The sequence below is a fragment of the Dreissena polymorpha genome, chromosome 11 (genome assembly GCF_020536995.1).
Source record: "Dreissena polymorpha isolate Duluth1 chromosome 11, UMN_Dpol_1.0, whole genome shotgun sequence".
In the NCBI taxonomy this organism is placed as follows: Eukaryota; Metazoa; Mollusca; class Bivalvia; order Myida; family Dreissenidae; genus Dreissena; species Dreissena polymorpha.
In genome coordinates this window covers 61,404,020-61,548,198 of record NC_068365.1, presented here as the reverse complement: position 1 = coordinate 61,548,198, position 144,179 = coordinate 61,404,020, and the positions used below count along the sequence as shown (strand labels likewise).

General features: G+C 36.8%; 3 protein-coding genes and 1 pseudogene across 5 annotated transcripts; 1 reads left to right on the top strand and 3 right to left on the bottom strand.

The window, feature by feature from the left end:
• LOC127850372 (uncharacterized) overlaps positions 1-7,046 on the bottom strand; it is a 30,752-nt pseudogene extending 23,706 nt beyond the window's left edge.
• A 9,514-nt stretch (positions 7,047-16,560) lies between these two features.
• On the bottom strand, positions 16,561-18,570 carry LOC127849884 (uncharacterized). Its single transcript, XM_052382635.1, has 4 exons — positions 18,498-18,570; positions 17,963-18,076; positions 17,542-17,700; positions 16,561-16,884 (listed from the first exon to the last, which is right to left on the bottom strand). The coding sequence occupies exons 1-4, from the start codon at positions 18,568-18,570 to the stop codon at positions 16,748-16,750; spliced, it is 483 nt and encodes a 160-aa protein (XP_052238595.1). The 3' UTR covers positions 16,561-16,747.
• A 4,707-nt stretch (positions 18,571-23,277) lies between these two features.
• Positions 23,278-60,951, bottom strand: LOC127850504 (T-complex protein 1 subunit theta-like). The gene is made up of 13 exons (XM_052383593.1): positions 60,838-60,951; positions 49,222-49,312; positions 48,536-48,747; positions 44,609-44,678; positions 40,475-40,603; positions 39,741-39,802; positions 37,095-37,232; positions 35,830-35,901; positions 29,867-30,040; positions 29,422-29,509; positions 28,724-29,004; positions 26,231-26,422; positions 23,278-24,799 (listed from the first exon to the last, which is right to left on the bottom strand). The coding sequence occupies exons 1-13, from the start codon at positions 60,895-60,897 to the stop codon at positions 24,728-24,730; spliced, it is 1,641 nt and encodes a 546-aa protein (XP_052239553.1). The 5' UTR covers positions 60,898-60,951; the 3' UTR covers positions 23,278-24,727.
• A 2,620-nt stretch (positions 60,952-63,571) lies between these two features.
• Positions 63,572-131,274, top strand: LOC127850194 (macoilin-like). Of its 3 annotated transcripts, XM_052383034.1 has the most exons (14): positions 63,573-63,787; positions 66,859-67,000; positions 69,197-69,323; positions 77,512-77,641; positions 88,651-88,717; positions 92,627-92,723; positions 97,302-97,758; positions 99,507-99,665; positions 103,544-103,723; positions 105,429-105,564; positions 112,164-112,338; positions 113,576-113,730; positions 115,533-115,564; positions 128,262-131,274. In XM_052383034.1, exons 1-13 carry the CDS (start codon positions 63,705-63,707, stop codon positions 115,557-115,559), a joined length of 1,935 nt encoding a protein of 644 aa, XP_052238994.1. In that variant the 5' UTR covers positions 63,573-63,704; the 3' UTR covers positions 115,560-115,564; positions 128,262-131,274. The 3 variants fall into 3 exon arrangements, with proteins under 3 accessions (XP_052238992.1, XP_052238994.1, XP_052238993.1); XM_052383032.1 differs by lacking the exon at positions 115,533-115,564 and having other exon boundaries at positions 63,572-63,787; XM_052383033.1 differs by lacking the exon at positions 115,533-115,564 and having other exon boundaries at positions 105,429-105,552.
• Positions 131,275-144,179: the final 12,905 nt, after the last annotated feature.

The following is a 144,179-nucleotide window of genomic DNA, read 5'->3' as shown; positions in this document are numbered from 1 at the left end:
GTATTCACGCCGCGAAAAAGTGGCTTTTTTTGGGGCCAGTGGAACCCCTGCGTTTATATCTTGGCTTGCACATAGCCCGGATGAAAATTCGACTGGTTTCCGGTAATTTATTGATGAAACACCCTTCTCGCGCAAGACCGGTATCCAGTCAGGGTTTTTTTTTACTAAGAAAGTGACGCCGATGATCGGCGTCTTCCCCTACCAGAATTTTTCCCCTAAAAATACAATTTCCCCTCCAAAAATATAATTTTTCACCAAAATATAATATTTTACCCTCAAAAAGATGTTTTTTTCTTTTGGGAAGTCGACACTTATCCAAGTTGTACCATGTACAACGATCTCGCTCTCTCTCTCTCTCTCCCGACGAACGCTCAAATCTGGGAATCCCAGTGGTTCTATATAAAGCTCTTAAATTACGTCATGGAAACCGGGCAACTAATCGTATTAATCATGTGACTATTTTACTGGATTCCGGTCTTGCGCGAGAAGGGTGTTTCGTCAATTAATTACCGGAAACCAGTCGAATTTTCATCCGGGTTATGTGAAAGCCAAATATAAACGTTTAAAACAGAAAAAAGTATCACAATTGGCATTCATACACCAACAAAATAAAACGTTCGGACTCAGAAAATATTAATTGCGTTGACGCATTTTTTAAGAATGAATCATCAAAAACCGTTGAAACCCAGCAGGATTCGAAAGGTACATGTAATCAACATCGATTAATACTGTCGGATTATTGTGAAAGTGAAAGTAGACAATCTGCTGCCGCACCTTTCCCTTCCAATACTGTAGCAGATCTAGATCGTCAACCCATTCATCATGAAATTGAAATCATAATATTGACATCGTTCCCCGGCCCCAGTTGAAAACATTTCCCATTATTAGATCTACACCTGCAACTTTATTTAGGACTTTGACTTTAATATCATACTTGTTCATGTGTTTAAGAACAAAAAGGTCAGAGACATGCCTCTTTTTCTAAAAAAAACCCCCTGAAGTTTGTAGGTGAGTTATAGACATTGAAATGAACAGGGTTTTTTTTTCCCCCAAATATGTTTCTTTCTCGCTCCATTTTCCCCTTTTACCCAGCGTCCAGCGTCTTCCCCTTTTTCTAAAAAAACCCCTGCCAGTAAAATAGTCACATGATTATTACGATTAGTTTCCCAGTTTACATGACATAATTTAAGAGCTATATTTAGAATAACTGGGATTCCCAGATTTTTTGTGTTCGTCTGGAGAGAGAGAAAGATCGTTGTACATGGTGCAAATTGGATAATTGTCGAATGCTCAAATGAAAAATAAACATTTCTTAGAGAGAAAATATTATATTTCGGTGAAAAATTATATTTTTGGTGGGGAAATTGTATTTTGAGGGGAAAAATTCTGGTAGGGGAAGACACCGAATATCGGCGTCACTTTCTTAGTAAAAAAAACCCTGGTTGATCATGTATCTACGGACATAAGTCCACAGGTATGTAATGAACATCAAAGAAATGATAATTAACTCATTTAAAAAAACTAATCAATCATTTGGGTTATAAATAATCAAAATAATACATCTGTACAGTAACTGTGAAAAGAACTTCAATTCTTGGTAAGGAAATATATAATATGAGATTTAAAATTATATAAATTACTTCCCTTGAAAATAATTGTCTGTAACAAATCTTTATTTTTAGTAGCAAATAATTAAAAGCCACTACCGTGACTGTAGATTCACCACTCAAAATGAGCAGCTCCATGAGATACACATGCATGCCAAATATATAAAGTGGCTATGTTCAATATTGAATAATTAATTCCCTTTAAAGCTTATTACTTCCCTTAAATTTGTATTTTTTACCGTAGACCGTAAAGGATGACCTAGCTTGACCTTTTACCACAATGTGTTTGTCAGAAACACAATGCCGCCCTACTGCGCCGCTTTGATTTTTTTAACAAAAATATATACGTGGGCAGTTCAGATAACTATGCAGAGCTCCAGATAAGGTTTTGTGAAATTCTTAAATTACTACCAGATTTTCAAAAAGAATTCTTAACTCTGAAATTTTATTCTTAATGTTACTACTAAGTTTTGGAAAATAATTCTTATTTTTTCTAAATGACCTAAAAATAAATAATAATGGTTATTTTCATGCAAAAAAAATCAAAATAAACATACTAGCAACTTTATTTATACGAGTTCAACAGTGTCTTGTCAGTATTATACAATTTTATTTTTCAAATACCTTCATATGCCCAAACTGTGCTTAGATTGCATGCCTTAGATGAATTTTTACATATTTCACAATTAAAACGGGACTCCCCTTCAATCGTTTCAACGATTAGCCACGGGACTTATCCCTTCCACTCGTTCAATGTTTTTTTTGTGTTTAAGTTTTGACCCGTCGTGTCGCGTTTTTGTTTATCTTTTCCGACTGTGTCGGCAACTGAACATACAACATCGTATACGATCTTTTCTATAATGTCTTTCTAAACATTTAACTCTTTCCTTGACAGCCATTTAGCCAATATAAGCCTCTCCAGTTACCACAAGACATAGCTGCGTGCTGACCAGTGGCTGATAGCCATCTTACCAATATCAGTACCCCATCTTTACAGGCATTATTGGAAAAACGCTGTGTTTTATGACCCTCATTGCTTTTAAACCTGATATTCTCATAAAATTGAAATATTATTGAAAAATACACAATATGAAAGTTTAAGCTAATAAAATTTCCTTTCCTGTGGTGTAAACTGTATGTTTATACCTTAATTTATTGGTCAGTTATAGTCATGCAAAGTTGACCGTTGTGTGTTTTACTGCATTTAAATGCAAATCTCTTTCCAGCTCATATAGAAACTTTGCGAAGTTGGTGTGTTGAATCAAACACAAATAATTATATTTTGGAATATTATTTTTTTTTCTTACTTTCCAAACTACAATTCTTCTTTCTTGAAGATTTTTTTTATTTTATAAATTCATTCTGCAAGCCTCAAAATTCATGTAAATTCTTATAAATAACTATAGAAAAACACAGAGTTTCTCAAACAACTTCATGCATTTTCAAAATAAATTGTATTATTTCTTATAAAATTCGTACGATACTTGGTATTTCTATTACATTAATTCACCAAATGATTTATAAACATTTATAGATACTGGTAACAATTTAATTGGATGTTGCATAATGTGCCATGAATATTCATATAATTAATTTGCATTTTGCATTTTATTACCGATCGAAATCCGGCAATGTCGGCGTCTTCAATAAGTCTTCAGTTCGTGTATTTATTTGCAAAATTCCAAGTTTATTATCAAATACTCCAGTTTATCTGATCGCCGACATATAACTTTATAACCCAGAAGTCGCCAACAAACCCGTGTATTTGTGTACCAAATTACAAAACGCCGAGGTAACATGGCACGCGCGCCAATGTCATCTGAAGACTACTGCTGCGTCCGGTAAACATGTTTATTCAAAGTGTCTAGAACCCGTGTTTCTTATCCCTAAATGTTAGATTAGCATGTGCGCTATTAATTATTATTGGTCAGTTTCAAAGGCATATTGAAGACCGCCGACTGCGTCTTTGTTTTATTGCCCAATCAAGCACCGATAATCCAATATCCTGTGTATTACGAAACACAAACTTTAGATAAGCACGTGTCGTTTGTAAAAACATTTTAGTGTACATGCCATTTAACATATCGATGTAATTCTCGTACATGATCTCGGAAACAAACATTTACGATATACTGGAATCAAACAACAATAAGAATGAAATCGATTTACACCCAAATGATATTATATACCTATGGGACGTGATTATTTTTGCGACATTTTTAACGAGTTATTAATACATTTTCGGAAAATGTCCAAATTAATATGGTTCGAGAATAGCAGTTATTTTAGGACATTACAAAATGCCTGAAGCGCGCACATCCCGGAACGTGATTTACGCATGTCAAATGGTAAAACCCTTGTCTTGATTGGTCGCCAATTGCATCATAACTTTAAATAGCAACATTACCGGATGTTTACTCGACAGTTTAGAATCAAAGCACTGAAAGTACTGGTGGATTATTGACATGAAATCTCACAACGTGGCCCTGATTCAAAAGGAAACTAAGTTCATTTAGAAAAACATTCAAGTTTCTGAACCCTGTCTTCGCCACTGCGATGTTTAGTGTGTTACTAGTCTCGGACCAGCTGGTGAAAAATTCGCGGGAAAGATTCATGCGCATTCGTTGCATTTATCCCTAGAGAGGAACAAATGTTAGATAGACTGAACGTTAAAAAATAATTGGGTTTGTCATTTTGTTACTACATATCCTGAAAAAGAAAAGCTTAGCAAGACATTGTGTACATGTTAACCCCCGCACTATTTGACAACCTATTCACCGTTAAATAACGGAAATAGCCGATATGATCGGCTATTTCCGTGCATTTTCATATCGGCTATTTCCGTGCATTTTCAATGCGCATGTACTAACATTTTCACAACACCCAATCAAATTTCGTTAACAGAGAGTTAAGTTCTGCGGCGTAGACAGAAGTGCTCCGAAGTTTGCAGTAATATGCAAATTAGGCTGAAGATTTGCGTCAATAATCCAAAAATGATGAACGCAGGTGTATATGCATTTCTGTTACACTTAAACGTCATTTTAAGCATTTAAATAGCAAATTAAATCGTGACGCGTAAAAACGCGTATATATCAGGTAATAGATAGGGTAGTAGAAATGCGTAGATAACAGGGAATCGATACAGGCGTAGATAAGCGTATTTGACAGGGAATCGATAGGGTCGTAGAAACGCGTACCTGTCAAGGAAAGGGTTAACTTCGGCTCACTTTGCGTACAATATGTTAAAAGCGTGTTTTTGGACGCTTTGCAGTTTTTATAGGACGGTCTCTGGGCGCCGCCATTGTTTTTTGACAGATAGACTGTATACGCCGCTTTTATTGGAAAAAATGCGCTTTGTTAAACAAACCCGATAACCATTCTATATAAGCACCGCAAAGATCTTTAATACGCGAAAAGAACTCAATAAAAATCGATACGAACCGATGTAAAAATAATATTCGTAACTTTAATTTGTAATTCTTAATGGTACGACAAGATTTTAAAATAAATGCGTAACGGACTTGAAAATAATTCGTAATTACGTAAATACGACCCTTATCTGGAGCTCTGCTATGCCCATTTAAAGCTTATTACTTCCCTTGACTTTGTTTTTTCGACCCTTGACCTTGAAAGATGATGTTCACCTTGAAATTTTACCACTCAAAATGTGAAGCTCCTTGAGATTCACATGTATGCCAAATATCAAGTTGCTATCTTCAATATTTAAAAAGTTATGGCCAATGTTAAAGTTTTTTTTCAGACGGACAGACACACTGACTGACGGACAGTTCAACTGCTATATGCCACCTTACCGAAAGCAAAAAAAATTTCCCCTTCTTAACACATCCACACTAGGACTTGGTACATAATAAAACAATTTTTATTATTGACATAATGATATACCTAGGTCTCCGAAGATGAATAAATGGCGAGTATCGCACCATGTAGTCAACAACTGGGGATGTCATGGTTGTAATCCAACGGTTTGCCCGTCCGCAATCAAAATAGGGCTGTGTGAAAAGTACTGGAATAGTGATATCCAGATCTTGCTGACCCGGCTGTGGCGGGCCAAAAAATGGAATTGCAGTGAATTCCTCTCTTGTAAACTTGCCAGTCTGGTTTGAGAATTTGATTCCAACGCCATAGGTGTACTTTCTCAGGGAGTCTTTGTACCCATGGTTGTCTGGCCACCAAAACATCGGTTTTTGCTGCAGGCGATCATCAGGGTCAAATTCATATCGAGTGTAAGGCGCGTATTTGTATGTTTCTGATGTGTAGTTGGTTACTCGACCTGCTGCATAATCTTGTACATCTATGGTTCTGTTTGTAGGTTCACGCAGCCAGTTAGTAGGCTCATTGTAATCGTCAGCACGCCAGGCTCTGGGGCCAAACAGTGGCAGCGTCATGTTGAAATCAACAGTCGTTGTACCAGTTGGGATATGAGCAGTTATTGTCGAACAGCAGCGAAGAGCCGTTGATAAACCCTTGACTTGCTGACACATCGGCTGCTGTGGACATGTACAGGTACATCAGACCCGGCTGGTGCTGGAAGTCACCTGACGTATTCATTCTTTGGTAAATAAAACTGAAAAAGAACGCTCTGTTCAGCGCCATGTTGTGCATGTGCATTAGCATGGATCTGTTGCTAAAAAATTTGGTGTTTAACAATTTTGTATATATTGGCACGTGGCTCACCGCTTCCCTTGGTAGCTCGAGATCCGACCGTGACTTTGAACGGCAGTTTTCCGCTGTGACTGATGTCATTTTGTCCATGATCATATCAAAATTGTCTTTTGCCATCCATGAAAACGGCCCCCGCACCCACGACTGTCAGTGCCACTAGGGCCCAAAAGCCCACAGTCACTATCCTGACAGCAAGCGACATTTTTTTCACCTGTATATGTGGATTTCAAACCATATTACCCAAGTTAAAAGCAGAAATCACTCAAACTTTCATTTCAGTCTTCGCTCTTTCAAATGGCGGACAAATGTGTTCAATTATTCAAACTATGTACGACGCTTCCTGAAGGTTCACGACAGGTAATTATTTACCTGTACGCAGGTGACAATTTCAGGTAACACTTTTGATATTGTATCGATAATCCAACAAAATGATACAACTGCATTTGTTCAACTAGTCCAAGTATTTTATAAAACGTATTTAAAATGTTAACCAACGAGTTTACATAGTAATTTCAACATATGTGAATCCAATATTTGTCAACATATTTCCCGTGGGGCGCCCCTGATTATGTTTACTACAATCGATTCGGAGCCAGGTATATTTGTTTTTACGCAGATTCTGAATAAATGTACACACTTGTCAAGCACTTATATTTTTGATATATAAATATTATTAATTTCAGAATATTGTCCTTAGAGTTAAGATATACACGTTCGTTTGTTTTAATAACTGAGTCATTTGTTTACAAACGTTTTTTGAAGATTACTCATTCAGGTGACGAAAAGGGGACCCACCTCTTAAATCGCAGCTACTTCCCTTTTGGTTTCATTTGTAATTTCGAATGTTAATTCGCTTTAATAAAATCAACAAGGTGCCTGTACCACGTGACTTTTTTGATAATTTCTTCATTAATTCAAAACCATTAAAAAAAAACAAAGACGAGAGCCCGGTCATTGTCAAAATACACAACTGTGTTAAGTTTGCGCAAAATTACAGGCACCTTGATCAAAGCGCTGAAGGCACTAAAGTTGTTCGCTTCGCAACTCATTTTTAGCTCGGCTGTTTTCGGAGAAAACCCGAGGTATTGTCATAGCCAGCTCGTCGTCCGCCGTCCGCCGAGCTAAAACCTTGACATTCTCCTCTAACATCAAAGTGCTTCCACCTACAACTTTGAAACTTCATATGTAGATGCACCTTGATGAGTTCTACACGCCAAACCCATTTTTGGGTCGCAAGGTCAAAGGTCAAGGTCACTGTGACCTAAAAAAAAATATAATAAAAATAAATGATATAATGAGAACAAGTTTGTGTAAAATAAAATTTGCAATCACCATCATATTAAAGGAATATTGTCGGAATATCGAATACCTATCACACTAAGAATAAAATTTTATGATTGAAATTCTCTTTACAAAACTTATTTTTTGACGCCATAATCAATTTTAAATATGCAATAAGACAATTGATGACAATAAATAAATAAAAATCTGCGAGCAGTACGTTTTACTCACGAATGAGGTACCTGGATAGTCATAAAGGCAGCGCTGTTGGCCTGTATTTTGTTGTTGATGCATAACGTTTTACCCTAGTAATGCTCATTGCATTGTCGACCTGAAATGGCTTGAAGTCACCCGGGGTTGACTATAAGCCGATTCTTGTCACCCTATGGTGACCTCGAGCCGATTCACGTCACACTGGGGCGACTCAAGCCAACCAGGTGACTAGAATCGGCTTGAAGTCATTCCAGGGTGACATGAATCGGCTTCTAGTCACCCCGGGTGACTTCAAGCCATTTCAGGTCGACAATGACCAAATGAGACCTAGTAATTCACGGTATCAACCAGCCTCTGACCTTAACATCGGTATAGAAAACTAATGCGCTTTTGGCGTAGCTGTCTTACACCAACCAGGTGACTAGAATCGACTTGAAGTCATTCTAGGGTGACATGAATCGGCTTCTAGTCACCCCTGGTGACTTCAAGCCATTTCAGGTCGACAATGACCAAATGAGACCTAGTAATTCACGATATCAACCAGCCTCTGACCTTAACATCGGTATAGAAAACTAATGCGCTTTTGGCGTTGCTGTCTTACACAGCTTTTCACCTGAAATGACCTCTACATAACGCCAGCAATCACGAATGAATACATTCGAATATTTTATAAAATTAGGCTGCTTCGAGAGAAATCCCCTGAAAATTGGCTGCGTCACTGTGTCTGAGCACAGCGTTAAGGATGTTACACTGTTCACTGGACTACGCTCTGCATGTTCAAACGACACATATACACAAATTTGCAATTACGCGTTAAAATCCATCTCGCAAAATCTCGGGGTCTGTACTCGGTCACTAAATCGTCAGGGGAAGACATAATTAACTATCGATAAACACAGTTAAGCTTTAAAGATTTGGAAAAAAACACTTCAGAAATAGTATAGTGTCACGTTACGAGGAAATTCGTTTTGTTATGATAACTAAACGAATTTCCTCTTAACGTGACACTATAGATAACATCTAACCACGAATGTTTGCCGTACTCGGTCATCACGTCTGGAAAATGTTCCTAAACGCCTGAGCATGCAACTCTTAATTGCCAGTTTGCTGTATTTGCTATTTAGAATTCAAATTTATATCGACAACAATTGTGCAAAAATATGCTATTTACAAGTCGCAATGAGATTAAAAAAGACCCGCGTTATGCGAAAATGGGTCTTATGCCATGTGCGCCAATCGTATGTATAGCCGACTCAGCCTGCGCGTCTATCAGTCTGGTCAGGAGATACATAATAAGACCATAACACATTGAGCGATTTTATAGCAAATTAAAGAAAAGTGCGTGTTAACTATTAACATACGATATATTTCGATGGTTGAGTAATAAACTCGTTATAAGCCATCTGATGACACATATGATGTGAACTACCGTAGCATAATTTGTATCTACTATAACACTTATATGTGTGGTTTAACTATAATAACACACATGTCATGCGGAGAATATGCGACTAACAACTGAAAACACACACACATACACAATAGGTTATTTTTTGTTTTCAATTTAATTATTTAGAAACGTTAATTTCAAACATTTATTCGGTTTTAGCATTTTTTCGTTGTCTATAGTATACCTGTAGTTATTGGTGAACTCATGTTCAACGTTTTTTTATAATTGGGAAGTGTGATCTATATGGTGTGGGCTGGAGTGTCGTTACGCACCAAGACATATTTGGTGATAATCCACGGCAATCTTAAGGCTGTTAGATATCAGCAGGAAGTTTTGCTCCCAGCTGCAATGCCGCACCTACGGGCCGGCGAACGCGGCATGGTTTTGTTGCAGGACGGAGCACCTGCTCATACACCACGCGCGATGCAGGCGTTACTACAACAACAGAACGTTCGTCTGCTTCCTTTCCCTCCAAAGTCACCCGATCCAAATATAATCAAGCACCTTTGGGACGGGGGGGGGGGGGGGGGGGGGGGGGAGTACGCAGAAGACCAGTGGCACCACTCACTCTACGTGCATTAGAACATACCCTTGTGGAAGAGTGGCGTAATATACCTCAACGTTTAATTATTAAATGCGCTGCTTACATAAACAATAGATGTGTACAAGTTGTAAGAGCCATGGGAGGACACAATACGTATTAGCCACTCAAATGTGTGATAGTCGTGCTTTTCACATTGTTATTATTTTACATTTTATGAGTTTGCGAATTTAACTTTTTAAGTGACGTTTTTAATTTGTTAAGTTTTATATTTTGTTGTTTTTCAATTTCAATTAAATTTCCAGGAATTATCAGATACGTGTTGAATTATTCTTGGTCAACACAATCCGTTCAAAAATAAGGGAGCTATAGTGATATGATTACGTGATGCGTTATAAAAGTTTCCAAGTGTAGTGCTAGTTTTGTTTAAGTGCTAAACTTCACTTTACTAAAATGGACAATAAATGATTGTAAGCTATCAAAGGGCATCGACCGGATTTTATTTATTAATTCCCACAAATATTAAATTACAGTTTAAGAATATTCATTCAATTGTATTAAAGGGACCTTTTCACAGATTGAAATTTTTCATTAAATGCTTTATATTGATATATGTAAACATTGGATCTTAAAAGATCCAGTAAAAGAAAAATTAAAGAAAGAAGAAAAAATAAACCCTCAACCGGGATCGAACCACTGACCCCTGGAGTAAAAGTCTAATACTTAGACCACTCAACCATCCATGCTCATATAATGAGTGATGCATTTTATACTTTATATAAGCAATTCTTGTAGTGCCACAACATACAAGGACAAACAACAGAAATCTCCAAATTATTCAATCGTTTCGCGTTGCAACGCTTAGTAATATTCAGGTTTTTAAATCGTCAAATGATGCCTAAAATGGATATTTTATAGCATGGTAAATGTTCAGTATCATTGTTTCCTATCAAATATCACAACTACAATGAACATTTGCGAATCTGAATCAATTTTTTTTATTTTGTCAATTTAGCAAAACGTGAAAACATCCCTTTAACAAATACTTACTTATAATGTAAGGGGTTTTACAGATCTTTTTTATCACATGCTATACCCTGTTTCCAATGTAATACAACCATTACATATTTTTGTGTATATTGCACATGTGTAATACAACATTTAAAGCGTTTTCATTGGCTTAGTTTTCATTTATTGACCAATCGCATTTTGCTATTTTGCTTTGTAAAAGCAGAGGCATTCCAAGAAGTCAGGAAATGTAAACAATATTCGAGATTCATCTTTATGTTTGCGTAAATATTTATTTCGTTTGCTCATTTAAAAGCATGTGATAAAAAGATCTGACACTCGTTGTCACATCATACCATATTTTATTAAACTCGTCCAAGAAATTCGTTAGTAAGCTCGCCAAAGGCTCGCTTACTAACAAAATTCATGAACTCGTTTAATAAAATATGGTATGATATGACAACTCGTGCCAGATCCTATATATATATATATAACATTATGGATAGCAAATTTGGATTTCTCCCCGTCTGTGGACAATTGATACCATCACTGGCAAGATAACTTAGAAGTTTCTCTTGTGGGACGGTGTCAACTGCCTTCGAGAAATCGAGAATGATTATGTCTATTTGATTCACATTGTCGTGGTTTTTAGAAGATCATGAATGATTTTTATTAGTTGCGTTTCGCAACAATAGTCAGATCTGATTACTTGGTTAAGTGAAGTGAGTCATAATTGAAACTGTAAGTGTGCACTGTAACCTTGACGTGACCGACTGTAACCTTGACGTGACCGACTGTAACCTTGACGTGACCGACTGTAACCTTGACGTGACCGACGTGGTTGTTTCTCAGGACACATAGTATTGCAATGATTATGTGTGCCAATATATTCAAATCCCATGACTGGCCATAGTGCACAACAAAGTTCAACATCCGCGCAGAGCTTTGACTGGAACTAGCATAGCTGGATCAAATCCCCGCCTTGATGATCAATCACGTGATGATAGCATTGCCACGTGGTACAACAATTTTACCGTTGTTATTTGTACTTTTTTTTAATTTAGGTAATTATTTCTTTATCATGAACCTAAACCTACACACTATTTTCAAAATATAAAAGAAAATGATACTGCTTTTCATAATACAATACTTAAGCCAAAAAATAAAATCCTACCATATCTGGTAGGATTTTTTTGTGATGGCAGAGATTGTATGTGAGAGCAAGGAACGACAACGCTGCGTGGAGATCGAACAAAGTTATTGACCCAATGTCTTGCACGACGGTTACATTACATTCACACGAGAGCAAGGAACGACAACTCTGCATGGAGATTGTTATTGACCGGAAACAAACATGTACTTTGCCCACAGGCCAAATAAGGGATATGCACAGCCAAAGTCCAGCGTGACATTGACCCACTGCGAAATGTTCATTACAGACGACATGTCCTCTGGATATGCAGATCATTTTTGGCATTTAAAGTTAAGGTCAGGTAGAAACGTTTCACTTCATCAATGCAAAAGCTATGTGGTTACTTTGTCCAAAGACATATTAAAGGATCTGTCAAATGGACCGAGAACAACTATGTGTATTTTGTAATTCCAATTGTCACTCAAATTTTTCGTATCTTACTTCCGTCCACATTTTCTTCACATCTTCAATTAATTTAAAATCAGCTTCTGTTTAGTTTGGTTTTCAAGTTCGTCGTATACGTTCCTTAGTCTGATACATTCCAACTCCATTTCCTTCAAAGTTTCAATTAATTTATCTTGTTTGTCCAACTTTCTGTACACCCTACACATACACTGCAAACACTCCTTTATTATAAAAACATGTGGGACCGTTTTAATGGTACTCTCGGACAAAGCATGCGCCTGATTGGCCGTTCGTAGGCAAGCTTGTAAGCGATTGCGTTTTTCTTGTACCTCTGCGAGATTCACTAGTCTTTTCATGTAGAATAAACTTTTATCGTCCACTGTTTTCGTTATTGCGACACATTTCCCGAACGCCACTTCGGCATCTTGCCATTTTTCTTGATTGGAGTATATCTTTCCTCTCGTATTATATATCAATGACAACGCATCCATGTGTTGGACGGGATGTTTCTCAAGTATTTCAAAGGATTCATCCACCTTATCATGAGCCTCATCAAATCTTCTTAAGAGTGTTAAAGCTTTCTGCTACGTGTCTAAGAGAATACACGATCGAAAAATGAGCCGCGTTTGAGCGCCTCTTGACGTCGAGACCTCTTAGGAAGTATTCAAGCCCGGTCAATGTATCGCCTCGCTGGTCATGCAATAGACCTATCTTGTCGAGTTCGAGGCCAACATTAGGGTGGATTTTCCGTGCAGCTGTTCGATGCGCTTGTAGAAACTGTTGTGGTATTTTCTACCAATACAAATTGTCCTAGAGAAAAAAAGAAATAAATTAACTGGAACACGAAATTGAAAACAACAAAAATGCTTTGTGTATTTTGCGCAAAGACTGAATTTTAGTGGTTACACATTGTGTCATTGTATCACACTTCTTTTGTACTCAACGTGGATGCAGACAATGGGATTCACTTTGCGGCTGCATGTTTATGCTATATGTGACATTTTGTTAGTGTTCTTATTTATTCAATACATACCCACAAATACATATGACGCTCCAGTAAGACTCAGTGTGTACAGCATCACACTGGCATAGTTCTTGCCACGTGTTGCTGAAATGGCTAGGGACTTTTTGTAATACCTGAAAATATATACTATGTTCAACCATGATTTATATTAAACGAGACCAGTAACCAGTAAAGCAGTTGACGATGCAACAAATTATACAAATACATTATGTAAACTAAGCACTCCATATTTGAAGACGGTTTTTTCTTAGTATGACACAAAACTTGCGTGATGCTTTCCACAATGTTTCCTTGCTTGTGCATGTTCCGGCCTATTTTCTGATTCAGCGTTGCAAGTTTTAAGCTCGGTCCCTCCTTTTGCAGAACGCTGAGTGCTGCTTCATACTTCTCCAGACCTTTTTGAAATGCACCCTGATAACATCATCATAATTTGTAAACACATTTCCAGGCGCAAAGGCAGTTTCTTTTAAATCAATTTTTAAGATAGTGTCTGTAAGCTTTTCAAAACAACATCCATGCTCTTAGCATTGGTTTAGAAACCGCGATTTTAATTTTCATATGGCTTTTCTTTCGTTTAAAAACAACAAAACAAAAACATCAACAATAATTGCATGTTAATATGCACTCATGCACAAAAAACTCGCCACATTTATCCACGCAACTTTGACTCAGTTTCCATGATGCCTATCGCAAGATTTACACTTGCTTTGTCTATGTCCCGTTTGTACAAATCTGCGAGTTTCAAACAAGCGTCGAAGAAAAGCCGACTGTCCTCTGAAATAAAGAAGTTTTCCATACTTGTCCAAATGGGAAAGTTGAACGCCGTGTTAACCATCACAGAGGATTGGGTTGATTCACTACTTTACTTCACAAGAATGGTGATCATACAATGCATTTTTGTATTTCAAGCACTGCGTTCATTTAAGAAAAACCTAATGAAAACAATACAATAAAGAAATACTTGGAACGGAAACTGTTGAACTGGTAACTAGTACCATAAAACAAATCTTTAGAAATAAGGCAAGGAATAGTTGTTTTGTCTCGTTTTTGATTAAAAAATAAACATGATCTTTAACAAAATGCAACATAAACTACACTCAATATGGTATTTCAACTTTTGCTTTTTATCATTGCCCATCCATTTGCAACATTGAAAAAAGTATTATTGCTTGAGAAGTTTCCGATAATTGTCCTAATGGGATAGTTGAACGCCGTGTTAACCATCGCAAAGGATTGGGTTGATTTAAGAGTGTTATGTTTCGAGAAATTCGTGCTCATTTTTAGATCTAAATGTGTAACCGCTCCAATTAACACCAGAGAGCTGTTCCCAACTGGTGACGGTCGATGCAGACTAAGATCAAGTGATGATAATAACTTCAATGTCCCAATAACTCGAACAAAGATGGCTGATAGATCAATAGTAGTTATTGAACCCAAGTGGTGGAATGCTCTTCCAAATTACTTGAAATGAACACAGAGCGAATTTCGGTTTAAAACTAAACTTAAAACGCATTTGTTTTGCGTTTTCTGTGACAAATGAGCTTTTTTAGTTATAGAACTGTGTACAACGCAATTGAACATTGTCAAAAAATTGTTGCACTATATAAGTGTATTTGTATTGGATTTACAAATTAACTTCACACAAATGCTGATCATAAAATGCAAAACACAAATTAAAATTTCAAGCGCTGCGTTTAATTATTAAAAAAAACTAACACAACAGTACAATAAAGAACTGATTGGAAAGGAAACTGCTGAAGCGGTAATTCTCCACATTCTAATGAAAATAAGCTATAAATAACAAATACGTTGTTGTTTTTCTCATTTATGGATAAAAATAAACATGAGCATGCGCTAAAAGCAATATAAACTACACTCAATGTTGCATTTTAAACACCGCTTGCTTTTTTTCATCGCCCATCCATTTGAAGCATTGAAAAAGTATTACCATGATGGCTTGGGAAGATTTCTGTAAATGGAAGTATAAACAATATAAACAAGAGGACCTGAACGACCCAAAGTCGCTCACCTGAGATAACAAGATATTATTGGGACAAATCTTCTGACCAAGTTTCATGAAGATCGGAAAATAAATGTGGCCTCTAGAGTGTTAACAAGGTTTTACTATAGCCATATAAGGAAAAATGCTCCGCCCCCTGGCAGTCATGTTTTTCAAGCAAACGTTTCCAATTTCGAACTCATCCAAGATATCATTGAGAACAATCTTCTGACAAAATTTCATAAAGATTGGACAATAAATGTGCCTTCTAGAGAGTAAACAAGGCAAATGTTTACGCCGCACAACGCACAACGGACGACGGACAAAAGGCGATCACAAAAGCTCACCATGAGCACGTTGTGCTCAGGTGAGCTAAAAACGAGTTCAACATTTATATAGATGCTTTATGTAAACACTGTTTACTCAATATAATTAGCCTATATCCTATACAGTATCATGCGTACTGTATAGAGGATATATGTGTTTGTTTTCAGGGTATTAACGTGAACTTATTTCCTAAGAAAAGGTTAACAAAATAAATATCTTGAAAATCCGAGTCCGAGTAAAAATGTATACTTTTCATATGTGTTTTCGTAGAGAGGGTGACTTAAGTCTTCTCTTTTTATAAGTCTTCTCTTTGTATTTCGCAATGTCAACGTAATTGAATTGAACAGATTTTGGAAAACACAATGTCTGATAATTTAATGCTGATCGCAGAACCGGATTAAAAATTCTCAGTACTTTAAAATAAAACTACGCTTTATCAACTTAACCAGCTCCTTTTGGTGGGCTTTATCAATACCATCCAGAAAGTTTTGGCGGGCTTTATCAATACCATCCAGACAGTTTTGGCGGGCTTTATCAATACCATCCACACAGTTTTAGCGGGCTTTGTCAATACCATCCAGAAAGTTTTGGCGGGCTTTATCAATACAATCCATTTTTGCTAGTATAGACAACATGGCCCACGACGACTGAGAAAAACAAAAAATAAGTGATAATTAACAGGAAAGGCATTAAATGATTTTAATGTTTTCGAATTCGTAATTGAGGGTTAAAGAGTAATTTTGACTTGCAACTGTTTAATTAGCATGTACTCTTATTTGTCTTTACTTCTTGATGATGATTTGCTATGATAGCTAGTGAAACAATCAGCATACATTAATTAAATGAGAGATCAATAATTTATCATTTAGAATTTAATAAACTTCGATTTCGCACTCAACCACACTGATATGTCTATTTAATAAGCACCTTACTTGCCAAATAGATCTGTATGAGTTCAGTACACGACTCCGCCATCTCTATAAAGAAATGATAGGTGTCCTCCTGGGTATTATGGACTTAGTGTAGCAACTTGCTCAAGTTAACCTGTTCTACTGAGAACGCTTCCAAAGCTTTGACGAAATCGGCGCCTCCCATGTTCCTCGAAATTTCCTTCATCACCGCTGAATAAATTTCGCAGTATCGTGTCCGAACACCTGCATTTTGTGAGAAAAGTAAAAGTTGAATAATCAAATTGAATGTACACAAATACACGCGTTTTGCGAATAAATCCACCATAAAAGTCTCAGAAAACAATGTGCTTAAAGGGGCCGTCCAACAGATAAAGCGTCGTATCGCCGCGAAACGATATTTTGGGAAACTACGAGGATTGCTTATATAGCTAAAAATACATCTGCTCTATACATGAGGGTAAATGGTCGAGAGTTGTCAAGGCGGGAGGCTTTTTACTCCAGGAATCCAGGGGTTAGTGGTTCGAGCCCTGTTGAGGTTTACTTTTTTTACTTTTTAAATTGTATTCTTGTTTTTTACTGGAGATTTTTTGTTCAAATGTTAAAATTTATCAATATAAAACTTTTAAAGCATTTCATGACAAGCTTCAATATATGCCAAAATCTGCTGGACGGCCCCTTTAAAGCTAAAAAATAATACGGAAAGCCTAGGATGATTGATATTGTTAACGAGAGTTGCTACAAACTGAAGCGTAGTTGAATATGTGGTTTAAAAAGGTAAACGCAATCAAAAACGTTTTCAAATGAAAAGTAGGAATTTAGATACACCCGGTTAAAATAACAAATAATTTATGATTATAACTTGGGACGTCATCACATGATATTTATATGCATTTGTTGTACCGGGCAGGTCTTTGATTACTATTTCCGCTTTCACAATCTCTCGTATAATGCCTTGGATGTCAAATCGTTTGCGGTCTGCATCGAAGTTGAGCATATGTCTGATTCTGATTGGCCTTATTGCTTTCCACTTTGCCATTGCACAGGAACCATAGTCTGAAACTGTTGAAGCATCTTGATATTGTTAAATAAAATTTAAAAAACAAGCAGTTAATATTGATAGCTGCCCCGCGACGTACAGAATATTTAGAAATAACTACACACCCAACAAGCCTATCTGCACATAGTCTGAACTCGATGTTGCCAATTTAGCTGTCACCCGACTGCATGCACCTTAATTTGAAATGGTTAGTATTACTAAGCTTAACTCTAGCAAATGGGGTTTATTCTATGAAGAACACAGCCATGAAGAACACAGCCCTACCTAACATTTTCGCTGCCTGGTCTCCAGTGAACGTTCCAGGGATGTAGTTCAATGCAGCGAGGTGCTGTCGGAGATTTTCATACAAGCGGAGAACGAAGTGCTTGTAGATCCGATCTAAATATTACAACAATTTTCAAATAGTAGTTTTATGTATGGAACTCTTGTAGCACAATCGAATTCTTTACCGTTTTGAAGCGCTTGCACGGGTAGTTCATTAACATACATCGGACAATCAAACACCTTCCAACTTAATTGTTGACTTTCTGTACCAGATTCAGTACACAGAGTTTAAACATATCTACTTTTAAACTGCCTGTACTTGATTCAGTACATATAATCCCAACATACCAACTTGTAAACGGCATTTACCAGATTCAGTACACAGAGTCTCAACATGCCTAGGTGTAGACTGCCTATCACAGGATTCAGTATACAGACATACCAACTTTTAGACTGCCTGTACAGAATTCACTAAACAGACATGCCTACTTGTAGTCTGCCGGTAACACATTAAGTACGCAGAGTCTCAACATACCTACTTGTAGACTGCCTGTACCAGATTCATTACAAAAAGTCTCAAGTCGACTCTCTAGCAAGAGGTCAACCATATCTTCGACAGTTATAAGATCTTTTTCGGCGTAAGCTGCATAAGCCAGCTTTTCACCCTGACTTGACCTTTGTAAGTGTCCAATAAAATTCAAATAAAATTTCCCGCGGCTAGGTACGAATGAATACACTTCATTTATTCCATTGGCTGATTTGAGTATACCACCAGAACATTGGAAACATATCCGCGTCTTTGTACCACTGTTTTACTGTATGAAACAATTTTATCTCTAATGAAAAGGCTTAATAGATAGAACAGTTTTACACTCAATTCTCGACATCAATACAGTTTGTGCGTACACCTTTTATTTTCAGAGTATTACCAGCGCAAAAGCGTTTATACTTAAAAGGCTATGTTCTCATATTTAGTACTTACTTCCATATTCCTGTCAACATGTTAACATGTAAAAGTATAAAGAGCAGTGGAAGCGAGGCCTCACTTTAAAGAATTGCATTTCAACCCGCGAGGTTTCGGGTCAAGTCGCGGACATTCAGAGTTTATATACAGGTCATCACCGGAGTTCGCGGTCAGTAAAATAATCGTTATATAATAAAGACGCTATCCGTGAACTAGGTGACCTGGAATTTTCTTTAGACCAGAAATATGTTAAAAGAAGATATTCAGCAATATAATTATGGTATGTCAATAATAGATTCTTAATGTGTTTTCAACAATACAATGATAAATATTATTTTTAATAAATTTAACAATAATTATTCCACCATATTGCCTAATGTACTAAAGTGATATTATGAGCATGTAACAGTTTATAGGTGTCTATCGCAACCGTTGATTATTTTTGATGTTTCTACTTCATATACACTTATAGTAATTAATGCAGCATCAACATACTAAAACAATATACCAGAAAGAGAAAAATAATGCATTTGAATATTAACCGTACTTTCGTTTGACAACTGATCATGCGTTTACGAGTTGAACCTAAATTTAGTTTTAGTGCAGATTTGTTCATACGACACAAAGACACAATATTGTTTTACGGATCATTTCGGCTTACAGGACTGGGTGGGTCACGTAAGAATAACGAATATAAAATATATTTTTATAAACAACTGGTAGCAAGGTGAGTTGCAGATAATTGATCAGTAACCACATTTTAACTAACTATTTTGACCTGTTAATTCTTTTCAGCTCAATTCAACAGTGCAAAATGCCCATAATATCACTTTAAGCATGAGCACGATGATTCTCGATACTGTTAATAATCGAATCAAATAGCAATGCCCGACAGACCACTAAAACAGGTTTGTTCTCGTGTGGCCGGTTGACTCATATGTTTAAATTTCACTTCCATTCTTCTTTTGGTTTTCTGTTTTGTATCTATAGGTTTATGACCAGCAATATGTTATAATGTAAAATAAGCCGCGAAAACTCCCCGTAACATCCCGTACTGCGTGTGATGCAGCTAAGAACTGCACAGAAAAAGACATTCGCTATCCTTGATCTCATTCATTAAACTATTTACGCCGTATATCTTTTTTAAAGATATTTCTTGTTTCTCTTGTTCAAGAGCCCCTGCTATGACGATAATAAGTTATCTAAGGCCTTCACTTAGGTCTAGAATGGCATTTTCGAACATGTCCAATGAAACGGTTGGGGCAACAGCTTTGAAGAGTGTTTTTGAATCATCTCGAGAAAGTGGCTTCAACTCATAGGCGAAATACGACGCGCGTAAAGATGGAAAATCAACCCGCGTGGTCGATGTTATCACAACTTTGGTGTGGTCACATTTTTTTAGTTAATTCGGAGCAAAGATGCAGAAACGTGTCACCATGACGACCCTCTATCACATCGATCCTCTGCATTGTCAAACACTAGCACACAATCTGACAGGTTATTTATTAAATCGATGAGATGCACTATCCAGGATCTTTCACTAGAGATTGGAAGTGGTTGAGAATGTAATGAAGCACAAACGACGCTGTTAATATCTTCAACATGGTGAACTGTTTTCAGGTTTATGATTTGATTATATTCCACGATCGGTCTTAATATTCGTGGATGAAACTTGATTTTCCGACAGCTCTTAATCCAAATAATCCAAGCAGTTTATAATGTGGCAAATGATCCCTAAAAGTTCTGATCTCTTCCTTTCGTCCTACAAATTCTAATGCCTGAAAGTCAGTATCCATTTGAACGTGTAAGTTGTTTACCAAAGAACTACCAAAGAACTAGGAAGTTCAATCTATAAAATGAGGATGGCCTCCCTATGTTATTGTCATCTTTCGAAAGATCGTTAGTTGACACATTGCTAGGAAGTTAAATATAGGAAAGGGAGATAACTATTTTAGAATACTGTTGTGAACTTTACGGGTACGAGGCAAATATAGATCGCATAAGTGCTATACCCCTGATATTCGTTATAAAAAATACGGATACATCTCGGTATAAAATACAGCCGACCAGGCTTTTTCTGAATTCTCGAATTTGCAAATGATAGATATCTATGCATATTGTAAAAAGAACTGTATTCGATACGGAAATTTCTTTGATCTTTGTTCGACATTTGTATTTCAATACCTGAACAGTATACTTTTTCACTGGTAAGAAAAAAAATTTGGTTAGAGGAACATGTATTTGCATTCTATGAACAGTTGCTTGATCTTATAACATGCATCATGATGGCGATATTCTTAACATAAATAATTAATAAACTTAACGAAAAAGGAAGCTATTTTAGAGATAAAATTGTTGATTTAAACACTTTTTTTAAACAAAAAGACAGATTAAAACCATCACGGAAACATGCATGAATTTTATGCATAACGATTAACGAAGGTCTCAAAAATCAGTGAAAACTTCATTAATAAAATGAATCGACATTTAAGCAAAAAAAAAATTCTTACCTTTGATCCATCTCTATCATGTTATGCATCCGTTACGAAAGTAGAGATAGATTGATTAACAATTGTTGTAATAAAACAAGAGATGTGTTTGTCAGAAACACAATGCCCCCTAATGCGCCGCTTTTTTGTTGACCTTTGACCTTGAAGGATGACCTTCACCTTTCACCGCTCAAAATGTGCAGCTCCATGAGATACAAATGCATGCTAAATATGAAGTTTCTATGTTCAATATTTCAAAAGTTATTGCAAAACTTCACTGTAGGTTAAAGTTTTTTTTACCTTTGACCTTGAAGGATAACCTTGACCTTTCACCACTCAAAATGTGCAGCTCCATGAGATACACATGCATGCCAAATATAAAGTTGATATGTTCAATATTTCAAGTTATTTCAAAACTTTACTGTAAGGTTGAAGTTTTGGGGCAGAATGACAGACCGAAAGACAGACAGGCAAAAAACAATATACCCCCGATTTATCGATCCGGGGGCATAAAAACAACAACACCTATATATAAAACAAAATGGTATGTATTTACTCCTTTTGACAAAGACTTGAAATGTATTTTTTAAATCTATTTAAAGGGGCCGTCCAACATATTTTGGCATGTATTAAAGCTGGTCATTAACTGCTTTATATTGATAAGTTCATTTGAACTAAAAAATCTCCAGTAAAAAATAAGAATACAATTTAAAAAAGAAGAAAAAACGTTAACCTTCACAGGGCTCGAACCACTGACCCCTAGAGTCATGGAAGCTTGGAGTAAAATGTCTACCGTCTTTACCACTCGACCATCCACGCTAACGTTACAAAAGATGGTATTTTTCGCTATATAAGCAATCCTCGTAGTTTCCCAAAATATGGAATCGCGTCGAACGACGCTTTAATCTGTTGGACATTCCCTTTAATGTAGATGTTTGGATGTATCCAGAATCAGTAAATGCAAGTGTATTTATTCCGATATTTAAAAATAGACTGATTTATATTTACATAGATTTGTGGCTAAATGATTTAAATGTAAAACGTTCATTAACTCTATAAAAAGAATTGAAAAATCGATTTGAACTAACTGATTACCTTAACATAATCCAAAACTTTAATTTAAGAAAATACATATCAAAATTAAGACTTTCGTCCCACATGTTAAAAATTGAATCTGGGAGACATAGAAAATTCCAAAAAACGAACGCAAATGTATTATATGTAACTCAGGTGATATTGAAGAATACCATTTTGTAATTGTATGTCCTCTTTATACCGATATAAGAAAAATGTATATTCACAAATTCTATAACCTAGTATGCATAAATTTATTCTTTTGTTAACAAACACTAAAGCCAAAGTCCTAAATAAACTCGCAATATATTGTAAAAATGCTTTTAAAATGAGAACTGATAAATTGAATGCAAACGTTGAGTGATATGATGGCCTATGTGCATTTTTAACACCTTTTTATGTACTATTTTAATCACTTTCGCATTACTAGGCATGTTTTTATTGCTTATATATTGTCAGTTGTAACGCTGAACTGGAAATGTTCAAGTTATATGAATAAACTTTCTGTTCTGTTCAATATAACAAGATATAGTTACAACTATTTCAAGTTGTCTGCAATAAACTACGTACAAATTCCGTATTGTACAAAATGAAAATAGTCAATAATTATCTATGTAGCTTTAGCCAACAAAGCGAAGAGACTGTCGTCATCTTTTCTGGAACATATACTAGAACTTAATTTCATACGACAGTATGGGGTATATTCTATTGTTTATAGCTGCCCGTAACCACCGTCTGGTTAGTGCATTGTTTCAAAACGAGAGAATAGCAATAGAACAAGCAATGCATTGTTGATTTCATGGTTTTATTCAGACAGTGTTAGCACATTATTTATTTTTTATAAAGTTATAAATAAAGAAGAAACGCAGAGATGAAAACAATTTTATAAAGCACACAAACCATAATAGCAGCAACACTCTTCAGAACAGTCGATCATAACAACATAATTATACACGTAAGTAACCACATTTAAAGGTATACCAATGTATATGATGAACGGAATAAATAAGAACGGAAATGCTTTCATTTGATGCTACATAGAACATTCGGCTCAGGATAAAATAGGCATTGTCATAAGCACTAATTATTATTTAAAATGAAATTAATTGAATACTGTCTTCAACACTTTCACACTCAACATGATTTGTTCAATCCAGATTTATCATCTTAATATCTGGTTCAGTTATCACAGAAGCATCAAATTATTACTTATGGTGATAAAAGGTAAACATAAAATGTACTGTACCTTATTGCAGAGGGGATTGTTTGGGCATTGGAACTCAATGAGAATGAGATACAAAATCTGCTCCTAACATTGCAATTGTCAGATAATGAACATTACATTAGAGATGTTGAGTATGAATACACCAACACCTATTCTGAACACATTCAGGAATTCATTGGTAAGTCAATGAATGCCCAATGCCAACACTTTGAATAACTATTTGCATCAATACAATACTTTGACAGGTCTAGTATTAAGGTTGGCATTTAACAAAAATTGAAAATATATAGTCTTTAAAACAATAGCTGTGGTAAAATGAATTACATGCTTTTCACTAATTTCATTTTACAGTATTAATTCTTGAGTTACAATGCTATGACGTTAAATTTTATTTACACTTAAATGTATTATGAATATTGCTTGGCCAAGTGTGAGGTTGAGCGCTCTATAACCGGTTTAAACCCCCAATGCTTTGCATTGACCGTTCCAAGGCGGTGACCCAAGCTTTATTCATATTTTGTGTTTATGTTGGTTTGTATTGTGCTGTATTGTGCTGTTTTGTACTGTTTGGGCAATCGGTCACTTGCCTTAAATAAAGGACCAACTAATTGTTTTTAATGAGAATTCAATACTGCTCCAGCAGCTGGAGTTTCACTTCTTTATATTGATTACAATTTTCCATATAATCGAAAAGCTTTCATCGTTTAACAATACAGTTGTAAACTGATTTACCATTAGCATTACCATATACTGCGATGAAGGCCAGAAATGAATGTACATCATTCTACATGAAATTAATGATTGAATCTCAGAGCTCTCATAATAATTTAGCCACAAAGCATTAAGCCTTGAATAAATCAAATATTCCTGTCCCAATGGCAGAGTTGTGACCCACTTAGACAAACTCATGCCCGCCGACAGATCAGCTGTTAACTCTGTGATCGAAGATGAAACCCGTCGCCTGCTGTGCTATTTAACAGAAAACCACGCTTCAGTTTATTGTCATGGCAACCCTAGTCGTCATCGTCGTCCTGAGGTCCTGGCGCCTTCCCCTTTGGACCTCCTGCCATCTTGGCCATAATTATCTGAAAAACAGGCAACATGTAGTTGTGAATAATGTGAATAAAAGGTAAGCGTTTCTAGGTAACCACATAAAAAGAGGTTAGGTTGGGAACTGTTGACTCTGTTGCAACACATCTTGAACTTTTACTACATCGAGTTTGAGATAATCAAGTTCAGCACTAGTAAAATTCCACCCTTGAAATATTGTTACAATCTGTGAAAACAGGCCTTAATGCAAGTGCCTAAAGTGGATTAAGGGATGACATTTTCCGTCTGAACTGGATTTTTACTAAGAAGAGACTTGTTTCAAACGCAAAAATACAATTTTTTTGATATTTTTTTTAAATACATGCAGTTAGCCCAGTTCTCACAAGTTCCTTTCAGCCTTCCCCTGGCCCCTACCTGGTCCACTTTGAGTACGGTGCATGCAGCGGTGGTGGCAAACTTGATGCCCATGAAAACAGGCCTTAATGCAAGTGCCTAAAGTGGATTAAGGGATGACATTTTCCGTCTGAACTGGATTTTTACTAAGAAGAGACTTGTTTCAAACGCAAAAATTAGGGCTGTCACGATTCACCGGTATACCGGTATATCGCGGTGCATGTCGTGAAAAAAATCGCACCGCGGTACGGCGTTGCCGCACCGGTTTTTTTTTTAAATATTATTATATTAGCACATATATAAATACATTACATAATTATTTTGATATAGATTTGAAAACTGTAGAAGCGATTCAAAAGGGCTAAATAAATAATCCGTTAATATCCAGGTCAAGCAAGCGCTTCCACTGGTAGATGTTTAACTTTCACGTTTAAAATACGGCGATGTATGGGTCCGTACCTGTCTTGGAATTTGGGTTAGATTTCCTTTGCAAATAAGTTCATAATTATCCAAAAGATGTTTACTCTATTTCTTATTTTCTTTCTTTTGAATATCGATCGTTCAAAGCATGGCTCTTCCAAATCATGTTATCTTAAGATTATGAATAAGTCGAGGAAGAGTCAGAACGCTACGGATTTTCAATACTGACTCCGCATTTTAAACATGCCCTTGAAAAGTTCGATTTACACGGGTCGTAGTCACAGCTATTGTAATTTGTAAACAACATGGCGGACATTTTAGAAAAAGACGCGAATAACAATAACAATAACAATGACTACTTCTATCAAGTTTATTACAGTTTCTTTTACAGTTTCTAGTCATACTATGATACCAGTGTTTTCTAATTATTGAGTTTAATAAAGTTTGTAAACTGTTTTCTTTACAGATACATATTCTGTAAAATATCGCGGTACGTACCGCGATACAGTGTTGCCGTACCACGATATACCGCGGTACGCTCACGGCGTATCGTGACAGCCCTAGCAAAAATACAATTTTTTTGATATTTTTTTTAAATACATGCAGTTAGCCCAGTTCTCACAAGTTCCTTTCAGCCTTCCCCTGGCCCCTACCTGGTCCACTTTGAGTACGGTGCATGCAGCGGTGGTGGCAAACTTGATGCCCCAGAACTTGGCGAGGTACAGGTCGAGTATTCCAGCCTCCTGGGCGTCTCTCACCCCCGCGCCCGCAGCCTCAATGTCCACCCCCACGGTCTTCTTGCCCTCCTGGTGGGCCGCATACAGAAGGGAGAGAACCTCCGTAGCCTGCAACAAAGAAAGGTAATGCAGGTTAGGTTACATTGCACTGATTTCAGTATGGGGCAATGTGCACATTTAGATTTTAAAGGGATCTTTTCACGCTTTGGTAAATTGACAAAATTGAAAAAAGTTGTTTCAGATTCGCACATTTTCGTTTTAGTTATGATATTTGTGAGGAAACAGTAATACTGAACATTTACCATGCTCTAATATAGCCATTATATGCATCTTTTGATGATTTTAAAACCTAAAAATTATAAAGCGTTGCAACGCGAAACGATTGAATAATTTGGAGAGTCCTGTTTTTGCCGTTAAATTTTGTGAAACTACGAAGATTGCTTATATAATGTATAAAATACGTCAAGAATGTGTACACGGCGGAATAGCTCAGTAGGTTAAAGCGTTTTTACTTCAGGACTCTGGCAGGACTCCAGGGGTCACTGGTTCGAAACCTGCTCCGGGCAATGTTCTTTTCCTTTTTTTAAAATTTAATTCTTGATTTTTTACTGGAGCTTTTACGATCCAATGTTTACATTTATCAATATAAAGCATTTAATGAATAAGTTAAAAAATGCCAAAATCTGTGAAAAGGCCCCTTTAAGATGTCTATACATTTAGATCAGGAATTTAGAGAAGCCGGCTACATTGCATTTATTTTTATAAAGTACATGTACTTATCAGTGTGGATTTATATTTAAACAAGAGATGTGTTTGTCAGAAACACAATGCCCCCTATTGCGCCGCTTTAAAATAAAATTTCAATATATCATTTGGCAGGTTTAGAAATTATCTCCTTTTTAAAGCTTATTTCTTCCCTTGGATTGTATTTTTTACTTTTGACTTTGAAGGATGACCTTGACCTTTCACCACTCAAAATGTGCAGTTCCATAAGATACACATGCATGCCAAATATCAAGTTGCTATCTTCAATATTGCAAACGTTATGGCCAATGTTAAAGTTTTCGGACGGACGAATGGACAGACAGTTCAAATGCTATACGCCACCCTTCCCGGGGCATAAAAAACTAAAGATTAGGCCTTTGAAGAAAATTTTGAAAAGATTGAACCTTGTAAATTGTCCACCATGTCTGGAAATGTGAGCATACAGTGTTATTATGTCACCTCATTTCATGCCTACCAACATGCTGAGAAATACCATCAGCTCTAGAATCGGGATCTATCTACAACTTATTTTAACAGAATCTCAATGTGTCAGAATTTAACTTACAATTTTTCCAAATTTTTGCTTTAAATAGCACAGCATATGATCATGAAGAAAGTTTTATGAATTCTTCATGTAGTATTATACCCAACTTTTCACAGACTCCGAGACGTTTGTTCCATTTTAACGATAACTCGGTGTTCCAAAGAGTTTTCATTACTGCATCTTTGCATAAATATTATACATTATTTTTGTACTAAATAAACTAGAGCTTGGTCACAGTTCTGACTTATATTCCCCACACCATATTGTCCACTGAGTTCAAGAACAGTTACTCAGGACAAACAAGAAACCGTCGGAGACGGGTGATGCTCCCCAAAGTTTTTTTTTGTCACAATATTGCGCTATATATTCAGATAAAAGGAAACGTCTTGAGAGCACAGTAGTTGGGGGGACAATAATTTTTTTATAGAAAATTTCAAAGGGCCATAACTCTGTGAAAAATTATCCGACCAGAACCGCTGATAATATGCACATCTCCTCTTGGTAGTGAAGCTTCCCATAAAGTTTCATTGAATTCCGGTCATTAGTTGCTGAGAAATAGCCCGGACAAAAATTGTGCACGGACGGACACACGGACGGACAGACGAAGCGGCGACTATATGCTCCCCCCAAAATAAATTTTGGGGGAGCATAAAAATGTACAACTGGGGACTGTCATAATGATATATATTTATCATTGTGTATATATATTCTAATTTTCCAATTAAGGACTTAAGAAATATGTAAGTAGTTTGCTCCACAAATTGGAACATTTCATGTGGACAGACTAACTAACTAACCAATTGAGTAGCTCCAATATAAACCCTTCTGGACACAGGCATATTAGAAGGCTTGTTTTGGGAAAACCGGGCTTAATGCATGTGGGCAAAGTGAGGTCCAAGATTAGCCTGTGAAGTAAACACAGGCTTATGAGAGCCAACACTTTCTTCATTAATAAAATTTGGTGTTTGAAATCCAGTTTAGGCAGAAAAAGTTGTCTATGGGACAACTATTTGCACATCCATTAAGCCTAGTTTTCCCAGGCTTAGTAAGAACTTAAACAACTACACAAAACACCTAATCACAAACAGAGTATCACAAACCTTGACTCCAGCGTTCTCGGCGATTGTCCTCGGTACCACTTCCAATGCCTCTGCAAACTTCTTGATGGCATACTGCTCCAGCCCAGGCGTGCTCTCTCCGATCGTCGTGATCTGCTTGGCCAGTTCTATCTCGGTCGCCCCTGCGCCCGGCACCATGCGGACATCACGGGTGAGAGCCTTGAAGGTGTTAACGCCGTCGTTGATCGCTCGCTCCATGTCGTCCATGATGTTGTCTGTGGAGCCTCGGATCATGATGGTGGTGATTGAACTCTCCTCCTTGTCTACAAGTAGTTTTAACCTTTTTATATAAGCTCCACTGCATTGAAAGCCTGAGGTTTATTGAAAGGTTTTCGAGTCTGTCTACTAGGTAGAATTAGTTCTTGATGTCTATTGAAGATATCTAAAGAATGTTCCCACAATGGTGATGGACCCTGTGACCTCCTGGTCCCTCCATTACACCACATTGACCTTCATAAGTTCTAAAATTGTACCCAGGCAGTGAAATTTGCTCTCAGCATTAATATAAATTTAACAAATAATATTTTTACAATGCTTGCAAACTATTCAACGTGAAAAATTTAAGTTGTTTTTTTAAATAATCATATGATAGAACTCTTTTAGGTATCTGAAATTTTTCCATGCAGCCATAGGACGAATATATCAACCATAAGGGGACCCTGAGCTTAAAAAAAACGCACCTTGTTTGAATACTATGACTGGAGTGTCTCCTACTTCATCAATGTAGACATTATCACAGTAGCCAGCTTCCTCAGGGGTAGGGGGTGTCTGAAATGGTGCAACAGTACAAAATATACAAGTCCCATTTTATATGATTCATAATAAGAACTTCTTTAATTTCACAAAATAGGAACACATGACCTTTGATTAATTTCCCAATGAACCCACGACATATGCAAATTAACTAATTAATATCCATGACAACACTACTTTTTCATCAACAAGTGAAATTCTGAATTTCCCGAAAAGTGAAATTTACTGTTTTTGACCCCAACATTATGTTTGACATATGATACTGAAAGTAAAACAAGATTCAAAGGCCAGCGAATAAAAGACAGTTGTGGCCCATTCACAGTTTAAACAATCACAGCTTTGATACATAATATAACTAGAAAGGCTACATACCACTCTGGGGAGTGGCGTGGCACCGACAGCCTTACACAGCCTGCGCAGGTCCCACTTGGACATGAGGCGCAGGATCAGTATTCCGTACTTGTTGCAGAAATGGACAGCCATCTCTCCCACCTTTCCACCAGACACAATCACAGTGCAACCAGTGTCGGATATGGACTTGATTTGCTGAAATGTAATACTAATATTTAGTCTACAATAAACTAGTGACCTGAAAATCAATAAGGGTCATCTGCCAGTCATGATCAATGTACCTATGAAGTTTCATGATCCTAGGTGTAAGCATTCTTGAGTTATCATCCGGAAACCATTTTACTGTTTTGAGTCACTGTGACCAGGACCTTTGACCTAGTGACCGGAAAATCAATAGGGGTCTTCTGCCGGTCATGATTAATGTACCTATGTAGTTGCATGATCCTAGGCGTAAGCATTCTGGAGTTATCATCTGGAAACCATTTTACTATTTCGAGTCACTGTGACCGTGACCTTTGAAGTAGTAACCTGAAAATCAATAGGGGTCATCTGCCAGTCATGATCAATGTACCTATGAAGTTTCATGATCCTAGGCCTAAGCATTCTTGAGTTATTATCCAGAATCCATCTGGTGGACGGACCGACCGACAAGTGCAAAACAATATATCCCCTCTTCTTCGAAGGGGGGCATAAGTATAATTATACAAATACATAAACAATGCGTGGACATCCATTAAAAGTACAAAACATATGGCCCTTGATTTGAGAAAACAGGGCTTCATGCATGAGTGTAAAGAGTCGTCACAGTTCGGCCTGTACAGTCTGCAAAGAAGTATCAGAGACAAAGCTTTCGGCCTGTACAGTCTGCAAAGGATTATCAGAGACAAAGATTTCGGCCTACAATCGCTTTTCATTTAATAGAGACCTTCAACAAAATAATAAGGGGTTGTTCCAGATTAGCCTGTGCAAACTGCACAGGTTTATCTGGGATGACACAATTATGCAAATGCATGAAAAGCAGTTTTCTCAGAATAAGGCTCAAGTACTAATATTCATTATAAAATAAATTATAATTGTACCAATACAAAACTTGTCGAAACACATTTAAAGTACAATACAAATTATTATTAACAAGACATTGCCAATCAATAAATGTCCCGGTGAGACTCCACCATTTTCAGCAATATTTCTAGTCTATTTGTTGCCAAAGCAACCAGAATAATTGACGTAAGAACAAAATGAAATGACGTGCATAATCTCCATATTGCCATCTAAATATGTTTCAAGTTTCACAAAAAAATAAGAGGAACTTTAAAATGTTATCGCAGGATCAACCATCTCCAGCAATAATTCTAGTCTATTTGTTGCCATAGCAACCAGAATTCTTGAAGTAGGAATAAAATGAAATGACGTGCATACTCTCCTTATTGCCATCTATCCATGTTTCAAGTTTCATGAAAAAATATGGAGGACTTTTGAAGTTATCGCAGGATCTAGAAAAGTGTGGCGGACTGACAGACTGACAGACAGACAGAGCGCAAACCATTAGTCCCCACAGGTTTCACTAGTGGGGGACAATAAATATGGCAAAAATATAAGTTATGAAATGTAACCTTCGCCCATTAAACAGTGTATAGGACAAATAAATCCTTAACAGATCAAGTGAGCAGACTTTTACACAAGAATTCTTAGCACAGCTGCTAATGCAGTGATAATTTTTCATGTGCGTTTTGCGTTATTTGCGCATTAAAATTACCAAAAGCGCATGCAACAAAAAATTTCAGCGTCTAAAAAAGCGCATTGATTCTCAAGAAAGACAAAATCTGAAAGATACTTGTCAATACTTAACACTGCCCGAATTTTTCTGCATTTTATCGGAACTCAAAAAATGATTTTTACTGCAACACCGGCTATATGTGTACTACATCATACTATGTCATTCGTATCTGTGTTTCATACTGGTTCTCTGTATTGTGCGTGAACGATAAGGTTAAATAAGACTACGTAGAACCATCGAAAACTCTTTCACTTTTTGAACTGTCAAAATGCCACCCAAAAAAATGTAAACCCTGCCAAGATCAATTTACTTTGAAGGCTGCATTTGGCATTGCCGAAAGTAATTAACATGTAGCATCATCCGAGAGGGTCAGCGAGGCAAGTACATCTACTATTTCAAACAAGTTTTTGCTTAAATGGCTCTATTCAAAGAATTGAACTCGGAACTCAGTGTTAATGTCATGTGTTTTTAGTTATAACAAACTAGGAACTCAGTGTTAATGTTATGTGTTTTTAGTTATAACAGTTACTTTTACAAATTAAAATGTTTATGAATTATTAAAAGTTTGTTGATGTTTCAAGTTTTTTTATTAATAATTTGAAAACCAAAAACGCTCATAGTTTTTGGAAAAAGCTCATTGTTTCAGCAAATGTGCACTTTAAAAACTCATTAGTTAAAAATGAAAAAATTATCACTGCTAATGTATAGTAACACGTTGTCAGTATTATATTAAACAATTTTGTATGTTATGGTCAAAACTGATCTGAAAGTGATTGGCTATGGTTCTTGCTATACGGGGTCCATTTTGTGATTGTCCTATTAACTTTCAAGTTTCTGAAAAAAACTAACAAACAAACTTTCTTATTATTTAAAGCAATTTTTTAGCCTTGCTCTGGTAAAACTTGCATGCATGTGTCGTCACAGATTAGCCTGTGCAGTCAAAACTGGCATGCAAGTGTTGTCACAGATTAGCCTGTGCAGTCAAAACTGGCATGCACGTGTCGTCACAGAGTAGCCTGTGCAGTCAAAACTGGCATGCATGTGTCGTCACAGATTAGCCTGTGCAGTCAAAACTTGCATGCATGTGTCGTCACAGATTAGCCTGTGCAGTCAAAACTGGCATGCATGTGTCGTCACAGATTAGCCTGTGCAGTAAAAACTGGCATGCATGTGTCATCACAGATTAGCCTGTGCAGTCAAAACTGGCATGCACATGTCGTCACAGATAAGCCTGTGCAGTCAAAACTGTACACATATACTGGCATGCACGTGTCGCCACAGATTAGCCCGTGCAGTCAAAACTGTACACCTATACTGGCATGCACGTGTCGGTCAAAACTGTACACCTATACTGGCATGCACGTGTCGTCACAGATTAGCCTGTGCAGTCAAAACTGTACGCCTATACTGGCATGCATGTGTCGTCACAGATAAGCCTGTGCAGTCAAAACTGTACACCTATACTGGCATGCATGTGTCGTCACAGATTAGCCTGTGCAGTCAAAACTGTACACCTATACTGGCATGCACATGTCGTCGCAGATCAGCCTGTGCAGTCAAAACTGTACACCTATACTGGAATGCATGTGTTGTCACAGATAAGCCTGTGCAGTCAAAACTGGTATGCACGTGTCGTCACAGATTAGCCTGTGCAGTCAAAACTTGCATGCATGTGTCATCACAGATTAGCCTGAGCAGTCAAAACTGGCATGCACCTGTCGTCACAGATTAGCCTGTGCAGTCAAAACTGGCATGCACGTGTCGTCACAGATAAGCCTGTGCAGTCAAAACTGTACACATATACTGGCATGCACGTGTCGTCACAGATTAGCCCGTGCAGTCAAAACTGTACACCTATACTGGCATGCACGTGTCGGTCAAAACGGTACACCTATACTGGCATGCACGTGTCGTCACAGATTAGCCTGTGCAGTCAAAACTGTACGCCTATACTGGCATGCATGTGTCGTCACAGATTAGCCTGTGCAGTCAAAACTGTACACCTATACTGGCATGCATGTGTCGTCACAGATTAGCCTGTGCAGTCAAAACTGTACACCTATACTGGCATGCACATGTCGTCGCAGATCAGCCTGTGCAGTCAAAACTGTACACCTATACTGGCATGCATGTGTTGTCACAGATAAGCCTGTGCAGTCAAAACTGGTATGCACGTGTCGTCACAGATTAGCCTGTGCAGTCAAAACTGGCATGCACGTGTCGTCACAGATTAGCCTGTGCAGTCAAAACTGGCATGCACGTGTCGTCACAGATTAGCCTGTGCAGTCAAAACTGGCATGCATTAGTCGTCACAGATTAGCCTGTGCAGTCAAAACTGGCATGCACGTGTCGTCACAGATTAGCCTGTGCAGTCAAAACTGGCATGCATGTGTCGTCACAGATGAGCCTGTGCAGTTAAAACTTGCATGCATGTGTCGTCACAGATTAGCCTGTGCAGTCAAAACTGTACACCTTTACTGGCATGCACGTGTTGTCACAGATTAGCCTGTGCAGTCAAAACTGGCATGCATGTATCTTAACAGCTACTCTGTGCAGTCAAAACTGGCATGCACGTGTTGTCACAGATTAGCCTGTGCAGTCAAAACTGGCATGCACGTGTCGTCACAGAGTAGCCTGTGCAGTCAAAACTGGCATGCATGTATCTTAACAGCTACTCTGTGCAGTCAAAACTGGCATGCACGTGTTGTCACAGATTAGCCTGTGCAGTCAAAACTGGCATGCACATGTCGTCACAGAGTAGCCTGTGCAGTCAAAACTGGCATGCATGTGTCGTCACAGATTAGCCTGTGCAGTCAAAACTGTACACCTATACTGGCATGCACGTGTCGTCACAGATCAGCCTGTGCAGTCAAAACTGTACATCTATACTGGCATGCAAGTGTCGTCACAGATTAGCCTGTGCAGTCAAAACTGTACATCTATACTGCCATGCACGTGTCGTCACAGATTAGCCTTTGCAGTCAAAACTGTACATCTATACTGGCATGCACATGTCGTCACAGATTAGCCTGTGCAGTCAAAACTGTACACATATACTGGCATGCACATGTCGTCACAGATTAGCCTGTGCAGTCAAAACTGTACATCTATACTGGCATGCACATGTCGTCACAGATTAGCCTGTGCAGTCAAAACTGTACACCTATACTGGCATGCAAGTGTCGTCACAGATGAGTCTGTGCAGTCAAAACTGTACACCTATACTGGCATGCACGTGTCCTCACAGATTAGCCTGTGCAGTCAAAACTGTACACCTATACTGGCATGCACGTGTCGTCACAGATGAGCCTGTGCAGTCAAAACTGTACACCTATACTGGCATGCATGTGTCGTCACAGATTAGCCTGTGCAGTCAAAACTGTACATTTATACTGGCATGCATGTGTCGTCACAGATGAGCCTGTGCAGTCAAAACTGTACATCTATACTGGCATGCATGTGTCGTCACAGATTAGCCTGTGCAGCCAAAACTGTACATTTATACTGGCATGCATGTGTCGTCACAGATGAGCCTGTGCAGCCAAAACTGTACACCTATACTGGCATGCATGTGTCGTCACAGATTAGCCTGTGCAGTCAAAACTGTACATCTATACTGGCATGCATGTGTCGTCACAGATGAGCCTGTGCAGCCAAAACTGGCATTCATGTGTCGTCACAGATTAGCCTGTGCAGTCAAAACTGTACACCTATACTGGCATGCACGTGTCGTCACAGATTAGCCTTTGCAGTCAAAACTGTACATCTATACTGGCATGCACGTGTCGTCACAGATTAGCCTGTGCAGTCAAAACTGTACACCTATACTGGCATGCACGTGTCCTCACAGATTAGCCTGTGCAGTCAAAATTGTACACCTATACTGGATTTTCGTTTTGTAAGACCTCCCTTAAATAACATAAAAGAAGAAAGTTTGGTCCCCGATAAGGCTGTGCAGAATCCACAGGATAATCAGTGATGACACTTTATCAAGCCCAGCATGCATGGAGGCCAGGCCATGTATGACGCTAGCCCTGTATGACTCTAGCCCTGAATGACTCAGCAATGTATGACTCTAACCCTGTATATCTCCAGCCCTGTATGACTCTAGCCCTGAATGACTCAGCAATGTATGACTCTAACCCTGTATATCTCTAGTCCTGTATGACTCTAACCCTGTATATCTCCAGCCCTGTATGACTCATACCTCTTCCACCAGATTCTCCTCCCCCTGACTAAAATTCATCAGCTCCTCTGCATTCTTGATCAACACTGTACCCTGTAAAGCAGCACAAAATACTTGTATAAATAATGTTCAATCTAACAGGTGTTTTCAAATGTTGAAAAGTTGAGAATTTTGACTTAAGAGTTAATAAATCCTATATTCTAACATATTTAAATAAGGAAAACATATACTTAATTATTCTTTCAGGATTCTTTAAGCTCCCTATTTATAATCAAAGGGAAATAATTCTGTGAAAAATCAGTGGACCAGAAGGATGTGCATTTACAACCTAAATCAATACATTATATCATCAAATTCTAATCACTTGTGTTTGAAATCTTGCCAGGAAACAAACCCTGTAACAGACAGAAAGACAGAAGAACAGACAGACAGATATTGAGTAGGAGTGAAACAATAATTGGGTACATTTGTTTTAGACCCAAACCATGGCCATCAAACACTAGAATTCAGACTGACAGAAAAAGCAGGAACTATATACTCCCCCCTTCAGAGAGCGTTAAAAGAAAACATTCTTTGTTTCAAATAAAAGTAAAATGCTTCAGGTTTAATTTTGGTTAGATTGTAAGTATTATTGTGTCAATCTACCAGGATTTTATTCTTAAATTATTGTAATGTTTTATTTAATGCCATTGAACATGGCACTCATATTCAACAGCATTAAAACTTGTATACCATGTGAGGAGGGCTGATGGTTTATATATGAGCATTGCTAGGAGAAAACAGGGCTAAATGCAAGGTTGTAGTCTTCTCCCTGATTAGCCATTGCAGTCTGAACAGGCCAATCAGGGTGAAAAAACGGGGCTAAATGCAAGGTTGTAGTCTTGTCCCTAATAAGCCATTGCAGTCTGAACAGGCCAATCAGGGACGATACTTTCCCACTAAACTGGACTCTTTTTCTTAAAACTTCCTTCATACGAAAAATTCCATTAAAGCCGAAAGTGTCTTGCCTGATTGGCCTCATATCACATAAAACCTTTCCCACTCAGAGGCAAAGTGAAAATGGCTATCTGCAAACAGCATAAAAACAGAACAGCCTGCAAGTAGCTCACAGTCTGTTCAGGTTTTTTGCTGTTTGCTGCTCATTAGTATCTAAGAATCAAGATAAAGCCCTAAAAACTTAAATCTAGTGAGAAATGTCTTAAAGTAAATATACATTTCTAAGGGACTACAAGTGTGTGAAAATACGTATCTCAGTGGGAAAGGGTTACAGCTTAGTGTGGTCCTACCTTGGTCTCTGTCTGCATGATATCTAGTGGACAGGAGTAGACGGCGATCTTACACTTGCTCATCTTGGTTACCTCCCCCTCCACGGCTCTACGGAACACCATGCCTTGGACGAGTGAAGACTGCAGGACACCAGCACCCTGAGCAAAGGATCGAAAACTGACGGTAGTCCGACGGGGCAAATAGCCTTTTAAAAAAGCTGGAACTAATGTTCCCACAATTTATCAATTATCTTTTTAAAAGGAATGAAAATTCTAGCTCATTAAAGTCCATTATGCATTGAGTCATATCAGCAGTGTTGTAATTTGTCTGATTTTTATGCCCTCGGATCAAATGAATGAATGAATGAGTAAAAAAGTTGTTAACAATTAGCACCAATCATTATTATACCTAAACAAAGTCAACGCATTCGATACAGCTTAACTCCATTGGCATTTTACAGCAATGCAACGTCACGTGTCAGTTAAGTACACTGTATAAAGTTCACCCCTTTGCGTAAAAATCTGGATTTACCTTGATTACAACTATCTATGCGTGGATTATGTTGGATTTTAATGTCTCATGCCTACGGTAATACAGTCTTATTTTTGTTAACACATTCGACATAATTATTTATTAGGTTCTTAAATTTGTCACTATTGACAAAATAGAGGAAAATTAATGCCTGACAAATAATAATCATTTCACAGTAATTCATTCCAGAAAAAAACCTTTTACATTAGTAATTCATTCAACAAGATCCAAAAAATACACAATCAAAGTCATGACATAGTTTTTAATGCATAATTTAAAATCTAATTGCATGAGTGAAAGTTGAAATATCCCAAAATACTGTAAATAAAATCTGGGGGCCGATCGGAAGCTCCTGCATTTTAGCTTATTTGAAACAAAGAAATCACTTCTCCTGAGCTTAAAGACAACTGTATTTTTAAGTGATTAAAAGCAGACAAAAAAGTTAGTTTGGCTAGAAAATATCACAATCTATTTCTTTAAAATTTCATGTTGATAAAATGTGATGGGAAAATCTCTAAGATAACACTAAACTTTCTAAACTACCGGTAAATACAAATATTAACAGTATAATATAGATCAATGAACATGTTATACGAATACAATTTCTGTCTTGTATTTGTAAGTAATTTGTTTGTACATCTTATCTTGTTATTTTCTAACGGTTTGATTTCCACGTCCGGTAATTTTTCACATGCCTAACATCCTCGGCATGAGACTTGAACGCCTTTTTCCCATTTGATTGATACTTGATCATTTTGAAACAGATATCACAATATGCGCTACCTGGAGTGTTTTAAAAAACACCAATCTCCCCATTTCTCTCCACGAGTTTCTTTCATGTAGCCATTCCCATCGCCACTTTTTTTTTACACCACTTTCAAGTTCTTTTGTGTTGTACCCCGGAGGCAAATACACGATTTGATCGTGTTTTTTATGGTTTCGGAAGTAAAGTTATTTTACATTGTCCGCCATATTTTTTTTAGAGATAAGACCGTTTCGTTTTCATTGGTTAACTGATTTATGTAAACCAATCAAAATGCTTTTTTGGAAACCGAGTCAGATTCACAATTTACTTCCAGTTATTCCATGCGGTAAACCATTTCATAGAGAAAGGAATCCTAAATTATCGGCCGATTTCGCCAGAATATTCCAATTATGACATTATGCTGCCTTCTGCAAGCGCGGAGTCTTTTGGCAAGTATCTGTACCCAATTCCTTTTGCATGAGAAATGTTATTGCGGCTTGTAGCCCTTACTGTTTCAGGGGTGTCAATTGGCCTAAATCTTAAATCCTGAAAATCACCCTAGAATTTGGGGGTCAGAGTCAAAAGAGTTTTAATTATTAATTAAATTATCTTTCCTTTGTAAACAAAATTCCAAAGGTCAATAATTTGTGTTGAAGATGACATTTTGTGACAAGAATGCTTAAAATAACCAAAACAATCCTCTGTTTTATATCAATATCAACAATTTTCCTTGAGGGCTTAAATCCTGAATTCAGGAATAATCCTGAAAATTGACACCTCTGTGTTTTGATGTTAAACTTCAGGTCCAATCAAAAGCAAAGTCACCCTTCCCCCGCCCCCTCCCAAATATCTCCTTCCTCGGATTTATACGATTTGGAAAAACGATCTGACTGAAGATCGAATTTATGGAAATCTGTAATATTACAGAAAACTTTCACCCCTGTAATTGTGAGTTGGTACTCCACATAAAATCAGTCAATGACACAGGGATGTTACATTACTACACTAATTGTGTGGGCTGTTCTTGAAACTATTGTACATGTATCCTATAAAGAAATTATCAGCTGATACAAAAGTTTCACGCTACAGGCTTGAAATGTATCAATGCTAATATGTAAATTTTCTGAATATGGATGTTTATTATTTAACCCTTACAGTGCGGGAACCGAGTTGTGAAGGCCTTTGCAAACAGTTTGGATCCAGATGAGATGCCACAGAACGTGGCGTCTCATCTGGATCCAAACTGTTTGCTATTCTGATAGTATTCTTTGAAAAAAAATCAAAGAAAATGCTAATTTTAGAAATTCAGCAGACGACATTTTAGCAGACGACAAATTTCCCAGCATGCAAAGGGTTATACAATACAATGGCATCAATATTTACTACTTACCAGGATTTTACTGACTCGGATGTTGTCTACATTAAAGCTGGACTTTTGTGACATAATTGAAACTAAAAAAGAAATAACAAATACATGTACATATGTCCTTTTCTGTAGTTTCATGCATTTTCATAGATTTGTTCATGCCCATATTTTGGAAAGCGTGACGATTTCTTATAAAACTTAAGTTATTAATGTTTGCAAAATAAATACACATCAATGCTGCTTTTTCCTTCATAACAGTTTGCATTTAGATTTTGTTTAGCAACTATAAAATTTTGGAAATAATTACATACATTTTAAATCTCTATGTAAGCTTTGTGTGAGATATAAAAATTGACAAAAATGCAAAACAAAATAAGAAGGAAGTTCAAGGCATTTTTGTAGATGCTCGCCCTTATTGTACTCAACCGACTTCTATTAATTCTAAGCCTTATTGTAAATTAGCACTTGTAGCAAATTCTTTTATTACTGTTTTACAACTAACGGGAATATAAACAACATAAAATTCCCGCCACCATTCTCACAATTCCTGCCACCATTCTCACAAAGTTAGAGAAACCAGCTGGGATTGCAAAACATTTGTTGTACATCGCTATATCAGTTTTAAGTAATTTTTATATTATGCCAGAATCCTTACAACAATTAACATCAATATTTTGTCTAAGTGTGTTTCTTATTAAATATTACTGAAATCTTCCTTAATTAGGAACTTGTACTCCACTACAGGTAGATATGCTTACCACAGGCGTCTGCGATCAGTTTAGCCAGGAAGTCCTCGTTTCCATACTGTTTGCTCATGACAGATGTTTTCAGGGCGCGAGCAACAGCAGTGCGTTCTCGAAGGTCTTTCTGGTTCTCACATACGAGATCTGAAATGGTAAATGATGGTAAATGATTGATAGGGTCATTGTCTCTCAGCTCTGCAATATGGGAAACCCAGTGTTCTCCAGAAGCACCGGCAGCAGGTGATTTCACCGGTTCACTTCCTACTATCTAGATGCTGGCTACTTTCCCCAAAATATCAAGTGAAATGGTGCAAATACACCAGTTTTATTGCTTAGTCGCCGGTTTCTTTCAAAATATAACTGGCTTCTGAATTTTTTCTGGAGAACACTGGAAACCGACAAAATCACAGAGAATGTTGAAAAAGACATTAATAACCAAAAGGGTTATTATTTTTATTTCAAAGAGCAATTACTCTGACATTTCTAGCCCTATTCTGCTAGTAATCAAACATGGTCTCAATTTTATGTCAACAAACATATGCAGGAAGTTTGGTAAAGGATTGATTAAGAGAGAACACATGGCATTAACTTATTGATCAATGAAAATTCAAATCCATGCTATTGAGCTTGAGCTTATTGTTTGGCAACAAAGAATTCCAGAAAGTTCTGGATGATTCTTTAAAAACTGTAGGAACTAGAGAGCGGAAATATTATTTTTTTCCTTTTGTTATAAAAAATAAACAAAACAAGCAAATTCCTTGAATTGATATCCCCTGCCAATATACTTCTGGACACAAATATTTCTGGACGGATGGACAACGCCAACGTGTATCATCCTCTTATCCATTTATATACTCATACCAAGTTTCAATGAAATCCCCCAAAGCCCTTCCAAGATATGGCTCTGGACACAAAAAAGCATTTTTTCAAGATACAAAGGGCCATAACTCCGTTATTAACAGATGGTGTACAATGCGTTTTGGCGTGCATCATCCTCTTATCCATATATATACTCATACCAAGTTTCAATGAAAGCCAATAAAGCACTTCCAAGATATGGCTCTGGACACAAAAGTGCCGGACGGACGGAAGGACAGACAATGCCAAAACAATATCCCTTTGCCTATGGCGGGGGATAATAAAAACTCAAAAGTGTCTAGTGCTAATTGGCTGGTATTTCAACTTGGTTTACATTTTTCATGTTCAGACAATTCCAGAAAATTTGGATGAAACACAAGCTGGATTATGTAAATGAGAATTTCACAATTTTGGTATAATAAAAGGGAAACAAATCTGAAATTGACTACTGTAAACAAACATTTGTGGAAAGTTTCGTTAAGATTTTGATGACAACTGTACAACACATATAGAGCTAAAACAATGGAAGTGCAACTAGCCAATCAGCTTTGGTTGTTGCCATTATACATTCCGTTAAGAAATAGATGTGAAACAAGGCTATTGTCAAGCAATATGGTCCCCTACCGGCTCCACCATTGTCAGAAATTCCACCATTTTCAGATTTTGTTTATTTTTTTTTGGTTGCCATAGCAACCACAATTTTTGACGTAGAAAGAAATGAAATGGCATGCATAATGTCCATATTGCCATCTATCCATGTTTCAAGTTTTCTGACAAAAATATGAAGAACTTTTAAAGTTATTGCAGGATCCAGAAAACAACCATTTTCAGCAGTATTTCTAGTCTATTTGTTGCCATAGCAACCAGAATTTTTGACGTAGGAACCAAATGAAACGACGTGCATAATGTCCATATTGCCATATATCCATGTTTCAAGTTTTATAAAAAATATAAAGAACTTTTAAAGTTATCGCAGGATCCAGAAAAGTGTGACAGACAGACTCACAGGCAGACGGACAGACACACAGAGCGCAAACCATAAGTCCCCTTCGGTGAAACGGTTAGGGGACAAAAAGATAACTATGCTTACTAAGAAGCATTTTTGAAAACTTTACATGTCTGTGGTCAAATGTTGAAAAAACACACACTAATATGCAGGGATCATATTTTCACGCAACATCAATCGGTCTGGATTTAAATGGGGAAAAAGTGTCCGAAAATTTATATCCGAAATCATGACAAATTACGTTAAAATATCAACCATTGATTTTGAGTTTTCTCATTTGGTTCTATCATTTGCTATTTCATTGTTGTTTCGTGTGCTATTTTATCTGACTTTTCATCGCTGTCAATATTATATTAATCTGTCATTCTGTGTGATTTGAAATCACGCATCTAAACTACCAGTCGTGGCTTTTCAACAACAAACAATAAAGTACACGAATTTTTCGATTCTAACACCTTTTTTACTAAAGATTTATACAATGTATATTATTTTTCTTGTGTACTATTTTATGTGAATGTCCGCCCATAAAAATAACTTTCGGCTGTTCTGTCGATCAGATCCGCGACTTTCATTCATTTATTGCCGGATTATTACGCTGGTTGAAAATGTATCGGCATGTTTTGTTTAGTTACAGAGCGTGCTTTCAGGTCTGCCCATCATTATTGCAGAATATCCGATTTTCTTCTTTGTTTCCTGTGAAACCATTATTATTTGTCAGACATTAATTTTCGTGTTTTTCGTCCTTCGACCGATGGACGAATTCAAGATCCTAACGAACAATCATGTCCCATATTTGAAACCAATAAGACTGAATAACCGTAGGCATGAGGCATTAAAATCAAGCGTAATCCACGCATATACACAGGGCTCGAAATTAACACTCGCAAAATGCGAGAAAAAAAGATTGCAGGGTAAGTTATAAGCCACTAGTATTTTTTGCAAGTAAAGAAATAGTGAGAAAAAAACGAGTTATATTGCTTAATGCGTTCGACGGCGTGAACGCTAAACTGTAGGTCCATGTGCGGAAGCGGGCACCTTGTTTGTAGACTGGTATACTTATAATACAGATACCCGGATGGTATTGATACAAAGAACATGAAACAGTCGACTATTCACACTCAAGTTAAATCCGGTTTTGACACAAAGGGGTGTACATTATACACAGACACCGGACATTTCCTGTAAAACGCAAATGCAATAAGGCTGTATCGAATGTGTCGACTTTGTTTAGGTATAATAGTGTTGATTAGCGCTAATTGTTAACAACTTTATTACCCATTGTGTGTATTGTGTTTTTCAGGGGTGTTGCAGATTATACAGCTAACACGCGGCGAATCCGGATTAAAGACAATACTGTTAAACGCAATTAAAATATGACGATGTGTGATCAACACCTGACTGAAATATATTCTGCGCTTTTATTACAAATTAATAAAGAACATATTGATTTGTGTTTGGTTGTTCGTGATTGTAATGGAAAAAGACTAATTGGCAATTGGCTTTGTTGTTTAAAACACTCGTTAACGGTTATTCATTCCCACTTATCCGCTAATCATAACAAAGAACATGTCAATGACATAAAATAATAAGGGACAGTTACTATCACCTGAAATAACAGACTTGTCAATTGGCATATGCCAAAGAAGGCCCACCTCCTGCAAGTGACTACCAAGTGTCACTCTTTCCCCAGCACAATGTTTTCGCAACCGCGTATTACATGTATTACAAACATTACAAACAAATCAGACGCTTTTTTCAAAACCAGAAATGGGCCAATTTAAGTGCTGACGAAATAGTCATTTTTTTTAAAGGACAAAATTTCGTGCTGACGAAAATAAATGGTTTCACAGTATATGAAAGTTTACTGTTTCATGCATGAAATGCACAATGTCCACGTGGATAACATCAAGGTTTTCATCGCCCAAGTAACTGTCAACAATAAGTGTGCTAGGTATAAGCCATTGAAATTATCGATTGATATTGACACGGGGTTATTCAAGCATGACTAATACACAACCGCGCGAATCTTCGCTGCTTGGGTTCATAGTCCGCCTTATCACACCTAATCGAGATAAGAATGTAAATAGGGTGTGTTAGCATGTGCACTGTGTAATCCATTTCATGACATTGGAATTTTAGCAAACAGAATCCGACCTACTGTTTGGGATTTTCAATCAGTCTTTCATGACCCCAATCGGTCTAGGACCGACAAAACCGCAAAAAATATGATCCCTGCTTATATGTCACAGTTCAATATGAATACTTGAATAAACAATACTTCATACCAGGCAGTATTTCCAATGCTTTCTTCATGGCCAGCTCATACCCTTCTGTAACTTCTGTCACCGACAAACCCTGGATGATACACATCAGATAGGCAAATGAACTTTGGATTATAAAATGAATAATACTTGAGTTAATTAATTGAGCCATGCTCTGTGAAAAGGGGATCTAATACATGTGCATATATTGTCGTCCAAGATTGCCTGTGAGACTAATCAGGGGCGACACTTTCTGCTTTTATGATGTTTTTCGCTTAACAAGAGGGCCATGATGGCCCTGAATTGCTCACCTGACTAACCAAATACAATCCAAACCCAGATTTCATCAAGATAAACATTCTGACCAAATTTCATAAAGATTGGATGAAAACTGTGACCTCTATTGTCTACACAAGGTTTTTCTAATATTTGACCTATTGACCTAGTTTTTGACCCCAGGTGACCCAAATACAATCCCAACCCAGATTTCATCTAGATAAACATTCCGATCAAATTTTATGAAGAATGGATGAAAACTGTGACCTGTATTGCCTACACAAGGTTTATCTATAATTTGACCTAGTTTTTGACCCCAGATGACCCAAATACAATCCCAACCCAGATTTCTTCAAGACAAACAATCTGACCAAATTTCATGAAGAATTGGATGAAAATTGTGACCTCTATTGTCTACACAAGGTTTTTCTATTATTTGACCCAGTGACCTAGTTTTTGACCCAAGATGACCCAAATACAATCCCAACCCAGATTTTATCAAGATAAACATTCTGACCAAATTTCATAAAGATTGGATGAAAACTGCGAACTCTATTGTCTTTACAAGGTTTTCTATAATTTGACCTAGTGACCTTGTTTTTGACCTAGTGACCTAGTTTTTGAACCCAGATGACTCAAATACAATCCCAACCCAGTTTTTATCAAGATAAACATTCTGACCAAATTTTATAAAGATTGGATGAAAACTGTGACCTCCACTGTCTACACAAACAATTTGTTGACAGTTTTTCTATTATTTGACCTAGTGACCTAGGTTTTGACCTCAGATGACCCAAATACAATTCCAACCCAGATTTCATCAAGATAAACAATCTGACCAAATTTCATAAAGATTGGATGAAAACTGCGACCTCTATTGTCTACACAAGGTTTTTCTTTTATTTGACCTAGTTTTTGACCCCAGATGACCCAAATACAATCCCAACCCAGATTCATCAAGATAAAGATTCTGACCAAATTTCATAAAGATTGGATGTAAACTGCGACCTCTATTGTCTAAACAAAGTTTTTCTATAATTTGACCTAGTTTTTGACTTAGTGACCTAGTTTTTGACCCCAGATGACCCAAATACAATCCCAACCCAGATTCCATCAAGATAAACATTCTGACCAAATTTCATAAAGACTGGATGAAAACTGCGACCTGTATTGTCTACACAAGGTTTTTCTATTATTTGACCTAGTTTTTGACCAAGTGATCTAGTTTTTGACCCAAGATGACCCAAATACAATTCTTACCCAGATTTCATCAAGATACACATTCTGACCAAATTTGATAAAGATTGGATGAAAACTGCGAACTCTATAGTCTACACAAGGTTTTTCAATTATTTGACCTAGTTTTAGACCTAGTGACCTAGTTTTCGACCCTAGATGACCCAAATACAATCCCAACCCAGATTTCATCAAGATAAACATTCTGACCATATTTCATAAAGATTGGATGAAAACTGTGACCTCTACTGTCTACACAAGCAAATTGTTGACCGTCGCACACACGCACGCACGCACATACGGACGCCTGACATCACACAGTCACATAAGCTCACCATGTCACTTCGTGACTGGTGAGCTAAAAACTGTCCCTTCTCAGCAAAATCCAGATTAGGCTGAACGTGTCATCCCTGATTAGTTGCTGCAGACTGCACAGGCTAATCTGGGACAAAACTTGTTGCACATGCATTAAACCTTCTGTTCACAGAGAGAGGCTCAATCAAACATCTCTCTTAATCATAACCTCTCAATGGCAAACAACAAGAAAGTACATAACTATCTGGTCAACTCAATTATTTTTTGACAAGCCTTAGTTGGACAAGCAAAACATTCCTTCAGAAACTAAAACAAAACCATCATACTCCAGGGGACAAAAATTCCACTCGTCCGAAAAAAAAGCTGATGTTGAAATATGTTTTTTTTCTGACAAGTAAGCAGGGCCCTCAATCTGTCAAATCCACGGCCGAAATTCGGCCGCATTCCCCCCCCCCTGAAAAGTATACTTTTTTCCCCTTTTTGGGGGAAAAATTCCCCCTAAAAAAAAATTATATTTTTTTTTAATTTTTTTTATAGATAGATGTCTCATGATTACCATATCTCAATTCTATTTTAATTTAATCTTACTAAATTATGAAATAAGCAATGAATATAGAGCAAACATGTACAAATGTAATAATTAGAGAGTAAGTTAAAAATCCCCCAAAAAGGGAAACGCCGCGAAAATTCCCCCTGCTATGGGTAGCGACCCGCTTCCCCTAAAATGGATTGAGGGCCCTGGTAAGACTCTTTTTCATTAAATAAAATAATTTTCTTAAAGCATATCTATTCCGAAACAGGGCCCTCATTTGGCACTTTTTACCGTTGAATATCTGCTGCTTCCCCCATGAAAAAAGTATACTTTTTCCCCTGTTTCAGCTAAAAATTCCCCCTCCAAAAAAAATAATAATATTTTTTTCTTTTTTTTCTTTTATACCTATGTTGCCAGCTGGTATCGTGCTACTAACCTTTGATTTAATGTATATTTATGTAAATCACATTAAATTATAGCAATTTTAGGTGTTGAATGGTTGGTGAAAAGATCTTCTAAAATTCCCCTTTTCGCCCAAAACGACGCAAAATTCCCCCTCGTGAGGGATGTGGGTGGCTTCCCCTGGCGGCAAGAGAGTGCCCTGCGAAAGTAGAAAGCGAATTAACCGGAAATTGTAATTGTAAATTTCATATAGCAGGTGCGCGTTGTTATGCGAGACTGTGTCCCGAGTAAATATTGGCTTTAAGGTGTAAATTTTTTCGCATCCATTTTGACAGGGAACCATCCGACTGCATTCACTGTAAGTATTGATTTTTAAAGCATTATTTAACCGCAAAATACGTTTTTATACCAGTCTGAATTTCGTCTGAAAAGTGTCTGACATACAAGCGTTCTTTAAAGGGGACGGGGGCGATATTCAAACGTCCGTTCTTTTGTGATCAGCTGGCATGAATAACTGAGTAAGCAGCATTTTAGCAGTGATATAGGAAACTTTATTAGTCATATCAGCCCTTTGCAATCTTTATTTCATACATATTCATACATATGCAGAACGAGTGCATGTGTTTGCAAGACGAGTGAAAATTTTAATACACTCATCCTCGTCCTGCATACACTCGTCCTGCAGGACGAGTTCAGTTTAGAAATATTTTTGTCCCCTGTACTCAAACCTAAGAAATGTCACACTCACGAGTTTTCCTTCATTTTTAACTTTTAAGGGTCCAATGGATGGGTATGGTTTACATTCATTTAATATATAAATTATAATTAAATGCCTGAAATCAGTATCTGATAAAACATTGCATTTAATATTAAAATGATAATACACTATTCTGAGAAAACTGGGGTTTATGCATGTGCCTGAAGAGTGGTCCCAAAGAAGCCTGTGCAGTCTGCAGTGGCTTATCAGGGACCACACTTTCTACTTTTATGGAATTTTTCTTTCAAGCAAGTCTCATCTTAGCAAAACTCCAGTTTATATGGAGTATGTGGTCCTTGATAAGCCTGTGCAGGCTGCGCAGCCTACTCTGGGAGGACACTTAAGTCATATAAATTAAGCATAGTTTTCCTACCACCCAGCTCTTACTAAACTGATAACCTACCACCCAGCTCTTACTAAACTGATAACCTACCATTCTAAGTAGCATCTCTGCGTGTTCAAGCAGTGCCCCGGCAAACACGAGTACGAAGTTAGTACCATCCCCAACCTCCAACTCCTGCTGGTGTGTAGCCAGTACGAGCATCTTTGCCGCCGGGTGCTGTACCTCCAGCTCACTCAAGATGGTTGCCGCGTCGTTGGTTACGAACAGCTTCTCAATGTGATTGATCACCATCTTGTTCTGGCCTGAACAAATGAATTCTCATAATGAATTTTTTAAAGCCAAAACAAAAGACTTCCTCGGTAACTACACAAAAGCCTCATACTCCAGACCCCAGGGAGAAACAGAACTGTCGTGGATCAAGGAAAACTGGGCTTAATGCATGTGCTTAATGTGTTTACACAGTCTAATCAGGAGAACATTTACTCCTTTTATCAAATTTTCTGTTTAAAGTAAGTCAATTCTAAACAAAAAATGTTATCCCTGATAAGCCTGTACAGACTGCCTTATGCACATGCATTTCCCAGAACGCGGCTCATACAAAAAATGAAACCTGGATACTTGAAACTGAAACAAATGATAGGGAAAATAATAACCAATACTAGTGAGCGTAATGAGTCCTGCCTGATTAGTTATGCTGACAACAACGGCTATTCTAGAATAACACAGCACATGCATTAATACACGTTTTGCCAGAGCAAAGCAAAAAAAGTACTTGCCATGAGGTCCAAATGCAGACCTGGTGGTCTTGGCCAACTCTTTGCAGGCCTCAATGTTCCTGTATACAGCCTCATCTAAACCGGAGAAGTGCTAAGAAAAAAAAGAACACTAGTGTTATAAAGGTAAGAACATTACTTGTAATTACAGGGGTTTTTCTGCCTATTTTGGGAAAAGGAGTCTGACCAAATTGGGATTTTTTTATCGACAAAATTGTCCATTTTGGAATTTTTGCTAAAGATGACACGGATCATTTTGGGAAAACATTGTGAATTTATCATGCTTAAGTAAGTCTGAGGTTTAACAAATAAATTTGTTTTTATTTATTATTTTGACCTTAAATGCAGGTAAGCATCAGATGAGTAAGTTTGGTTTGTGTGAATGTGCTGTGAAATGGGGAGCACAGCAGGTTCATGGTGCTGAATCCTCGCTCAACCACATTACAACTTGTGCTTGTTGGTATGATACACATCAGCTGGACGAGTTGAAAAATTAAAAAACATCTAATAACCATAAGTCATAAGACACTTCTTTTTTTTGGAAATAGGGATTTTTTAAAATAATTTCGGTTTGGGATCAGGTCCGTTTGCATTGGGAATGCCTCCGTTTTCCAGAGGCGCAGACAGTGCTGAAAAACCCCTGAGCTTAATTCTCTTTTTAAAGGATACCAAAGCATTAACTAGTCATGATCAATGTACCTATGAAGTTTCATGATCCTAGGCCTAAGCGTTCTTGAGTTATCATCCGGAAACCATCTGGTGGACGGATTGACTGACCGACGGACCGACTGACATGTGCAAAACAATATACCCCCTCTTCTTCGAAGGGGGGCATAAATATGGCAAATTGAAAGCATGTCTCAGACTAAACATCATTTGTAAAATGAATATTCAACAGCATATCATCGTTAATTATTTGCAGTCATCATCAGCCTTAGTTGCTTGTTATCGCAAATATTTATTAAGACAAGTAACTTAATTATTGCAAAATCATTGTAGTGATAACATTTTCTTTAAGGAAGTCTCAAAATGCAATCTTCAAGTATACTTCTCAGTGGGTTTTTTGGCCTAATTTGGAAAAGTATCTGTACTATACCAATTGGGAAAAATTGAGCAAAAAAACTGAAATCCGGAAACTTTGCGTCACTAAATCTTCAGATTGGGAATCATGGGTCTTTTCCATTGCTTTGTTTACATTGCACAAACCAAATCAAGTATTCAGTGACATGCCTGGCTTAAAATGTCCAGTTTCAGGGCTAATTATATTTGTTCATTTGCAGATAATGCTTATATGGGATGAAGTTGACAAATTTCTCTTCTTTTGGGAATTTTTCAGATTGCATAGGGAATTTTGTTGTGTTTCCTCAATAAAGAAAATTACCTTTTATGGTTCCTTTTAAAAAAGGAAAAAAATGATGCTTTTGCAATTAACATTTTTATTAACACAAGAATAAATCAGTGTATGTTCAGGTTTATATGGAAAAATCTGAAGCATCAGGGGTTTTTCAGCACTGTCTGCCGCCTCCGGAAAACAGAGGCGTTCCCAAAGCAATTTTTTTATATTTCTTTTGTGAAAGAAGTGTCTTATGACTTATGATTATTAGATTATTAATGTCCAGCTGATGTGTATCATACCAACAAGCACTGCTGTTGTTGAGCGAGGATTCAGCACCATGGACCTTCTGTGCTACCCATTACGCAGCACATTCACACAAACCAAACTTACTCATCTGATGCTTACCTGCATAAAAGGTCTAGATCTGAATGACAAAACATTGGAGGAGCTGTGTGATGCTTTCAAAAACAGAAAGGAGAAAAATTATGCTGTAACTTGTGTGACTAACCAGTGTTTGTTTTGGTAAAAAATATCTGCTAAGTTTTTGACTGTACAGTTCTTATCTCAGAGTGTAGCTGTAACTGAAAAACAAAACTGCAGTACTTGAATTAACGTTGATCATGCCCAATATTGCATGTGTTTATATAAAGAAGACATAATAACAAATAAAAACAAATTAATTTGTTAAACCACTGACTTATTTCAGTGATTTTTTTTGCTTTTTTTGTTACAGCCTGTGGCATTTGGATTGGGAAAATTAGCGCGATAAACCATGAAATTGGGAATAATAGCGCGATAAACCATGAAATTGGGAAACATTATAAATATGATTATAAGAACAGAATAAAAATTGATAAGTTCATGTTGACAGCATTTTTATATTATAAAGTGTTGCTTTCATGTCTTCTTACAAGGTTTAGTTAATATCCTTCCACAATAATCTATAGATTCTTCAATATATATGTACCATTATAATTTAATTATAATCTCTTTAAGAGTATGAATTTAATTCAGGATGTTTTTTAAAGTAGTTTAAAAACAATATGATATGGTAAAAACATTAACAAATATTAACAAACATGCTTAAGTGTTCTTGCTGTGTTAATGTTGTATTAAATGGAGCTAAAATAATACATTTCATTTGTTTACCTTTTAATATCTTGCACAATTGACATCGTCAGTGCAATGCCATTTCACCAAACTATACAGCGTGACAAACATAATAAAGCAGAATATGCATATGAATCTGATTATAAACAGATCCACTAACATATAAATCAAATCATGTTTGTCTCTTTCCATTTTCGAACGATACCCATCTTAAATGCTTTAACTTTGTAAGTAAACTAACTCCAATTTCCCAACACAGATTTCCGTGACGCACATTCACTGTGAAGATTTCTAATAAATATTTGTTGATGTTCATCTCAAACGTAGTATTTTGCGTTAATTGACACACACATTAAATTATCTCCTAATAACCATGTGATGTCCACTGTTAATTTAAGGGATATTTTTATATTTTCACTGCTCATCGCAAACGTCTCGTCTGCTTGCCGTCATCTTGGACGTGTGTAAAAACAGGCGTTAACAATCGGGATACATCGACTATCGACGGTATCCCCCGCAATATAGAACGTAAAATCGTATTCGGCTCCATTCGCGAACATTCGTAAGTCAGTTGTTATCCGGCGAAGACTTGACAGGCTCGATCGGCACTCGTTCTACGAAATTAACGCTAAAGGACATTGTAATCTTATTGGCTTTATTGGGAAAATTTTGTCATTTTTTGGGAAATTTTGGTCAGATTTTTGGGCAAAAACGTCATTTTTTGCAATTGGGAAGCAGCCGAATATCGGCGGTAATTTTGGGCAAAAAAATCACTGTATTTAAGCATGATAAATTCACAATGTATTTTTTCAATTTAAGTAAAAACACCAAGATTTTCTCCAAATCAAAAGGGACCCTGTCCCATTCCTAACATAATTGGGAAAGACACTGCAGGGGAGGGGGAGCAGGTATGATTAAATCAATGAAATTTAAGTGTGCTTTATCTCATATTTTTCTCACTCTTTCTCATTTTTTTTGCTTAAAAATCGTATGCATATCAACTAGGGCTGTCACGATACACCGTGAGCCTACCGCGGTATATCGTGGTACGGCAACACTGTATTGCGGTACATATTGCGATATTTTACAGAATATGTATCTGTGAAGAAAACAGCAGAATAACAAGTTTTACAAATTTTATTAAACTCAATAATCAGAAAACACCAGTCTTGGACGTAGCCCACTCGACCGTCGACCGAGTCTAGTGATTTTTGCGTCTGTCGAGTGAAAATTCCAAGCCGGTAGCCTGATCGGTAGAGTGCAGTTTTATGTGTCCGAACTTAGTAACATATCCGAAATAGATTCATATGGACGCTTATTGAAAACTGCATTTGTTATTTCCCTTGAGCACTCATTGATGAGACGCTTATGAAACAGTGTTGTAAGTCAATCAAATGGGTGGAGAACTTGCGGCGATAAATTTATTTTAATGTCTTTTCTGCGTTATTTTGAGGGCTCAACGCACAAACATCAACTGCAAAATGAGAATGAAGGTTGCAACAAAAATTATGAACAGTCAATGAAACGAAAATTCCAACTGTTATAGAAGAATAATCGGTCATGGCTTCGTTTTGATATCTCAAAGTATTGGGGAATTTGATTCTGAGCTAGCATAGCTAACTTGCTGGCTGGTAAGCGCATTTCATACATAAAGTAAGCAAACAACATGCAATTACTTATTAGTTATCATACACTAACTGACAAGTATAGTTTTAAAAAGATAAAATTAATCTGTCAAGGAACGAATTATGACATTAAATTCAAATGTGTTATCATACTGAATTTTAGATGCTGGTAATATCGGGGACAAAGCAGATGTGGCTTAGGCAATGGAACTACTGATACAAAAGTAGTTTTGAATGAAGAGGACTCAAAAGATAGGGCAGAAAAGTTACCTTCTTGTTCTACTTCTTATGTACAGGTATTATTGCTAGTTTGACATTGCATTTACTTTTTCAGATATGTGATTGGAAAATTCATATCATGTTATAACATACTTTTTTGTTTTCAGGCCGCCTTTAAGAGCATACCTGACATGTCAGACCTGGATGTTGTTGACTCAGACAATGACCATGATGGAATGGAGATGTCTGAAGACCTTTTGTTAATTTTTTTGTCAGACATTAACTGTGAATAAAACAGAATTTAGTGTTTGTCAGGGTTTTCCCCAGGCCATTTAAGCGCCCCTTGCCGGGGCGCTTGAATTTCGAAATCAGAGTACCCGGGGCGCTTGAAATTTTCCGATCAGTGTATTTTTTAGTAAAAGAAAGTGGACAGGGCTCAACATTAACCCAGGCTTTTTCCGCTCCATTTTGGGAATACGCCACACTGGAATTTTGGGAATTTCGCGTCGTGAAAACCCCCATTTTGGGAAAAAAATTATTCGCAAAAATGGCTCAATTGGGAAAAATTATCGCATGTAAATAGTGTTTCTTATATTTCAAAGAAGCCGTTAACTGGTAAATAACGACTATTTTGATAACTTATTATTAAAATTTTACAAAGTATTATGAACATGTGAGATAAGTGCAGGTTTTTTAATCTGAATTAGGGGAAAAGGCCTGGCCTTTTTTGAGGTGAAAAAAATCGTGCGAAGCGCCGGATTTTGAGGAAAATAAGGAAAGTCTTAAATAATCATTAACATATTTTACAGTTTTTAAAACAAATTCAAGGCAAAAGATAATTTAATTATGCAACACTTTCTATTTTCTACACCGGATTAGGTTAACTTATATATTTTAAGGTAAAAAAAAAAATTAAAATTTTTTTATTCTTTTTTTGGAATTGGGAATTTTTTTTTCAATTGGGAAAAAAACAACCAGATTTGCATTGGGAATGGGGCCGAATTTCGGACCCGTGGCATAGGGCGGAAAAAGCCAGTAACCTAAAAACCAACTTGCCCTGCCGGGCAAGTACTTAGAAAATCTACTTGCCCTGAACGTAAAGCCACTTGCCCAAACATGAAATATCACATTAACTGTAAACCTCATATATTTTTTAATAAAGATCAAAATGATACACCATAAAACCTTTTTTTATTTTTGCACATTTAACAAAATGATTACAGCAATTAAAGTCTAATTAAAGTCTTAATGTAAATTTGTGCCAATGTTTGATTATTAATGAAATCATTAGTCTCTCCTCCACGTCTTTGTCAGCAAGCACAGGTCCTCAACCATTCAAACTCACTTTTCCATTGTGGTAAAAAGTTGCGTTTTCGCTTCAATTCGTACTTTTTGGCCATTTAGGATGATTTTTCTATACATTTTTTATTGCACTTTGAAGACTTACAGTTACTTATAAAGCCCAAGCTAAATAAACTAGACATTTCTCTACTGCTTACAATACTGTAAACAACACGTGAACCGTAACAAAAATGTCAATTGACATAAAGCAAAAGATTGTTGAAAATGTATGTCGAATAATATGAAATATATATATACCGAAGCTATTTGTTGTTGTTTTTATATAGTTAAATAATGTTAGTAGTTTTCTACGTCACTGAAAACACTAACGATATTATTTGTAACTGAACAGTAATGAAAAAGATAAACATAATAGCATTTGAAAGCCGATGTTTGAAATCCCAAGCCATTTACGGCGTTTCTAAAAATAAGTTTGGAAATGCATGCGCAGCATGTGTAGTTAGTTCGGACTTCCCCAAACAACAATCGCCGAGGTAAATTCGTGCATTAGGCAAATCGTTCGTGATTATTTGTACCATTTAACCACAGAAACGCACATTTTTCTTTGTTCTTTTTTACACTTGCCCGTGCGGACAACTAGATTATAAAATAACTTGCCGGAACCAAACTTTTACTTGCCAGAGGCAATCGGACAACCGTTAATGTTGAGCCCTGGTGGAGATTGTCCAAAAAAAATCAAGGTTTCTCTATCAGTGTATCAATATTCCCTGTTTTAAAAGAGCACTCGGTACCTACTTTCACAAGTAATCGCCATAAACACCACATGGGGTAATGGATAATCCACTGATAAGAGAATAGCATGACGCGCCTATCGATTATTCTAGCAACATTACACAGTCATTTAAATGCTGACAAGGATGTATCTGGTAACTTTCAGTCGTCAAACTGTGAAGTTCATCGTCCAATCGGTAACGCGAATGCTTATGAGGGCGGGGTTAACTATCGACCATTATTTTTTATTGACGTCGGGCATGAAGTAAGAGTTAATCGCAGCTTGATTAGCAAGAAGTTGTACCATTTACGTAATATCAAACCGGTAATTAGTACAGTACAGTACATTAAAGACGGTTTCGGGCATCATCATCACACCTTTTTACTGTAAACAAGTGTTACCTATGACTCATAATTAATACGAGAAATTAATTGCAAGTGGTAAACAATTAATTATTATAGCGAGTAAGTTGTGCAAATGACTCCCGGTTACAATTATGTGATAACAATATAATTCCAGTACATGTATATTTCATCATGTCCATTTATAGAACTGATTCGCCTCGTTTTCTGACATTAATTCGACACGTAATGCGCTTTAACAAATGTGCGTTGAATTAATTACGCACACTTGTAAATGTTTCGTCCAATAATCGATAGTAAGAAGACTGATCATGGCAACCGGCCGTGATCCTCGTGGACAACGTGAATTTCATGCATCATTCCGTCAAAACATTTATTCGACTCGTAAAGTGTTTAAACAAATTATCGTTAAATTTATAATGCAACGTTAATATTTGGTGAAATCTCAAATGGGAATAATTAAATTTGTAATCCGAAACCCATTCCCGAAAGTCATTAACGCGTTTTTAATCCAAAACACACTTCCCAATGTAAATGTCACCGCAACGTTAAATATTTTTGCTTCAAATTAGCAGTGCAAATTTATTTTGTGTCGAATCTTTTTCTAAATTAAAAAGAGCGTGAAAATTATGCAGCATGTACAACGTCGCGTCATTTGCATACAAAAGCGTGCGTGTAATGAGCGCTTTAACAAGCACACCACAGGTCAGGGGATTGACACATATTCAGAGGCAATATTTCATAAAATCTATAAATAGTCACTTCAAAAATGGCAAGGTTTGTGTTAAAGAAATAATTGAGAGCTTTTATCGTAAATATTTACCAGAAAGCGATTGATAAAAACGGGATTATCGGGTAATAAATAGAAACTTGAAAAGTAGCAAGTATACAGTAATAGAGTCGGGTTGAAACGGATGTATTGGGCAATCGTTCGAGCCGGGATTTTACTATCTGTGTGGGAAAGTTTTTAAACAATTAAACAATAAAAAAAAAATTTTTTTTTAATGACTGGGGGATTTTTTTGAAGAGTCATAGCACACCAAATGACGTCTTTGACGCTGTTTTTTCTTGAGTTATAACTTACCACAGAACGTGAATTGACACGTTAAATTTAAAAAAATCAACATCGGGAGGGGACACCCCTAGCAGCCCCAGGGCGCATGACAAAAATCCTGTGGAAAGCACTGTTTGTTTAATCTTTATTGTTCTATGTTTCTTCAATGCAAACATAGTTACAAATGTAACAGAATTATAACTTTTTTCGGGCTAGTTAAAATTGATTCGGGCTAGTGAAATTTCCAAGCTGGTAGCCCGGCTGGGCTAATGCCTAAAAAAAATTAATGCCAAGACTGAAACACTGGTATCATAGTATGACTAGAAACTGTAATAAACTTGATAGAAGTAGTCATACTCTCTATCGAAAAAACACTCTTTTTCTAAAATGTCCGCCATGTTGTTTACATAAATCAAACGCTTCAAGGGCATGTTTAAAATGCGGAGTCAGCTGGCCCAGTATTGAAAATCCGTAGCGTTCTGACTTTTCCTCGACTTATTCAGAATCTTAACTTCTTAAGATAACATGATTCGGAAGTGCCATGCTTTGAACGATCGATATACTAAAGAAAGAAAATAAGAAATAGAATAAACATCTTTTTGATAAGTATGAACTTATTTGCAAAGGAAATCGGTCCCAAATTCCAAAAAGGTACGGACCCATACATCGCCGTATTTTAAACAGGAAAGTTTAACATCTACAAGTGGAAGAGCTTGCTTGACCTGGATGTGGAAGAGCTTGCTTGACCTGGATATTAACAGATTATTTATTTAGCCCTTTCGAATCGCTTCTACAGTTTTCAAAACGATATCTATATAAAAGTAATTATGTTATGTATTTATATCTGTGCTCATATAATAATATTTAAAAAAACGACATGCACCGCGTGACATCGTGACAGCCCTAATATCAACTGATAACACTAATTTTGAGACAAATCCAATCATGACAATATTTATTTTACACCATAGTCCATATAAACGGATTCCAGAGCCTTTGATAATTTTTGCTATGGCGGCTCTGGCAGTCCATATGCACCCCTTCATAAACATGGGTGCAGGTCAGCGCAGCGAATCCGTGCGCTTCACTAAACAGACGTCGTTCGAGAAAAATTGAGGAAAATAATGAATAAACTTCATAAACATGTTAAATTTACCTGAATGGCAACCTACGGATGTTATCCTTTGCATGCACCCTATAAAAACACGACGATGTTTCAACACACTTTTCTCGCTGACATGTTTATGTTTAAATTTGAAACAGTGTATTCTGTATCGAATACCACATCGTTATCGACTTTATAGGCTGTAGCACATAACCAGACGTGCAAAATATTGGTGTACTGTGACCTAACCAATATTGGGTCAATTTTCAAATATGGCGGATACAGCGTACAAAACAAAACCTAAGTCAATAAAATCAATTATTTCTTGCTTTCTAGTCCAAATTTTTGACGCTCTTAAATATTAAGCTACTTTTTATATGGGTAATATTTGGAGCGTACAAAGGGTGAAAGACCAATTATGTGGTGGGAATTTTTTGTTCTTTGTCTATATTGTTGCGCAAGGATTTTGTGCGCAACATTCAAGCCCCGATATAAGACACTTAATAACAACGGATTGCAACAATATTTACATACCTGTGTAGACAATTCATTTCTCGATAATGTTCCGTAAAAATTATGTAATGACACTTTGAATTTTGCACGCCTGAGCAATTTAAATCCAACCACTATTCAATTTTTCAATATCTCTCGATTCGCTCGCTGTGTAGATATAAAGCGATAACACGACCTCGATGTAAAGCATCTGGTTTAAAGTGGAAGAATAAACAGCGTAAAATACAGTTTGCGTTCGTCTGTTGTGGTGCAGCGCGTTACATAGTAAACCGATGTTATACTTTTCTGGATTAATTTAGCATTGTTTTTTTTTCTAAATTGATAATTAAAAAGTTCTGAAATAAATTACATCTTTTATTTTTATACTGTACCAGGGGACAAAAATATTTCTAAACTGCACTCGTCCTGCAGGACAAGTGCATTAACATTTTCACTCGTCCTGCAAACACATGCACTTGTCCTTAAAATATGGGTGAAATGAAGATTTCAAAGGGCTGATATGACTAATAAAGTTTCTTGTATCACTGCTAAATTGCTGCTTACTCAGTTGTTCATGCCAGCTGATCACAAAATAAATGTTAAGCAGTGAAATAAATTACTTTATTTATGAGGAACAAACAATAAATAATTGAAGACAATTTTGTGTTTGCCGTTTTTCTAATACTCGCGTGCTTTCCGTTTCGGACGTTTGAACATCGCTACCGCCAACTTTAACGAACGCTCGTATGTCAGACATTTTTCTGACGAAATTCAGACTGGTTTGAAACCGTAGATTCTACTTCGCGTTTAAATAATTCTTTAAAACTCAATACTTACAGTGAATGCATAGGTTGGTTCCCTGTCACCATGGACGCGCAAAGTTTACACCAAAAAGCCAATATTTACTGGGGACACAGTCTCGCATAACAACGCGCACCTGCTGTATGAAATTTACAATTACAATTTCCGGTTCATTCGCGATCTACTTTCGGAATAGATATGATTTAAGAAAATGATTTTATTTAATGAAAACAAGTCTTACTCGCCAGAAAATACATATTTTAACATCAGCTTTTTTCACTCGTCCTGTAGGACGAGAGCTTTAGGGAAATTCACTCGTCCTTTCGAGATTTTACTCGTCAATACGAGCGGACGAGTGGTATTTTTGTCCCCTGTGTACATAAATAATATTGATACAGATCGTACAGTATACTGTCCTTTGTAACGTAGAATGTAAGTACATAAAACAACACAGACAGAGGTGCGAAAAAGACATGCATAAACACTTCCTGAAACTTAGAACAGTGAATAGAAACTGCACCATATCTGTTTTGAACATATGCTTATTTAATCCACAAAGTTTAGCATACTAGATCTAGTTACGTAAAAGTCGGTGTTAAAAGCTCATGTTAAATAAAATTACGCGTACACGTTACACCGTAATGCCTTCTTCTGATTGGTTCATATTTAAATCAGTTTCATGACATGGCTACAGGTCAGTGATTGTTTTGCGATTTAAGCAGAAGTTTAACTGAAGAATTTATGCCTTTCTAACTTCAAATCGTCGATATTTGATGTAAAAATGAACTTCTGAATTAAAACTGAATGAGTTGGTAATGTTATTTTGCAATTTTACGCAAATTGATGAAAATTTAAACTTTCTGGTTTCCACCACAAAAAAGGTCCTTCAACGATGAGACGTTCCAAAGAATTTAGCCCATATAAAAAGTATCTCTAAATTCTTTGCGCGTCTTATAAATGAGACTACTTGCTTTCATGGTATCATTTGGATGAGTTTGTGGTTTAGATAGGTAAACTTTAATAAGTTCTTGCAGTTTCAGTGTTCCTTAACCCTTGCATTGTTGATAACATTTTTCACCCATGGACAAGAGCAGCCAATTGGGCTATAAAGCTTAAGACTTGAATTTTTGCAACTATTTTTCACCAGTGTTTACACTTTTCAATGAAGTCCACCATTCGTTATTCGTTGGCTAACCTTTGAAACCCTGTTTTAAATTAAGGTTTTGGTAACGACAAATTTATTTGTTCGTAAACAAATCAGCACTTCTGGAAGATTCCCTTATCTTGTAAGGAACAATCCAGAAGTATGCCGGATGTTGTAACTCACATGTCAGAATTAATTTGCCTGTCTTTGAGAAAAAGGATCAAATCAGTACATTATATACAACAAATAAGTGTTAACTAATTACTTGCGAAATAAAATAAACAATTCAACGGTTACCTTAGCACCCTCTTTTAACATTGAGGCAAAGCCCGGAGCTCGCGGAACGTGCATCGCCATGTTCGCTTCTGTGGTTTGTTTGATCGACTTAACAAAAAAAAGTTCAACAGGTTCCGTACGATGATTTTAGTTATATTTTGGAAACAGAGACAAATATTGATGGTGATAAGGGAATCTTTTGAAATAGTTTTTTAAGGTTTAAGTTTACGGCATTGTTAAACCTTCTATATTTGATTCACTGAAGATGAAGTGGATGGAGTGAAGGATTATTACCCCTTGCTATGCAGCATATGTGATCAGTACACCGCTTAGTATTTCTGAGTCCTCTGAGAGAACAGATTACATATTATTATTTTCATCTCAATAAATGAGTATTGGTCCTCACAGAATCTCGGTTTATAATGAGGTTAAACTGTGACAGTAAAAGGTGTCATTACACAGGTGTTTGATACACACTTTTACCAGAATGTGTGTGTCTGTGTGGTGGGATTTTCATGTAATGGATGACCAAAGAAATCTAGAATTATAAATATTATTACCATCCTTTCTCAAAGCTGTCTTAATATGTACTGACAACGCTTCTTAAATAAATGAATCCAAAAGCTCCCATCATATTCAACTAAACTGGAAAAAAAGCCAATTCATAACAGTCGGTTTGAAGACTCTCTCTATATATAGTTTTGCATCTACAAGAGTAAAATCACATTCAATACACATTAAACTGCAATAAAATACACATTAATAACACTTTGGTTTTATGTGTCCGGCGGTTAAACTGTTTGAAACAAAATATCACGTGCATCATCTTAGTGATATTCAGGAAATAAAATTGTAAATTTGGTAAAGTTCAATGAATGATATAATAATATAATTTATGGCGATTTATTTGAAATGTCATTCAAGCATTAACTTAACCACTAGGTTTTGGACACATTTAATGCATGCGACGCGACGTCTCAAAATATAATACATATGTGGCCAGGTAAGTGCTGTTTTATTTTCCAAATAACTTTTTAAAACAATTTTTCTTAAGAATTTCAACTACCGGTAGTGCATAAAAGACAGATTTTTATGCTGCGTATGGCAATGTGAAATACATCAGAATTACTTTATTTAATAAGCCTGTGTTCTTGTTTAAACAGTCCATGTATTCTGCACAACTACCGGTATGCGTCATTGCACCGATTTCAGACGTATTCAAGGATTTATTATTATACCTTAAGATATCTGTACAAACTGCAAGAAAACATGTCTTTTATGCACTTAAGATTTTTGCAAATGTATTCCATTAACTTGAGATATTTGCAAAAATAAAGTTCTTTACGGTGTGTTTACATTCTGTCTAGCGCGTGTGTAACCCCATGAAAACCCCATTGATCCTGCACCCTGAAAAAGCTATCCCTTAAATTTACTACCCGGAACAATAGATAACCCGTCTGTGTTCATCTTTGAACAAAAGCTCAGTCGGTCGTAAACTTCCCCATAATTAAATGAAAACCAATGCTCAAACATGATTTTATTCAGTATATGCTTAGTATACATGTACAATGTCATTTTCAATTGTTTGTAAAAAATCAGCACATTCGAATGGACTCACACTTAAGTGCATTCTCTATTTGGCGACTTTAACTCAATATGACAAAAACACCCACTAAAAAGGAACACATGCAAGATTTAATGGTAAATTTCGCAAACGGTTCCTGTTGAAACACTGTACATAGTCGAGACTGTATTCGTTTAAACACAGTCTTGTGCATAGTGGCAAGTATTTAGGCTTTAACAGAAGATCTTTTCCGGAAAGCCAACGACGGGGCAACTGCCAAGAATGGCCCAGTGTTACAAGACGCTAACAAATAATATAATTTCAGGCTTATTGTTTACGAACAAATAAATTTGTTGCTACCATACACCATTTATGAACTATGTCCTAAAGTGTGAAATTCAAATGCTGTACGCTTCGAAGTCCCGGGAACTGTACAAACATTTTCGTCTACTAGCTTCTTCTTCTTTGAGTATTGTACAAAATCCCTCTCTGGGACATTGTCGTACAAGAAAACAGAGCAAGATTCATGGTGGGTGCATTACAAGAAAGTTTTAAAACTATGTGCAACACTCATTGGTGGATTATTTTGGTACCATCCCTTCCTTGTACGATTCACGGCTGGGAGCCGACACAATGTGGTCTGGCAGTTGATTCCGCGGTCTTGTTGCTGATGGGATGAAGGAGTGTCTAAGGTAGTCAGCCCTGAAATATGGAAGCATGTACCTGATACTGGTGCATTCTATGTATGATTTAGATACAAGGATACAAGGATACAAACTTTTATTTCAAGTCGGTTAACAACAAATAACAGTATAACAGTATTAGATATTCGGAGGTAGTGATCAGAAGGAATTTCATTAAGTTTGTTAATAATCTGTAAAATATGGTGAATTAAGCGGTTTGTCTTCGTCTTTGGGCAAATTATTTTACAAACGGCATCTCTCACAGTCAGTGATCTTGCTCGTGGTGTTGGATTAAGAAATCCAAATCTGTTTTAAAATTATATTTCGCGGGGTTTGTCTGTTGCTCTGTCTATGGTAAAATTCATGAACACCCTTTGTAAACAACGTCGTAATTGCTACCAATCGATTAACAAAATTGTACAATACAATTAATCGAGGCAAGTATGTTTACCCACAATCCCTTGGAAACCGATTGTTCCCGATTATTTACGAGAAAACCCGATATTGACGTACAATACCGAACATATGTCATTCCATGCGCATGTCTGACAAGCAGACTTCCAGGTTTTCCGGAAAAATACTAAGCAAAATCAGACTGTTAGACTTCTAGTTACACTTTTTAATTGTGCATTTCCGAGAATATGAAGAGACCTCGAAATGCAGACTGTGCTAAATTACGTCGACCAATGAAACGAAACAAAATAACTGAAGGATTTTACGGGAGGTAGGAATACGGTGAATTTCAATATGGCAGCGACCTAAAATTAGTAATCCATCACTGATTAATTGCTGTATCTAATAGTAATATGCATTGTTTTGTAGACGGCAGAAGTCATTATTTGGTTCAAATGACCACACATTAATTTTTTCTATTTATACACATAAGGAACTCATTGAGATGCAACCAGAATCTTGTTAAAGCCATTATATTTGTTTTACAGTCACATTTTTTTTTCAATTAAAGCTACATTTTTACAAAAACATCACTGATTTTTTATCGATAATCAGGTGTAAATTGTTGGAAAAAAACCACGGCCAGAACAATGACACATTTTTTTATTTACTATCTTAAAGGTACCTAAAATTACCGTAAACCTAGGTTCGGCTTTTCACAATTATTGTGATCCCGCAAGTTTACAGCGTATGCGCATGCAAATGATGTGACTTCACAGAAAGAAACTGTAAAACTTGACAAAATGCCATTTCAACAAGTATTTTACATTTTGTGCAACAGGCAAATCCATTATCATTACCTGTTAGCATTATAAGGTTTTTTCCTCCAGGGCCCTCACAAATGCTAATTTAGTACAGCTCACGTGAAACAAACACATTCCGCGCTCCGCAGAGTTTGACACCATCTTTTGTTCACGGAGTCAACTCGGGATGGACCATCTGGTCGCCAAGTAGCAACGTCTGTCTGCCAAGGCACTCCGTGTCTTGCCTCTGCTACAAGCCGAGGCATGATGCCGAGGAATTTGTTGATGATATGACGCCAAGTCACTTGGCAGACAATCTCATTAACTATAATTAACAATGTACCTCGGATAGAAATTGACTCCAAGTTTCGCATCATAATGTTTATTAAATGGAGCGTTAGTACGTTGCGAAACAATTCAATACATAATACATTGACAATTAGAATTTAGATTTTGCATCATCTATCCAAATTATCTTTATCATCTGTTTCCTAATAAATGCAAGTGAAAGCAATCATATGTTGTACTGCATAATTGACCTTTTAATCATAATTCTAATTCTTTGCATGCATCTGTGTAATTACAGCTACATAATGCATAAATTGTGCTTTTCCAACTTATTACCAAATGCATTGTTTGAATAAGAAAAGAGTTGACCACAGTGCGAGTTTACTACCATTTGAGTTTACCAAAATGGGGTTGAAATGTTGACTGCTGACTGAGTTGACGTAGATATGAGTTGTAGAAGTCAAGCAAAATACACAGAGCTCATGTGTGATGTCATAGCAAGATTCCTGTTCAAATTGTAAACAAGTTTCACTTGAATTAGGTGCCCATTGGAATTGGGGCACTGCACAATATTTTTTAATTCTGACTTATTCAACCATTGAACCTTTTTTTCCCATTTTTATTCCTGCCCTGTACAGTTATTGATGTACATCTCAATATCAGGCTATTCCCTTTTAGATTTAACATGCTTATACCAGTCCCATTTGAGCAATAATTTAACAGACTTGAAATGACATGGTAACTTAAGGTCATACCCATAACTATCAAATGCCTGACAGTTCCTTTTATTTTAAACACAACAGCTTTTATATTGAGATTTACTTGATAACCTCTTTAAGTTTAACTTTTTTTATTAAATTTAAGTGTTTTGCTTTTTACAAAGGATCTTTAATGTTTGATTTTCATAGGTCATAGGTACAGTAATTTTGCTTTGAAAAAGGGAATCCTTCAAAAAGGAACGTGGTACAACAGTTCACTACAGGCCTTTTTCTGTCTATTTTGGGAAAAAGCACCTAGCAAAATTTGGGATTTTTGAATTGCGAAATCTTTCAAATTGGGACGAATTAATGACGAAAGCATTATTAGGGAAATTATTTTTCTTAATTTTTCTTGTTAAATCCAATGATTTCATACAAAGGTATTGCCCTAAAATGCTAAGGAAAGTATTAAAATATTGTTTTTTCATGCAACAGTCATTGTCCACAGCTAGCGTAAGTATGTGCATGATAAAAATACAGACTTTGTTAATGTTATGATTGAAGTTCAAATAAAATACATAGCTTGATGTGTCATTTAGGATTTTTTATGAATATTCACAGTCGAAGGACCTGCGTTCAACATATTATTATTCAAAATTCAAGAAGTCAAATGTCTGAAAGCAACCATTTTTTGAAACACAGTAACTTTGAAAGTAAAACCAGTCCACGTTTCTCTACCTCAGACCATTGATATCGATTCTAAACTAGTTTACAATAATTTAATAATATGTATACATGATTATCACTTCAGGGCCCTGTTTGACTGTTTTAACCGCTGAATATCGTCGTCTTCCCCCATGAAAAAAGTATACTTTTCCCCCTTTTTCAGCTAAAAATCCCCCCTCCAAATTTTTTTTTTTTTACTTTTATACCTATGTTGCCAGCTGGTATCGTGCTACTAACCTTTGATTAAATGGTTATTTATGTAAATCACATTAAAATATAGCAATTTTAGGTGTTGAATGGTTGGTGAAAAGTTCTTCTAAAATTCCTCTTTTCGCCCAAAACAACGCGAAATTCCCCCTCATGAGAGCTGTGGGTGGCTTCCCCGAGCGGCAAGAGAGGTCCCTGCACTTGTTATATACCGGGTTCATTACCTGATAATTTTGAATAATCAAGCACTTCAATATTTGAAGGCAAATTCTGATCGAAAATGTATCGTTAGAATTGCATAAACACAACCGGGCGCAAATTTGTCTGAAGTGTCAAGGTCGTGAAAATTGCATTATTGAACACTTGATACGATGGCGTTTTATGGGGTATTCCCATTGGCATGCTTAAACACGGCACACAGTTATTTAAAACACAGTACCTACCAAGAAACACATTTTTTGGCTTCGGTGGGAAATTCGGATTTATTGTTGAGAATTGGGAAAAAATATGCATATTTGGCATCGGGAATCTGTCCGACTATCAGACCGGTTAGATAGGCAGAAAAAGGTCGCCACTAGAAGTATTATATTGTTTCTTCAGACAATTAAACCGGCTTTTGTTATTAGTTTGATTTCTAACAATAGCTTGATTGAAGTTTGTACACAGGATTCCTATTGCAGTACCTTCCTGTACATGAAGTTTCTCATGGTATGGGCACTGGTCCTGATGGCGGACTTTATTCTTGAGTTCCGATTCGAGTACCTCTGGCCATTCTGGCTGCTAGTCCGGAGTGTGCATGACTCCTTCAAGTTTCAAGGCCTGGTATGCATTCACCTTTTACTAAGAAAGTATTGTATTGTTTAAACCTACAGAGTTTACTTGAGTCATGATTTGTGAATACCTGCATGGCTTTCCTTAGACCTGAAATCTCAAGAGTCAATGACTCTTGGGACCAAATTTTTAAGAGTCAAAATCCAATTTGTATGAGTCATAATAATAACGCAAGAGAGTCAATGATTTTTTGTACTTTAAGCAAATTACTTAGATATACATGTAATATAAAAAGCAACAAGTTAACAAATATCTAAACCTTTATTTCTGATATTCCAGTCAATAAAAGACACAATGTAAACATACTGTGAAACCATTATTTTTCGTCCGACATTAATTTTCGCCTTTTTCGTCCTTCGACCGATGGACGAATTCAAGATCCTAACGAACAATCATGTCCCATATTTGAAACAAATAAGACTGAATTACCGTAGGCATGAGGCATTTAAATCCAGTGTAATCCACGCATATACACAGGGCTCGAAATTAACACTCGCACACTCACATGCGAGAAAAAAAGATTGCAAGGTAAGTTATAAGCCGCTAGTATTATTTGCAAATAAAGAAATAGTGAAAAAAACGAGTTATATTGCTTAATGCGTTCAACGGCGTGAACGCTAAACCGTAGGTCAATTTTTTGAACGTCCGAATACCCATATGCGGAAGCGCGCACCTTGTTTGTTGACTGGTATACTTATAATACAGATACACAGATGGTATTGATACAAAGAACATGAAACAGTCGACTATTCACACTCAAGTTAAATCCGGTTTTGACACAAAGGGGTGTTCATTATACAGTGTACTGACAACTGACATTTCCTGTAAAACGCGAATGCAATAAGGCTGTATCGAATGCGTCGACTTCGTTTAGGTATAATAGTGTTGATTAGCGCTAATTGTTAACAACTTTATTACCCATTTTGTGTATTGTGTTTTTCGGGGGTGTTGCAGATTATACAGCCTACACGCGGCGAATCCGGATTAAAGACAATACTATTAAACGCAATTAAAATAAGACAATGTGTGATCAACACCTGACTGAAATATATTCTGCGCTTTGTTACAAATTATTAAAGAACATTTTGATTTCTGTTTGGTTGTTTGGTTTTAACTGCATCTACAATTTCAAATTAATGTACTTAAAATGATCAAATATTTACGATGCAAAACGCTTGAAACTTTTATGTAATATGACCAAAATAATTTGCTTACGCTAATTATAACCCATAATGTTCGCACCTTCTCTAATTGGCGCCGATAAAGGTAAGATTGTTATCAGTTTGACCGTGATAGTAATGGAAAAATACTAATTGGCAATTGGCTTCGTTGTTTAAAACACTCGTTAACGATTATTCAGTCCCACTTATCCGCTAATCATAACAAAGAACGTGTCAATGAAATAAAATAATAAGGGACAGTTAGTATCACCTAAAATAACAGACTTGTTAATTGGCATATGCCAAACAAGGCCCACCTCCTGCAAGTGACTACCAAGTGTCACCTCTCTTTCCCCAGCACGATTTTTTCGCAACCGCGTATTACATGTATTACAAACAAATCGGACGTTTTTTTTTGTTTTTTTCAAAACCAGAAATGGACGAATTTAAGAGCGGACGAAATAGTCATTTTTATGAAAAGGGCGAAATTTTGTGCCGATGAAAATAAATGGTTTCACAGTACATTGTGACCAACATTGTGAGCATAGTGTAATCAATATGAAAAGAACACTTGCACTGGTAGTGACAATTGTCCCAAATTGGAAATCCGGAAAATTAAGCAGAGATTCAGAGACACTAGGATAAAGGGAATAGAAGGCAGAGCCCCTCGAGCCCAAGTTTATTGTTATTTTTTATTTTCTTTCTATGTGCAACTTCTTGTGAGTACAATGCGAAATTTTTATCAATCGGACCATCGGTAACACCGCCTGTGTATTCATCGTTCTTTGTAGGGTCTGTGTTTAGGTTTCGAAAAATGCGTTTAGGCTTAAAAAAATGCTCATAATTTTTATCAAAGCGTTTATCGGGGGCATATGTCATCCTATGGAGACAGCTCTTGTTTATATTATAAATGACATTACTGTTGATGGCAAAGCATGAGCAGCCATTTGTAGTCACACAAATAATTTTTATTCAACTTGACTTACAAAATCATCCATGTACCCATTCCATTATTATTTGCTTGCAGGCTTTCTCCGTGGTATTTGTGAGCATCGCTGTGACATCGGACGTGATCTGCTACCTGTTCATACCTGTACAGTGGCTCTTCTTTGCCGCTAGCACATATGTATGGGTGCAATATGTTTGGCACACAGGTAACTGCTAGTTGGGCAGAGTATTCCACTGTAACTTCTAGGATGGCGGGTGTGATTCCTGTCTAGCCTCATAACTTGTGTGAGAATAAGTCAGGAAATTATTTCTACAGCCATTATACCACTACATTTTTAGCCAGGGGATTTTCTGCCTATTTTGGGAAAAGGAGTCTGACCAAATTGGGAATTTTTTATCGACAAAATTGTCCATTTTGGGAACTTTTGCTTCGATGAAACGCCTCATTTTGGGAAAACATTGTGAATTTATCAGGATGTATTAAGTCAGTGGTTTAACAAATAAATTTGTTTTTATTTGTTATTTTGTCTTCCTAATATAAACACATGCAACATTGGGCATGATCAATGTTTATTCAAGTACTGCAATTTTGTTTTTCAGTTACAGTTATACTCTGAGATAAGAATTGTACAGTCAAAAACTTATAGCAGATATTTTTTACCAAAACAAACACTGGTTAGTCATACAAGATACAGCATAATATTTCTCTGCTTTCTGTTTTTGAAAGCATCACACAGCTCCTCCAACGTTTTGTCATTCAGATCTAGACGTTTAATGCAGGTAAGCATCAGATGAGTAAGTTTGGTTTGTGTGAATGTGCTGTGTAATGAGGAGCACAGCAGGTTCATGGTGCTAAATCCTCGCTCAACCACAGCAGTGCTTGTTGGTATGATATACATCAGCTTGGCATTAATAATCTAATAATCATCAGTCATAAGACACTTTTTTCTAAAAAACAAAAAATAAATAATATTTTTTTTTTCTTTTCTTTCTTTGGAAATTGGGATTTTTTTTTAAATAATTTCGGTTTGGGATCAGGTCCGTTTGCTTTGGGAACGCCTCCGTTTTCCGGAGGCGCAAACAGTGCTGAAAAACCCCTGTTAGCTCACCTGATTGCTCAGGTGAGCTTTTGTGACCGGTCTTTGTCTGCCCGTCCCTCCGTTAACATTTGTTGGTAAACACTAGAGGCCACATTTATTGTCCGATCTTCATGAAACTTAATCAGAAGAAGGTCATGGTGGGTCAAAAACTAGGTCACTAGGTAAAAAAAAGAGCAAAAGCTTGTAAACACTGTAGAAGGCACATTAAATACCCAATCTTCATGTAACTTTGTCGAAATGTCTGTCTGAATGATATGTTGGTTGAGTTCAAAAGTGGTCCGTTGAAAAACATGGCCGCCAGTGGGCGGGACAGTTTTCCTTATGTGGCTATAGAGAAACCTTGTAAAATTATCTGGAAGTCACAATTTTTGCCAAATCATCATGAAAGTTGGTCAAAACATTGGTTGTATTGATTTCTCGGATGAGTTCGAAAATGGTCCAGATCAGTGAAAAAACATTGCCGCGAGTGGGCGGGGCATTTTTATGCCCCCCTTCGAAGAAGAGGGGGTATATTGCTTTGCTCATGTCGGTCTGTCGGTCTGTCTGTCGGTCTGTCCACCAGGTGGTTGTCAGACGATAACTCAAGAACGCTTGGGCCTAGGATCATGAAACTTCATAGGTACATTGATCATGACTCGCAGATGACCCCTATTGATTTTGAGGTCACAAGGTCAAAGGTCAAGGTCACGGTGACCCGAAATAGTAAAATGGTTTTTGAATGATAACTCAAGAACGCATACGCCTAGGATCATGAAACTTCATGGGTAGATTGATCATGACTTGCAGATGACCCCTATTGATTTTGAGGTCACTAGGTCAAAGGTCAAGGTCACGGTGACCCGAAATAGTAAAATGGTTTTTGAATGATAACTCAAGAACACATACGCCTAGGATCATGAAACTTCATGGGTAGATTGATCATGACTTGCAGATGACCCCTATTGATTTTGAGGTCACTAGGTCAAAAGTCAAGGTCATGGTGACCCGAAATAGTAAAATGGTTTCCGGATGATAACTCAATAATGCATACGCCTAGGATCCTGAAACTTCATGGGTAGATTGATCATAACTCGCAGATGACCCCTATTGATTTTGAGGTCACTAGGTCAAAGGTCAAGGTCACGGTGACCCGAAATGGTAAAATGATTTTCGGATGATAACTCGAGAACGCGTACGCCTAGGATCATGAAACTTCATAGGTAGATTGATCATGACTTGCAAATGACCCCTATTGATTTTGAGGTCACAAGGTCAAAGGTCAAGGTCACGGTGACCTGAAATAGTAAAATGATTTTCGATGATAACTCAAGTACGCTTTTGCCTAGGATCATGACACTTCATAGGTACATTGATCGTGACTCCCAGATGACCCCTATTGATTTTTAGGTCACTAGGTCAAAGGTCAAGGTCACAGTGACAAAAATCGTATACACACAATGGCTGCCACTATAACGGACAGCCCATATGGGGGGCATGCATGTTTTACAAACAGCCCTTGTTCTCTATATGTATAATAGTGAAAACATTTGAACACTCTAGAAGGCACTTTTTTTGCCCAATTTTCATGAAATTTGGTCAGAACATTTGTTTCCTTGATACGAGAGTTGAGTTTGAAAATGATTCCGGTCAGTTGAATAACATGGCTGTCGGGGGGGGCATTTTATATTTATATAGTAAAGAAAAAAGCTTGTGAACACTCTAGTATTTTTTGCCCAATCATCATGAAACTTGGTGAAAAGATTGGTTTTATATATATCTCAGATGAGTTTGCAAATTGTCTCGATGGGTCAATAAACATGGCTGCCAGGGGGGTGGGGCAGTTTTCCTTATGTGACTATATAGAGAGAAACCTTGTGATCGATCACTATAGATGTCACATATTTTGCCTAATCATTGTGAAACTTAGTCAATACATTGGTTTTATTGATTTCTTGGACAAGTTAGAAAATGGCTCAGATCGGTGAAACACACTTTTTAGCTCACCTGATTGCTCAGGTGAGGATTTAGGATTGGTCTTTGTCCGCTGTCCGTCCGTCCACATTTGGTTTGTAAACACTCTAGCATTCACATTTCTCAAGCATTCTTTATCAAAGTTGCTGAAAGATCTCAGTCAAGTTTGATGGTGAGCAAAATCACATAATTAATGCCATAATTATTGCCCTTAGATTGTCCAAATTTTCATTATATTATACAAAATCCTTGTAAGCAAAATTTGATGTTTGGTAAGGGGGGTCAACTCAAAATATAGGTCACCATTTCAAATCTTATAAAAACAAAAACACTCCCTACGCTAGAGTTTTGGTTCAATAATGATGAAACTTGACCAGGATGTTTGTCTGGTCAATATCTAGGTCAAGTTTGACATTAGGTAAAGATTGAATGAACGGACTCCTCTCAAGTGAGTGAACTAGGGCCATCTTGGCCCTCTTGTGATCAAATAGAGTAGATGTCAGTGAGTGGAAAAACTATTTGCATTTATTGCATGCACACTTTCGAAAGTGTGAGTAGGTTAACTGGTTGCTGTAACAAGACTGATATACTTTTTAAACCAAATAAAAACGCAAACAAATATTTAAGCTTTTTCTAGATTGAAAGCCTTAGATTATTTAGATGCTCTTGAGTCTGTGTCCTGGAATGTACCAGAAAATCTGAAGAATGCTGTGAGAGAGGATTGAAACCTCAACCTCCTTGTTTGTTACGATATATTTTGTTATATGGGTCGTCATTCCAAGGCTGAAATTTGGCTACTACTTATTTTTCCTTAGCGCCTTTTTCTGGGAAGACTGAGCTTAACCCTTTCCCACTTAGAAGCAAAGTGAAATGGCTATGTGCAAACAGCATAAAAGCAGAACAGCCTGAAAGTAACTGGCTGTCTGTTTAGGTTTAATGCTGTTTGCTGCCCATCAGTATCAAAGGTTTTGAAATGAAGCCATTAAAACTTGAATATAGTAAGAAAGGTTTTCAGTTAAATATAACTTTCCAAGGGATTACAAATGGGTGAAAATACTTTGCTTCTGAGTGGGAAAGGGATAGATACCAATGTCAGGATTCAATTTGGGTCTTGTGGGTCTTGTGAGGTCAATTTCACTGTTACATAAATATCAAATTGATTGCTGCTCAATATTTCAGTTTGCATGCAATTATTGCATTAGACTTAGTGCGGGGAACTTAAATGAAGAATTACGATTGGCTTCAATATAAGGCCGGTCAAAACAGAAAAATAGCTTCCGTACAATAAGTTTGGTTTGAAACATGGTGTTACATGGAAATTGTGTAAGAAAGTCAGCTGACCCATTTTGGGATAGCAATTGGGGTCAGCAAGACTATGGTCTAGGTCACTCTTACTTAAAAATCAATAGTTTGACTTTGGATAACAGTATTGCTTTATAATTTTCTGGATAGGTAGTGTACATGTAGACCTAGCTTGCATTGCATATGGGTCAGTTGGAAAAAGGTCAAGGTAAAGGATAGTTAAAGTAGAAAAACGGTTTCTGTTGATCTGTCAAGATAATTACTGCAAACCATAGTTAAAGTAGAAAAATGGTTTCTGTAGATCTGTCAAGATAATTACTGCAAACCAATTATGCAAAATGACTTGCGTATTGGTCTATCAGTTAATTCAAATAATAGCTCATAATAATGTAATAATCACTTAATGAATCACTGCTGGCTGATGCGTGTGTTATTATGTACAGTATTGGAATTTGTGATTGCTGTATATATATGGTATAAGGCCCAGTATATCCATTATAAGTCTGATGTCCAATAAAATATTAGCAGCTGTGGCTAGATGTTTCAGTACACACTGTTGTTTCTGTCAATGTGCGATTGGTTAACAGATACAAGCTGCAAGCACCTGTTGTATTGGAAATTTGTTGTGGTGACTAATTAAATGCCCAAGTTAGAAGTGTTTGCAACCAATGGGCGCTACTATGGTATGTAATAAATGGATTTGCATTCACAGATTTTTAGCAAGCCTGTTTTGGAGAAAACCGAGCTATTGGCATAGCCAGCTCGTTGTCCGCCTTCTGCCGTCCACCTTAGGCGTCCTGCTAAAACCCTAACATTGGCCATAACTTTTTAAATATTGAAGATATATAGCACCTTGATATTTGGCATGCATGTGTATCTCATGGAGCTGCACATTTTGAGTGGTAAAATTTCAAGGTGAACATCATCCTTCCAGGTCTAGTGTGCAAAAAACAAAGTCAGGGGAAGTCATAAGCTTTAAATGGACATAGTTATCTGACCTGCCCACGTATATATTTTTGTTAAATAAATCAAAGCAGCGCAGTAGGTGGCATTGTGTTTCTGACAAACACATTGTGGTAAAAGGTCAAGGTCAAGGACATCCTTTACGGTCTACGGTGAAAAATACAGATTTAAGGGAAGTAATAAGCTTTAAAAAGGGAGAAAATTATGCAATATTGAACATAGCCACTTTATATATTTAGCATGCATGTGTATCTCATGGAGCTGCACATTTTGAGTGGTGAATCTACAGTCACGGTAGTGGCTTTTAATTATTTGCTACGAAAAATAGAGATTTGTTACAGACAATTATTTTCAAGGGAAGTAATTTATATAATTCTAAATCTCATATTATATATTTCCTTACCAAGAATTGAAGTTCTTTTCACAGTTACTGTACAGATATATTATTTTGATTATTTCTAACTCAAATGATTGATTTGTCAATTTTTTTTTTAAATGATATAATTATAATTTCTTTGATGTTCTTAACATACCTGTGGACTTATGTCCATAGATTAGAAACATGATCAACTCTGGCTATGATCTCTTTAAAACCACAGGCCTTGGTTGTCAGTGATGTCTGACATGGTTGGATTGGACAAAATTCAAGGGAAGTAATAACCTTTAAAGGGAGATGATTTCTATACCTGCCAAATGATGAATAGAAATTTTATTTCAATGCGGCGCAGTAGGGGGCATTATGTTTCTGACAAACACATCTCTTGTTGGGTCACTAGCCTAGGTCAAAGGTCAAGGTCACTGTGACCTAAAAAAAATAAAAAAATTCTGGAAAGCTTTCGCAGCCGAGCGTGGCACACGTTATGCGGTGCTCTTGTTTTATATCTGCCACATCTTGTCGATGATTGCATGTTTGCAATCATGTATATGTACCTTGCTGTGTTTTTTTTCATTCATATTTGGGGCCAGTATTCTGCCCCCTCTTTACAAATGGAAAAGTATAAAGTTTTCTCAAATTGGATCTTAAAATTCCAAATTGAAGGATTAATTAATTTTTTTCGATCTAGACAATAAGGTAATCTCCCATCCAGCTTTATAAGTTTAACCTTAGTTAATATTATATTGAAAACACTTTTATTGTCAATTTTTGAAGAATTTTGGCTTTAAAAAATCCCAAACTACTTTCCCAATGTTAGTCAAAAAGATGTGCTTTTAACCAATCTGAAACAACCCAGCCCCATTCCCAAAAAGATGAAAAATAATACTGCCTTGGGAAATGAAGCCATATTGATCGGCTAGGTTATTGGGTTTTAAAGGGGCACAAGATTGTATCCATAGTTCAAATAACTGTTATAGCACTTTTTGGCCTTTATATACAATAAGTCATGTTACCATAGTCTGTTATGCCTGGGAAATTAAAATAGATGTCCTTGTAATATAAAAGCTTAAGCCCTCAAAATTAATATTTGCATTTAAAAATGGCAGCAGTTTTGACGGAATTAAGTGATGTTTAGGTTGCATTTTTTCCCCATGTAAGTTAGCTATGCAAATAAACTTACATTTGTTCATCAATTACCGTAGCTGTTACATTTGTTCATGACATAGCTGGTGTTCTATGTTTCCCATCATTTTCACATTCATTTGTTTTCATTACATAAGAACACACAAAGTGGCTGAAAACAACAAAAGCATCAAATGACATATCAATGTTTTTCCTCCATGTTTAGTTGATACCAGAAAACGGCACTATTCCCAATGCAACCATTTTTCCCAATTGAAAGATAAAAAATGCCACAAAATTCCCAATTCACAGAACAAAAAAATCTACATTGCCAATACTTTTGTTTTGCCTAAGCAAACAAGTAAAGGAAGGTTCTTCTAAGGAAAAATTCAGTTTAGAGGGGAATTATCCCCCCTCTGTGCCAACTGCATAAACCCATTTATGCCTAGCGTCTAGAAAAAAGGCCTTGGCAAACAGCGTAGACCAAGATAAGACACTGCATGATGCAGCGTCTCATCGGGGTCTGTGCTGTTTGCTTAAGGAAATTCTATAAGAAATATTATAAATATAGAAATAAATATAATAGACATCCCTGATTTTGGAAATAAATTGATCCAATTTAGAAGGATGGGAGACTCCACTACAGAGCTACAGATAAGGGTCGTATTTTCATAATTACGAATTATTTTCAAGTCCGTTACGTATTTATTTTAAAATCTTGTCGTACCATTAAGAATTACAAAATCAAGTTACGAATATTATTTTTACATCGGTTCGTATCGATTTTTATTGAGTTCTTTTCGCGTATTAAAGATCTTTGCGGTGCTTAAATAGAATGGTTATCGGGTTTGTTTAAAAAAAGCGCATTTTTTTCCAATAAAAGCGGCGTATACAGTCTATCTGTCAAAAAACAATGGCAGCGCCCAGAGAGCGTCCTAAAAAACTGCAAAGCGTCCAAAACCACGCTTTTAACATATTGTACGCAAAGTTAGCCGAAGTTAAATGTTTAGAAAGACATTATAGAAAAGATCTTATACGATGGTGTATGTTCAGTTGCCGACACAGTCGGAAATGCTAAACAAAAACGCGACACAACGGGTCCAAACTTAAACACAAACATTGGACGAGTGGAAGGGACAAGTCCCGTGGCTAATCGTTGAAAAGATTGAAGGGGAGAACGGTTTAATATGTAAAAATTCATCTAAGGCATGCAATCTAAGCACAGTTTGGGCATATGAAGATATTTGAAAAATAAAATTGTATAATACTGAAAAGACACTATTGAACTCATATAAATAAAGTTGCTAGTATGTTTATTTTGATTTTTTTGCTTGAAAATAACCATTATTATTTATTTTTAGGTCATTTAGAAAAAATAAGAATTATTTTCAAAAACTTAGTAGTAACGTTAAGAATGTAATTTCAGAGTTAAGAATTCTTTTTGAAAATCTGGTAGTAATTAAAGAATTTCACAAAACCTTATCTGGAGCTCTGCTCCACTAGGCTTAAATGGGTTAAGCCCAGTTTTCCCAGTGCAAACTTTATATGCATCTATGCCTATCATATGTTTGTGTGTTTCAGAGCGCGGTATCTGTCTGCCTACCGTGTCACTGTGGCTTCTCTTCGTCTACATAGAGGCCTCTATACGGCTCAGAGAACTGAAAAACTTGCCATTCAACCTCGATCTTTGTAGGCCTTTTGCTGCTCACTGGTATGTGAAATGTTCACTGTAATTGTTGTGTATTTTGTAAGTATACTTTGCTGAGATATGTGCCCTTGAACTTGGGCAAATTTGATACTATAACATGATTGAACATTTGTACTTATAGCAGAGAACATCCTTTTTGGTACCAAAACGAAACTTTGCTGGAGTGTTTTTTTGCTCCCAGACCGAATGATCGGGGGTATATTGTTTTTGGCCTGTCTGTCTGTCCCAAAACTTTAACCTTGGTCATAACTTTTGCAATATTGAAGATAGCAACTTGATGTTTGGCATGCATGTGTATCTCATGGAGCTGCACATTTTGAGTGGTGAAAGGTCAAGGTCATCCTTCAAGGTCAAAGGTCTTCTTTTTTTTAGCTCACCTAAGCACAACGTGCTCATGGTGAGCTTTTGGGATTGCCTTTTGTCCGTCGTCCGTCCGTCATGCGTCGTCAACATTTTACCTTGTGAACACTGTAGAGGCCACATTTATTGTCCGATCTACATGAAACTTGGTCAGAACATTTGTCCCGATGATACCTCAACTGAGTTCGAAACTAGGTCATGCTGGGTCAAAAACTAGGTCACTATGTAAAAAAATAGAAAAACCTTGTTAACACTGTAGAAGTCACATTTGATGCCCAATCTTCATGTAAATTTTGCCAAAATGTTTGTCTTAATGATATGTTGGTTGAGTTCAAAAATTGTTCCGGTACGTTGACAGGGGTTTTTCAGCACTGTCTGCGCCTCCGGAAAACGGAGGAATTCCCAATGCAAACGGACCCGATCCCAAATCGAAATTAAAAAAAAAAAAAACAATTTCCAAAAAAAAAATTTATTTTTTTTTTAGAAAGAAGTGTCTTATGTGTGATTGTTAGATTATTTATGTTCCAACTTGTCCAGCTGATGTGTATCATACCAAAAAGCACTGCTGTGGTTGAGCGAGGATTTAGCACCATGAACCTGCTGTGCTCCCCATTACACAGCACATTCACACAAACCTAACTTACTCATCTGATGCTTACATGTACCTGCATTGATGGTGAAATAACAAATAAAAACACATTTTATTGTTAAACCTCTGTCTTATTAAAGCATGATAAATTCACGATGTTTTCCCAAAATGAGCCGTTTCAGCAAAGCAAAAATTCCCAAAATGGACAATTTTGTCGATAAAAAATTTCCCAATTTGGTCAGACGCCTTTTCCCAAAATAGGCAGAAAACCCCTGATTGAAAAACATGGCCACCAGGGGGCGGGGTAGTATTCCTATATATGGCTATATAGAATTAGTCAAAACATTGGTTTTATTGATATCTCGGATTAGTTCAAAAATGGTCCAGATCGGTGAGAAAACATGGCCACCAGGGGGCGGGGCAGTTTTCTCTTTATGTATACACTGCAACTCCAATATATTGAGGTTGAAGGGGTCCAAAGATCGCAACCGTGATATATCCGGTGCGCGATATAAATTGTAAGGTTATGTATGCATGTATATGTATGCATTAGCATCGTTATGCAATCTCAAAACACGCTATTTACCTACCTTATTCAATTATGTGTTATATTCATATGTTATTCATTGGTATAACACAAAACATTATTTTTTGTGAGTATTTTCAAATGCATAAAATTAAATTTGTAATCCGAAAAACATTGCCGAGTTGTATTTGTTCAAGAAAGCATGCACAAATTAGACCCATGTACAAAATGACGTCATTCATTCTCATGAAAAGCATGGAAAGCATAGGTTTTATTAGTAGTGCATTTTGACAAACTGAGGGATCTTTACCTCTAAATTAAAAGCAAGTAGTTTACACTGTATCTAACGCACACAGATTGTTGAGATAGGTCAGTATTGACTTGTGACATTTACAGTTATAATTGTGTACACCTTCATGTGTGCACTGGTGCGTTTCGGCAGTTCAAAGCAAATTCAATACAGAATGGTAACACCCGAAATGACCTGTGATGGTTGACAAGAGGGGCTATTGTTTATCACAGTACACAGGTGTTAAAGTGATGTACAATGTTAGCAAACAATCTGGTCAAAACTGGATTATGAATGTTGGATTTAAGTTGGTGAAAAAAGGGAAAAATACTAGCTTGAAACAGATTTTAATTCATCAAATTCTCAGATTAAAACATTTTATTTGGGGATTATGCTCGTCAGATTTTTGGGAGCCATAGCCGATTCGCGATATATTGGACAACGCGATATAACGGAACGTGATATATTGGAGTTGCAGTGTATAGTGAAAACATTTGAACACTCTAGATGTCACATTTTTGGTCCAATCTTCATGAAATTTGGTCAGAACATTTGTTTTCTGGATACGACGGTTGAGTTTGAAAATGGTTCAGATAGGTAAAAATGGCTGCAAGGGGGGGGGGGGGTCTTTTTCCTTATATTTATATAGTGAATAAGCTTGTGAACACTCTAGAAGTCACATTGTTTGCCTAATCATCATGAAATTTGGTCAAAACATTGGTTATGTGGATACCTTGGACAAGTTTGAAAATAGTCGTGAACATTTGAAAAAAATGGCCATAATAACAGAGGATTATTATGATGATTGGTTGGGGATGAAGTGCAACAAACTTATTTTTGCCATCTGAAAACCCTTTATTAAATAATCTCAAAATTTTAAGTAGTTATATTGATTTCACAGAAAATTACTTAGGGGAAAAACAACTGTATATAACAGTTTAGAGTCAGGCCCCAAATGCCTGTGCTGGCCACTTTTCACACATTTTGTTGCATGTAATTTAATGTATGTATTTATTTTGACCTTGCGGTCAAGAATAACCCATGAAAGTGCAAGCACTTATTTCCAATGGGGTCCTTTGGTTTTGCTGAAGAGACAGCAAGCAGAAGAGACAGTATTGGGATACAAGGAATCCGGGTGTGATATCCTCGCTCTTTGCGAATAGATACCTTGGTTCTTTTACGTGCTCAGTGTATAGCCCCGATACACGCGAGAATTACCTTGGTTTCATACCAGTACATCTCTAGTTGGGTGGGAAACACTTGAAGCATTTCTGAAATGTCCAGTGCCCCGGCCGGGATTTAAACCGGGGACCTCTGGAATGGTAGACCAGAGTGTTACCACTCGACCACCGCACCTTCCACCGCAGACCAATGAAATAACCATTAGCCACAGCAGGTACCTCATTATCTCTGACAGTGGCTTGATGCCTAACCCCTTGTTTACAGCCCTTTGCAGTGAACAGCATGGAACAGCAATTGCTATACAGTGGTATCAATATGGAGATAAACACATAAATACATCTGTCTGGTGTTTATTTATAAAAATCAGCATGCTGACTGCATAAATAGAACAGATTACAACATTGAAGCAAGCTCTTGAAATAGCAAAATTATGTACTTATATATTTCCAAGAAAGGTTTATACAAAATACCGTAAAAAGTTGTGTATAAGGCGCACTTTTTTACCCCAAAATTTCATTTTAAAAACTTGATGCGCGTTATGCACAACTTCAGCCATGCCAAGACATTTTTTCGCTGTCAGTTACCCAGTAGCGGTAATTCGCATCATTCTGTTTTCCGGTGTTTTAACTGTAACTATGTTAATAATAGTGTTATATTGACGATCTGAATAAGATGAACAAACATTATAAAGTTAACATATATATTTTCTATCTTTTTCAGGTACGTACAGAGCATTGAAATCAAATAAATTTGAAGAAGAGAATGAAAAACGAGGAAGCCATTTTTATTTAAATGTTATTGTTTACTTTTCCCACAATATTATACCCTACTGTACTAGGGTTACACAATTTATTTGGGGGCACTTGTCGATTTACAATAGTATGTCGGCAAGGTATTTCCCGATATATTTAAGATTATTTTTCTTGCTTTTCAAATGTGTTAATAAAATTGATGCTGTGTTTGTTTACACGTTTTCATACGTCTTGTCAAGATTGAGGATGTGATTATTGAGCAATTTGCGTCACCTGTCAAGTTTTGTGTAGCTGGGCTATTATCAAAACATGCGAACCGGCAAACGGCTTCACACCTCCATTGTTTGTTTATCGCCGGTAATGTCGTGATGGTGTTGAGAAGTTTGAGTCGTTAAAGTCTCCTGTCAATTTTAGACACTCGAAAAGAACGCATGATATCGGCATTGTAAATAAAACGCGCGGTTGTGAATTAGTCATGCATGAATAACCAGGTGACAATACCAATCAATAATGTCAGTTTCTTAGTTATAACTAATCCATCCGTTATGTGTACTCAACGATAAAATCGTGGACAGTTACTTCGGAGACATATGATGAAAACCGTGATGGTATCCTCGTGGAAAGTGTGCATTTCATGCATAATTCATTTAAATCCAAACATTTATTTTTACGCATAATATGATTTAAAAAAAACACCAACTAGTTGTATCGTTATCGTCTTAAAAATCATTTTTAATTGAAGCAATAAAAGAATAAGTAAGATCGGCAATGTAAATATAACGATTTTCAGTTAGCCTGCGGTACGGAATTTTTCCCCCGATTTTTTTGCTTCAAAAACTTTTTTTTCCCGATTTTTTAGCTTTAAAAAGTAGATGCGCGTTATACATAAATGCGCGTTATACACAACGTTTTACGGTATATTTAAATTTAATGGGCGTGATATTTCATATTTCTTTGCTTTAAGTACAGTGATGCCTGATTGAACTTACTCAATATGGCTATTATTTAACTTATAACTATCACAAAGTCCAGTGTATATTATGAATTTATGAATATCAAAAAGAAAAAGTTAAGATATGTATACACTACGTGACCCGTGATTGTTGCCTAATTCGTGGAGTCAAGGCGGACAGTTTGCTTTTTGAGTGGAAAATCACAGCGATTTCACGTGATTCGTCACTCCGCCTTCACGCGAGAGCAAGATAATCTTCGCGCTGATTCCCCTCAATTTTGCGGCGATTCGCCGTGATCGCAGTGGATATCAGTGACATCGATGATTCGCAAATTCATGCATATAAACCGAATCGTATCGATAACTGTATACATAATGCTTTTCTAATGTTCACAATTATCAAATAATCCAACATAATTACAACATCACTTACGAAAAAATAATCTTAAACATTTATGTCAGTAAATATGTTTGAGAATTTCATTAACACAACCATATGACTACGCCATTTTTCAGAAGTGTAAAGAGTACAGTGCATAATGTGGGACGAGCATATTTAAATTCAGATTGAATTCAATACGATCTTACCAAAAACGTTTTATTGCGTCGTAGGCCTTCATGTAAAAAAATGTTTTCCTCCTGGAAATTGTGCTATTAATGCATAATATTATCAAAACATTTTTTCGACACGTAAAACGTTGTAACAAATTAATAATCAATTCAAAACAAATGTACCATAAGTATAAATGTTCCGTTAAATTCCCAAATGAGAATAATAATTTATAATCCGTAACACACTTCCGATGTTTGAATGTTAACACGACGTTTACAAATGCTTCCAATATAGTCATCATGTATATTTCCCGACAAAAGAGCTCGAAAAGTATGCGGCAATGTACAAGGTCAAGGTATACGAGCGTGCAAGTATTGATTTTTTTATACAAACTGTGTAGCTCAAAGCATTGAATTCTGTTGATTTCGGTTAAATGTTTCTTTGGTATTTTTAAAACAATTAAATCGCCAACAATTTGATATTTCTTTAAAAGTCATTTCAAATCAAACACGCTGTATCCGTATCGTTACTGATAGAAGTAAAACATAATACCTTGACTTGTTAAGTTTTGTTGTTGTGAGAGACCATCTGAGTAAACGCCGAAAAATATATGCAAACTGTTATTTTTGTCAATGCCCTTTGATCCATTCTCGCACTTAATTGGCAGCGCCATCCTGTTGTTTCTGTGATTGTCACATCTTTTCTCAGTTTGAACAAGTACAAAGAGTGCCAGTTAGACACTAGAACAAACACTAACACCCGCTGGACAGGACACAATCAATAATCAAATGTTTAGTTTTTTTTTGTTTTGGGCGTGAAAAGCCAGAGAAATGCATGTACATTATACATCATCATCAAATTTATTGAAGTCTGCGAGCGCTAAGTGCTACGTTGATATACTCGGGGGTTTTTTCAGCAAAACAAACACAATGTTTAATGGCTTTAATATATAGGCAATGATGTTATAACAACATATTATATAACACGATGTCATAATAACATATATTTGACATTGAACAGTAATGTATTTCCGGCTTATCAAGCATTGTGAATGTATGTACAACGCTTGGAAACCTGAAACAGAAAATAAATAAGTATAGCATAATTTAGTCCTATTAATTAGACTTAATCTATCGATGACATTTAACCTTTAAATGAAATAGTTGCTTAAACAATTTTCCGTGTCTTAATGCACGAATATTTTGCTAAACACTGTTAACAAAAGGGCTGCACATTTTAATTGTTAATGAAATGCAAAAATAAGTCTTAACATAATTGATAACGTCAATAAACACACACGGTAAGATCAAAGTTTATTTGGAAAACTTATGTCATATTTCTCGTAAATTACCAAATTATTAGTTTCGACTAAATCAAATACCATGTATAGAGAAACAAGGTATTTATAACCGACCAATGATGAAACACTATGCAACTTTCAATTTACACAGTGCTACATGTATATGGCAACAATATGGAATTTGAACAGTGGTAGTGTATTCGGGCCTGGAATATAATTGCTTGTAAGTTTTAATAAACATTCTGCTAATGCAATTAGTTAAATAATGTTTACATTTTATGTTCAATAATAATTGCATGATCATTCTGCGCTGTAATATTAATTTGGAGCCGTTAAAGCTTTATTATTTATTTTATCCGACATTACTTCATCAAGTTCATGTCGGAACGGGAGTATTTTAGCTTATACGCCCATTGTATCAACAACAAAAGCTTTATTATTGCAATGTATAATGTAAGTGTATACATATATGTTACATGTACATGTGAGTGTAACCCTCAAGGTAACTCGCTTAAAAAGATGAGTCACGGCGGTTCGCGGTGATTCGTGCTGATTGCGTAACAGCGAGATACATCGCGCGACGGTCACCGTGGAGTCGCTGAGACATCACTCAAATTTTCTTGTCGCTCTGAATCACAGCGATTTGTCACGTTGCATCGATTGCGGTGATGCGAGAATTGCAACAAAAATCACGGGTCGCGTAGTGTACGTAAAAATATCCGTTACAGCTTAGGCAACAACTGTTGTCAAAATTCAATTATATTGATCAATAAAAATAGATTGAAGTATTCTCCAACTTTACTGTTGAACATTTATTGACAAAAAACTATCGTGTCTACATGTACACATATCATATCACAGATATACTTTGTTCAAGAATTAAAGAGATAGAAAAAATGTTCTTAAAACCAACTATTTGCGATACTTATGATATTAAATGCAGCTTGTATTTGAGAATAAATATCACAATTAAAATGCATTTTAGTTTTGCATTGGTTGTAGATAAAGAGTAGAAGCGTAGAGGAATTCTTACCAGCAACACTTAAAAATGTGAAAAATTAACAAAAATTAAATGAAGTATGAAATTTCATTTTAAATCATAAATACAGATTGATATACAAAAGTCATGTAGGCCTACATGGATGATATGTGAAATACAGTATTATGTGAAAGTCAGAAATACCATTATTCTAATTAATTTTATATACAGATGTACATCATGTATGATATGTGAAATGCAGCAGTATTACCGTAAAACGTTGTGTATAAGGCGCATTTGTGTACAACGCGCATGTACTTTTTGAAGCAAAAAAAATCGGGAAAAAAGTTTTTGAAGCAAAAAAAATTGCCGGTTCGCATGTTTTGATTATAGCCCAGCTACACAAAACTTGACAGGTGATGCAAATTGCTCGATAATCGCAACCCCAATCTTGACAAGACATATGAAAACGTGTAAACAAACACAACATCAATTTTCTTAACACATTTGAAAAGCAAGAAAAAGCAAGAAAAATAATCATTAATATATCAGGAAAGACCTTGCCGACATACTATTGTAAATCGATAAGTGCCCCCAAATAAATTGTGTAACCCTAGTACAGTAGGGTATAATATTGTAGGAAAAAACAATAAAATTTAAATGAAAATGGCTTCCTTGTTTTTCATTTTCTTCTTCAAATTTATTTGATTTCAATGCTCTGTACGTACCTGAAAAAGATAGAAAATATCGATGTTAACTTTATAACGTTTGTCCATCTATATTCAGATTGTAAATATAACACAATTATTAATATAGTTACAGTTAAAAAAACGGGGAACAGAATACAGGGAAAAAATGTCTTGGCGTGGCTGTAGTTGTGCATAACGCGCATTAAGTTTTTAAAATTAAATTTGGGGATAAAAAAGTGCGCCTTATACACAACGTTTTACGGTACTTGAAAATCAGAGTATCATTGTTCTAAATAACTTTGAATGGAAAAACAGTGAAAACATATTTTAATAATAGAGCACACTAAGTCTGTACTACCGCCTGTCTGCTCAGCACTCGTCCTGTTTTGAAGTTAAGTATGTACGCCTGTCTGTATGAAGTACTTTTATTATTTTGAACTCCACCTTCCCAGAATAGTTTAGTTCCTTTGGGTCTCAGGTGAGCGCCTTAGGGCCCATGGCCCTTTTGTCTAAAAAAAGCTGCAGTGCAGCTTCAAAGCGCAATAGGTGGCTTTTTATTTAACAAACACAGGTCTTGTTTGTAATAAGAATAATTGCAATAAATTATTGTTTGTGTATGTCATGCTATTTGTTGCAGAATTAAGTGCCTTTGAATTTATGGCATTTCGTCTACTGAATGTAATAACTAGGGTAACTGACATTTTGTGAATTGTTTAGGAACGCATATTTTCCGACATTTTCTGAAATACAGTAAGAGCACTTAGGTTATTTTTGCATTCAAAATATTTCAGTGTTAAATTGTGGTAACTGCTCCTTTCTCAATTGTTTATTGTTTTAAAAAAGACATATCAATTTGGAGTTTTGTTTGGTTTTTTAGGTGTTATAATAATACTAATCAGAAAATTTCAATACGAAAACATGTTTATTATTTTAATAAAACAGTTTTTTGCTTCTCCTGAAAATATAAAAAAATGTCAGTTACGCTACTTTTTATGTCCCCTACTATAGTAGTGGGGGACATATTGTTTTTGCCCTGTCTGTTGGTCTGTCTGTTGGTCTGTCTGTTTGCGCCAACTTTAACATTTTGCAATAACTTTTGTCCCCCACTATAGTAGTGGGGGACATATTGTTTTTGCCCTGTCTGTTGGTCTGTCTGTTGGTCTGTCTGTTTGCGCCAACTTTAACATTTTGCAATAACTTTTGCTATATTGAAGATAGCAACTTCATATTTGGCATGCATGTGTATCTCATGAAGCTGCACGTTTTGAGTGGTGAAAGGTCAAGGTCATCCTTCAAGGTCAGAGGTCAAATATATGTGGCCAAAATCGCTCATTTTATGAATACTTTTGCAATATTGAAGATAGCAACTTGATATTTGGCATGCATGTGTATCTCATGAAGCTGCACATTTTGAGTGGTGAAAGGTCAAGGTCATCCTTCAAGGTCAGAGGTCAAATATATGTGGCCCAAATCGCTTATTTTATAAATCTTTTGCAATATTGAAGATAGCAACTTGATATTTGGCATGCATGTTCATCTCATGGAGCTGCACATTTTGAGTGGTGAAAGGTCGAGGTCAAGGTCATCATTGAAGGTCAGAGGTCAAATATATGTGGCCCAAATCGCTTATTTTATGAATACTTTTGCAATATTGAAGACAGCAACTTGATATTTGGCATGCATGTGTATCTCATGGAGCTGCACATTTTGAGTGGTGAAAGGTCAAGGTCAAGGTCATCCTTCACAAGGTCAAGGTCATCCTACAAGGTCAAACATCATATAGGGGGACATTGTGTTTCACAAACGCATCTTGTTACATTCAGAAAAGTACATGTGTTCGTAATGTCGATTTCGAAAATTTGGTGAAAACTTTTTTTTTACCAAAAAGGTTGACTTAATATATTAACAGTTGATGTATGTCACCTTCATGAACACAAAAAATGGAAAAAAGTAAAAATGTACAAAAATGTCAGTTACATGACTTATTACATTCAGTAGACGATTTACTAGTATTCAATCAATCAACTTGAAACCTTGTTGTTTTGGTGTGATTAAAATAAAGCAGCAAAATTCAAAATTGTATGATTAATTTAAGTCAAGTTTTGCACATGCTAGAAATTAGCCATTGAGAGGGTAGTTGTCGTCTTCAATGTTTAGTTTACATTATGTCATATATTTTAGTTTTGATCATGTGATCCAGTTTCAATTAAGCCTCTTTCTGAGAAAACTAGGCCTAATGCATGTGGGTAACGTGCTGTCCCAGATTAGACTGTGCAAACTGCATGGGCTTATTCGGGACAACGCTAAAGTCACATGCATTAACCCTTTCAGTGCGGGAACCGAATTTTGAAGGCCTTTGAAAACAGTTTAGATCCAGATGAGACGCCACAGAACGTGGCGTCTCATCAGGATCCAAACTGTTTGCTATTCTGATAGTATTCTTTGAGAAAAAAATCGAAGAAAATGCTAATTTTAGAAATTCAGCAGGCGACATTTTTGCAGATGACAAAATTCCCAGCATGCAAAGGGTTAAGTCGAGTCTTCCAAGAACAAGGCTCAATTTATCAATGAACATTTTGTATGTGTTTATCTTTCAGTATTGGATACCCGGTTGTCACATATTTATCAATGAACATTTTGTATGTGTTTATCTTTCAGTATTGGATACCCAGTTGTCTCATATTTATCAATGAACATTTTGTATGTGTTTATCTTTCAGTATTGGATACCCAGTTGTCACATATTTATCAATGAACATTTTGTATGTGTTTATCTTTCAGTATTCGATACCCAGTTGTCACATATTTATCAATGAACATTTTGTATGTGTTTATCTTTCAGTATTGGATACCCTGTTGTCACATTAGGATTTGGATTCAAGACATATGTCTCATATAAATTGCGCTTGGTAAGTGTCAACATACAAGCCTAGCTCTGAAGAGATCCAGGGTACTGTTTTACTAAGCAACTTACGCAAGTCTTAGACTTAAGCACATATTTTAAAATAATTGAATTTCATTTATTTTCATTAATTTTTACTTAGAATGTAACATTATATGATGAATTTCATTAAAACATACCATATGTCAATGTAGCAAGAATTTGAAGGAACTATACTGAATTTAAAATAATTATGTGCGTAAGTCTACGAATTGCGCAAGTAGCTTAGTAAAACGGTACCCTGGGCTGAATGCAGGGCTCCTCCTAGCAACAAAATTTATGTAGCCAACATTTTCATCAAATAGATTTTTTCGTAGCCAAAGTTTTAGCCAAGCATTAGGGAGCATCTGTTATAAGAAGTTTGAAACTGTCCTTGGTTAAAAACTTAAAAACAAATAGTATAAGAGTACTTGGTAGTATAATGTACTGCAAATTGAGTACTTGGTAGTATAATGTACTGCAAATTACGTTTTTGGTAAATTTAATACAATGCAGTCGGAAAAAACTAAGAAATCTACCGATTGATTTATTAAATGATTTAACTTAACAATATTCCTGCAACACGGCTTGGGGCACCAACGATGCGGACAGTGGTGAATTAGTCATTTGTGAATAACCCTGTGTCATTTCTGTCAGCAATATCATGGGTTTTGTTTGTGTTGTTGGCTCTTTAACCAGGTTTTCCGAAGGAAAAATTATTAGATTCGCGAATGTCGGCGGGCGGGCGGAACAAGCTTGTCCGGGCCATAACTTTGTCGTTCATTGTGAGATTTTAAATCATTTGGCACATTTGTTCACAATTATTGCAGGGTGTGTCGCGCAAAAGAATTACGTTGAATTCTCCAAGGCCAAGGTCACACTTTGAGTTCAAAGGTCAAAAATGGCCATAAATGAGCTTGTCTGGGCCATAACTATGTCATTCATTGTAAGATTTTTAAATCATTTGGCACATTTGTTCACCATCATGGGACGTTGTGTCGCACGAAAGAATTAGGTCAATATCTCCAAAGTCAAGGTCCCCACAACTAAAAATAGATTTATTTTGAAACAAGGGGGGTAACTATGTACAATCAGTTCAGTTTGAGTTGTCTCCCTTTATCAGACTTTTTTTATGTCCCCCATCCACTATAGTGGGGGACATTGTTTTTTGACCTGTCTGTCTGTTGGTCTGTTTGCTTCAACTTTAACATTTGCAATAACTTTTTCAATATTCAAGATAGCAACTTGATATTTGGTATGCATGTGTATCTCATGGAGCTGCACATTTTGAGTGGTGAAAGGTCAAGGTCAAGGTCATCCTTCAAGGTCAGAGGTCAAATATATGTGGCCAAAATTGCTCATTTTATGAATACTTTTGCAATATTGAAGATAGCAACTTGATATTTGGCATGCATGTGTATCTCATGGAGCCACACATTTTGAGTGGTGAAAGGTCAAGGTCATCCTTCAAGGCCAAAGGTCAAAACAAATAAATTCAAAGCGGCGCAAAAGGGGACACAGTGTTTCTGACAAACACATTTCTTGTTTTCAAATTGAAAACATGTTCTTGTGACATTTTTTATCTCTTGTTTATCCCTACTGATTGGTCTCTACTGTGTCAAGTTCTGGGATATAATCTTGACCAGTTACTAGCAAAAATGATGATGGCAACCAGGTGTAATCCTCGTGGAAATTGTGCATTTGCAGCATAATACTTGTATTTGAAAAACATGTATTTCCACACGTAAAACTTTTCACAAATTATCATGGAATTAATTACACACAATTGTAAATGTTTTGATGAATTCTCGAATGAGAATTATTACATTTCAGAAACACACTACAGAACTTTTAATGTTAACAGGACAGTAACAATTAGCAGACTCAAATACACAATGCTCATGTATTTTGTGTTCATCCTTTGTCGAGACAAAAGTGTGGAAAGTGTGCACATGTGCATGGGAAGCATCGATGTATTGATTTTTGTATAAAAAACATAGAAGCGCATAAAACAAGGAGATCTTGATTTTAATGCTGTTAAAAGTTTCATAGTGCATTTTAAACAAAATTATTGTGGATGATTCAGAATTGAAAATTCTCCTTAATTAATTTAAAATCAAACATGCTTAATATTTATTGTTTCTGTCTTTTAAATAAGTAATATATAAAAGAGTTATTGTACTGTACATTCTATTTAATCCGGGGAAAAAACAGGATTTTGTGGTGGGTGTTGTGAAAACATGCTCAGCAGGTCAATTGATCCATTTTGTGGACTGCGATGTTTTTACGCAGAAGGATACTAACCAGGAAAAAAACACATTTTTTGCTAAACGATTATTATAATCGCCAATATTGCTAAATTTTTGCCATTCACGATTTTTGCAAACGACAGTGGAAGCCCTGTACATGCATGTGCGTAAATTGTTGTCCCAGATTAGCCTGTGCAGTCCGCAACAGCTTATCAGAATGACACTCTCTGCCTAGACTTAAAAGAGACTCCCTTAGAATGATAAATCAAGGCAGGAGTTGTCTCTCCTGATGGGCTTGTGCAGACTTTACAGGCTAATCTGGGACAACACTTTCAGCAAATTCCTGAAGCACATTTGTTCCCATTACGGGGCTCATATTGATAAATTAAATAATAGTTTCGACCATTTCTTTCTCTTTTTTACCATCAATATTTTCTGCGTAGAAGAACCTATTCCTGTGAACACTTAAGTCAGTAAAGAGATGTTTGAATGTGTAGGAAATCAAACCAAAAGTTATATTTTTATGCCCCCCTTCGAAGAAGAGGGGGTATATTGCTTTGCTCATGTCTGTCGGTCGGTCGGTCTGTCCGTCCACCAGGTGGTTGTCAGACGATAACTCAAGAACGCTTGGGCCTAGGATCATGAAACTTCATAGGTACATTGATCATGACTTGCAGTTGACCCCTATTGATTTTGAGGTCACTAGGTCAAAGGTCAAGGTCACGGTGACCCGAAATAGTAAAATGGTTTCCGGATGATAACTCAAGAACGCATACGCCTAGGATCATGAAACTTCATGGGAAGATTGATCATGAATCGCAGATGACCCCTATTGATTTTGAGGTCACTAGGTCAAAGGTCAAGGTCACGGTGACCCGAAATAGTAAAATGGTTTCAGGATGATAACTGAAGAACGCATACGCCTAGGATCATGAAACTTCATGGGTAGATTGATCATGACTCGCAGATGACCCCTATTAATTTTGAGGTCACTAGGTCAAAGGTCAAGGTCACGGTGACCCAAAATAGTAAAATGGTTTCCGGATGATAACTCAAGAACGCATACGCCTAGGATCATGAAACTTCATGGGTAGATTGATCATGACTCGCAGATGACCCCTATTGATTTTGAGGTCACTAGGTCAAAGGTCAAGGTCACGGTGACCCAAAATAGTAAAATGGTTTTCGGATGATAACTCAAGAACGCATAGGCCTAGGATCATGAAACTTCATAGGTAGATTGATCATGACTTGCAGATGACCCCTATTGATTTTGAGGTCAAAGGTCAAGGTCACGGTTACCCGAAATAGTAAAATGATTTTTGTATGATAACTCAAGAAGGCTTTTGCCTAGGATCATGACACTTCATAGGTACATTGATCGTGACTCGCAGGTGACCCCTATTGATTTTCAGGTCACTAGGTCAAAGGTCAAGGTCACAGTGACAAAAATCGTATTCACACAATGGCTGCCACGACAACGGACAGCCCATATGGGGGGCATGCATGTTTTACAAACAGCCCTTGTTTGTATAGCTATCAATTTTCAATATGTTGAATGATATAAATTGAATTTCATAATGATGTGCCGTTATTTTCTCTTTTGGTATGTGATGCACTTTTAAGCATGTTTCTTTAATTTTTTATAGCGCAAACAGAAAGATGTACAGAAAGACAATGATTTTTATTTTCAACTTATACAACAAGCACTGCCTCCAGAGTTACAAAATGTAGAAAAACTGAAAGGTAAGCATTTATAGTGCACCGTATTGTTATAGCCTATATATGAGCCTGTCTCTGGGAAACTGGAAGTGAATGCATGTGCCTAAAGTGTCGTCTCAGATAAGAATGTGCAGTCCACACAGGCTAATCAGGGAAGAGTCCTTTAGCTTAGACTATTAACAGCCTTCCTTAAAACAAAAAATACATTAAAGCGGAAAGGGTTGTGCCAGTGTAGCCTGTCCAGACTGCAGTGTTGTGCCAGTGTAGCCTGTCCAGACTGCAGTGTTGTGCCAGTGTAGCCTGTCCAGACTGCAGTGTTGTGCCAGTGTAGCCTGTCCAGACTGCAGTGTTGTGCCAGTGTAGCCTGTCCAGACTGCAGTGTTGTGCCAGTGTAGCCTGTCCAGACTGCAGTGTTGTGCCAGTGTAGCCTGTCCAGACTGCAGTGTTGTGCCAGTGTAGCCTGTCCAGACTGCAGTGTTGTGCCAGTGTAGCCTGTCCAGACTACAGTGTTGTGCCAGTGTAGCCTGTCCAGACTGCAGTGTTGTGCCAGTGTAGCCTGTCCAGACTGCAGTGTTGTGCCAGTGTAGCCTGTCCAGACTGCAGTGTTGTGCCAGTGTAGCCTGTCCAGACTGCAGTGTTGTGCCAGTGTAGCCTGTACAGACTGCAGTGTTGTGCCAGTGTAGCCTGTGCAGACTGCAGTGTTGTGCCAGTGTAGCCTGTCCAGACTGCAGTGTTGTGCCAGTGTAACCTGTCCAGACTGCAGTGTTGTGCCAGTGTAGCCTGTCCAGACTGCATAGTGTTGTGCCAGTGTAGCCTGTCCAGACTGCATAGTGTTGTGCCAGTGTAGCCTGTCCAGACTGCAGTGTTGTGCCAGTGTAACCTGTCCAGACTGCAGTGTTGTGCCAGTGTAGCCTGTCCAGACTGCATAGTGTTGTGCCAGTGTAGCCTGTCCAGACTGCAGTGTTGTGCCAGTGTAGCCTGTCCAGACTGCAGTGTTGTGCCAGTTTTTTTCCTGTCCAGACTGCAGTGTTGTGCCAGTGTAGCCTGTCCAGACTGCAGTGTTGTGCCAGTGTAGCCTGTCCAGACTGCAGTGTTGTGCCAGTGTAACCTGTCCAGACTGCAGTGTTGTGCCAGTGTGGCCTGTCCAGACTGCATAGTGTTGTGCCAGTGTAGCCTGTCCAGACTGCATAGGCTTATCTCCAACAACACTTTGTGCACACGCATTAAGCCTGGTTTTCCAAGAGTGCAGCTCTTATGTAAGATTGATTGCATCTTGAGACTGCATCCTGGGAAGAACCAGTACTTTGTTTCTTTGGGTTGCTACCTAGGAATAGATAAAAAACAAAAAGGTCAAAATCACTATGACTCAGTATTGACAAATGGTTTTGCTTAAAAATTGTATCTCGAATATCTTTCATTGTAATGAAACATGTTACTTCACTTGGATGCCTTATTTGGAGATCGCATGAAGGATTACTGGGATCAAGATCAAGTTGACTAAATAGATTTTGTGTGGAAAAATGCTATGAGTTTATAGCAACAGTAATCCTTATTGGCAAGTACTACATTTTCAATTTTGTTAAAAAAACAACACTTGAATCTCAGACAAGAACAAAGGAAGATTTATGCTCTGTTTTCCAACAGTTTTTTTCTATGCTCCCATCGAAGAAAAGGGGGCATATAGTGATCGGACTGTCCGTCTGTCGGTCTGTCCGTCTTTCCGTCACACTTTCAGTTTAGGTTTTAAAAAATGCTCATAACTTCTATGTCCCTTGAGATATAACCTTCATATTTGGTGTGCATGTAATATGGACAAGGCTTTTCCATACGCACAAATTTGTTTACCCCTGTAACCTTGACCTTGAACTTAGGGTCCGCGTTTAGGTTTCGAAATCTGCGTTTAGGTTTCGAAAAATGCTCATTAATTCTATGTCCCTTGAGATATAACCTTCATATTTGGTATGCATGTGTATATGGACAAGGTCTTTCCATACACACAAACATTTTTACCCCTATGACCTTGGCCTTGAACTTAGGGTCTGTGTTTAGGTTTCGAAAGCTGCGTTTAGGTTTCGAAAAAAGCTCATAATTTCTATCAAGCGTTTATATGGGGCATAAGTCATCCTATGGTGACAGCTCTAGTTTGTAATAAGAGCAGTGTCTTTTTTGTCAAATCCAAATGTCAAAGTAAATATTTTTCCCAAATGACTGACTTACATTCCCAATTTCAGGCTTCCAAAAAACAATATTAACAATTTTTAGCTCGACTATTATATATGAAATATATGTAGTGGAGCTATCCTACTCACCCCGGCGTTGGCGTTTCTTTAAGCGTGCAAATGTTAAAGTTTTCGTACTACCCAAATTATTTTCTTTGTCCCTTGACATATTGCTTTCATATTTTGCATACTTGTTTACCAACATGACCCCAACCTATATACAAGAGCAGACAACTCTATCAAGCATTTTTTCATAATTATGGCCCCTTTTCCACTTAGAATATGCAGCAAATGTTAATGTTTGCGTACTACCCAGAATATTTTCAATGTCCCTCGACATATTGCTTTCATATTTTGAATACTTGTTTACCATCATGACCCCAACCTATAAACAAGAGCAGACAACTGTATCAAGCATTTTGAAAGAATTTTTGCCCCTTTTATACTTAGAATATGCATATTATTGATAAATCTATGTTATAGTTTGCGTACCACCCCAAACATTTCCTATATCCTTGACATATTGCTTTTATTAGCTCGACTAATATAAATGAACTATATATAGTGGAGATATCCTACTCACCCTGGTGTCGGCGTTTCCGTTCCCGTTAGCTGCAAATGTTAAAGTTTGCGTACTACCCCAAATATTTCCTATGTCCTTTGACATTTTGCTTTTATATTTTGCATACTTCTTTACCAACATGACCCCAATCTATGAACAAGAGCAGACAACTGTATCAAGCATTTTGACAGAATTATTGCCCCTTTTATACTTAGAATATGCATAGTATTGATAAATCTATGTTAAAGTTTGCGTACCACCTCAAATATTTTCTATGTCCTTTGACATATTGCTTTCATATTTTGCATACTTCTTTACTAACATGACCCCAATCTATTAACAAGAGCAGGCAACTGTATCGAGCATTTTGACAGAATTATTGCCCCTTTTATACTTAGAATATGCATATTATTGATAAATCTATGTTAAAGTTTGTGTACCACCTCAAATATTTTCTATGTCCTTTGACATTCTGCTTTCATATTTTGCATACTTCTTTACACCAACATGATCCTAATCTATAAACAAGAACAGACAACTGTATCAAGCATTTTGAAAGAATTATGGCCCCTTTTATACTTAAATAATTGAACAATTTGCTAAAATTGCCATAACTTCTTTATTTATGATCATATTTGATTCATACTTTGACAAAACAACACTTACCTGACATACCACAATGCACTCCACCAAAACCATCACCCTTGCCCCACCCCAGAATCCCCCCCCCAAACAAAAATAATAAATAAAAATGTGTTTTTCCATATTTTTGAAAGATCATCTACATGTATTAAATGACCACCCACCCACATTATACCCCCCCCCCCCCTCTCCATGATGGCTTACGTTATACTGTCAAGCACTCGAATAGTCGAGCGCACTGTCCTCTGACAACTCTTGTTTGTAAATACAATAACCCTATGCAACTCAATTGATTGTACCTTTATATATATAACATTAAAAACACTTAAAAATACAAATACATAGCATTTATAAAGCTCACAAATTATTTGCATATTCTATTGCACTTATGATTGCAAATTAAACATTTATAATAAGACGAACAATTTTAAAGCGGGTAAATATGATCTTGTTTATTTATGATCATATTTGATTCATACTTTGACAAAACAACACTTACCTGACATACCACAATGCACTCCACCAAAACCATCACCCTTGCCCCACCCCAGAATCCCCCCCCAATTCTGAAATCAAAAAAGGCTGTACAGCCGAACTCGCCAGCATGTATATCATGCATGTATGATGTGAATCTAAATTTAGTTTAACGGTTCATTTAAAATTCCTGCAGCGATATCGATTCATACGACACACGAATACTTACTAAAAAGACGAATGCATCGGTTATTGTAGGAAAATAATTACGAATTATCTTGGTCACAATCGGCTCGGGGCGCTAATTTGTATTTGCTGTTTTTTAGGAAATTCGTCTTAAATGTATCATTTTTCTTGCATATTGTGTGTTATTATAACACATTTGTATCAATATTGTACAAATCAGCACATATAAAAATCGTATATACCCGCTTTAAGCAATACTGTTAGATAACTTTAAAACAATCAGAATTTACTATTCTAGTTTATAAAAATGGGGACTTTGTATTTATTAGACTGGTATGTTAATTGTTTGTAAAATTGTCCAAACAAATGTGTTCTCAGCCTTGATCTAAACGTGGCTTCAGATTGACAATTCTTAAGTTACTCTGGTAGATTGTTGCACTATCCGACTTTAACTCTATTTTATAGTATTTGGTAGCCCTCATTCCCAAAACAAACACACTGAAGAGTTTTCTCTTTCAGCAATACCTGCCATTCCTGAAGAGGAAGAAATCTCACAGCTCCCTGCAGAAACTATAAAAGCACCCCCAGTTACATCATCAACAGCAGCAACAACGGCAGCTTCAACAGCATCCGTCACACAGTCATCATCACCAAACCCATCAAAATCAACGGGCAAGGATAAAGAGAAATCAAAAGTCACAGATGATTTAGAGATTGATGATGATGCCCAGTATATTGAGCAAAAACAGGCGAACAAAGCCACCGATATAAACAGTTTTAACGAAAATGCTGAAAATTTTGCAAATGATCAACAAGCTAAAACTTACAAGCAGAATGGAATAAGCACGAAAGTCCATAGTGTGAAATTAAACAGTAATGAAAAGAAAAGCTCTTCAAAGCCAAAGAATTACAACAAACCTGATATATCATCAGCAGCATTTGCCAACAACAGGGATGAGTCTGCATATTTACAAAAGTAAGTGGGCCATGCTTTGTGAAAAAGGGATTATATGCATGTGCATAAAGTGTCGTACCAGATTAGCCTGTGTGGACTGCACAGGCTAATCTGGGACAGCACTTTACGCACATGCATTTAACCCCCTTTTCGCAGAGCATGGCTCAAGTTAAGACTTGTTTATAGGCATCGGAAGAGCTTATTGATTAATGGATGGCAATATTCAGCATTTTAATGTACTTTTTCGACTTAACCCTTTCCCACTTAGATAAGCATTTTCAAGCACTTGTAGTCCCTTAGAAAGTTAAAATTAATAAAAGATCTTTCTTACAAGATTTAAGTTTTTAAGGCTTCATTTCCAGCCCTTAGATACTGATAAGCAGCAAACAGCATAAAACCTGAACAGAATGCGAGAAATATGTTTTGGTTTTATGCTGTTTGCACATAGCAATTTTCACTTTGCCTCCAAGTGGGAAAGGTTGAAGATTTGTGTATGAGCATCAGAAGAGCTAATTGATTAACAATTGGCAATATTTAGCATTTGAATGCACGTTTTTGGATTAATCTGTGTCAATAGTCAATTTGTAGTGTACTGGATTTTCAATCAGAAACGTACAAAGTTTCACCCACAGCTTAGTTATTATGCCCCCCTTCGAAGAAGAGGGGGTATATTGCTTTGCACATGTCAGTCAGTCTGTCGGTCTGTCGGTCGGTCCACCAGGTGGTTTCCGGATGATAACTCAAGAACGCTTGGGGCTAGGATCATGAAACTTCATAGGTACATTGATCATGACTTGCAGTTGACCCCTATTGATTTTCAGGTCACTAGGTCAAAGGTCAAGGTCACGGTGACCCGAAATAGTAAAATGGTTTCCGGATGATAACTCAAGAACGCTTATTCCTAGGATCATGAAACTTCATATGTACCGGTACATTGATCATGACTCGCAGATGACCCCTATTGATTTTCAGGTCACTAGGTCAAAGGTCAAGGTCAGGGTGGCCCGAAATAGTAAAATGGTTTCCGGATGATAACTCAAGAACGCTTATGGCTAGGATCATGAAACTTCATAGGTACATTGATCATGACTGGCAGATGATCCCTATTGATTTTCAGGTCTTTAGGTCAAAGGTCAAGGTCACAGTGACAAAAAACATATTCACACAATGGCTGTCACTACAACGGAGAGCCCATATGGGGGGCATGCATGTTTTACAAACAGCCCTTGTTTCATGATGCGTTCAACCCCAAGTGAGCAAAATTGACACAAGCCCTTCTTTAGTTAAGTAATCATAACTATATGTTTCTGTTCCCTTGAACTTACATGTCACAATGTTATGACAGAAGCATTAAGTGTTTTTAATTTGTGGAGAAATCTACTTCAGCATTTTCAAGTGAGTGAAATGAAGTGTAGATGTGCATGGCTATATTTTAAGTCATTATTGTGACAAAGCTGTAAGACTTGTTTGGGGATCAAGGTACTCATGCATGTGTGTAAAGTAGCGCCCCAGTCTGCAAGGCCAGGGCTAATCAGGGACCACTTTTTGCAACTAAACTGGATTATCACTGAAAAAAACTTCCTGTGAACAAAACATTCTATTACCTCAAAAGCGGAAAGTGTTGATCCTAATCATACTGTGGGGACTGCATATACTACTCTTGGATGATAATTAATGCACATGCATTTAGCCCCATTTTCCCAGAATTATGCCTAGCCCCATTGTCCAAGAATTAGTCAGCAGGCAGTGTAAACATTTTTTCTTTGCAGGTTAGAAAATGATGTCAAGAGATTGAAGAATGACTTACAGACAAGTAGAAGCACAGAGTCCGAGCTGAAATCTCAGATCAACAGTTTTATTCTGGGTGACAAGAACACACGGTCTGAACTATATCAGCTTCAGCAGGACAATGAGAATTTACAAAACAAGTAAGCTCACAATGTTTTTCTTTTCAGTTAACTGAATGCAGGCTATATGCACAGCGTTTCCTAGATTCTCATTTTTTCATACTTTTTCCATATATATATATATTTTTAAATTGCTCCTTGTTTTTCTTAGTTCTAGTACTGTACACTCCACGCGTTTTCCCCAATTTCCCTCCATACTCCACGGTGATTGACCTGGAGGGAGATTAAGAAAATCCTGCCAGATGCGGTGTTTGCATGATTTTGGACGCGGCGGTTAACGATCGGCAAAACTGATAAGCCGACACGGCGGCCCTCGGCGTTGGCAACGCGGGGGAAACTCCGCATTTTACGAGATAACGATCAATTTAATTTTGTTTGACTTCCTGATTTTCAAATAAAATTACATTTATTACAAGTACATACATGTACATGTAGTATAATATTTACAATTAAAAAAAACAAAACAAGATAGATCGATCCTGACGTGGTTGTAGAAGTAGTTGTTGTTGTATAGAAAACTCGTTGATTTACGACAAACAAAACGTCGTCTTTTAGCTAAAACTTACCAATTAATATAAACACAGTTTGCAACATTGTTTTTATTTTGATAATTTAATCCAAAGTTTTCATGTTAGCAGGTGATTTTCTATACTGAACATGTAAACAAATGACCGAGGACCCTAAAAATCTCGCAAATCTGTGTGAATTGACAGTTTGACGTAATCAAAGAAAAGCCGCTTCCTGTCTAAAGGCATAACTTACTCAAGTAAACACGTTCAACGAATGCATAAGGAATGGTTTTAATTGTCGGAACAAAGTCAATTCTCTGCTCGCTAATGCATTTATTTTCTCTTTGAAGTTAGGTTATTCCATTGATTGCTAAAAGAAGGTGGTAACTATTGAGTTGATGGTTGCATTTAATATTCACAGTTGTATTCTTGTTGCGTCGACATTCAAAACAATGTTTACCAGTAATTATGGACCAAATCGGCAAAGTGACATTCACACATGTTAATCCCTTTTGTCAAAACACTGCAGACAGCAGTCTACACAATAGGTCAGTAGACAAGCTTTGCGTGTTTTCATAACGTCAAACACTTAAAATCCAGTTCCGCCCAGATGTCTTCTTTAATCAGTTTACAGTACAATTACTGTTAAAATAATTACTCTACTAAAATACCGTAACGATAAAGATTCGGCGTGTATGATTTGAAATTATTTTGGAGGAAATATCAATTTATTCGGGATATAATTTTGTTAAAAAGTACCAAAGAAACTTTTAACCGAAATCAACAAAATTCAATGTTATCTGCGCTATAAAGTTTGTATCAAACAAATCAATACACGCACGCTTTGCAGGAATAGACCTTGTACATTGCAGCATAATTTTCGCGCGCTTTTGTCGGGAAATATACATGATGACTGTATATTGGAAGCATTTGTAAACGTCGTGTTAACATTAAAAATCGTAGTGTGTTTCGGATTACTAATTATTATTCTCATTTGTAAATTTTACGGAACATTTATTCTTGTCTTATATGTGTTATGATTTAAATATTAATTTGTCAAATGTCTTATACTCATTCATATTGTAGACGTACCTGTGAATTAAAAACATAATTTTTATACTTATTAATTTTCTATACAATTATCTTTTATATACATGTACTACAGTATTTAAACAATTTATTATAACAATGTTTTTATTTTTTGGCATGCCCAGTAGCACACTCAGCAGTGAGTGGTGAGCTTTGTGAGCTTTGTGAACCTGTGATGTCTGGCGTCCGTTGTGCATATGTGCGTGCGTCCGTCAACAATTTGTTTGTGTAGATAGTAGAGGTCACAGTTTTCATCCAATCTTTACGAAATTTGGTCAGAATGTTATCTTGATGAAATATGGGTTGGAATTGTATTTCGGTCATCTGGGGTCAAAAACAAGGTCACTAGGTCAAATTATAGAAAACCGTATGTAGACAATAGAAGTTTTAAGTTTTCATCCAATCTTTATGAAATTTGGTCAGAATGTTTATCTTGATATAATCTGGATTGGGATTGTATTTAAGTCATCTGGGGTCAGAAACTAGGTCACAAGGTAAAATCATAGACTAACCATGTGTAGACAAAAGAGGTCACAGTTTTCATCAGATCTTAATGAAATATGGTCAGAATGTTTGTCTTGTTAAAATCTGGGTTGGGATCGAATTTGGATCATCTAGGGTCAAAAACTAGGGCTCTAGGTCATTGTTAAAAAAAACTTGTGTAGACAGTAGAGATCACAGTTTTCATCCAAACGTAATAAAATATAGTGAGAATGTTAATCTTGATGAAATCTGGGTTGGGATTGTAATTGGGTCATCTGTGGTCAAAAACTAGGTCACTAGGTCAAATCCTAGAAAAACCTTGTGTAGACAATGGAGGTCATAGTTTTCATAAGATCTTAATGAAATGTGGTCAGAATGTTTATCTTGATAATATCTGATTTTGGATCGTATATGGGAAATCTGGGGTCAAAAATTAGGTCACCGGTCCAATTCTAGTCAAACCTTGTGTAGATGAAAGAGATCACAGTTTTCATCTTAATGAAATTTTGTCAAAAATTATTAATTGATGAAATCTGGCTGGGGATTGTATATGGGTCTGATAGAAAACAAGTTGATGTAGCAAGGTTAGTCAGGTGAGCGATTCAGACAAGTTGATGTAGCAAGGTTAGTCAGGTGAGCGATTCAGAGCCATCATGGCCCTCTTGTTTCTTATCTTTCTGTTGTTTCATTAATGTTTTTATTTATTTTAAACAATCTCCAGATATTTAAAATATTTTTTTGTTCCCTTGCATCCGTGATAGGTACAGTAGAATTTTAAGTTTTCTTTTGTAGCACCAAGATGGATTGCTACAGTGCATTGATGCTTACATAGTTTTTGGTTATTACTATTCCTTATCTATGAATCTCATCCAACCTCACTTTTAACCTGACCTTATTTAGTCTTAAATAATTAGTCAATAATAAAAATGGGTTATCCGTCACCTGCATACTTTTGCTGTTGTTGCGTATGATCAATGCACCCATATCATTCAGCATAACGTTCCTCTTGATCTACACCTCTTCACAATAAATCAAACCATGTAGGTGTTAATCTGTGTTTGACAATTATGCATGCCCCATTCGGAGTCATGTGTGTTTGTCAAATACAGATTCTTGTTTTGTAGGGTTTTCCAAGTTGTGATTAGGTCTGAAAAAAGACAGATTTTGATAACCAATGCTCTGAATTTGCTTCACTGCGCATATCCCATATATTTAGTTAACTTTCTTTTTTTACACGGTAATTGTAGTGTTTGTGTATCATGGTGAGCTTTTGTGATCGCCTTTGGTCACTAGGTCAATTTAAAGAAAAAACATGATAATACTCTTGAAGTGTCTTTTTGGTCAAATCTTCATGAATCAGCTTGCACTTTTTATGCCCCCAGTCGGGTGGCATATAGCAGTTGAACTTTCCGTCAGTCTGTGCGTCCGTCCAAAAACTTTAACATCTGCCATAACTTTTGCAATATCATGGAGCTGCACATTTTGAGTGGTGAAAGGTTAAGGTTATCCTTTAAGGTCAAAGGTAAAAAACAAACAAAAAACATTCAAAGCTGCACAGTAGGGGGCATTGTGTTTCTGACAAACACATCTCTTGTTCAGAATAGTCTATTTATTGGAAATTTAAAAGGTCCCATTTATTTTTTCAAGTCATGTGATGTATATTGTGTACTTAAGTTTGTTTGCAATAGTGCTATCCATCTTTTCTCAGGGAACGTTCACATTGTCTCAAAACACTATAATTAAAGAGTCTTGCACCATCAACAACAGTGAAATATATAGGTTTAAATTACAAAAAAAAAATTCATTTACCTTTCACAGACTTCACAATTTGGTGACCTGCCGCCAGAAAGACAAGGAAAGTTTATCTTCACTGGAGCGCAAGTTGACAGACGAGAAGAAAGCAAGAAGTGCTTTAGAACAACAGCTCGCCTCAGAACGGAAAGCAAAGAAGGCAGAGGACTCTGCAGCAGCCAGAGCTGTGGCCTTGGTCACCGCCAGGTAGACTTTATGAGCTGGGTTCTGGCTAAACTGGGCTTAATAGTTAGAGAAGGATGCAGCAGCATGTGCTGTGGCTTTGGTCGCAGGTTACTTGCGGGAGACAATTGTTGATGCCCTGTTTGTCTGGTAGTTAATTAGTTCTCCTTTACAGTGGTTCCCATAAAAGCGGAAAGTGTCATCCAGGCTGATCTGGAACGACAGTTTATGCAAATGTACTAAGCTCCCCTACAGCTGCAAGAATTGTGTTGTATGTCACTTGTCAGTGACAGGTGCCAGTGTGCTTCCCAATAAACTTTGGCAAAGCAATACTTTCCATCTGTCTGTCTATCTGTCTGTTCGCTGTCTGTCTGTCTGTCTGTCTGTCTGTCTGTCTGTCTGTCTGTCTGTCTGTCTGTCTGTCTGTCTGTCTGTCTGTCTGTCTGTCTGTCTGTCTGTCTGTCTGTCTGTCTGTCTGTCTGTCTGTCTGTCTGTCTGTCTGTCTGTCTGTCATTTAGTTAGTTCTCCATCACACTTGTTTTCTGTTTATTATCTTGAGACCTGTTCTTTGAAGCATTATTATATATTTAAGCCCTGCTTTGAGAAAATGGGGCTTAATGCATGTTAGTTAAGTGTCACCTCAGATTAGCCTTAACAGGCTTATCATGGGTAACAGTTTCTGCCCAGACTGGCTTCTCCTTTGGAAGAGACTTGATATACCCTCAGATCCAATGATCAGGGGTATTTTTTTTAGCCTGTCTGTCTCTCATTGTATTTGTCTGTTACTGTATGTGTGTCACAAAACTTTAACATTGGTCATAACTTTTGCAATATTGATGATAGCAACTTGATATTTGGCATGCATGTGCATCCCATTGAGCTGCACATTTTGAGTGGTGAAAGGTCAAGGTCAAATAATCCTTCAAGGTCAAAGTTAAAATTTTAATTCAAAGCGGCGCATAAGGGGGCATTGCGTTTCTGACAAACACATCTCCTGATAAAAACGAAAAGTACTGTTAAATCTAAAACTGTCTTTCCTGGATAGCCTGTTCAGACTGCTCTGACTAATTTAGGCCGACACTTTACTCTCATATATAAAGCCCTTTCTCCCATAAAAAGCAAAGTGAAAATGGCTTTTGAAACCAGCATAAAGACAAAGGAGCCTATGAGTAACTCTCAGTCTGTTCAGGTTTTGTGCTGTTTGATGATCATCAGTATCTAAGGTTTAGTAATGAAGCCTTCAAAACTTGAATTTAGTAGGAATTTCATTAAATTAAATGTTAATTTCTAAGGGACTACAAATGCATCAAAATAGGTATCTTAGTAAAAAAGGTTTTAATAGGTATCTAAGTGGTGAGGGGGTAAATAGGTATCTATTAAAGTGGTGAAGGTTTAAATAGGTATCAAGTGGAAAAGGGTTAAATAGGTATCCAAGTGGAAAACTGTTCAATAGGTATCTAAGTGGTGAGGGGTTTAATAGGTATCTAAGTGGTAAGGTGTTAAATAGGTATCTTAAGTGGTGAGGGGTTAAATAGGTATCTAAGTGGTAAAGGGATAAGCCCTATTGTCCAGGAGAGTGACTCACATTTATTGTTAGACGTACCATCAACTTTGATGCTATCAGACAAGAATGCTGTTCAGATTGGTTAGGGTTACAATTTGTGATCAGATGTTATAAATACTAGGATTTCTGAGTTATGTTGTATAACTTTCTGTGCATTTGTGTCAGGGGAGAATGCTGTACAGACGTGTGCTTGTCCCGGCGTAGAGACACAGAGAACGATCTACAGCAGTTAAAGTGGGATCTGCAGAACAGAGAGGACAGGATCAAACAGCTCGAGAAAGAGGTCCAGGTACGTAGTTATGTAAGTGATGGACCTTTTTGGACTTTTAATTTCTATAACATTAGTACTCTTTCTTTAGACTTGTATAGAAAAATACACATCTCTGTAACTACAACATTCATATGTGCTGTATTTGGTATGTATGATGTCATTGTCACACTGTATATTTTTCCTCTACTTATTGTCAACTATTTAATGTTTGGAATGTAACATTGTATTGGTTATGGTTGCCATTATCTTAAACTACTATTGTCATAAATCTTGTTTGCTACACTTCTAATTTTACCCATGTACAATATTTCAGGGCTTTCCCTAGCACAAAATTTCCTTTAGCCAAAGTTGCCTTTCAAAGACAAAATTTTCCTAATTGTTATGCCCCTGATCGAAAGATCGGGGGTATATTTTTTTTGGCCTGTCTGTCTGTTTGTCATTCATTCATTGTATATGTGCGTCCCAAAACTTTAACTTTGGTTAAAGTTTGATAACTTTTGCACACCTTGGCGTCGGCGTTCGGTTAAGTTTTGCGTTTAGGTACACTTTTCTCATAAAGTATCAATGCTATTGCATTAAAACTTGGTACACTTACTTACTATCAAGTGGGGACTGGGCAGGCAAAATTAGATAATTATGGCTTGCATTTTGACAGAAATATGTGCCCTTTTTATACTTAGAAAATAGAAAATTTTGGGTAAGTTTTGTGTTTAGGTCCATTTTATTCCTTAAGTATCAAAGCTATTGCTTTCCTACTTGCAACACTTACTAACTATCATAAGGGGACTGTGCAGGCAAAGTTATGTAACTCTGACTGGCATTTTGACAGAATTATGTGCCCTTTTTATACTTTGAAAATTGAAAATTTGGTTAAGTTTTGTGTTTAGGTCCACTTTTTTCCTAAAGTATCAAAGCCATTGCTTTCATACTTGCAACACTTACGAACTATTGTAAGGGGACTGTGCAGGCAAAGTTATGTAACTCTGACTGGCATTTTGACGGAATCATGTGCCGTTTTTATACTTAGAAAATTGAAAATTTGGTTAAGTTTTGTGTGTAGGTCCACTTTTTTCCTAAAGTATCAAAGCCATTGCTTTCATACTTGCAACACTTACTAACTATCGTAAGGGGACTGTGCAGGCAAAGTTATGTAACTCTGACTGGCATTTAGACATATTTATGTGCCATTTTTATACTTAGAAAATTGAAAATTTGGTTAAGTTTTGTGTTTAGGTCCACTTTTCCTAAAGTATCAAAGCCATTGCTTTCATACTTGCAACACTTACTAATTATCGTAAGGGGACTGTGCAGGCAAAGTAATGTAACTCTGACTGGTATTTTGACGGAATTATGGGCCCTTTATACTTGAAAATTTGGTTAAGTTTTGTGTTTTGGTCCACTTCACCCCTAAAGTATCATAGATATTGCTTTCATACTTGGAACACTCGCAAACTATCAGAAGGGGACAGTAAAGGACAAGTTGCATAACTCTGGTTGTCATTTTTACCGAATTATGGCCCTTTTTTGACTGAGTAACTTTGAATATATGGTTACATTTTGTGTTTAGATTCACTTTACTTCTAAAGTATCAAGGCTATTGCTTGTAAACTTTAAATACTTTCATGCTATCATGATGGTACTGTACCTGGCAAGTTAAATTTTACCTTGACCTTTGAATGACCTTGACTCTCAAGGTCAAATTATTAAATTTTGCTAAAATTGCCATAACTACTTTACTTATGATTAGATTCGATTGATACTTTGACAAAACAACTCTTACCTGACATACCACAATTGACTCCGTCCAGTCCAAACCATCCCCCACGCCGCCCCCCCCCCCCCCCGAATCCCCCACGCCGCCCCCCCCATTATTATTTTTTTTAATTAAAAATCATCTATTAAATGACCACCACACCCTCACACTATACCCCCCCCCGCCACCCCCAACCCCAAAAAATAATTTTCATGCCCCCAGTAGGGTGGCATATAGCAGTTGAACTGTCCGTCAGTATGTCAGTCAGTCTGTCTGTCAGTCCGAAAAAAACTTGGCCAATACTTTTTCACTTTTTAAGATAGCAACTTGATATTTGGCATGCATGTGTATCTCATGAAGCTGCACATTTTGAGTGGTGAAAGGTGAAGGTGAAGGTCATCCTTCAAGGTCAAATGTCAAATTTATGGTATCTGTCCGTCCGAAAACTTTAACATTGGCCATAACTTTTTCAATATTGAAGATAGCAACTTGATATTTGGCATGCATGTGTATCTCATGGAGCTGAACATTTTGAGTGGTGAAAGGTGAAGGTGAAGGTCATCCTTCAAGGTCAAAAGTCAAATATATAGCACTGTTCGTCCGAAAACTTTAACATTGGCCATAACTTTTTTAATATTGAAGATAGCAACTTGATATTTGGCATGCATGTGTATCTCATGAAGCTGCACATTTTGAGTGGTGGAAGGTCAAGGTCATCCTTCAAAGTCATCCTTCAAGGTAAAAAAAAATAAATTCAAAGCGGTGTTCTCATGAAGCTGCACATTTTGAGTGGTGGAAGTTCAAGGTCATCCTTCAAGGTCAAGGTTATCCTTCAAGGTCAAAGATCAAAACACAAATAAAAAATTTCAAAGTGGCATTATCATGAAGCTGCACATTTTGAGTGGTGGAAGGTCAAGGTCATTCTTCAAGGTCAAGGTCATCTTTCAAGGTCAAAGGTCAAAAAAAATATTTAAGGCGGCGTTATCATGAAGCTGCATATTTTGAATGGTGTAGGTTCAAGGTCAAGGTCATCCTTCAAGGTCAAGGTCATCCTACAAGGTCAAAGGTTAAACAAAATAAAAATAAAAAATCAAAGCGACGTTATCATGAAGCTGCACATTTTTAGTGGGGAAGTTCAAGGTCAAGGTCATCCTTCAAGGTCAAAAAATAAAATAAAATAATTTCAAAGCGGCGTTCTCATGAAGCTGCACATTTTGAGTGGTGGAAGGTCAAGGTCATCCTTCAAGGTCAAGGTCATCCTTCAAGGTCAAAGGTAAAAAAAAATCAAACAAATCAAAGCGGCGTTCTCATGAAGCTGCACATTTTGAGTGGTGGAAGTTCAAGGTCAAGGTCATTCTTCAAGGTCAAGGTCATCCTTCAAGGTCAAAGGTCAAAATAATAATAATTTCAAAGCGGCGTTATCATGAAGCTGCACATTTTGAGTGGTGGAAGTTCAAGGTCATCCTTCAAGGTCACGGTCATACTTCAAGGTCAAAGACCAAAAAAATAAATATTTGAACGCGGCCTTTTAATAAAGCTGCACATTTTGAGTGGTGGAAGTTCAAGGTCTAGGTCATCCTTCAAGGTCAAAGGTAAAAAAAAAAAAAAAAAAATTTCAAAGCGGCGCAATAGGGGGCATTGTGTTTCTGACAAACACATCTCTTGTTTTTTTCAAACATGGTTAAAAAACACAAATATTTATTTTTATTATTTTATTTTTGAAATACTGTCCAACCATCCCACCCAAGAATCCCCCCCCCAAAAAAAAAAATTATTTTGCATTTTTTTTTTTGGAAAATAATGTAATAAATGACCACACCCCCACACTATACACCCCTCTTCACTCCACCCCTACATCCTTTGTGATTTAAATTGAGATAGGTCCCTACACCTTTAAAAAGAAAAATAGATAAGCGGTCTGCACCCGCAAGGCGGTGCTCTTGTTATTATTTAATTTATGTATTTTATTTTTGAAGATGATCTAGTTCAGGGCTTTTTATCCCCCCTTTCAAAGAAGAGGGGGTATATTGTTTTGCTCATGTCAGTCCGTCCATCCGTACGTATGTCCGTCAACCAGATGGTTTCCAGAAGATAACTCAAGAACCCTTAGGCCTAGGATCATGAAACTTCATAGGTACACTGATCATGACTCGCTGATGACCCCTATTGGTTTTGAGGTCACTAGGTCATTTGTCAAGGTCACGGTGACCTGAAATAGTAAAATGGTTTCCGGATGATAACTCAAGAACGCTTACACCTCGGATCATGAAACTTCATAGGTACATTGATCATGACTCGCAGATGACCCCTATTGGTTTTGAGGTCACTAGGTCAAAGGTCAAGGTCACGGTGACCCGAAATAGTAAAATGGTTTCTCGATGATAACTCAAGAACGCTTACACCTAGGATCATGAAACTTCATAGGTCCATTGATCATGACTCGCGGATGACCCCTATTGATTTTGAGGTCACTAGGTCAAAGGTCAAGGTCATGGTGACCCGAAATAGTAAAATGGTTTCCGGATGATAACTCAAGAACGCTTACGCCTTGGATCATGAAACTTCATAGGTACATTGATCATGACTCTCAGACAACCACTATTGATTTGCAGGTCACTAGGTCAAGTTAACAGTGACCGACACAATTAAATGGTTTCCGGATGATAACTCAAGATCGCTAAAGCCTAGGATCATGAAACTTCATAGGTACATTGATCATGACTCTCAGACAACCACTATTGATTTGCAGGTCACTAGGTCAAAGGTCAAGTTAACAGTGACCGACACAATTAAATGGTTTCCGGATGATAACTCAAGATCGCTAAAGCCTAGGATCACGAAACTTCATAGGTACATTGATCATGACTCGCAGATGGCCCCTATTGATTTTCAGGTCACTAGGTCAAAGGTCAAGGTGACCCAAAACAGTATAATGGTTTCCAGATGATAACCCAAGAACGCTTATGCCTAGGATCATGAAACTTCATAGGTACATTTATCATGATTCACAGATGACCCCTATCAATTTTCAGGTCACTAGGTCAAAGTTCAAGGTCACGGTGACTACTTAATAAAATGGTTTCCGGATGATAACTCAAGAACGCTTACGCTTAGGATCATGAAACTTCATAGGTACATTGATCATGACTTGCAGATGACCCCTATTGACTTTCAGGTCACTAGGTCAAAGGTCAAGGTCACGGTGACACGGATACAGTAAAATGGTTTCCAGATGATAACTCAAGAACCCTGTGGCCTAGGATCATGAAACTTCATAGGCACATTGATCATGACTTGCAGATGACCCCTATTGATTTTCAAGTCACTAGGTCAAAGGTCAAGGTCAGAGTGACTCTACACAGTAAAATTGTTTCCGGATGATGTCTCAAGAATACTCATAGGCCTAGGATCATCAAACTTCATAGGTGCATTGATCATGACTGGTAGATGGCTATTGATTTTCAGGTCACTAGGTCAAAGGTCAAGGTTACAGTGACAAAAAACGTATTCACACCATAGCTGCCACTACAACTGACAGCCCATATGAGGGGCATGCATGTTTTTTTGTTAGCTTGGCTGTTTTGGGAGAAAACCCGAGGTATTGTCATAGCCAGCTCGTCATCCGCCGTCAGCCGTCCGCCATAGGCGTTGTGCTTAAACCTTAACATTGGCTCTAAAATCAAAGTGCTTCCACCTACAACTTTGAAACTTCATATGTAGATGCACCATGATGAGTTCTAACCGCCACACACATTTATGGGTCACTAGGTCAAAGGTCAAGGTCACTGTGACCTCTTATATAAATCTTAAACATAGGCTCTAAAATCAAAGTGCTTCCACCTACAACTTTGAAACTTCATATGTAGATGCACTTTGATGAGTTCTACACACCACACCCATTTTTGGGTCACTAGGTCAATGGTCAAGGTCACTGTGACCTCTAATAAAAAACTTTAACATAAACTTAGCATTGGCTCTAAAATCAAAGCGCTTCCACCTACGACTTTGAAACTTCATATGTAGATGCACCTTGATGAGTTCTACACGCCAAACCCATTTTTGGGTCACTAGGTCAAAGGTCAAGGTCACTGTGACCTCTAATATAAAACTTTTAACATAGGCTCTAAAATCAAAGTGCTTCCACCTACAACTTTGAAACTTCATTTGTAGATGCACCTTGATGATTTCTACATGCTACACCCATTTTTTGGGTCACTAGATCAAAGGTCAAGGTCACTGTGACCTCTAATATAAAACTTTAACATAGGCTCTAAAATCAAAGTGCTTTCAACTACAACTTTGAAACTTCATATATAGATGCACCTTGATGAGTTCTACACGCCACACCCAATGTTGGGTCACTAGGTCAAAGGTCAAGGTCACTGTGACCTCTAAAAAAAAATTGTTCTGACAAGCTTTCGCAGCCATGCGTTGGCACCCGTTATGCGGTGCTCTTGTTTTGGGAAGGGCGTGGCCTTCCATTTTTGGGGAAAATTGTCAACAAAACTGAAAAAAGGGGAAGAAATTTCCGAAAGTATGCTTGAAATTTGGGTAAAGTTGCATCATTTTATAGAAATTCTCTAAGGGTAAGGGGCCTCTTGGGGGAAAAAATCCGGTCTATGCGGTAATTATTGTCTCTGACAAGCCTGTTGAAACTTCATGCATGTGAATCAAGTGTTGTCCAAGTTTAGCCTGTGCAGGCAGCACAGGCTTCCCAGGGACAACACTTTCTGCCTATATTGGATTTTTGTGTAGAAAGAACTTCTTCTAAAATGTAAAAATCGCATAAAAGCAGGCATTGTCCTCCCTGAAAAGCATGTGCAGACTTCACAGGCTAATCTGGGACGACGCTTACCGCACATGCATTTTCCTCCAGTCACTGGCCCAGCTGAAAGAGCAGCAGACGGACACGGAGGTGTTGATGTCTGCGCTGTCTGCCATGCAGGACAAGACCCACCACCTGGAGAACAGCCTCTCTGCAGAGACCAGGCTTAAACTTGACCTTTTTTCAGCGCTCGGAGAGGCCAAGAGACAGATGGACATCTTACAGGGTACGTGTTGTCCATTGATTTTCCTACAGAGGGGTTATTTTTTTACTACGAATCTGCTAGTGAATTTACATATACAAGTGTAAAAATTCGTTATAACCTACATATTTTTCAAGCTCAAAATGTGATAATTCATTGTTGTTAAAGGAAACAAAGTATTATGTTTGTTGTTTAAAAGTACATAACTATGCCATTGTTTGTGAAATATAAAACATGTGTATAACAGCATTCTGGATGTGAGATGGAAAGAAAATTGTTTCGAAAACCCATCTGTGACTGAATGTTGATAAATGATGTTCACAAAAATTGTTCAATTATAAGTTTATCCTTTGAAACTTTGCTCATCAATGCCTTATATCTTAATCTTGCATTGGTCGAACATAGGGTGTGTGGGGTCAAGGTCACTTAGAAGATATTGAAGAATTGTTTGTACTTCATAACTTAAAAACACATTGAACTATTTTTATGAAACGTAATATTTAGATTTCTAATGTCCCTGTGTTGCACTTGTGGTGATGTTTATCAAGGTCAGGGTCACTGTTACCAAATATATAAAAATCATTTTGGCTTAACCCTTTCCCACAAGCAAAGTGAAAATGGCTATGTGCAAACAGCATAAAACATGAACAGACTGTGAGTAGCCTGCGAGTAACTCGCAGTCTGTTCAGTTGCTATGCTGTTTGCTGCTCATCAGTTACTAAGGGTTGGACATGAAGCCTTTTAAACTTGAATCTAGTAAGAAAGGTCTTCAAGTAAATATAACTTTCTAAGAGACTTCAAACATGTCAAAATACGTATCTAAGTGGCAAAGAGTTAATATCTCAAGAACAGTTGAGAGCGATTGTGATGCAAGCATGTATACATTGTACGATTATTTTCTTTTTGTTTTCTTATGGGGCACATTTGTTTAAAGTAAACAGTCAAGATCACTGTTGGTAAACATAGAAAGAGTGTAGGTTTATAAGTCTGATTTGATATTTTGCAGTATTAAGTAGAAAAGTACTAAATTACTTTAAAGCTAAAATGAATGACATACTATACAAACAGTTTGCTTAGAAAAAAACACCAGAAACTCTAAAAAGAAGAAGAAAAGTCTAGCACGCTGTCCTCAGACACCTCTTGTTGTAAAATCTCCATTTTTCTCAAATGTTTGCATTTGGCGACATTTTTGAATGGCAGCAGGAGCTCTGCTGAACGAAAATAAATTATTTTACAGAACTTATATTTATTGTTATTTCAGGTTTAATCCAGATGCGTGACCAGGAGATCGTGGACCTCAAGTCCAAAATGTCCGAGGTGATGGCCCTCATGCCCCAGAACATGGACGCCATGTCAGGCTCCGGGAACTCCTCCCCCTCCCCCCTGTACTCCACGTCTTCTGTCTCCAATCAACAGGTACGGGGCCCTGATTTGTGTCCAAAATTGGTCAGATTTTATGCGAAAGTTTTGTGTGGTTAATAAAATCAGAGTCTCTTGCCTTTCAATGGATTTGACCCTTTGAAATCATGATAACTTTACAAAATGAGCCTTGTTCTGGGTTAAATGTGTTTAATGCATTTGCCTTAAGTGTCGTCCCAGATTAGCTTGTGAAGTCTGCACACACACTAATCAGGGACTACTCTTTCCACTTTAACTAGATGTACGATCAAAAGAGATTTTGTTTTAAGAAATTTACACTTAAAGCACACTGCATATGCTAATCTGGGATAACATTTTACTCACATGCATTAAGGTCTATTTTTGTTGAGGTAGGCGTCTGTCTCCTCAAGAGGTAGGCGGCGCCGAGTTTTGGCCTAAATTAGTTGGGATTTTAATTATTCTGCTGAAAAGCAAAGGGAAAATGGCTTTGTGCTACCAACATAAAACCTAAGCAGACTGCAAATTACTGGCAGGTTGGTCTGGTTTTATTCTGTTTGCTGCTCATCCATATCTGAGTGTTGGAATAATGGCTTTTAAACTTGAATCTATTTAGAAAGATCTTAAATTTAATTAGATTCTCTGAGGGTCAACCAACTTTTCTGAGTGGTATAGGGGTTACTAATGGCTTGGGAGAGATTTTTGCATTTGATATAATCCATGGGTGTCACTTTGAGTCTTGGTGCCTGTTTTTTTCCTATCTTTTGAAGACCGTGATAGCTTAACAAAATCTTTGGTAATGTCCTGGAACTTTTTAAAAGAGAAATGTTTTTGTGTGGTTGAAATGTCATAACAGTAGCACCTTTGGTATTCAGTCTGTACATAGTTTTAATCTGCAAATCTTAATCATATAATGTCATAGTGGACAGGTATGATGTGATAGCTCAGATGGTTGTGATACAGGGTTATTAGATTAATATTGTGCGGAAGTTTAACTCATGTCTTACTTATATTTGCTACCTTATATCACAGATTGTGAAATCAGTAATAATTCTCACTAAACTAATTAAAAGCTACATGTGGTGCTATGTACGCAGCATGATAAACGTGAATCTAAATACTTAGAAACTGATTCCACGAAAATGTTCATTGGGAATAAATTTATACAGAGAAGTATACAATTATTGACATGAATGAGCCACAGTCTGGGAAATTAGGGCTTAATGCATGTGCCTAAAGTGTCCTCCCAGATAAGCCTCTTCAAACTTAAGGAAGACATTGCTTTTATAGAACGTTCGTTTAAGGGAAGTATTTTTTTTAATGAAAATCAAGTCTAGGCTGAAAGTGATTGCCATGATCAGTCTGTGCAGACAGTACAGGAAATTGGTATGAGACTTTATGCACATGCATTAAGCCCAGTTTTCCCAGAATTCAGCTAATTTGTTAGGGAACAGTGATAGTGGAAGTGAAATTCTATTTGTTGAAAAATTAGGGTGTATGCTAATGTATTTGAAATCTTTTTAGTTACATAAATTACTGGAAAATACTTTAAAACAGATCATAAATTCAATAATTATATCTAATGCATTTCTTACATTTTAATTTTAAATGTCTATTTTGTTCTTGTTAAGTTTTTACAAATATTTCTTAAAAGGAGTTTCTTAGTTTTCATTAGCAAAATATAAGGCTAAAATTGCCAATTGGGTACATGATTAAGTTTGGAACACATTTTCATTTGAACATATAAATTAACTGGTATGAAAATGCATCTTTCTGCACTGTTATTTTCTTAAACATTTTGTACGATTTCAAAGTTCTGTTTATTTCCCTTTTTAATGCAGCTTCCACGAAGGAGCATGGCAAACTAAATCAGGTGAACTTTACTCTCTACTTTGCCTCCTCACATTATGGCTTGTTTGGTATTAGGGGAAATGGGGCAGGATCTGAACACTGCATCAGTGCTGGCAAACATGTGGTGTTTCTCTTATTGATAGAATGTAAACATTTTTATGCCCCCCTTCGAAGAAGAGGGGGTATATTGCTTTGCTCATGTCGGTCGGTCTGTCGGTCCGTCCACCAGGTGGTTGTCAGACGATAACTCAAGAACGCTTGGGCCTAGGATCATGAAACTTCATAGGTACATTGATCATGACTCGCAGATGACCCCTATTGATTTTGAGGTCACTAGGTCAAAGGTCAAGGTCACGGTGACCCGAAATAGTAAAATGGTTTCCGGATGATAACTCAAAAACGCTTAGGCCTAGGATCATGAAATTTGATAGGTAGATTGATCATGACTTGCAGATGACCCCTATTGATTTTCAGGTCACTAGGTCAAAGGTCAAGGTCACAGTGACCCGAAATAGTAAAAAGGTTTCCGGATGATAACTCAAGAACGCTTAGGCCTAGGATCATGAAACTTGATAGGTAGATTGATCAGGACTCGCAGATGACCCCTATTGATTTTGAGGTCACTAGGTCAAAGGTCAAGGTCACAGTGACCCGAAATAGTAAAATGGTTTCCGGATGATAACTCAAGAACGCTTAGGCCTAGGATCATGAAACTTGATTGGTAGATTGATCATGACTCGCAGATGACCCCTATTGATTTTCATGTCACTAGGTCAAAGGTCAAGGTCACGATGACCCGAAATAGTAAAATGGTTTCTGGATGATAACTGAAGAACGCTTATTCCTATGATCATGAAACTTGATAGGTAGAATGATCATGACTCGCAGATGACCCCTATTGATTTTCAGGTCACTAGGTCAAAGGTCAAGGTCACGGTGACCCGAAATAGTAAAATGGTGTCCGGATGATAACTCAAGAATGCTTATGGCTTGGATCAGGAAACTTCATAGGTACATTGATCATGACTGGCAGATGACCCCTATTGATTTTCAGGTCACTAGGTCAAAGGTCAAGGTCACAGTGACAAAAAACATATTCACACAATGGCTCTTACTACAACGGAGAGCCCATATGGGGGGTATGCATGTTTTACAAACAGCCCTTGTTTAATTTTTGAGCTATGCTCTTGGAAAATGGGGCTTTATGCATTTGCTTAAAGTACTATCTCTGATTAGTCTGTGCAGTTCGAGCAGGCTAATAAAGGACGAGACTTTCTGCTTTTATGGAATTGTTTTTGTAAAGCAAGTCACCTATAAACAAAAATCCAAGTTGGAAGTTTCAACACTGATAAGCCGTTATAGACTTCATAGGCTTGGCTGTCACTATTTACATTTAATCTCATTTTCACAAAAGGAGCATCATTTTGGGGTTTTCTGCATCCTTGCTCTTTATTTTATAGTGTGCAGCTGCCTTATCTCTGTTATGACAAAGTTTAGATTGCTGACTGTGTCAGTGTCAGCCAGTATCTCATGTATTACCCATGTCTAGTTTAGATTGCTGACTGTGTCAGTGTCAGCCAGTATCTCATGTATTACCCATGTCTAGTTTAGATTGCTGACTGTGTCAGTGTCAGCCAGTATCTCATGTATTACCCATGTCTAGTTTAGATTGCTGACTGTGTCAGTGTCAGCCAGTATCTCATGTATTACCCATGTCTAGTTTAGATTGCTGACTGTGTCAGTGTCAGCCAGTATCTCATGTATTACCCATGTCTAGTTTAGATTGCTGACTGTGTCAGTGTCAGCCAGTATCTCATGTATTACCCATGTCTAGTTTAGATTGCTGACTGTGTCAGTGTCAGCCAGTATCTCATGTATTACCCATGTCTAGTTTAGATTGCTGACTGTGTCAGTGTCAGCCAGTATCTCATGTATTACCCATGTCTAGTTTAGATTGCTGACTGTGTCAGTGTCAGCCAGTATCTCATGTATTACCCATGTCTAGTTTAGATTGCTGACTGTGTCAGTGTCAGCCAGTATCTCATGTATTACCCATGTCTAGTTTAGATTGCTGACTGTGTCAGTGTCAGCCAGTATCTCATGTATTACCCATGTCTAGTTTAGATTGCTGACTGTGTCAGTGTCAGCCAGTATCTCATGTATGTTTAGATTGCTGACTGTGTCAGTGTCAGCCAGTATCTCATGTATTACCAATGTCTAGTTTAGATTGCTGACTGTGTCAGTGTCAGCCAGTATCTCATGTATTACCCATGTCTAGTTTAGATTGCTGACTGTGTCAGTGTCAGCCAGTATCTCATGTATTACCCATGTCTAGTTTAGATTGCTGACTGTGTCAGTGTCAGCCAGTATCTCATGTATTACCCATGTCTAGTTTAGATTGCTGACTGTGTCAGTGTCAGCCAGTATCTCATGTATTACCCATGTCTAGTTTAGATTGCTGACTGTGTCAGTGTCAGCCAGTATCTCATGTATGTTTAGATTGCTGACTGTGTCAGTGTCAGCCAGTATCTCATGTATTACCCATGTCTAGTTTAGATTGCTGACTGTGTCAGTGTCAGCCAGTATCTCATGTATTACCCATGTCTAGTTTAGATTGCTGACTGTGTCAGTGTCAGCCAGTATCTCATGTATTACCCATGTCTAGTTTAGATTGCTGACTGTGTCAGTGTCAGCCAGTATCTCATGTATTACCCATGTCTAGTTTTGACAGATACCATTAGCTGCTTTTGATTTATCAATTTTATATTTCACAGATATGAAAAGTCTCACAAAATGTTGCTTGTTTAATCAGCCAATTTTCCACCTCAAATGTGTCTTGTTACGCAATAATTGTGTCTGGGATGCAAAAATGAAGCTGAAATTTAAATCAATACACGCACTCGCTGTGAAAAGCAAGTGTTTCTGTTGAAGAAATGCAAATATGTCAGTGATTTTATTCTATCATGAGGCTATGATACTTTTAAGCTGAGAAAGTCTGTTTGATCAAGTAATTTTACACGATTTAACGTCTGTTTTAGGTCACTAACTAAATGTTGTTAGATACTTGTTGTTAAAGATGTAAATACTATTGATTTTAGTGATGATGTATTTGATGCGGAGCATTGTTTTAAGTGATGAAAGGGATAACACTGATAAGTGATAACAGAATAAATGATCATTATGATGATGGTGATGATGATGTTTAAGAATGTAACGGTCAAAAGGATGATGCATGCATGTGGTGATGGTGTAAATGACACTTTAAGGGTTATTGTTTTATTGATTTTTGAGGGCATATTTGGGCTAGAATTCTGCCCCACATCCTATCTCAAAAGGTTAATATTTTTCCGCTAAAATGACTTATTGTCAAACTTGCTATTGGAAATCGGTGTGAAAGTTCCCATCTATTTTGACCAAACCAAGTTTCTGGGTAATAGCATTTGCGCAGAGTATGAGATTTAACAAAGTAGTATATAAAAATGTTATCATGCTGATCATCTTAAAATTCCCACACATAGAAGGCCCGCCAACTTTTCCCAAAGGTGAAAACTGAAAGAACACCTTTGTTAGTAGTGGTTGCTTCTCACCTAGGTAACTGTGGCTGTCTCTCCCACCCACTGAAAATCAGTTCCCTGAATGATCCCTGTTCCCGAAGGGCGGGTTTCCTCATGGTATTTTGGTCACCAATTTCTACATCCACACCTAAAGATCATACCAAAACAAGATCACTAGGGTTAAATGTAGTAATGCCTTTTAAAATATTTTTCTGACATCTTGTTTCTGAAATTCATGATGAATATCCCTTTCAGTGCGAGAACCGAATTTTATAGGCCTTTGCTAACAGTTTGGATCCAGATGAGACGCCACAGAACGTGGCGTCTCATCAGGATCCAAACTGTTTGCTATTCTAATAGTATTCTTTGAAAAAAATCGAAGAAAAAATGCTAATTTTAGAAATTCAGCAGATGACATTTTTGCAGACAACAAATTTCCCAGCATGCAAAGGGATATGTGTATTAGCTGCTTTATTGTCCGCTACTGGTGAAACCGGTGGGGACTTATGGTTTGCACTGGTGAAACCGGAGGGGACTTATGGTTTGCGCTCTGTGTGTCCGTCAGTCAGTCAGTTCGTGAGTCTGTGAGTTTGTCACACTTTTCTGGATCCTGCGATTACTTTAAAAGTTCTTCATATTTTTGTCATAAAACTTGAAACATGGATAGATGGCAATATGGACATTATGCACGTCATTTCATTTCGTTCCTACGTCAAATATTCTGGTTGCAATGGCAACAAATAAAAAAATATGTATTTCTGACAATGGTGGAGCCGGTAGGGGACATTTATTGCTTGGCAATAGTCTTGTTTTTCACATGCCCTTTCTCAAAAGCTTTTGGTTGTTGTGTTTACTAATTGAGCGACCATTAGTATGTATTGCAGTAGTCTAGTAGGATGTTGTAGTTATTGCATTTAGGCGGTGTTAAAATAAACCAAACAATTGTTGTTGTTCATTTAAGTTGACCTGGGTACCGTTTTACTGAACTACTTACGCAATTCGTAGACTCGCGCACATATTTTAAATTAAGTATAGTTCCTTCAAATCTTGCTACATTGACATTTGGTATGTTTTAATGAAATTCGTAATATAATGTTACATTGCAAGTAAAAATTAATTTGCATCAATCATAAATAAATAAAATTCAAGTATTTAAAAATATGTGCTTAAGTCTAAGACTTGCGTAAGTTGTTTAGTAAAACAGTACCCTGATGCATTAAATGAATTGGGCTTTCATACGAATCTCTAACTTAAGACTGCTAGCACTGATATTGGAGACCTGCCCTAAGTAGATGCTGTCATTTCATAAGCCTCGTTTTGGGATAACTTCGTTTAATGCATGTGCCTATTAAGTGATGTCTCAGATTTGCCGTTGCAGTCCGCTTTATTGTTATTTATCATGAACAGGAAGGCTCGTCTTAGCAAAAAATTAAGTCAAGGGGGAAGTGTATTCTCTGATTAGCTTGTGTGCCATGCACAGGCTTATATGGGACAATGCTCTTTGCTTATGCATTAAGCCCAGTTTTGCTATAACGCTGCTCACATGATACACAGAGATTTTTGGTGGTTTTGCAAGTTATTATGCCCCCCTTCGAAAAAGAGGGGGTATATTGCTTTGCACATGTCGGTCGGTCGGTCTGTTGGTCCGTCCACCAGATGGTTTCCGGATTATAACTCAAGAACGCTTAGGCCTAGGATCATGAAACTTTATAGGTACATTGATCATGACTCGCAGATGACCCCTGTTGATTTTGAGGTCACTAGGTCAAAGGTCAAGGTCACTGTGACCGGAAATAGTAAAATGGTTTCCGGATGATAATTCAAGAACGCTTATGCCTAGGATCATGAAACTTGAAAGGTAGATTGACCATGACTCGCAGATGACCCCTATTGATTTTGAGGTCACTAGGTCAAAGGTCAAGGTCACGGTGACCCGAAATATTAAAATGGTTTCCGGATGATTAGTCAAGAACGCTTATGCCTAGGATCATGAAACTTGATAGGTAGATTGATCATGACTCGCAGATGACCCCTATTGATTTTCAGGTCACTAGGTCAAAGGTCAAGGTCACGGTGACCCGAAACAGTAAAATGGTTTCCGGATGATAACTCAAGAACGCTTACGCCTTGGATCATGAAACTTCATAGGTACATTGATCATGACTCTCAGACGACCCCTATTGATTTTCAGGTCACTAGGTCAAAGGTCAAGTTAACAGTGACCGACACAATTAAATGGTTTCCGGATGATAACTCAAGATCGCTAACGCCTAGGATCACGAAACTTTATATGTACATTGATCATGACTCGCAGATGACATCTATTGATTTGTCAAGAACGCTTATGCCTAGGATCATAAAACTTGATAGATAGATTGATCATGACTCGCAGATGACCCCTATTGATTTTCAGGTCACAAGGTCAAAGGTCAAGGTCACGGTGACCAGAAATAGTAAAATGGTTTCCGGATGATAACTCAAGAACGCTTATGCCTAGGATCATGAAACTTGATAGGTAGTTTGATCATGACTGGTAGATGACCCCTATTGATTTTCAGGTCACTAGGTCAAAGGTCAAGGTCACGGTGACCCGAAATAGTAAAATGGTTTCTGGATGATAACTCAAGAACGCTTATGCCTAGGATCATGAAACTTCATAGGTACATTGATCATGACTGGCAGATGACCCCTATTGATTTTCAGGTCACTAGGTAAAAGGTTAAGGTCACAGTGACAAAAAACATATTTACAAAATGGCTGTCACTACAACTGAGAGCCCATATGGGGGGCATGCATGTTTTACAAACAGCCCTTGTTATGAGACATTTTGGGCTTTACTTATGCACCTTAATTCATGATTAAAGGAACTATGCAAATCTTAATTCCACCATCAATGTTGTCATAGTTCTTATAGCAGTGAGAATTGCAAAGATGGAATTCACTCATTAATTGTTTGCCTCATTTAAAGAACAACCACACAAACAACACCCAAGGTTTGGTTTTAAGATCACAGCAACAGAGTCATAAGAACGAATTAAGAATGACACAGTGATGTATCCATATGTGCTTATAGGACTTGTTTGTATGATTTTTTTATGCCATCGGTAGGGTGGCATATAGCAGTTGAACTGTCCGTCAGTCAGAATGTCAGTATGTGTTTATGTCAGTCTGTCCGTCCGTCCGAAAAAAAAACTTTAACGTTGGCCATAACTTTTGAATTATTGAAGATAGAAACTTGATATTTGGCATGCATGTGTATCTAATGGAGCTGAACATTTTGAGTGGTGAAAGGTGAAGGTCAAGGTCATCCTTCAAGGTCAAATGTCAAATGTATGGCGTCTGTCCGTCCGAAAACTTTAACATTGGCCATAACTTTTTCAATATTGAAGATAGCAACTTGATATTTGGCATGCATGTGCATTTCACGGAGCTGCACATTTTGAGTGGTGAAAGGTGAAGGTCAAGGTCATCCTTCAAGGTCAAATGTCTAATATATGGCGTCTGTCCGTCTGTCCAAAAACTTTAACATTGGCCATAATTTTTTCATTATTGAAGATAGCAACTTGATATTTGGCATGCATGTGTATCTCAGAGCTGCACATTTTGAGTGGTGAAAGGTGAAGGTGAAGGTCATCCTTCAAGGTCAAATGTCAAATATATGGCGTCTGTCAGTCCGAAAACTTTAACGTTGGCCATAACTTTTTCAGTATTAAAGATAGCAACTTGATATTCGGCATGCATGTGCATCTCACGGAGCTGCACATTTTGAGTGGTGAAAGGTGAAGGTCAAGGTCATCCTTCAAGGTCAAATGTCTAAGATATGGCGTCTGTCCGTCTGAAAACTTTAACATTGGCCATAACTTTTTCACTATTGAAAATAGCAACTTGATATTTGGCATGCATGTGTATCTCATGGAGCTGAACATTTTGAGTGGTGAAAGGTGAAGGTCAAGGTCATCCTTCAAGGTCAAATGTCAAATATATGGCGTCTGTCCGAAAACTTTAAAATTGGCCATAACTTTTTCGATATTGAAGATAGCAACTTGATATTTGGCATGCATGTGTATCTTATGAAGCTGCACATTTTGAGTGGTGGAAGTTCAAGGTCAAGATCATCATTCAAGATTAAAGATCAAAAAAAAAAAATCAAAGCGGCGTTCTCATGAAGCTGCACATTGTGAGTGGTGGAAGTTCAAGGTCAAGGTCATCCTTCAAGGTCAAAGGTCAAAAAAAAATAATTCAAAGGGGCATTCTCATGAAGCTGCACATTTTGAGTGGTGGAAGTTCAAGGTCAAGGTCATCCTTCAAGGTCAAAGGTCAAAAAAAAAAATAATTTTTTTTTTCAAAGCGGCGCAATAGGGGCATTGTGTTTCTGACGAACACATCTCTTGTTTAATTATTCAAGTTGCTTTCACATTGATCATAAACTGAATACATTTCAAATGAAAGACACAACTGTATGAATGATTATTCTACTATTTTTGATCAAATACCTTAATGTTTTGGGGAACTTGTCAGCAAAATATAACACAGAGTGTGCCACCACTGCCTATGGCTTATGTATAAGAGCAGGTTTCTGGAAAATTGGGCTTTATGCATGTTAGTTAAAGAATTGCATTCAAGATTAGCATGTGCAGTCCACAAAGGCTTATCAGGTATGACATTTTCTTTGTTTTATGACAATTTTCTTTTTAAATCCTTTCTATATAAAAGTCGTGTTTAGGTTAATGCGCAGGTTAATCTGGGTTGACTCTACACACTTGCATTAAGCCCTGTTTTACCAGAGTTCGACTCATATCAGTGTACTGGGCTTGGCTCGATTCATCATATCATGCATCATTCTACTAGCAGGGCCAAGGCAAATAGGTGACTCAGCCCTTTCCATTCAAGCAAAATGAAAACGGCTCTGTGAAACAGCCTAAAACCGGAACAGCCTGCAAGTAACTCATAGTCTGTTCAGGTTTCATGCTGTTTGCTGCTCATCAGTATCTAAGGGTTGGAAATGAAGCCTTTAAAACTTGAATCTAGTAAGAAAGGTCTTGAGTTATATTTAACTTTCTAAGGGACTACAAATGCGTAAAAATATGTATCTAAGTGGTAAAGGGTTAGTCGATATGACTGTAGAATGTTTGTAACTGGACTTGTTGTATGTTACTTTGATTGAAAGTTACTATTGTACATTAATACATCTTTTATCTTTAAATGGTTCCAGAGTGGGTAATCATTTGACAAACAAGATTGTGAGTCCATGCTGAGACAGGTATTTTTTGCCATTGTATACCCTTTATTAATTGTATTAATTGTCAAAATGCCGCTCACTATCCAGACATATTGGCCAGAAAGGCAAGAAAGTGATAAGTGTTTATATGGTAGTAATATTCCCTCTATATTTTGACTTTTCTCGCTGCAAATTTTCTTAGCAGGTCACACAATTACAGTTGCAGGTAAAAAAAAATATAAGCGATTAAAGTCGAGATAAAGAGAGAATATTAATATGAAGTTAACGCCTATCACTTTCTTGCTGATATGGCTGGAAAGTAAGCAGTGTGTAAAAAACAAATACAAATAATAAAGGGTATAAAAAGGTAAAAAATGGACGTGGGAATCTTGTTGGTCATGTGATTACCCCCTTTGTGTTCAATGACAAGTTTGTAATAAAAGTTTCTTGTTGTGTATTTAATGTTGTGTGTGTTTTTAGAGAACCAACTTTTCTTCTTTATTACATGAATGAAATAGATATTTGTCTACATAATTGAGCCTCACTCTAGAAAAAGAGGCTTGATAAGCCTGTTCATACCACACAGAGATCACACTATTTTTAGCTCACCTGAGCACATTGTGCTCATGGTGAGCTTTTGTGGTCACCTTTTGTCCGTCGTGCGTAGTGCGTCGTGCATGCGTTGTCAACATTTGCCTTGTGAACACTGTAGAGGCCACATTAATTGTCCGATCTTCATGAAACTTGGTCAGAACATTTGTCCCGATTATACCTCGACTGAGTTCGAAACTAGGTCATGCTGGGTCAAAAACTAGGTCACTAGGTAAAAAAATAGAAAAACCTTGTGAACACTGTAGAAGTCACATTTTTTCATGTAAATTTTGCCAAAATGTTTGTCTAAATGATATGTTGGTTGAGTTCAAAAATTGTTCCGGTCCATTGAAAAACAGGGCCACCAGGGGGCGGGGCAGTATTCCTTATATGGCTATATAGAAACCTTGTGAACACTCTAGAAGTCACAATTTTTGCCCAATCATCATTAAACTTGGTCAAAACATTGGTTTTATTGATATCTAGGATGAGTTCGAAAATGGTCAAGATCAGTGAAAAAACATGGCTGCCAGGGTGGGGATCTTTTTCCTTATATTTATATAGTAAAAAAGTTTGTGAATAATCAAGAAGTCACATTTTTTGCCTAATCATCATGAAATTTGGTCAAAACATTGGTTATGTGGATACCTGGGATGTGTTTGAAAATAGTTGAACATTTGAAAAACATGGCCATAATAACAGAGGATTATTATGTTGATGATTGGTTGGGGATGAAGTGCAACAAACGTATTTTTGCCATCTGAAAACCCTTTATTAAATAATCTCAAAAATTTTAGTAGTAATATTGATTTCACAGAAAATTACTTAGGGGAGAAACAACTGTACATAACAGTTAAGAGTCAGGCCCCAAATTCCTGTGCTGGCCACTTTTCACACATTTTGTTGCATGTAATTTAATGACGCAGACCAATGAAATAACCATTAGCCACAGCAGGTACCTCATTATCTCTGACAGTTGCTTGATGCCTAACCCCTTGTTTACAGCCCTTTGCAGTAAACAGCATGGAACAGCAATTGCTTTACAGTGGTATCAATATAGAGATAAACACATAAATACATCTGTCTGGCGTTTATTTATAAAAATCTGCATGCTGACTGCATAAAAAGAACAGATTACAACATTGAAGCAAGCTCTTGAAATAGCAAAATTATGTACTTATATATTTCCAAGAAAGGTTTATACAATATATATAAATTTAATGGGCGTGATATTTCATATTTCTTAGCTTTAAGTACAGTGATGCCTGATTGAACTTACTCAATATGGCTATTATTAAACTTATAACTATCACAAAATCCCAGTGTATATTATGAATATCAAGAAAAAAAAGGTAAAGATATGTACGTAAAAATATCCTTTACAGCTTAGGCAACAACTGTTGTCCAAATTCAATTATATTGATCAATAAAAAATAGATTGAAATATTCTCCAACTTTACTGTTGAGCATTTATTGACAAAAACTATCGTGTCTACATGTACACATATCGTATCACAGATATACTTTGTTCAAGAATTAAAGTGATAGAGAAAATGTACTTAAAAACCAACTATTGGATACGTATGATATTAAATGCAGCTTGTATTTGAGAATAAATTTCACAATTAAAATGCATTTTAGTTTTGCATTGGTTGTAAATAAAGAGTAGAAGCGTAGAGGAATTGTTTACAAACAACACTTACATGTACAAATGTGAATAATTAACAAAAATTAACTCTTTAATGAAGTATGAAATTTCATTTTAAATTATAAATACAGATTGATATACAAAAGTCATGTAGGCCTACATGGATGATTTGTGAAATACAGTATTATGTGAAAGTCAGAAATACCATTATTCTAATTAATTTTATATACAGATGTCATGTATGTGAAATGCAGTATTACTTGAAAATCAGAGTATCATTGTTCTAAATAACTTTGAATGGAAAAACAGTGAAAACGTATTTTAATAATAGAGCACACTAAGTCTGTACTACCGCCTGTCAGCTCAGCACTCCTCCTCTTTTGAAGATTTTACACTTAATAATCGAACTATAAAGCGCAAGTTAAGTATGTACTCCCGTCTATATGAAGTACTTTTATTATTTTGAACTCCCCCTTCCCAGAATAGTTAAGTCCCTTTGGGTCCCAGGTGAGCGTCTAGGGCCCATGGCCCTCTTGTTTACACACATGCATTAAGCCCCATTTTCCAAGAGCTCAGCTCATATATATGTGTAAAATGAATTCAAGCTTGTACAAACTATTCAGTGAAATTTTAAAGTCTGGAATGGTAACATTTTGGTAAGGAGTAGTGAGATTTGAGGACATTATATCAACTGGATGACTGGATTAATAAGTTAATGTAGAGCCCTGAATGGAGAGTTGGGGGAGTAGATGTAGGGGAGTAGATGTAGGCATGAGCATGATATTTATTGTATCAGATTAATAAAATGAGCCTCACTCTGGGAAAAGGGGGTTTAATGCATGTGTGTCAAGTGTCATCCCAGATTAGCCTGTGCAGTCTGCACAGGCTTATCAGGGGTGACACTATGCTTTTATGCTATTTTTCGTTTAAATAAAATCTCTCATCAAAAATACAGTTAAGGCATAAAGTGTCATCCCTGATAGCACAGGCTTATCTTGAATGACACTTTACCCACATGCATTTACACAGGCTTATCTAGAATGACACTTTACCCACATGCATTTACACAGGCTAATCTTGAATGACACTTTACCCACATGCATTTACACAGGCTTATCTTGAATGACACTTTACCCACATGCATTTACACAGGCTAATCTTAAATGACACTTTACCCACATGCATTTACACAGGCTTATCTTGAATGACACTTTACCCACATGCATTTACACAGGCTTATCTTAAATGACACTTTACCCACATGCATTTACACAGGCTTATCTTGAATGACACTTTACCCACATGCATTACACAGGCTAATCTTAAATGACACTTTACCCACATGCATTTACACAGGCTTATCTTGAATGACACTTTACCCACATGCATTTACACCAGATTTTCCAGAGCGTGCCTCAAATATTAAACAGATCATATCACGCAATGGTTTGCATGTTTGTACAATTATATATTGTCCTTAAAATGGTTGAACGCAACGCGTTGTCATGGCAGCATTAATTTGTGAAGGCTTATTTCTCTTCTTTTATGCAAAATAGTTTTGCCATTTGCTATGTTTATGTAGCAAAAATTGACAGTGGCTTAAATTTCACATTCTGTTTGGATAATACCAGGTTTACATGATTATGTTTGTTATTGGGAAGGGTGGCCTTTGATGTCATATGAAGAATTTCCGTCTTTTATTTTCCAGAATTTACACCAGCAGCTGGAGAATGGACACATACCGAAATCTAAAATGAACCCCAATGCTTTAATGTTCACCCCGAAGTCGATGTAGAAAGCACTGGTGCTGCTGCTGCTGTTGCTGCTGCTGCTAAAGACTAGAGGCTGACAAAGATGCTAAGAAATGTTTGATCATCCTACCAGAAACTGTTTATGACCTTTGGGCCACTGAAACTGAAATATCTTACATTTATCTCATCTTTTGTCTTTACTTACGGTTTGTTAATGTTTTTCTTAAAAACAATACAAACAAAAACTTTAAAAGCCTTTAAAAAAAATAGCTTTGATCATTTTAACTAAATTTGCATCTTCAAAGTTTAGTACATGTAAATACAAAATACTTGGCTTTTACTCTCTGCAACATGTCAATTATGCAAGAAATACAGACAAAAATAACAAAGGATTATTATTTAAAGATAAGATGCTTATAATAACTGCAATATTGCCCCTGTTTTTTGTCAGTGTTTGAAAGCTAAACTTTTGAAAATTGATTTCTGAAACTTACTGAGATACAAAATTAGATTTTCAGCAAGTTTATCATGTTGTTACACTATAATACTCACTGGGGTTAGAACACTTGTAAAACCTTTGGTACTATGTATGAAACATTTCTTTGCAATTTCTTGCCAGAAGTTTTTAGTTCGCCTCTGATTTTACGCCTTTGTTTTGAACCCATTTTTGACTGTAATGCAGCAGAAGACATTGTTCGGCTCGTCACTTTCCCAGCAAATGGAACATAATGTTCTTTTTATATGTTCTGAAACAATGGCACTGCCAGCGGTTAATACATGTAGTTGATATGTTAAAGTAATTGCATCTGGAATGATGTGACACTTGTTTTTGCTTATGTTTTATAGTCGAACGTGCATGGAGGTCATGCATATCTCTTAAACGTCTTCAGTATTTTGTTGTTAAGGTTTGATTTTGTCAGTTTTGTAAGTGTTGTCAGTTTTGCTGGTGCAAAAGCCTTGACATTTTTTATTTCAGTCAAATAATGAAATTATAGTAATTGTTTGCTATTTAAATGTTACGAGAGGTAACATTACAACTTACAACAAAAGAGTTTTTTGTATATGATTTCTTCTTCTTAAGTTCTGTCATTAGTTTCAGGAACTTCTGTTTTGGCAGTTTATAAATGGCAAAGAAGGAAAAATAGTGTTAAAGAACACATAAAATAATCATTGAAGCTAAAGCAATGGCATTTTCCTGTACTTCTTTAATGATTTTTTTTTAGTTTTTCAGTTAAGATTTGTTTTCCTTATATCAATATACTCGTGGTTCTTGTCTGTGTTGTTGTAGTTTAAATGTCTGTTTCCTAACAATTTTTTAGCTAAGTAATTAAGCAATAGCATTGTTCAGCTACCAGAAAAATCATATAAAACTGAAAAGTTAATAATTCATGGAAAGTCAGCTTTTTCATGTGTAACGTTATATTTCTTGTTTGGTTTGATGATGAGTTGTTAGCATGCAAGACAAACATCCTATATATGACCGTAATGGCCAACTATATTACTGAATAATACAGCTGTTATTTGTGAAATTTATTTTGTAACAGTGGGTCTGGTCTTTATGTTAGATATTGGCCGTGTTCTGTGAAAAGGGGGTTTAATGCATGTCGGCACAGGCTAATCAGGGACGATACTTTCTGGCTAAACTTGATTTTTGCTAAAAAGATACTTTATTAAAACAAAAAATATCAAACAAGGGGAAAGAGTTGCCCCTGATTAGCCTGTGCAGACTGCACGGGCTAATCTGGGATGTCACTTTACGCACATGCAATAAACCCCTTTTTCAAAGTGCACAGCCCATCTAAGTTTGTTGCGTTGGCAGTTTTGAGAAGAACATGTCCATAGGTTTTTATTTCTTAACGATTGACAAAACAAGATTCTGCTATTGACCCCATCACTCACTTAACAGAAACCTACTTTAATCTGAATCTTAAAACATCTGGGTTATTTTTTTGTCAAAAGTACTCCAGATGATTGAACAAGATGCTTTATTTATGTTGTTTCAGCAGTGGCTTCTAATGTTTCATCTTGATATTAATAACTGATAGCAAATGACATAACAGGATGGTTCTTAATTCTTAGTATGCCCTTCGTCATGTTATGTAGAAACAGCCAAACTGTTCTACTAGACAACAGAGAACTGGGCCGTGCTCAGTGGAAAGGGGGTTTAATGCATGTGCGTTAAGTGTCGTCCCAGATTAACCTGTGCGGTCTGTACAGGCTTATCAGGGACGACACTTTCCGCCTAAACTGGATTTTTGCTAAGAAGCAACTTTCTTTAAAGAAAAATATGTTAAAGCGGAATGTCGTACCTGATTATCCTGTGCAGACTGCACAGTCTCATCTTGGAAGACACTTTACCCACGTGCATTAAACCCCCTTTTCACAGAGCATCGCCCATATCTTTATTAACTCACACATGACATCCAACTATGTTGAGGGTCTTATTGTGTTTGAAGTTGGACCATATGCAGGAATGTGCTATTGTTGAAACAAATACCATTACAGTTGTTCTTGTTTCCATTCCTATGGATTTATATATTCATAAGCAGAGAGCAAAAATATGCAATGTATTGACTAAAAACATATTTAAGTTATCAAAGCTACGTACAATTGTTTAGTACCAAAATGTTATGCTCACTGATGTTTCTGAAACCTGATCATTGCTTCAGTTGGTATTTCGACTCTTTTTAGAATGAAGCTTTTTACATGGTAACAAAGTTTGTCACATCAATACTTTATAATCTTAACTGTTCAATTTCGTGTTTGGTTTAGTAAATTTATTTACTGCTTTCACAATTTGCTACAAGAACAGTTTAAACTTAAAACAAAACAGTTTAAAACTGCATGCTGTGAACATGAGGTTGGCCATACTAAGTTTATAAGTGACAATATTATGAAGGTGTGAATCACCTTACTCCTGGACTAGACTAGAAATGAGGCTGTTGTTTCAAGAATAAAGAACTGAAAGTGCTTAGAGTTGTTTTATGTGTGTTATATTTGTTTTTCCTTTTAGCTCACCCTATGTTTAGATATTGAGCTTTTAGTATTGAGGACCTCGCAATTGTGGCCTGTCATCTGTAACCAACCTCTCTCAGGGAATGTTGCAATTGTGGCCTGTCATCTGTAACCAACCTCTCTCAGGGAATGTTGCAATTGTGGCCTGTCATCTGTTACCAACCTCTCTCAGGGAATGTTGCAATTGTGGCCTGTCATCTGTAACCAACCTCTCTCAGGGAATGTTGCAATTGTGGCCTGTCATCTGTAACCAACCTCTCTCAGGGAAAGTTGCAATTGTGGCCTGTCATCTGTAACCAACCTCTCTCAGGGAATGTTGCAATTGTGGCCTGTCATCTGTAACCAACCTCTCTCAGGGAAAGTTGCAATTGTGGCCTGTCATCTGTAACCAACCTCTCTCAGGGAATGTTGCAATTGTGGCCTGTCATCTGTAACCAACCTCTCTCAGGGAATGTTACCAGGATAGAAACTTCACTTTGTTAGCTTACCTGTTGAAGGCACAGAGTTGGCTATAAGGACAACCTTTTGTCTGTTGCGTGTCGTCCTTAGCGCCTAAACTATTCATTTAAAGGTAATCTCCTAAACTGTTTTCAGCTATGAAAACACTACAGGAATGGACAATTAGTGACTCTCTTTCAAAGTTTTTCAAATAATTCATGTCCACTGCATATATAGGCCACCAAAGCTTAAATAAGAAATTGAAAATTCAAACAAAATAAATCCCTGAAACTGCAAAGGTCAGGGATGTATATTTGGTGTGTAACATTGTGGTATACAACTAAGTTTGTTCAGATCAAGCCTCTGGGCTCAAGTTTCGCCATACTCCTCGGGCCACATGATTTAAAATATATAATTATTTTGCAAATAGCGGTAAAAATCTCTGTAATCGCCAGAGTCATGGGTTTAATATTTTGCATGTTATTACCCGTGACGGTCCTGTACCTTGTTTGTTCAAATAATGTGCATGGGAACACGTTTCCTCAGCCCTTTTGGGTAATTGAAAGCTTTAAAGATATCTTAATCAAAAGGCTTAGTGGTTGTGTCCGCCATGTAATTGCATATGGTGATGCTCATACCACATTTTCTCAAATCCTGATTGTTTGGTTCGCATTTGCCCCGCCGTGTATACTAATACATAATGCCAGTTACACGGTCTTGGTAGTTTTCAGACTATACTTACGGGGTCAATATAAATATCGGGGTCTGTATACAACCCCGCGTTTTTGACATCTTAAATGACTATGTAGGGGGGGGGGTAGGGGAATCAAATTGCCCAATAAGGTCTTGTATCGAAAATCACAATCAGGTCTTAAACTGAAATTTTATACAACCCGCAATTAATTTCGCTATATATTTACTTGTATAAGACATTGAATAAGTGATGTGTGTGTGTATATATATATATATATATATATATATATATATATATATGTACATACATACATACATATACCTTAATTCGTGTATATATCGGATAAAAAAACTGGCCATATGTGTGAATATAAAGTTTGTTAAAAAAACTCTTATGTTATGGGTCATGTTTTAAATTGACTTTTAGTGATATACATGTGACTTGATAAATCTCTGAAACAACAGTGCCAAGAGGTGCCATATGCACTTTAGCCAAAGAGGGTCCTACTTTGTGGTGGTGAAATGTTTAATAGTAAATCACAATAATAGAATACTAAATATAGAGAATACGAGGTTAGCGTTGAATACAGAGAAGTTTATGTTGCGAGGCTTAGAACGCCGGGAGCGCGAGCCTTGGCGAGCGCTTTCGGTGTTCGAGCCGAGCAACATGAACTTCTCTGTATTCAACGCTAATCCTAGTATTCTATTTATCTCATTTGATTTTTTCAACGTGACATTTAACATAAAAAGATCTAATAACCTTAACAATAATTTTAATTCATTCTTAAAAGCGCTTAAAATCTAACGAATGTAACCATGCTTAGTGATAAAATGTATTTGTTCTGGTACGCAAAATAGTCTTTAAAAATCCACACACTTGTAAACTGTAAAACGAGTAAAAATATCACCATATGCCTCGATTCCATTTTACGCAGCATACAAATTGTATCACATTACGACCGTGAAAAGAAGATTTTACTTTACTATAATTCATTTTATTTTCGAAAGATAATGATCCAAGTCCAATATGGCGACGATTGCTCCTGACAAAATGATGTCGATGTCAACATAGATGTACACCAAACCTAGTTCTGGCTACCATAACTTTAAATGTCGCTTTTTATGATTTTTGACTGGTGCGACTTTATACAGGTCTGTCAATACTATATAAACTGTACGCTAAAGTTTCTTTAGCTACACCAAACATTGACAATTTCGACGAGTAAACAGAAAATTGAGGCGACTGACACTTTATTTGACTTAATAAACAGGGCAATACGTTTTCCGACTTCGGACGACGAATTTAAGGACGCGCAGAACGTGTTTTTTATATAATGTTATGGGTATGCCGTGTGTGATCCGATGCATCAATGGCGCCCATGTTAAAATCATTTCCCCGAGAACAGGGTACGACAAAAGTACAAACAAAAATCAAAACACGCTCGAACTAGTATCTTATTTTAATTATCCTTTAAAATCCATCTAATAATCCATTAAACTCAATAATTGACGATTTTGCATCTAGGGTCTTTAATAATCATTTTAGCATAGTTAAATAAAGACCATCATCACTATATTCAAATGAGAACTCAATAAACTTTCGTCTTCGTCACACGCTACGTCATGCACTCTATGTCCATTACTGCTGTTAAAATGAACCAAAGCAGTTTATTAAATAATAGCCGTTGGTAAACTCCGTTGCATTTGCAGATTTCTGCATACAAACATAATTATGTTTAAACTTGCACAATGTTTTATTTGTCTATGGCAAATGCCCTTATTTTACAAGGAAATAATTTAATATAGAAATACAGAAAGAACGGAAAATATTCCATTACACAACAGATACATTAGCGGATAATACCCGTGTACAAAATGGGACGTTCCGAATTCCAGTATACTATATTACGAGTATAAGTATGTCATTTTATGACGCCATCAATCAGCTGATTCATTATACGGATGGCGAAAAATTATGTCATATGACTAGATTTAAAGGTTGAAGGTCGTATAATTTTGAAGCTAAAGTTTTCTCGACTTTATTTCTTATGAAAAATCATTCAGTGGTAAAGTAAAAAGTAGTCCGTGAACGCGACAGGTATATCCCACAAGGTGGAATACAGGTTAGTATATTCCATAAGGTGTTATACCGTCAATGTCGCGTTGAAAATGGGATAAATAATATTTTTTATATGACATCAGATAATGGTCCATGAAAATGATTGTTTCAATCATTCCCCAGGGTTGGAAACTGGTCTTGCCCCATTCCACAGGTGAGTGATCTAAGGTCATCTTGACATCGGTGTATTTAATTTTAACCAAATTTTCAGTTCGTGTGTATAACTGTTAAATCTCTGCTGGGAATGTTTTTGAACCAGATCACGCCAGTACAGCTAAATATTTGTTTCATGTCAAAAGGGCGAAATTTGCTCTTTATAAAACATGCACAGTTTTTTTTTTTTCATTTTGCATTACATCTTTATCAAATTTTGACACTGTGTGAGACCATCTGATCTTAAGTTAGTAGCAAAAAATCTTTTTCTGGATTGATAACCATTTGTGCAGAAACCCATCACGAATGTAAATTCATAATAAAAACTGTATTTTCACATCCGATATTCACCATAGTTCTGTTTATATATGACGAACCGTTGGAGAGAACATACACGAGTTATGTCCTGTGATACACATTTATTCAACAAATGAAACAAAGATTAATGATACAGTACCCGTGTCTCGTCCAATGGTCACCAGTCTTGCAAAATCGGTCAATAATCATGATATTTTAAAGAAAGTCAAATATAAGAAAAATCGGAGTTGAATCTTATTAATAATTGCTTATTAGTGGAAAAATGACAATTATTTTGTTCAGAGTTTTTATTTATCAAATCTTCACCAGTCATGCACATTTTTTGTATGAGAATAAGATTATTGGTGAAGTGAAACTATATCAAAGTAGCTTACAAAAACACAAGTTTCAGCCCTTTGTGAAAAATATGCAAAAAGCACGAGTTGCTTTCATCGTCCAGAAGGAAGTAGTCAACAGCGTAATCAGCTTCACTTCTCCAACAGGTTCCTCTCCATCTCATTCTGTATTACTGCGAGACATCACAACATCACCATCATCCAGGTCAACGCACCAACAGCAGACTACTAAGACGAGTAGATCGAAGTTTTGTGAAGAGTTAGAGCGCATCATAGCCAATTTCCCTAAGAAAGATATTCTTATCATCCAAGGTGACTGAAACGCCAAGGTAGGACCAGACGCCTACCAAGACTGGTCAGGAACAATATGTTGATTTGTTCCTGACCAGATTGTGCGGACTGCATGGACAGTACTTTACGTACATGCATTGCGCCCATTGTTGTCATCAAATCCCACGTAATCATTGGCGTCGCACTGAAGTGCGGCGACTCGTATGTTATACTTTTTTTTCGCTTATGGGAGGGGTTATTTTACGGATCAATGTTTATATTTTTGTTGTCAGAATATCTTGCATAGAGGTGATTTTTGTGTAAATTAGTGTTAATAAGTACTGCATTTGTGCCTATTACATTTACTACAACATTGATTGCGAATAATGCAAAGCTAATTATTTTAATTAATAACTAATCACAGGGACTGGGCAATAATAAAAGATCACAGGGACTGAGCAAATACGCGAACCGGTGAAACTTTCTGTTTTTGTATAAAACAAAACATAATCAAAATATATTTACTTTGTGGTTTTTCTAACAATAGCGCCGACTTTTGCTGTTTGAGGTTTGGTTAGCGCGTATTTTCTTCAATTTTACAAGACGACAGCGATTTCACGGTTTATTGCTTTATTGATAACCGTTACACTACAGTCACTTATTAATATCTTAGTTAGAAGGTGATTTTTCAAGCGGTTCCGTAGTGTAGTGGTTACACGCTCGCTTCACATGTGAGAGGCCCAAGGTTCGAGCGCCAGTAGAATCAAATTATTTTATTTGTGTTCTATGTTAACTTTTTGTTTTGATGTAAACATTTTAGTTTAAAAAAATATGCTGTTTTATTGTAACCCTTTTTTGTTTTTATTATGCCCATGAAATATATGTGTGAGAGGGTGGAGGGGTTCGTAAACACATTAAAACTTTTACAGTGTTTTCATATCAATGAGTACTCAACCCCTATCGTAAATGAGCAACGTAAGAATAAGTTCAGAATCATCTCCCCTTGAAGTTGAGAAAAATATGAAATTACGCTTACAAGATGAAGCAGATTTTTTAAAACCTATACAGTTCTGTTTCAGTAATGAAAACTGCACACGGATGCTAGTAAAAAAAGGAAACCAATGTAAATAAAATGAACTATGAAATATTTGGGGGTTACAACACAACATCATAGATAATGGTTATTTTGGGTTATAACACAAAAACATAGATAATGGTTATACCAGTATCTTTTTTTTATTTTGTTTAAAATAACCGGCCAATATATTAATATTAACAGTACAAAAAATCGTTCCATGTAACTTCGTTGAGTGCCTTTTACACTGAAATTCCGGACGCCTTTTGATGCTTTGCATCAATACTTATCTTGTTATGCAGCTTAAACAACGAACTACCTGTTCCTGATGGTTGATATGGCTATTTAAAGGGGCCTTCCAACAGATTGGTAAATTGACAAAAAAAAATTGTTTCAGATTCGCAAATTTTCGTTTTTGTTATGATCATTTACCATGCTCTTAAATATCCAATATATGCATCTTTTGACGATTTGAAAACCTGAAAATTATAAAGCGACTTGCGACGCGAAACGATTGAATAATTTGGAAAATTCTGTTGTTGTAGTTATATTTTGGGAAACTACGAGGATTACTTATATAGGTAAAAAAACACATCTGCTCTAAGCATGAACATGGATGGTCGAGTGGTCTAGGCGGGAGACTTTTTATTCCAGGGGTCAGTGGTTCGAGCCCTGTTGAGGGTTATTATTATTTCTTTTAATTGCATTCTTGATCTTACTGGAGATTTTAGGTAAAATGTTTAAATGTATCAATATAAAGCATTTAATGACATGCCAAAATCTGTTGGGCGGCCCCTTTAAAAGCCAACATCCGAATTCGGTGAACTACAAGAAACTTTGCCATATTGAATGATTCTTCATGACAATGTTACAATGATGCAGATGCACGCGATCAAGAAGCAAATAATAAAAATTGACATTCGCGGACATTTCAAATTATTAACAAAAAAGAACACTATTAATGAAAGATTTTGATTAAAGGGAAGTAATAAAATTTAAACGTAAGTAAGAACGTAATTTTACTTGCCTCCCTTGAATAATAAAATACTACTTTTCGGATTAATGTGTGTAAGGTACTAGATTGCTGTTGCGAACTATTTAGATATAACACACGCGTTAACTTTAAGTAATTAGAATAAAAATATCAAATATTGTATGAATACTTCCATAAGTTTGTGATGTTTCAGATTATCGGTACTCGACCATAAAACTTGTTTGTCAGTGCTAAGAATTGTTTAATGAAAAAGAAAAACAAAGATTTTTTAGAAGATTGTAATTGGAAGGTTTTCATTAACTTCCATATGTTGTTCCTTTGGGATTTTGTCCCCATGATATTTAAGACGGTTCGTTTAGCTATCTCAATTGTTTGGTAGGCTTATTAACAGGTTTTATACGAGCCTCGCTCTGAGAAAATCGGACTGAATCGGACGCATTCAGTCCGATTTTATTAAAATTTGAAATCGGTTATATAATATTTATTGTCAATTATTGTCAATAATTTAATAAATGCAAAGACAGTCGTAATTCATTTTGAACTCAGCCGGAAACAACAGATTTAAACAATATAATCCAATTATTGTACAGCTGTTCGGAAAAGAAGATCATTTTAGTACATTATGTCTTTGAATCGACACTAATTTGATTAATAAAAATTACAGTATTTCACTCACTTTTTTATCACATAAATCAATAACTTAATTACTAGTATTCTTAAATATATACATTTTAAAATACAAGACAATTCGTTTCAAATGATATATCAATTTTACACTGAGATATTCAGTTTGCGGGCCCAGTTGGGTTTGAAGCCCAAAGCCCGTTGTGCCGTTATAATTCGGACGCTATGCAACTCGGTTTCGTATTGTTTAATAAATTAGCCGTGCTCTGTGAAAAGGGGTTTAAATGCGTGTAGGCAGTCCGCACAAGCTAATCGGGGACGACACTCTCCGCCTATCATGCATTTTTGATAATAAAAGACTTTCCTCAATCGAAAAATATCATACAATTGGGAAGTGTCGTCCCGGATTAGCCTGTGTGGACATTAAACCCCCTTTTCATACAGCACGTTCTAAAGTGTATTGCTATGGTTTTGGTGAATATCAGTAACACAAGTCTTCGGCTTAACTAAGTTGATGAATACAAAGAGCTTTTAAAATATATGTGTTTTATATCTGCGAAGAAATAATGTATTAACCATTTTATACATCATTATGTATACACGAACACTGCTATGGTAGCAACTCTATTCTGCTATTTTCTGCTTACACTTCATTTTTCGAGCACGATACATATACGTCATAATCAAATAGCTTTGGGCGCGTTGATTTTCCTGTAATTGATATGGATACAACCTTTTTAATGCGCAACATCTGCACAGGGATGGTGACAGCTGCGTTCAAAAGTACGTAATTGGCAAACAATCCATATGTAATTACCAAGCATAGCTGGAAAACGATATGTATTAGGAATGCTGACACAAGAAAATTAAGAAGTTCTGCGCCGTGTTTAGGTGCAATAAACCTGAGGAAGTCCTCTCATGACAGTATCGATCAGATGGATAATGGAGCACTGCCTGAGGAGGCCTCTCATGACAGTATCGATCAGATGGATAATGGAGGAGGAAGTCCTCTCATGACAGTATCGATCAGATGGATAATGGAGCACTGCCTGAGGAGGCCTCTCATGACAGTATCGATCAGATGGATAATGGAGGAGGAAGTCCTCTCATGACAGTATCGATCAGATGGATAATGGAGGAGGAAGTCCTCTCATGACAGTATCGATCAGATGGATAATGGAGCACTGAGGAAGTCCCCTCATGACACTATCGATCAGATGGATAATGGAGGAGGAAGTCCTCTCATGACAGCATCGATTAGATAGATAATGGAGCACTGAGGAAGTCCTCTCATGACAGTATCGATCAGATGGATAATGGAGGAGGAAGTCCTCTCATGACAGTATCGATCAGATGGAAAATGGAGCACTGAGGAAGTCCTCTCATGACAGTATCGATCAGATGGATAATGGAGCACTGCGGAAGTCCTCTCATGACACTATCGATCAGATGGATAATGGAGGAGGAAGTCCTCTCATGACAGTATCGATCAGATGGATAATGGAGCACTGAGGAAGTCCTCTCATGACAGTATCGATCAGATGGATAATGGAGCACTGAGGAAGTCCTCTCATGACAGTATCGATCAGATGGATAATGGAGCACTGAGGAAGTCCTCTCATGACAGTATCGATCAGATGGATAATGGAGCACTGAGGAAGTCCTCTTATGACAGTATCGATCAGATGGATAATGGAGCACTGAGGAAGTCCTCTCATGACAGTATCGATCAGATGGATAATGGAGCTGAGGAAGTCCTCTTATGACAGTATCGATCAGATGGATAATGGAGCTGAGGAAGTCCTCTCATGACAGTATCGATTAGATAGATAATGGAGCACTGAGGAAGTCCTCTCATGACAGTATCGATCAGATGGATGATGGAGGAGGAAGTCCTCTCATGACAGTATCGATTAGATAGATAATGGAGCACTGAGGAAGTCCTCTTATGACAGTATCGATCAGATGCATAATGGAGCACTGAGGAAGTCCTCTCATGACAGTATCGATCAGATGGATGATGGAGGAGGAAGTCCTCTCATGACAGCATCGATTAGATAGATAATGGAGCACTGAGGAAGTCCTCTCATGACAGTATCGATCAGATGGATAATGGAGCACTGAGGAAGTCCTCTCATGACAGTATCGATCAGATGGATGATGGAGGAGGAAGTCCTCTCATGACAGTATCGATCCTGATGGATGAAGTCTAGGATGGGAGGAGGAAGTCCTCTCATGACAGTATCGATCAGATGGATAATGGAGCTGAGGAAGTCCTCTCATGACAGTATCGATCAGATGGATAATGGAGCACTGAGGAAGTCCCCTCATGACACTATCGATCAGATGGATGATGGAGGAGGAAGTCCTCTCATGACAGTATCGATCAGATGGATAATGGAGCTGAGGAAGTCCTCTCATGACAGTATCGATCAGATGGATAATGGAGCACTGACCGTATCTGTAGTATCTTGTACTTATACTTGAAGATTTCCATTTTTTAACACGAAAGCTTACATCATGAAATCGATGGAAATTTTTCTTTTTTACGAGGCGCGGTGCACGATTCACCACTCCAAAAACGACGAGCCGCCTTCGTATCAATAGTTTTTTCGCATATTATGTATTATACCGGTAAACCAAGCTTGATCTTTTTCTAAAGAGTTAAATGAATACAATCCTTACATGAACCTATCCTTACATTCTGTACGCCGTATTTATGAGTTTTTTCAAGCATCAGTAAATCCTACATTGATCTAATATAAAAATAACTAAAATAAAGAGAGGTGTATAATTGGATGAAATATTGGCAAATATACTGATTTAGCTCGTAATAAATCTTGTTGGCGAATGGATATGAATGAAAGTCAAATTAAACTAGAAATGATTATAATAATAATAATAATAATAATTATATTATTATTATTATTATAATTATTATTATTCCCAAAGAAACTTCTAAGATTGTTTATGTTAAATCGAAGTCCATCGATTATTACCGGTACTTTGCTCTCGTCAATGAGTTGAAAACAGTAGCTAGGCGGAAATCACTTTTATCCTGTCTCTGTTGCAAACATTGACCAAATAGAGCAGGGTCGAATAAATTTTCCTATCTCCGGTCAAAAGGAAGTAGTGTAATGCTAGTAGCCAGCAACATAACCCTTCCATTGAAGCATTATTCGTCTAAGCCTCACTCCGTGAAAACGGTGTCTAAGGCATGTTATTTAAGTGTCGTCCAATATTAGCACGTGTAGTCCGCACAGGCTAATCAATGCCTACACTTTCCACCTTAACTGGATATTCATTAACAAGAGATTTGCTTGAGAAGAAAACTCCATAAAAGTGGAAAGTGTCGTCCTGAATAGCCTGTGCGAACTTTCTACCTGGATGACCCTGTGCACTTGCATGGGGTGACCCTGTGCACTTGCAATAAACCCCGTTTTCCCAGAGCACATCTCATCTGCACAACGCTTGCTAATCTGATATTGTTAGACGCTGAGGTTGATTGATAATGCACGCACCGGAGAAATGTCGTTGACTTTTTTCATGAATGGTATTCTTGGCGATTATATTTAGACCTCTTGGATATCACGCTGTTGAAAATAATAGATGGTATCGGTCGCAGACTTGTCTGATCGCCTTAGATTCATCTTGATTGGTTAGTTTTGATCATTGTCTGCTGAACATCGTGCTTTGGTGTGACAGATTTAGAAACATGAAGCTGAGTTAAGTGCTGCACCATTTCGTGTAACATCTCAAATGCATACTAAATCATTTGGCCGAAGACGAAAACAAGTCCTTTTAAAAGACTGATACTATCGTTTACCGTAATTACAGGTATGACAAGTACGCATAACAGGTGTCCGAAAATTAACCCATTTATTCCTAGTGGACTCTCCCATCCTTCAAAATAGGATTAATTTATTTCCAAAATTAGGGATGTCTAGTATATTCATTTCTATATTAAGAATATTTCTAACAGAAATCCCTTTAAGCAAACAGCGCATCATGCGGCGTCTCTTCTGGGTCTACGCTGTTTGCCAAGGCCTTTTTTTCTAGACGCTAGGTATAAATGGGTTAAAAGATACAATTAAAATATTTAGACGTCTGCTGTATATACGTCGTGTTTCGGACTCGTGTAGATAAATGGTTGTGAAAAACCATGGCGTCTATTCATTTCACTATTACATTTTATATTTAAGAGCATTTAATGTTAGTTATGTTAATTATGAATTTACAATTATTTTTAACGTTTGATTTTGTTTGACATTAAATGACGCCAATCGCTTATTTCGTCCTCCGAGTTCAAATCCTAACATCCCGTATCATATGCTTATATAATTAATAAAACAAAATACTAATATGCTCGTTCTTCAACCAATGTCTTTAACACCCTCAAATGTTGCTACATTTTTCACAAGATTGGCACTAATTGGTAGCATACCTTTGTTCTCTTACTCTGACGGGTATCTCCGTTGTCTATTGTACATGGCTATTTACCCAACAGCGACTACGTAACGGGTCGCGAAATTTATGCCCGTCATTGTAATGTAAACCTATGTTTTCGAAATGTCACAGGATTTACGCAAACAGTTTGGAATAACGATAAAATACACTGCCATTCAAAATGACAGAAACCAAGAGCAATTAATTTTGGCTGAAAAACTGGATGTCTGAAAACAGTCACCAACAACAAAAAAATGGCTGAAATTAAATGTGTCCGAAAATTTAACAAATCATTTGATGCAAAGGCATACCTGTCAAATGATCCACTTTATAATGGGCAGTAAATTGCAATTGTATTTGTTAATTCATACATTCGCATAAACTGGAGGTACTGAAAGTCTGTTTGACAATCATTTGAGAATTAATGCTGCACCTAAAATGCCTCAATGGAAATCTATAATATTACAAAAACATACGCAATTCATATATTTATGTTGACTTTGGGGCCAATGCACACTTGGCTGCCAATGCCCATTTTGGAGTTAATGTTTAGTTTGGGTTCAATGCACACATTGAGGATAATGAACATTCCCCAAAGACCAAGGGCAGCGTCCGTTCGAGGTTCAATGACTAATAAAAATGACAACACGGCGAATAAACACGTTGAAACAAAAAGATAAACATGAACATGTATAAAATTCAAGTAGATAAATCCCTTCTCTTTTTTAATTTGATATAATTTTAGTGGTAAAATAAGTATACGATATTTTTTTCAATCAGGCTAAATAAACAAATTACCACGACAATTAAGTACTTGTAATGTTGAATGTGTGTTGTTGCGCAGCATTCTTACAATGCAAGGGATTTGTTTGATAAGGATTACTTATTCAAACTAAATACATCAACTTCAACACCCATTACTTCTACTTCGAATGAAACATGTCAAGTCCAGTCATTTACATAAAAATTAAATTAAATGTAAACGTAAATTTCATTGTATTCAGAGTGTTTCACCGAGTGGCTATTATTTCATTGTATAATTAGTATTTCATTGAATATTTAGTATTTCATTGTATAACTTAAATGTTACTGTATAACAAGTATTTTATTGCATTACTTTAATTTTTCTGTATTACAGGTATCTCATTGTATTACTAGAATTTGATTGTAACACTAGTTTTTCTTGTATTACTGGAATTGCACTGTATAACTAGTATATCTGTGTATAATTAGTATTTCACTGTATAATTAGTATTTCATTGATTGTAACACTAGTTTTTCATTGTATTACTAGAATTGCACTGTATAACTAGTATATCTGTGTATAATTAGTATTTCACTGTATAATTAGTATTTCATTGAATTACTAGAATTTCACTGTATTACTAGTATTTC

What these genes read in the sequence shown, in the direction of transcription:
- LOC127850194 (XM_052383032.1), top strand. Translation starts at nt 63,705, where the DNA reads ATGAAGAGACCTCGAAATGCAGACTGTGCTAAATTACGTCGACCAATG. An exon ending in AGGTCCAGGTACGTAGTTAT is followed by an intron (nt 105,565 to 112,163) that starts GTAAGTGATGGA and finishes ATTTTCCTCCAG; the next exon opens with TCACTGGCCCAGCTGAAAGA. An exon ending in CTTCTGTCTCCAATCAACAG is followed by an intron (nt 113,731 to 128,261) that starts GTACGGGGCCCT and finishes TTTATTTTCCAG; the next exon opens with AATTTACACCAGCAGCTGGA.
- LOC127849884 (XM_052382635.1), bottom strand. Translation starts at nt 18,570, where the DNA reads ATGGTTGACCTCTTGCTAGAGAGTCGACTTGAGACTTTTTGTAATGAA. An exon ending in CCAGGCAGCGAAAATGTTAG is followed by an intron (nt 17,701 to 17,962) that starts GTAGGGCTGTGT and finishes ATGCTTCAACAG; the next exon opens with TTTCAGACTATGGTTCCTGT. An exon ending in AGTAATCAAAGACCTGCCCG is followed by an intron (nt 16,885 to 17,541) that starts GTACAACAAATG and finishes CACAAAATGCAG; the next exon opens with GTGTTCGGACACGATACTGC.
- LOC127850504 (XM_052383593.1), bottom strand. Translation starts at nt 60,897, where the DNA reads ATGGCGATGCACGTTCCGCGAGCTCCGGGCTTTGCCTCAATGTTAAAA. An exon ending in ACTGATCGCAGACGCCTGTG is followed by an intron (nt 39,803 to 40,474) that starts GTAAGCATATCT and finishes TTTCTTTTTTAG; the next exon opens with TTTCAATTATGTCACAAAAG. An exon ending in TCATGCAGACAGAGACCAAG is followed by an intron (nt 35,902 to 37,094) that starts GTAGGACCACAC and finishes GCTGCTTTACAG; the next exon opens with GGTACAGTGTTGATCAAGAA.